General features: G+C 37.0%; 2 protein-coding genes and 4 long non-coding RNA genes across 16 annotated transcripts; 3 read left to right on the top strand and 3 right to left on the bottom strand.

Annotated features, from left to right (window-relative positions):
• Nucleotides 1–3,170: 3,170 nt before the first annotated feature.
• On the top strand, nucleotides 3,171–5,087 carry LOC110884189 (glucan endo-1,3-beta-glucosidase, acidic). Its single transcript, XM_022131872.2, has 2 exons — nucleotides 3,171–3,300; nucleotides 3,959–5,087. Exons 1-2 carry the CDS (start codon nucleotides 3,243–3,245, stop codon nucleotides 4,918–4,920), a joined length of 1,020 nt encoding a protein of 339 aa, XP_021987564.1. The 5' UTR covers nucleotides 3,171–3,242; the 3' UTR covers nucleotides 4,921–5,087.
• Nucleotides 5,088–56,014: 50,927 nt separating this feature from the next.
• On the bottom strand, nucleotides 56,015–56,669 carry LOC110887207. The gene is made up of 4 exons (XR_002563144.2): nucleotides 56,595–56,669; nucleotides 56,451–56,510; nucleotides 56,245–56,362; nucleotides 56,015–56,169 (listed from the first exon to the last, which is right to left on the bottom strand). It is a non-coding gene; the product is annotated as an uncharacterized LOC110887207 (long non-coding RNA).
• Nucleotides 56,670–80,839: 24,170 nt separating this feature from the next.
• Nucleotides 80,840–81,547, bottom strand: LOC118483701. The gene is made up of 2 exons (XR_004871113.1): nucleotides 81,160–81,547; nucleotides 80,840–81,065 (listed from the first exon to the last, which is right to left on the bottom strand). It is a non-coding gene; the product is annotated as an uncharacterized LOC118483701 (long non-coding RNA).
• An 8,487-nt stretch (nucleotides 81,548–90,034) lies between these two features.
• Nucleotides 90,035–93,068, bottom strand: LOC110890777. Of its 11 annotated transcripts, none has more exons than XR_002564760.2 (6): nucleotides 92,784–93,068; nucleotides 92,640–92,692; nucleotides 92,505–92,546; nucleotides 92,212–92,380; nucleotides 90,489–92,108; nucleotides 90,035–90,408 (listed from the first exon to the last, which is right to left on the bottom strand). It is a non-coding gene; the product is annotated as an uncharacterized LOC110890777 (long non-coding RNA). The 11 variants fall into 11 exon arrangements; XR_002564763.2 differs by having other exon boundaries at nucleotides 90,489–90,990; nucleotides 91,118–92,108; nucleotides 92,505–92,692; nucleotides 92,784–93,067; XR_002564758.2 differs by having other exon boundaries at nucleotides 90,489–90,582; nucleotides 90,888–92,108; nucleotides 92,505–92,692; nucleotides 92,784–93,066.
• Nucleotides 93,069–115,117: 22,049 nt separating this feature from the next.
• On the top strand, nucleotides 115,118–115,841 carry LOC110887205. Its single transcript, XR_002563142.2, has 2 exons — nucleotides 115,118–115,210; nucleotides 115,692–115,841. It is a non-coding gene; the product is annotated as an uncharacterized LOC110887205 (long non-coding RNA).
• A 1,030-nt stretch (nucleotides 115,842–116,871) lies between these two features.
• On the top strand, nucleotides 116,872–120,032 carry LOC110888598 (glucan endo-1,3-beta-glucosidase). Its single transcript, XM_022136119.2, has 3 exons — nucleotides 116,872–116,959; nucleotides 118,892–118,951; nucleotides 119,071–120,032. The coding sequence occupies exons 1-3, from the start codon at nucleotides 116,944–116,946 to the stop codon at nucleotides 120,030–120,032; spliced, it is 1,038 nt and encodes a 345-aa protein (XP_021991811.2). The 5' UTR covers nucleotides 116,872–116,943.
• The last annotated feature ends 24,147 nt before the right edge of the window (nucleotides 120,033–144,179 follow it).

Raw genomic sequence — 144,179 nt, 5'->3', positions numbered from 1 at the left:
TGATCCCACGTTAAAAAAACTTAACAGAGTTATGTTTTTTTTCCAAATTACAAACAGTTTTTTCTATGGCTTTTGATCAGAACAACGATACGAGTCTATTGATCTAAAACTTACCTCGAAACGGTGCTTCAAATGACTTGATTTTTGTTAATTGGAAATTTAAACACCCGAATTGAAGCGCCATTTTCATCGTTTGGAGCATCGTTTCGAGGCAAGTTTTACATAAATGGACTCGTATCGTCGTTCTGATCAAAACCCGTAAGAAAACTGTTTGTAATTTTGGAAAAAAAAAAACATAACTCTATTAAGTTTTTTAACAGGAGATCAATTTAGGAAAAATAGGTGAAAGGTGTGACTGATGGGGGAATATTCAAATGTGGGACTGTCAATGGTCAATGATCTCTAGTTGAGATTATTACACGTCAATTTCCTAATTTTAAATGTTTGTCATTTTCTTTTGGTTTATATATATACTTAAAACACATGTAGTTACAAATACTGGAAATTTCAACGAATCACAGTTCTTAATACGGGAGATGAACGAAAAAATAGCACTAAAAAAATTTGGATTATCCGGTTTTGGATTCTCTTGTTAGCCGCCTCAAGTTTGTATGCATATAATTATATTATATTAGATACAAACAAATAAATCTTTATGTTTAGTGTTATAAAAAAACTCTTTCTAAACATACACAAAAGATAAAATACAAATAGATTTTAGAGTAAATTTTCAAAATCGTCCTTGAGATTTGGGATTTGAGAGTGTTTGTCAGTTTCATTCAAAACAACTTTTTGTACCATATTCTCTTTCACTTTTGAGATTTTTTGTCATTTTGATCCAGAGGTCTACCTTTTTGACAAAATCGTCTCTGGGATTGCGATTTTTTACCATTTTCATCCAAATGCCTGGCAGGAAAAATAAAGCAAATTATACGGTTAGATGAAAATGACAAAAATCTCAAAAATAAAGGCTAATATGATACAAAAAGGTTGTTTTATATGAAACTGACAAATATGTTCAAATCTCATGGACGATTTTGGCAATTTACTCTAGATTTTAACTTAAAAAACAATGGAAATCGGGTCAAATAAACTCCGAAGTCCGAAGTTATTCAAGCGTCGTTAGATTCGGCTCGTGGAACCCTAATAAAATTTATTTAGGCTTTAGCTTTTAAGATTTAGAGTTTAACTTTTAGGGTTTAGCTTTAGAGTTTATGGTTTAGCTTTAGGGTTTTTGATTTAACTTTAGGGTTTAGGGTTTAGGGTTGAGAGGTTAGGGTTTCAAGTTAGGATTTGGCGAACCGGTTCTCATGTCGCCTAAATGAATTAAATTGGTGTTCGTTGGACCCGGTTTTCTTTATGTTTCTTAGGTTACGACATTGTGTACCGGAACCAACCATATGTGTGTGTGTGTAGGAGAGAGGTTATCTTGAGAACACTAAGTATTTTGAGAACCATAAGAACGGATAAAAAACCACGAGAACTTGATAAAAAAACAATTCAAATTCATTTTTTTTACATTTATCATTATTATTCGAATACAATATTAGAAATTAAATTTACACATTTAAATTTACATGTATTCGTAAATAAAGAAAATTTACACATGTGTAAGTTTGCCATTTATGCATACATAAATTTGTTATATTTACGTATGTGTAAATTTTTTATTAAAAGTGATTTTGAAAGAGGAGATAATTGTTTAAAAATAAGGGATATTTATACGAGTTGATTTGTTTATTTGAATATCTTGGTAACTTAAAAGATTTAAGAACTTCAAAAGCTGCTAATTAACAACTATTCATTTTGTAATTACACACACATATATATATATATATATAGGGGACCGCTAAAATGAGAACCACCTCGAGTTGTAAGAACCGTAAGAACTACATCGTACGGGGCGAGGTGGACCAAATTTTTTTTTCATAAACGTAGTTGCGTGTATTATAAACACATTTGTAAAAAAAATTCAAAAAAAAAATGTCGTGTGTGTAGTTTTGAGCACCACAAGTTTGTGTTTACGGGTACCGTAAATCTAACCGGAAAATTTACGGGTACCGTAAACACAAACTTGTGGTGCTCAAAACTACACACACGACATTTTTTTTTTGAATTTTTTTACAAATGTGTTTATAATAAACGCATCTACGTTTATGAAAAAAAAAATTGGTCCACCTCGCCCCGGATCAAAAAGTTCTCACGGTTCTTACAACTCGAGGTGGTTATTATTTTAGCGCAATTCTCTCTCTCTCTCTCTCTCTCTCTCTCTATATATATATATATATATATATATATATATATATGAGGTTATCTTGGGAATGCTAAATATTGCGAGAACCGTAATAATGAACGCAAAATCAATTATTAATGCAAACCTCATTATAATTAAAGTACGACATAAAAAATCAAATTACATATATGTGTAAATATATATGTAATCATGAATTACATATATTATTGAGTAATTTACACATATTGTCCTTTAATTATACATCAAATTTCACTCACTGACCTTTGTCTTTAATTTGTGCACTACATGTCCTTTAAATAACAAATTGGCACACACCTTGTCCGTTGCTCTAAACCCTATCCACCTACCCAATTAAATGCATCCATGTGCCCATCGCGTAAGGGAAAAAATTATCACAGATTAAAAACAAAGGCCAGTGAGTGAAATTTGGTGTATAATTAAAGGACAATCTGTATAATATACTCTATATTAAATGTTAATTGCATTAAAATAATATTTAATTCTACAAAGTAAATAAATGAAATGATTGGTTGTTAAAAGTTCTTCTCAAAATATTTTTTCCTATAATTACATAATCACATTTACCATGCAGTTAATAATCTTCTACAAAATATATGTATAAGTTCTTACATCAAACATATCTAAATTCAAATTCATGACATTTAAATCAATAATGTTAACTAAGATTTTTATTGCCATCAAACCTTTTTTTTTTTTTTTTTTGGAACCCTCTATTCCTCTAATCGTACTTTTCTATTCCATAGTCCACTAGTATTTTTAGAAGTGAACATGAAAACAAAACTTTACTCTCGTTTATAATGAATTATGTCCGTTTGTGTGGAATATGCAAAATAATGATAGAAAATGAATAATTTTAAATTATAACTTTACACTTGTATTATTTAATTCTCCTAACCAGCCAAGCTCGGCACTATATATATGGTTGGATCCCGATACACAAACTCCATAAACTATTAAACTGAACGTCATGGCATTAAATCTCCTACTTCTCGGTTTACTCATAAACATCTTCGTTTTCACTGCAGGTCTCCCTCTATCCATATCTATCTTCCCATCCTTCTCTCTACATATATGTCATGTACATGTATACGTGTGTGTAATGAATACTATTTACACTCAAACCACGTAAAGTTGTATGCGAATATATTTTGTGTACCTAATCCGTTTAGAAAACAGTTTTTTTTTAGGTTGTACAATTATATCATTTTTATTATACAAATGGTGTAATACATTAGTCAATAACCTAGTACAAATATATTTTGCTACGTCCTATCTCTTATGTATATGAAATTTGGTTTTTGGTTTTTGGTTTTTGGTTTTTGGTTTTTGTAACACGTTAGACAAATCTCATATCGTTTTGTTATGTGTTATCTACACGAGAGATGTTGGATCATAAGGAATGTCTCAACTCAAATACCATTAACGTGTTTTAAGCATATTGGTTACTGGGCAAAGTGAACAATATTGTTGGTATGCGAGGCAAAATGTTACATGTTTTAATAATACATGCAAGTTCGGCATTGTATATTCTAAAGTCAGACAGATTAAATTGTACCTTAATATACATTAAAAGTGATCATCTTATTATTTTTTTGTATGTTTGTACATAGTATATAAGTAAGATGTCAACTATTTTGAAAATGTTTTATCATGTTTAATGATTTTAATCTTTGTGCAAAACAGATGCACAATCAGTAGGTGTATGCTATGGAACAATAGCTAACAATTTGCCTTCGCCACGACAAGTTGTAAGCCTTTACATAAGGAACCGCATAACCAGGATGCGAATCTATGCTCCGAGATCAGACATTCTTGAAGCCCTCAGGGGAACCAATATCGAACTCATTCTTGATGTTCCTAACGTTAGTCTTGAGAACCTAACAAACCCAAATCTTGCAACTGATTGGGTTAGAAACAACATCGTAAATTACCCTGATGTTAGTTTCCGATACATCTCTGTCGGAAACGAAGTTGATCCAAATAATGATGTAACTCGTCAGTTTGTCCGTTTCGTGCTTCCAGCAATGATAAATGTCCAAAATGCCCTTGAAGCCGCAGGCAGAGCTAACCAAATCAAGGTCTCAACCGCAACCTACACGGGCCTATTAAAAGATTCATATCCACCGAGTATTGGTGTATTTCATGTCAATGTGGCGGATTTTATCCGACCAATAATCACATTTCTAGTCAAAAATGGTTCACCAATGCTTGCTAATATCTACCCTTACTTTGCTCATATTGGTCCCCCTGCGTCGCCAGATCTCCCATTTGCATTATTTACCAGAACCACACCCGCTTATAAGGATGGTGATCGACCGTACTTTAACCTTTTTGATGCCATGTATGATGCTCATTATGCAGCCCAATCGCGTCTTGGTGGAGCCGATGTTAAGATTGTTGTGTCGGAGAGTGGATGGCCATCTGCCGGACACAATTCTGCGACACCTGGAAACGCTGGAACATACTATAGAAACTTGATTTCACATGTGAAAAGTTCAAGGGGGACTCCTGTAAGGCCTGGAAAACCCATAGAGACATATTTGTTTGCAATGTTTGATGAAAACGATAAAACAGGAGAACCGACAGAAAAGAATTTCGGGGTTTTCACTCCTGGTCAAGTATCCAAGTATCAACTAAGCTTCTAGTTACAAAAACATGTAATGTTTGCTTTCAATGATAAATAAGACAATGGAATAAGACTTTTACTTTATTAGAGAGAAAAAAAAAAGGGAGAAACTTGTGTTTACCAATTATGTCAACTCGTACCTCATATCATAATACTAGAATGAAACGAATGTGTGGTTTAATTTCAGTTATGGATATGATATGTCTTATTAATATTGTGTGGTAACAGTGTTACCGGGTACAATGTGACGGGTTTGGGACAGATATTGATACTCTGGTTGTAAAATTGTCTTATATCAAGCCTAATACTCATTGGGTAACTACCCGGCACGAATCGGGGGCCCACCAGCGGGCAACATACTAACATGTATATCGCGTGTCGAGTGTGTTATATTTTTATTAATATTTTAACCCCATTTTACACATTAGTAAAGTTTTAAATTTATAAAACACGGTATTTTTACTAACACTAAACACACATGTGCAAGTGCACCCATCGTGAGCATAGTATAGCGTTCATAAGATACCAAGGTCATCCAAGGACACAAGAACTTTTAGTACCGGTTTATTCTCAACGTCTAATCAAACTAAAATTTTTGAGAAAAGGTTTTAAACATGAAAAATAGAAACTAAAATGCTGAAAATAAAAATAAAATAAAACAGATAGACAAGATGAATCACTTGGATCCGACTCGCCTTTAATGTATCCTTTGATGACATCCGCACTTTTGCACTTTTTAAGAGATTATCTTAGTTATAGTAGTAGACCCCTCTTTTGAAAGTGACGTTACCCTCAATCCAGTGGTTTGAGTCAGCAAAGATACAATCCCAAAGGGTTGGAATATTAAAAGATAATTAATTAAGTTATTAATGCGAAAAGTGGTAGACCCCTCTTTTGAGTGATGACCACCGCCACTAAAAAAAGCTTGTGAGTGATAGAATAGTAGTAGATGACATGACGGAACTTGATTGGATGTTATGAGTGATGAGTGAGTGATGAGTAATGACCACCCCCACTCCCCTAATGGTAACTAAGATTTTATTGCCATCAAACCTTTTCTTTTTTTTGAACCCTCTGTTCCTCTAATCGTACTTTTCTATTCCATAGTCCACTGGTATTTTTAGAAGTGAACATGAAAACAAAACTTTACTCTCGTTTATAGTGAATTATGTGTCTGTTTGTGTGGAATATGCAAAATAATTATAGAAAATGAATAATTTTAAACTATAATGTTACACTTGTATTATTTAATTCTCCTAGCCAGCCAAGCACGGCACTATATAGTTTGTAAATGTAATAGAATGTAAAGTACTCATAACGTATTTTGTAATGAGTGGAAACGTAATTTTTTTGTTTTAAAAGAGTTTACGAAATTTGAAGATTGTCGGTTTTCATGAAATTTTTTTGCTCACATGTTTAGGAAATTTGAATGACGTACTGAGTAGTGTAGGAAAAGGTTTCGAAAATAATAAGTTTGTTCCATTTGCCTCAAAACAAGAAATTTGAATTTTTGAGATTCTTGCGAAAATGTTGGTTCTTAGGAAGAAATTTAGCAAAAGAACTTAGTGATTATTAAAAAGTGTTTTAATAAATGATTCGTTGATGTTAAAAAAAAGTCTTTGGTAAAACGATCTTATAATATCTATAAGGTCGTGTGATGATATAATGTGAGTGTGTTTTAGTGAGTAAGTCGAATATGAAGTTCATGGGCAAAAGATTTATTTGACCGATTAAATTGATAGTTAACATTTTGTAAAGTTTTGAAATTCGGGTAATAAAACGTTTTAAGGTACGAAAAGAATTTCGTATACGTGATTTATAAGAACATAGGTTATAAGGTAAGAAGTACGTTTGGATAACAATGCATTTTGAATTCGATACAAATAGGTGTAAAACATGATCGCGTTTTCATTATAGAGTATTTTGAGAGAAAGTTTTGGTAATGATCACCTAGATAAAGGAATCACCCCTAACCCATTGGTAAGGTCGTTTTAAGAAAAGAAAGGAGCGGAGTTAATCATCAAGGTATGAAAATCACTCCAATCTTGATGATATGTCTCCATTGTTACAAAGTGTCACACCCCAACCGATGAGGGAAACATCGGGGCGCGGTACTGAGCGAAACAGATTGTCCAGGAGAAATCTATAACAACTAAATTACCGGATAGTTAATATTATGTCCCATACCATAACCCATCAAGTAAACTAATTATTACAGACATAGATATCTCAAAGACAAATAACATGTTCCGACAACTCAGATTCAAAATAGATAAATTGTTTTTGTTTGTTTCTAGACTCCATCCTAGCTTGATTCCATCAAATAGCAAGCAAGCATCCTAAGCACCTGTCAGATACGTTAAAATAGCAGTCAATACATATAGTGCAAAGGTGAGCATACAAGTTTAATAATATAATAGAGTTCGAAATCGTTTACGCATAACCAGCATGTAACATGTAGCAAAGTGAAAGCTAGTAGGTTATCGACAATGAAATATGCACAGACATGACTGCGAGTTGTAGAATGCACAACACATATCACCACTGTGACACATGAAGTAATAACCTTAACAACCCCTGTCCACGACAGGTGCTGAGTCCAAACTATAGTACTATCGTTGCTAAGGCGTCAGGCAACAATCACTGTGTAAACATAAAATACAAGCATTCGTCGAGTAACACGTATAACATGCAATAACAGTTAGCGTATAAAAGTGTTTGCGTTGTGTGTTCGATGTGATTTGAATATAGATAACGTATGTAACACCCAAAAGTGCGTAAAGCAAAAAGGGATCGAGTATACTCACAGATGACGGTAGCTAAACACGATCTGTGTTGGATTGAAGGGAGCGCTTAAAGTAAGCCTGAACAGTTAATGATAGCATAAGCGAAAGGATGGTGCGTAAAATGGTGCAAAGTGACCAAGTGTTGAATGGTTATCCGATCGGATGGTCATTCGATCGGATGTCAATCCATACTGATGGTCATCCGATCGGATGGCCATTCGGTCGGATTGACATTTTCTTGGGTAAGGATGTGTTTGTGTATGATGGTTTTAAAGTTTTCGTTGTAGTATTTTGAAATCAGAGAAGTATCTCTACCTTTCAGGTCGTTCGATCGAATGGCAGTTCGATCGGATGGCGATCCGTTCGGCGAGGTATTTCTTAGAGAACAAGTTCACAGCAGGATTGTCACTCGATCGGATGGTCTACCGATCGGATGGCAATCCGTTAGAAACTGATGATCTTTGAAAATTGTAAAAAGTTTAAGCGTTGAAGGTCAAGTGCAATCTGATCGGACGGCAATCCGTCCCTACGCATCTAATCGTTTTGAACTTGATTGTTTTGGAAGTTTTGCGGTTTGCTCGAGACGGTATGACAACGTGTTAAACAACGGAACCTCCATTAGACCTAGATTATTCGATCGAACAAGAATCACCCCAATCCGATCAGTTAACTGTTCGTGATGGTGTTCATGTTTAACCCAAAATCGACAGTCTCGTTGATAGGATTCAGATCTCAAACCAACACATCACTAGAGGAGAGTAGAATGCCTGAATGAGCTCTGATTCTATCGGTTTTGAGTGCATTGAGTGTAAAAGAGTTGAAAGAAAGTTAGAAAAGTATCTTTCAATCCTTTTAACTTTGAAAACGTTTAGATCTATGTGAAAGCAGTGTTTAATCTTGTGGAAATCTTTCAGATCTAAGTTGTTCTTTGTGAAGTGAAGCCAAATCTTGAAGTTCATAAGAACTCCATTGTAACACCCCGAAAACGGGGTTGTTAATCAAACCATATTAATACTAAAAGACGGGTAGATTACCGTAATGGTAAAAGTAAGCCGGTGAATATTAGGATTTTGAAATAAATAAGCCTAATATTAAATAAAAGCTAAAAGAAAGCTTTTAAGAAAATAAAGTTTATAGAAGCCCGAGTTAACAGGATTTAAAATAAACTGAGTTATAAATTCCCCGAACCCACCAAATTACCTAGGAATGTTTAACCTAGTTAATAAGCAAAAATATTGTTAGAAATTAAGTGGGTTGTGGCCTACTTAATAAACCAACCAAACAAAAGGGGCTAAAGTTGGATAAACTTGAAAGTTAAGTTATAAAAATAAGATAAACACAAAAGACACACATGGTGTGTGTGTTCTGTATCGATCAGGAGAGCTCCCCAGGAGCCAAAGCCCTAGTTTCAACCTTTTCATCAAATTGAAGGCTCAACCGAAGCTCAAATTCACAATTGAACGTGAATTAATGATCACCTAAGCTAGGGGATCATAAGGTATGTCAAATTTTGATGATTTGTGAAGTTGTGAAATTTGGATAATCATCATAATCGCGAATTATGAATGGATTATTGATGCTATGATTGAATTAGTGATGTATATTTGCGTAGGAATCAAACCCTAAGTGAAAATTTTATATATGATGATATAATTTAAATGAACTGATGATTTACACACTAGGATAAGTGGGTATTGATCATATGATGAATTGATGATATAATGATGATTAGAATCATCATATCTGATAGTAATCAAGATATACTTGAACAAATTTTGTGTTTGAGTATGTAATCCTACTTACTAGCATATGAGTTTAGTAAGATATGATAAAAATTGATGATAAATTCATGTTAAATGATGTTTAATATCATCAAGTACTAATTCGGTAATTTATACTTACAAGAACTTGGTAAAATAATTAAATAAAACGGTAACATATGTATGATGCTTACCGGATAATTGGCTAAGTTCTTGAGCGAGTAGTTAAGCTACTTAGTGAAATCAATTATGTCAATAGGCAGTTGACTTTATAAAGTCAAACTGACCCATGATATGATCGAATGATAATTTCGACATAAAGATCGTAGGATGGAATAGTCTTGAATGATTATGACTAATCTAACCACCTTACAAATTACAATGATAGTTTTGCGCTTAACAAGCTAGGAGGAAGCTTGGGAATAAAGCGGGTCAAACGAATCAGGAATGAAGGAAAAACATAATCTGGATGCTAGCTAAGTAAAGCTTACACTCTATTTATTTAATGCCTATTGGTTTTATAGGTTATGAATAATAAATTCTTGTTTAAATTGTGATGTTCCGACACGACATGTGCGGTTCGGAACAAAAGCCAATGATCATAAACCATGTTTAATGGTTAAAAAGGAGCTTATACAGTTATTTAGTCATGAAATGACTAAAAGATAATGAGTTTTTAACAATTACCTTATAAGGTAAACCAATGCAAATAATAAGGGTAAAACAGTATTTTGGTCACTTGTCGATAATAACCGTTAGTTAGTGAAAGACACTTTATAGCGTAAGTTATAATGGGTCAAAAGAATCAATAAATGATTTATAAGTAAAACAAGTATACGGTGTAAACCGGAGCGAGTCATATAGATAAGATGGTAATAAATATCGTCTCATAAAGATTCCCGGTCATTTAGACCAAACAGGTCAAAAGGTGAAATTATCACCCTTTGACAATATCGACTAATGGGTTGTCGAGTTGAATGATTATAGGAATAAATATCGAATGGATATTTACATCGCTATTGCTTAGCGGCTACTAAGGCAAGGTACCGAAGCGGGTCAATATATTGATCCGAGTCAGGTATGTATAATAGGTTAACTACTCAATTGGAACTAGAGGTTCATTGAGAGTTAAATGAAGTTAAATTGACATTCGGTTACTTTAAATAAGTAAACCGAATGATTTAAATGATGGTCATGGTGTTCTGAAAACCTAATGACCATCAATATAAGATCATAGCTAAAAAGAGGGATTTTGGGTCAAACATGCTTTCCAAAAGCCCTTCATCGTAAATGAAAGGTTAAAATGGACCAAAACGCCCTTGTAAGCTAAGTTGAGCGAACGACCCTTACAGGTTGTTTAGAAATGAGTAGTATGCTTAAATAAATACTTAGAATAGGTATAAAAAACGACAAAGGTAAGTCTTTGGTCATTTGACTCTATAAGAGTCTTTGCCGTAAAATAACGATTCGAGGGGTAAAACTCGGAATATAATGACTGCCACATTAAATTCACCCCAATTATAGTTGTGGAAGATCATTTGATAAATAAGGTGGAACCAAGATGCAAGAAATAAACGAGCATGAATTATGCGGAAAAGTGCTTAAACACCCTTAACAGGTCAAAATAAGCATTTAATTAAAAACGGGTTTAAGAATGTACATAAACTCGTGAATTGAACCTAATATGATAGACAACATTGAAATTATAAGGTTCATGTGAAATTGGGATCAAACAAACATGTTTGGTTGATAAAGGCATGAACGAGTCAAAACTTTGTAAAAAGGTAATGAGCCGAAGGCTTAAAAGTTTAGAATTTTGTTAATCCGGATGTTGGATGTTAACTCCATGTGATGGAAAATAATTTTATGATCACGTAGGAAGAAACGTGAGTCAAATCGGATAAAAAATGGGTAAGTTATGCTAGTTTTCGTAAAAGATGGTTTGGCTGGAAAATGCAGCTGAAATTTCAAAAAATTCTGCTCAATTGAGGGTGTTGCGCTGCGCGACAGTGGAGACCCTTTGCCGTCGCGGCGCGCGACAAGTGTCGCGTCATGCGACAGTTATCTTCAATCCCGTCGCGGCACGCGACGGGTATTAAAACCTGCAAATTGGCTGCTGAGATGTTATTTTGTCTTGCGAACTTGTTTAAACACGTTTTAAACGCTATATGACTAACTCATTTCATGTTTTATGAAATATAGGTACTAATCGAGTTACCGAAAGACGATCAAGCTCAGCGAGGAACCGAAAACATAAAGAACAAAGCTTCCGCGAATAGTTTCGTCGTCACGTTTTAAACGACGAATTAAATTACAAAATGTTGGATTGTTTTATTTAGTAAAATGTTTTAACAAACTCGTATTTTTAAATGTATGTTTAATCTTAAATACGCTATTATAATCGAAATTTATTTGATAATTGTATAAAATGGACTAAGGGTCTTACAAGTTGGTATCAGAGCCCTTGTTTAAAAGATTCAAGTATGGTGGGGAAAAACTATGCTTGGATTTAAACCTTATGCTCTTAATAAAGATTGGTGTTCGGTTCGAGACTTGATCGCAAAATCCGGTAAGTTATTCAATACATTAACGATCTAGCATGTAAAGTGTTGAAAATAACACATAGGGCTATCGTGTAAAACACGTTACCCCAAATAAAGTGATAAAAGACCAATATAGTTAAATGAATTACGTGTGTTAACATATATTGTTGAAAGCCTTGTATTATAATGCGGGCGCTTATTAATGATAAATGTTACTAATCTTTGTATACGTTTTAGCTAAAGGACCCTCGTATCCGAAGATAACGAGAGTCTAAAGAATTATCGATACGATAAAGAAGTAGTCAGAAGTATGACACGTAAGTCATATACGCTAAAGACTGGAATGGAGAAACGATCTCGAATGAGAGATCGAACAACAAGGAAAGTTTATTAGGGCAAGTAGCTACAAGGTACATGTCTTAAACTTATAGTGCAAACAGAAATATGCAACAAATACATAGTGAATGACGAGTTGCATATAGAATATAAAACTTGGAAAACCTGGATAGGATTTATATCCAGGATGACGTTTCCAAGAGAAATTCAGTAGAGATATATATTATTCACAGTCGTAAATAATAAAATCTTATTAAGAAAAGTAATGATCACATTAACGAATGTGATTGTATAAATGGTTATAAAAGGAACATTGTAAATGTTCAAGGATAAAACGGGTAAAACTAGTAATTGTTAAATGGCAATTAAATAAAGTTTTACCAATTGAAATAAATCGAGAGATTACTTACATGGGACGTGATGTGGTAATTATAATAAGGTCATGAGTACCATGTGTTGATCACTTACTCTGGCCAAGTAAGTAGTGAACGCATGATACCATGAGCTTCTTATAAGGAACACAGTTATGTCCGATGTGATAAGGTCGGAAAGAATGAAAAAACTGAAAGAATCTTGGGGCCAAGAAATTTTATGAGCATACTCATATAAATGGTTTTTGAGTGAACCATAAAAACAATGTATGGTGTGCATAGAATTAGATGACCCAAGTGAATAGTGAAATAAGTCATTTTGGACGAAAGAGCCATGGTTCACAAAAAGGGTGTGTAAAACCAAATTATAAATGACCCGCGAGGTCATAGAAACGAAGGTATTGCCCATACAAAAAGACGATCGAAGTCATTAGCTTTGGTCGTAGTAAAGAAAGGATGTTGATGATAATCATCATTCGGAATTTATAAGACCATCAAGCATGGTCACATAAAGAATACAGGTTTGATTAAATAAAGCGATGGATTTCGCTAAGACAAACAAACAAGTCAAACGAAGTCTTAATTGCAGACCTAAAGGGTTGCATTAATAATGACTTCAGTAAATCACCCGGTTGATGGGTAGGAAATTACACCCATGCGTAAACCGAGAGATGGGAACACGGATTGAAAGTCAAAGGACTCGAATTGTGAGTTATGACTAAAATATGATAAAATTTCTCAAAAAGAAATTTTGAATAAATATGTTCAACTATTTTGACGTTGAATAGGTTGAATAACGAATAAAGTTTGATTGTTCATAAGTGATAGATTTCACACGAACAAGTCAAACAGGTTAAATAAAACATAATGCTTAATAGTAGCCCTGTAATGGGATACAAGAAAATATACGTGAAAATCGGATAACGGTGAGCATAGGATAAACCGACGCCTAAATGACGTGAGAAGTCATAGAGTCGGGTTAATGATCCGAAATAAAACGATTGTAGTCACGAACTACAGTCAAGGTTAACAGATCTGAACTTGAAATTAAATGATTTTGCAAATATAAACAAGGTGCCTTGACACCAAACATATATTTTAAGAAATAACGTTTTTATAAATATAAATTCTGATAAGAATTTAGATAGTAAATATTAATGATACTGGTCTTGCCGCTCAAAAGTGCAAGACGATACATTCGAAAAGAAAGGTTTTAGATAAAGAAAGGGTAATGTAAACCTTAACATGACGTGACACGATCACGGTCAAAAAAAGTAATGTGAAATATAATCACATTGTAGCCTGAGTGATGGGTGTAAAGCAACTGGACTGATAAGTCTAGTTAGTGAGACCGGTTAAGGTCAAAATTCAAATTAAGAACTTGTTTAATACGCTATTCATTATCAGATTAGCGTGGAATAAACATAATTTATAAACTTATGTGACTAAGTGGTTAAATTTTAGCGACTCAGTCAAGTAAACAACCAAGGTAATAATATATGATGAAAGTAACGGCCCATGAGGCCTTACTAACGGAAATTACTGATCACCTATTTTGAGGGATCATAAGGCAACACAAGCAAAGTGTAGGGAGGTCAATTCGAGCAAAAGCTCGACTAAAGGATAAAGCAATAAGATATGTTCTTATATACTTTATAGAATTATGTTAATACCATTTATTGAACTACCTTAAATAATTAAGATGAAAATTATGAAATGTGAAACCTTTGCACGCCTCCGTTACCTTTTGGGAGGCCAATTCGGTTTACTCGTAAGCGGTGGATTCCGTATAACTAAACCGAATGGATAAATTCAAAAACAAAAGAGTTTGTTTGTCAAATGTGAAAGATTTCACTAAAAGCCTTCAAATGGGTTAATATAATGAATTCACAAAGAATTCAAAAAGTATAAAAGCGATGGATTTTGTTAAATTAACTAAATTGGTCGAAATAACGAGATTACCTTATTTCAAGTTGCATTATGTCGTATGAGATACGTGTATGCTTAGTAACCAAAAAGGTATTACCATACTTTTCTGGTAATACTGATAATTGGTTAAAGTATGAGTAATGCTTAAAAGATTACTCAGGTCAATTGCATTGAGTTTAAAACTCCATGAACTATGTAAGAAGGGTTTCGAGGACGAAACCTCTTTAAGGGGGTAGACTTGTAACACCTCGAAAACGGGTTTGTTAATCAAACCATATTAATACTAAAAGACGGGTAGATTACCGTAGTGGTAAAAGTAACCCGGTGAATATTAGAATTTTTAAATAAATAAGCCTAATATTAAATAAAAGCTGAAAGAAAGCTTTTAAGAAAATAAAGTTTATAGAAGCCCGAGTTAACGGGATTTAAATTAAACTGAGTTATAAATTCCTCGAACCCACTAAATTAACTAGGAATGTTTAACCTAGTTAATAAGCGGAAATATTGTTAGAAATTAAGTGGGTTGTGGCCTACTTAATAAACCAACCAAACAAAAGGGGCTAAACTTGGATAAACTTGAAAGTTAAGTTATAAAAATAAGATAAACACAAAACACACACATGGTGTGTGTGTGTTCTATATCGATCAGGAGAGCTCCCCAGGAGCCAAAACCCTAGTTTCAACCTTTTCATCAAATTGAAGGCTCAATCAAAGCTCAAATTCACAATTGAACATGAATTAATGATCACCTAAGCTAGAGGATCATAAGGTATGTCAAATTTTGATGATTTGTGAAGTTGTGAAATTTGGATAATCATCATAATCACGAATTATGAATGGATTATTGATGCTATGATTGAATTAGTGATGTATATTTACGTAGGAATCAAACCCTAAGTGAAAATTTTATATATGATGATATAATTTGAATGAATTGATGATTTACCACACTAGGATAAGTGGGTATTGATCATATGATGAATTGATGGTATAATGATGATTAGAATCATCATATCTGATAGTAATCAGGAAATACTTGAACACATTTTGTGTTTGAGTATGTTATCCTACTTACTAGCATATGAGTTTAGTAAGATATGATAAAAATTGATGATAAGTTCATGCTAAATGATGTTTAATATCATCAAGTATTAATTCGGTAATTTATAGTTACAAGAACTTGGTAAAATAATTAAATAAAACGGTAACATGTGTATGATGCTTACCGGATAATTGGCTAAGTTCTTAAACGAGTAGTTAAGCTACTTAGTGAAATCAATTATGTCAATAGGCAGTTGACTTTATAAAGTCAAACTGACCCATGATATGATCGAATGATAATTTCGACATAAAGATCGTGGGATGGAATAGTCTTGAATGATTATGACTAATCTAACCATCTTACAAATTACAATGATAGTTTGGCGCTTAACAAGCTATATGGAAGCTTGGGAATGAAGCGGGTCAAACGAATTAGGAATGAAGGAAAAGCATAATCTGGATGCTAGGTAAGTAAAGCTTACACTCTATTTATTTAATGCCTATTGGTTTTATAGGTTATGAATAATAAAGTCTTGTTTAAATTGTGATGTTCCGACACGACATGTGCAGTTCGGAAGAAAAGACAATGATCATAAACCATGTTTAATGGTTAAAATGGAGCTAATATGGTTATTTAGTCATGAAATGACTAAAAGATAACGAGTTTTTAACAATTACCTTATAAGGTAAACCAATGCAAATAATAAGGGTAAAGCGGTACTTTAGTCACTTGTCGATAATAACCGTTAGTTTATGAAAGACACTTTATTGCGTAAGTTATAATGGGTCAAAAGAATCAATAAATGATTTATCAGTAAAACGACTATACGGTGAAAACCGGAGCGAATCATATAGATAAGATGGTAATAAATATCATCTCATAAAGATTCCCGGTCATTTAGACCAAACGGGTCAAAAGGTGAAATTATCACCCTTTGACAATATCGACTAATGGTTTGTCGAGTTGAATGATTATAGGAATAAATATCGAATGGATATTTACATCGCTATTGCTTAGCGGCTACTAAGGCAAGGTATCGAAACGGGTCAATATATTGATCCGAGTCAGGTATGTATAATAGGTTAACTACTCAATTGGAACTAGAGGTTCATTGAGAGTTAAATGAAGTAAAATTGACATTCGGCTAGTTTAAATAAGTAAACCGAATGATTTAAATGATGGTCATGGTGTTTTAAAAACCAAATGACCATCAATATAAGATCATAGCTAAAAAGAGGGATTTTGGGTCAAACATGCTTTCCAAAAGCCCTTCATCGTAAATGAAAGGTTAAAATGGACCAAAACGCCCTTATAAGCTAAATCGAGCGAACGGCCCTTACAAGTTGCTTGGAAACGAGTAGTATGCTTAAATAAATACTTAGAATAAGTATAAAATGCGAAAAAGGTAAGTCTTTGGTCATTTGACTCTATAAGAGTCTTTGCCGTAAAATAACGATCCGGGAGGTAAAACTCGGAATATAATGACTGCCACGTTAAATTCACCCCAATTATAGTTGTGGTGGAAGGTCATTTGATAAATAAGGTGGAAATAAAATGCTAGAAATAAACGAGCATGAATTATGCGGAAAAGTGCTTAAATACCCTTAACGGGTCAACGTAAGCATTTAATTAAAAACGGGTTTAAGAATGTACATAAACTCGTGAATTGAACCTAATATGATAGACAACATTGAAATTATAAGGTTCATGTGAAATTGGGATCAAACAAACATGTTTGGTTGATAAAGGCATGAACGGGTCAAAACTTTGTAAAAAGGTAATAAGCCGAAGGCTTAAAAGTTTAGAATTTTGTTAATCCGGATGTTGGATGTTAACTCCATATGATGGAAAATAATTTTACTATCACGTAGGAAGAAACGTGAGTCAAATCGGATCAAAAATGGGTAAGTTCTGCTCGTTTTCGTAAAAGATGGTTTGGATGGAAATTGCAGCTGAGATTTCGAAACTTTCTGATCAATTGAGGGTGTCGCGCTGCGCGACAGTGGAGACCCTTTGCCGTCGCGGCCCGCGACAAGTGTCGCGTCACGCGACAGTTATCTTCAATCCCGTCGCGGCACGCGATGGGTATTAAAACCTGCAAATTGGCTGCTGAGATGTTATTTTGTCTTGCGAACTTGTTTAAACACGTTTTAAACGCTATATGACTAACTCATTTCATGTTTTAGGAAATATAGGTACTAATCGAGTTACCGAAAGACGATCAATCTCAGCGAGGAACCGAACACATAAAGAACAAAGCTTCCGCGAATAATTTCGCCGTCACGTTTTAATCGGCGAATTAAATTACAAAATGTTGAAATGTTTTATTTAGTAAAATGTTTTAACAAACTCGCATTTTTAAGTGTATGTTTAATCTTAAATACGCTATTATAATCGAAATTTATTTGATAATTGTATAAAATGGACTAAGGGCCTTACATCCATGATGACATCACCCTAGAACACCTCAAATCCACTGATTTCACGGTTAAAAGTTAAGATTCAAAGGTGAGAATGATGAAGAAGTGTGTGTAGATCATAGAAGTACAAGATTTGAGTTGAAAACTTACAAGAATCATGAGAAATCGAGAGAAAGAAGGTCTGGAACGCTGCTGGTCGAGTGAGGGAGCTGTCACATCACTTGTGATGTGATAGGGGGTATTTATAGGTTGCCAAAAAGGGAAAGAGTGCAAGTGTTGGATAGGCCACCGGTCGGATGGCGCCTCTATCGGATGGCAATCCGATCGGATGGCCATTCGATCGATTGGTCATTCAATCGAAGTGGTCCGACGGTTTGAGTTTCGGCATTTCCTTTCGCGTGTTGAGCGTTTCGATACGTCTAAACGTGGGTCGATTATGCGATGCGATAGATTGATAATAACCACACAAATACTATATCTAACATACAATCATCATAAATAATTTGCGTTTAGTGTTTGCGATTAAGTTGCGATTGCGATGGAGTTGCGATTTCGTTTTCGATTAATCACCACAAAACATAAATAAACATGCACAAGTAACACATAAAAGGCACACATACACACGTAAAACAATATCCAGAACGCATAATTCGAGTGGCGAATGCGATTGCAATGCGATAGCGATAAAGCGATAAAACAATAAAACATGCAATAAAACCTCGTTTATTCACTGATACTCCACATAATACAACTAAAGCGATGAAAATAGAGGATTCGATTACAAGTCAAAGTGTACAACCCATAGTTAAGCAAAGAGTGACAGATCGCAATTAGCAATCCTTTCTTCCTTTGACTTTGACTTTGACTTGTACTTTGACTTCCAAAAACACGGGGTGTTACAGCCTCCCCTACTTAAGGGAATTTCGTCCCGAAATTAGGCCTTACCTGTAACAAACAACTGCGGGTACTTCGCCTTCATGTCGCTTTCGAGTTCCCAGGTGAACTCTGCGCCGTGTTTGTCTTCCCAGCGAACCTTCACAATGGGAATGCGTGAGCACCTGAGCTTCTTGGTTTCTCGGTCCATGATCTCAACAAGCTTCTCCACGAAGTGTAATGTTTCATCCACTAGTAGGTCCTCAAGTGGAACTTGTAAATCCTGCTCGGCCAGACACTTTCTGAGGTTCGAAACGTGGAAAGTCGGGTGGACGTTGCTAAGTTCCTCTGGTAGTTCGAGTCTGTAGGCCACTTTGCCGATTCTTTCCAGAATCTTAAAGGGTCTAACATATCGAGGCGCGAGCTTTCCCTTCTTGCCGAATCTGATCACACCCTTCCAAGGTGAAACCTTTAGGAGTACGGATCGCCAACGTCAAATTCAAGGGGCTTGCGGCGTCTATCGGCGTAACTTTTCTGACGACTTCGAGCTTTCAGCAGATTGTCTCGAATTTGGATGATTTTGTCAGACGTTTCTTGCAACAGCTCAGGACCGGTTATTTGCGAGTCTCCGATCTCGTGCCATACAATAGGTGATCGACATCTTCTTCCGCATAATGCCTCAAATGGTGCCATTTGGATGCTAGAATGATAACTGTTATTGTACGAAAATTCGACTAAAGGTAAGTACGCGTCCCAATTACCACCGAAATCTATGACACACGAGCGAAGCATGTCTTCAAGGGTACGAATCGTTCTTTCAGTCTGACCGTCGGTTTGGGGATGGAAAGCGATACTTAGATTAAGCGTAGTACCGAGAGCAGCTTGAAATGTTTCCAAAAGACGCGAGGTAAACCGACCATCACGGTCAGAGATGATGTCGAGAGGCGTCCCATGTCGACATATGATCTCTTCGGTGTAGATTCGGGCTAATTTTTCTACCTTATAGTCTTCTTGTATCGGCAGAAAATGAGCAGATTTAGTCAAACGATCAACGATAACCCAGATGCTGTCGTGACTTGATGGCGTGCGCGGAAGCTTTGTTATGAAGTCCATAGCTATACTCTCCCATTTCCACATAGGGATCTTGGGTTGGACGAGTAAGCCAGAGGGTCTCTGATGCTCCGCTTTGACTTTCGAGCAAGTCAGGCACTTCGAAATATAGAGAGCGATATCTTTCTTCATGCCCGGCCACCAGTACTTGTAGCGAAGGTCCTAGTACATTTTATCGGCACCGGGATGAATAGAATATCGAGACTTGTGGGCTTTGTCCATCAGAATCTGTCGTAAGTCTATGCGCTTGGGGATCCAAATTCGGTCTAGATAATGGAATATCCCATTCGATTTATTTACTAACTGGGCGCCATCGTTTAGAATCCTTTCCTTCTTCAAAGTGCGTTCGGTAAAACAAGCATGTTGGGCTTTGCGGATAAGAGCTTCAAGATTATGTTGGGCTTGGATATTACAAACGCTATGCGAATAGCTTCGTCGGCTTAAAGCGTCGGCAACGACATTTTCTTTGCCAGGATAATAACGAATCTCACAGTTGTAATCATTAAGAAGTTCAACCCATCGATGTTGGCGCATATTCAGTTCCTTTTGACTCAAGATGTGTTGCAGGCTCTTATGGTCTGTGAAGACCGTACACTTGGTACCATAAAGGTGGTGTCGCCAAATCTTTAATGAAAAAACAACTGCACCAAGCTTAAGATCGTGGGTTGTGTAGTTCTTCTCGTGGATCTTGAGCTGATGAGATGCGTAGGCGATAACCTTGTCCCGTTGCAAGAGAACATAACCAAGACCAAGGTTCAAGGCATCGCAGTAGACAACGAAATCGTCGTTTCCGTCGGGTAAAGCGAGAACGGGAACATTGCAGACATATGCTTGAGAGTTCGAAAGGAAGTCTCTTTGTTAGTGCATATGTCTATTGACTTCGTCTTGTATCGAGTCATATAACTAGATAGATAGACCAGGACACGTTGTACGAGAAAAACAGGAAAGAGACCGGAACCAGCCACTTCGCACGAAGTGACCAGTTCGTGCGGACTGGACCAGGTCATGCGACTTGGACCAGGTCGTGTGAAACAGGTTCGTGCGGTCTGGCATCTCCTATAAATAGTGAGTCTTGGTTCTTCATTTGTAACTTCTGATTCCGGTAGCGAAGCTCTGCCGAAGTGTCACCAGCTCGTGTAAACAGTTTCAAATCAATACAAACGACAGTTAAAGTGATTCTAAGTGTAAATCTAGCTGCTACAACATCAATACGTCTAATTCCACCTTTCGTATTGATCAAGAGCTCTTCTGAATGACTCGTTTGATCGATTCCCCGATCCTACAAGTGGTATAGAGCTCAGGAGGAAGAGTTCTTACCATTTCAGCTTGTTTTCATGAAAAAATTGGCTGATGCATTGCCACAAGATGTTTTGGGCACGTATCATATGATTTTGAAGAATAATGGTGAATTTGCGAATCTATCATTGAGCAAGTTTAGTGAAAAACTCAAAGTTCAAGAGATGGAACAACGGAAGATGGCAAAAATGAAGAATTCTAATGGTGAACAGGACATTGGTCTGTACTACAAAGGAAGTACGATTGATAAGACCAACATTGCACCAAAGATCGAAACTGCATTTAACGCAAACAGTTCTTCTGGAGGGTCATCTCAAGGTTCAAACAACAATAATGGATTCTCTTCATATCCATCATTTGATCCAAATTTTTCAGCAACCAATTCTAAACCGCAAAGCTCATACAACAATAATGGCCAAGTACTACAATGCAACATTGCATTACATCTTCAGAATGGTCAGAATTTCTTGGAAGAGGTTGCCAAAGGTCATATGTCTTTATTGGTGACCGTATTAGATTCTTATGAAAGTTTGGTAGCTGGAAGGATTGGTAATCCAATGTTGACCAAAGAGGATTATGATCAGATTGATGCTGAAGAGATGGAACTAATGGATATAAAGTGGTGTATGGCTAGTGTGTTGAGAAGAGCTGAGAAGTTTAAACATATCACTGGAATAGATGATTTCCGTGATGCTGGAACTTCACCTTTAGGTTTTGATAAACCTAAAGTTACTTGTTTTCGTTGCAGGGAGAAGGGGCACTTTAAGCGAGAATGCACAAATCGCGAAGCAAGTGGAGCTCAAAATCCATTCGGCAACAATGATTATCATCGAAAAACGATTTATCATCAAATTGCTAGGAAGGATCTGATCGAAGAGCCATCAAAGAAAGCTTATCTAGTTCATCAAGAAGATGAAAGAATTCAAGAAGGTTTTAATTGGGATCATTATGATCCTAACAGAACTTCAGATTCTAAAGCATTTGTTGCTTAAATTTTTGAAGATTCAACTGCTGAAGATGAAATAGCGTATGCTTATTACGAATCTCAGCAATTCAGTCCTAAAAAGAAAGAAGAAGAACCAGTTTCAATAGAAGAGGCTTCAGAAAAAGCACCAATCTTTGATCACTCATCAGATGAAGAGATTGATAATGTCAGTGAAGAAATTCGAAAACTTGAATATTATAAAAGAGAATTTTCACCTGATAGGTATAATTTGTATTTTGCAGGTAAAATGGAAGAGATCAAAGAAAGACAAGCTGCAAAAAAGAAGAATCATAAGGCAGCAACTATTGAAGAAAAGATCAAACTTGAGGAAAATGTTCGAGTAGTAAAGAAGCAGGTTAAAGAAATTCGAGCTATCAAGGTTGAGAAGGAAGCAGATACTGAAAAGATACCTCAGAAGTGTGAAAATTGTGATACTGTGAAAAGGCACAACAACAAATGGATTCATAACATGAACAGATTGAAAGAATCTTATGATGTTTAAACAAAGCTATGAATCAATATAGCAAGTCAAGCAATGAACAGGAGATAGCTATGAAGACACTCAATGGAGCGTTCATGATGAAGCAGAAAATCATCAATCAGTACATTGAGAAATGTGCTGAACTTGAACAAAAATTGGAAACTCAGAGGATAGAAACTGAGAGGGTAAACAGGTTATTGAAAAGTTATTCATGTGCTTCTTACGTGATTGACAGGATTTACCCTACAGTAGAAGGCATGGAAGCGTTTGAAGAGAAGAAATCTGAAGTAAAGAATACTGGTAAGAAACATAGTACCAATTATACAAAGTGTCCACCGCCGCTTGAAGAAGGATATTCTCCACGAAATCCTAATTCAGAAAGAGTCAAAAAGGCAACCAATTTAAAGTGGGAATCTGAATCTTCAGATGGATTTCCAAATAATTTTGATGTTACCTTCACTGCATCTGACACTGATCAACAATCTGAGTTGATTAAGAGAGTGGTGGATCATGTGTTAGATAAAGATGAAGAGTCAAAGTCAGAATCTAAATCTGAAAATTCGAGTTCATCAGACAGAAGCTCGAGTTCACCGGTCAAAAGGGTTTACAATAATGATTTTCTGATATCAAAAAATAATTTGAATGACGAAACATTCAAAGTAGCATATACTTTGAATGACTCCGACAAATTATATTCTGATGAAGAATTTCCAATAAGAGGTGTTAAAACTGAAATGATTAACAAGGTTTTCAAATTAACAGAAATTAATATTTCTGAAATAAAAGATAAAAATCTTTCTGAAAAACCTAAACAATACACTTCAAGAGTTCAACAAAGGTTAAACAAGAAAAAAGGTTACAGTTCTAGTTTTGGTTATCAAAAGAAACCAAACCATAACAGGAATTTCAAAAAGAAAGGATTAGGTTTTGTTCCACTTGAAAATCATAAAAATGAGAAAATTTATAAACCAAAAACTAAATTTGTTTCAGGAACATCTTCTGAAGAAGAAAAAGAGAATTTGTTTAGAAAGCAGACGAACAAAGAATTCCTTGCTAAAAAGCAAGAGGGAATGAAGAATGATATTGCTCAGAAGAAGGAAATGAGAACCTGTTATCAATGTAAAAAAGTTGGGCACATTGCATGGAACTGTCCAAAGGCAACCCAAACAAAACAGGGAGTCTCTAAAAACTTGAAAGAAAAGTTGGTTGATAATGAACCATTAACCAAACAATTTAAAGTGTTCAAAAATTCAAAATTTGAGGTTGGTGAGAGTTCAACACGTTTCTACAAAAGAAGAGTGAATCTGAACAACCACAAGTGGGTTGTTAAGAAATCAGAGGCACTTTCTGGCGATGAGTTTGTTTCTTCGGAAGCAAAGGAGCCACTTTCTGGCGATGAATCTGATTCATCAAAGTCAGAGGAGCCACCAGTTGAACTCAAGAGGGAAAATTCAGTTCCGCCAATGGATGACGCAAACCTTCCACCATTGCAGACTGAAATTTAAAACAAAAAGTTGGAAAAGTAGAAATTTCGAATCAATTCTATTCTGAAAAGAAAGAATTTGATGTCGAAAAGGCTTTCAATGGGAAAGTAAAACATATTTTTGGAAAAACGGTCGATGGTAGGGCAAAAGGGGTAAAAGACTTCTATGAATCAAAAAGGAATGTTCAAAGACCAAGTGAAATTAAAGAGGATACACCCAAGGCTGGTCAGGCTTGGGTGTCAGCATTCTTTGCTTGAAAATCCTGACTTGCCAGAACTACCAAGTTGGTAATTGGGGAGTAGGAATCGGCATCTTTATTGAGAAATTCACAACTGTGATATTTCGACTTACAAGTGGTATTCTTAGAATTGAAAAATATTTTGTAATAGTTTGTACATGTGGTTAAAAGAAAAAAGAGATTCATTCATAAGCTGTTGAAAGAACAAAATGATGAATTAAACCCCATGATGTGTGAAATCAACAAAACTAATTTTCCGGAAAAACCATTTTGATTAAAAAAAACTTTAGTGTTTTGAAATCATAATGGGAAAATAGTTTGTTGTCAGGGGGAGTTCTGATTGTTTAAGCTAATAGAATGGAGAATTGAAGCAATTCACATCAGTTTGTCATTTTATTCGTACAATTTAATTGCTTTTATTTTCAAATTTTCCTTAAAAATCAAAAAGTTGAAACATATTTTTGATTTTAGGGGAAGTAAAAAAATTGAAAATTTGAAAAATCCAAAAACATGATAAAACCAGATAAAAACCAAACACATTGAAAAATCAAAATGAGTTTTGTTGTGAAAAAGAGGAAATGATAGTACATCAGTGGACTATCACAACATGCTAAAGAATTGGAAAGTCAAAATGTTTTTAAACAACTCTCTCTGATGATGTGCCAGTAGACTTCGCACGACTAGTAGATTGAATTTGAGATATAAACCTAAATATCAATACTTGCTTATCTCGTGGGGAACATCTCTCGAATATATGGGTAACCCCCGAAATCTTGTTTGAGAGATTGCCTGATTCTGAGATACTAGATCTTTATGCTGTTTGATATCTGGGGGTATTATACATAGTCTTTTGATATTGCGGAAGCAATGGCCTAGACTTCGTATTATACTTTACGCGCTTTAAAAAAGCTTACCCTCTACTTAAAAATTGAAAAATATCGAAAGATATGAATCAATTGCAGTTGAAGAAAAGATTCCATAAAGGGAACACACCTAAAGTCGAGCCTTCATCTCTTTGACTGAACGGAAGTTCATACCTGAGCTCTCAAGGTCTCGCACTAACCCAAATATAGATATCAAATTGGTATACTTACATGTAAGACTGAATCCAAGGAATTTTGATACGGGAGTATATTCTGAGGTGGGACACGCGAATAAGTTTAAGTCCTTAAAACACTAATTCGTATCTCGAATCGATTGAAACTTGTGTAGAAGTTTAAGTGGACAACAATACTGACAATCAGAAGTGAATTTGTTTAAGACTTAAAGTTAATTCAAGATCAACGGTGTTAGTGATTTGTCTCATAAACTGATATGATCCTCTTACACAAACTCACAAAAATATTGTCTATAAATATTTCTTTATTGCATTTTTACACACTGAAAATCTTTAAAAAAAATCCAAAAAGAATGTGTTTTAGCAAAAAGATTTGAAAAATCAAAAAGATTTTATTTCATCTTATTTTCGACAACTGATGTTGAAAAGCTGATTTTCAAAATTTCGAGTGCTAAACATGATGAACAACAGTGGGTTGGGAAAGTGTGTTTGAAATGAAAAGTGAAGTTAAAGTTTGAGATAATTTGAGAAATGTTGTAATATAATTTTACAAGTGATATTTTGAAGCTGATTTTACTGTTGGTTAATCAAGGTCATTAATTTGAACTTGATATAACTATTGTTGATGTTGAATGATATCTACAAGTGGTTTATAAATTTGTTAAATTTTAACAATTGTGAATTTTACTTTTGGGTAGAGTTTGTGCAGGTAAAAAGCGTTGAAAGAGCTAGGTTTCGACTCCTGAGAACTTTTCGCATAAGCATATGCAGATTAGAGCCAGGTTTCTGATCCTATTGCTACGGAGAGCCAGGAGACGTTTCTGAACCTGTGAAAGATGCAGATTGTGAATTCCATACTGCGATCCCGGCTAATCGAAAGGGGGAGTCTGAAGACATAAGAGCCAGATTCAGTTATTGGAATAGCGTTACAGAGAAAGAGAATCAAGAGACCTGATAAAGAGAATTAGAGAGAGGATTGAGCCAGATTAAGATTCTGATAGAAGAAGATAGAGATTGATGAGGATGCTTACAGAGAAAGATATTTTGGAAAGAGCGTGACGACTGATCAAGACTGAAGATTCAATACACTGAAGACTGGTCAACATCCAAGGGGGAGTTTGTTAGTGCATATGTCTGTTGACTTCGTCTTGTATCGAGTTATGTAACTAGATAGATAGACCAGGACACGTTGTACGAGAAAAACAGGAAACAAACCGGAACCAGCCACTTCGCACGAAGTGACCAGTTCGTGCAGATTGGACCAGGTCGTGCGACTTGGACCAGGTCGTGTGAAACAGGTTCGTGCGGTCTGGCATCTCCTATAAATAGTGAGTCTTGGTTCTTCATTTGTAACTTCTGATTCCAGTAGCGAAGCTCTGCCGAAGTGTCGCCAGCTCGTGTAAACAGTTTCAAATCAATACAAACGACAGTTAAAGTGATTCTAAGTGTAAATCTAGCTGCTACAACAGCAATACGTCTGATTCCGCCTTTCATATTGATCGAGAGCTCTTCTAAACGACTCGTTTGATCGATTCCCCGATCCTACACTCTTGTTCAGTTCCCTAAACAAAAGGCTTGTCTTTATGCGTGACAAAAGTAAGCGGTACGGCGATTTTAGAGAATCCTTCGATAAATCGTCGGTAATAGCCCGCTAGTCCGAGAAAGAACGGACTTCAGACGGGTTCTTAGGTGTAACCCAACTCTTAACAACTTTGATTTTCACGGGGTCGATGTGAATACCTTGACTATTGACAATGGGACCGAGCAATTGAACCTCCTCCAGCCGAAATTCCCACTTGGAGAACTTGGCATAGAGTCGATTCCCCTGGAGTAGCTCGAGAACCAAACGTAGATGTTGCGTGTGTTCGGTTTTCGACTTGGAATAGATCAGGATATCATCGATGAACACGATCACGAAGCGGTCGAGGAAAGGTTTACACACGCGATTCATCAAATCCATGAAAACCAAAGGTGTGTTGGTTAAACCAAAGGGCATAACAACGAACTCATAGTGGCTGTATCGAGTGCGAAAGGCGGTTTTGGGTATATCCTCTTCTTGAATGCGTAACTGGTGATAGCCTGAGCGTAGATCGATCTTTGGGAAACACGGAGCACCTTGTAGCTGATCAAACAAATCATCGATTCGAGGCAGGGGATAACGATTCTTGATCGTCAGCTTATTCAACTCCCTGTAGTCGATGCACATCCGGAACGACCCGTCCTTCTTTTTGACGAAAAGAACTGGTGCGCCCCAAGGAGAGGTGCTAGGGCGAATGAAGCCTTTATCAAGCAATTCCTGGAGCTGACTCGAGAGTTCGCGCATTTCGAACGGAGCGAGTAGATAAGGAGCTCTAGCAACAGGATTGGCTCCAGGAATGAGATCAATACGAAAGTCGATATCACGACTCGAAGGTAAACCAGGTAAATCATCAGGAAATACAAGAGGAAAATCATGAACTACAGGCACCTTGTCCATTGCCTTCTCTTTCTTTTACTTCTCCGCTACTACGATGTTAGCCAAGAAAGCTCAGTATTCCTTGCGGAGATACTTGCTCGCTTGGACACACGACATGAGTTTAAGAGCTTTCGAAGGAGTGTCGCCATAAACACAAAGTTGATCACCATTAGCGAGCGAGAAACGAATCATCTTATCGAAGCAAATAACTTCAGCACGATTTTCGCGAAGAAAATCCTTGCCTACTATGATGTCAAAACTACTGAGTTACATTGGAATAAGATCAATAGGGAAAACGTGATTGTTGAGTTCAAGCGTACAATCACAAAGAACAGAATTAACAGCGACGGTTCTTCCGATGGCAACTTCAACATAGAACGTCAAGGGGAGATGGGCCCGCTTACGATTAAGGAGCTTTTCGAATTTAAGCGATACAAAACAGTCATCGGCTCCAGTATCAAACAAACACAAAGCATATATACCATTCACAACTAACGTACCATTAACCCCGTTGTTTTTTGCTTGAGCCTGACGGGCGTTGATGTTGAAAGCACACCTACGGGCTGCTGGCTGCTGCTGCTGCTGTTGCTGTTGTTGCTGAGGCTGCTGCTGTTGTGGCTCTTGCTTCACCACTCGGTTTGGGCACATGTTTGCGAAGTGGTTGGGATCACCACACGCAAAGCAAGCTCTAGCGTGGATCGCGGGTGCAGGAGCCGCTTGTTGGCCTTGAGGAGCAGGAAGTAGAGCTTGTTGAGCAGGAGCTTGACCTTGACCTTGAGCTTGAGCTGGAGCTTGATGTGGGCCGGTATGACAGTTGGCAGTGAAGGGGTCGTACGCGTTGCAATGAACACAAAATATGCAAGCAATCCCCACGGGATGATGATAGGTGCAAGTAGGGCAGAGCGAGTGAGGACCAGTATATGCACGCTTGGCCGGCGGTGCAGTGGACACTGGGGCTGCTACTTGGCGGCGTTGGGGTTGCGGTTGAGCAGGGACAGCTTGAAGTGGAGCGTCAGCAGTGACAGCGCAATTCTTGCTATTGTTGTTGTTGTTGTTGTTCTTTCTCTTGCGGCGGGAGGACATTGAAGATTGCGGTGCGGTGGCGGTGTCAGCGGTGGGAGCAGCGGTGACTTGGTTTGTAGACTCTTGGCAGCTTTGTCAAAGTAACCAGCCCTGACTCGCTTGTCGTTTATCTCAGCGGCGAGCAGGTAGGTTTCCTCAATAGTTGTCGTCTTTGTAGCTTGAACGAAATCAATCACGCAATCCGGTAGAGCATGGATATACTTCTTGATGGTGATTTCGGGGGTAGTAACCTGACCAGGGCAGATGATACTCAACTGCTTGAAACGAGCAGTTAAACCAGCGTTATCTTCACCATCCTGCTTGATATGCCAGAATTCGTTCTCTAGCTTTTGGAGTTCGTGGGGAGGGCTGAACTCTTGCATCATGATGTCCTTCAACTCATCCCACGTCAGCCCAAATGCTGCATCGTTCCCTCGTTTGTTTCTCTCGGCCGTCCACCAATCAAGAGCGCAGGATTGGAAGACGCCGGTGGCGTTAACAGTGCAAAGGTTTTCCGGACAGCCACTCTGGCGCAGGGTGACTTCGATTGAATCAAACCATTGAAACATGGCCATAGGCCCATCTTCGCCGGTAAATTCTTTCGGGCCGCAGGCTTTGAACTGCTTGAAGCTAAAAGTAGTTTTAGGAGTATCAGTCCTGGACTCTTCAAAAGAATTGCTAGCGTTTTCGTTCAGCTCACTAACAACCTGCGGAATGACTTTCGCCATCTGCTTAGCGACGAAAGCAGCGATACGCTTATCTTCATGATTGCGGCGAGCAGATCGGGAGTGAAATGATCCAAATGACGACATTGTCTGCAACAGACATCGCCGCAGGGCTCAGACCCAAATTTCGATTAACCCTAGTATAGACTCTCACTCTGCTCTAAACTTCATATAAAGCTCAGGAACACATCTATTCATACAATCACATAGGCATGTAGGCACAGAAGCACGTAAACACATAGAACCATACTATATTTTGCACGTATTCACCTATATTTATCGTACAGATTTGCCTATCAGCCAAAGTCTACGAGTTCGAGAATAGCGATTGCGATTAGCGAGTACACAGCGAGTAATATAGCGAGCAACATAGCATAAGCGAGTAATCAAGCGATTGGTTACCGTTTTGAGATAAATGTGTAGTGCGAATTAGGTGTGTTGATCGAAGTGAAAAGCGAAAAACGTATAAACCACCAAAAATCGAAACACATAAACAGATAAAAACACATAAACCACATAAAATCCACATAAAAGCGACAAATATCAGAGGTAGCGGCAGCGAGATCCAGAATCGAAACACATAAAATCGAAGATGGATTGTCTCGGCTTGATAGACATTGACTACCCAAAGTGATTCGACTATTCACAAGGACTTTGTGTACACACTTTGGCCTTCTGGACTGTGCTCTCGCCTCAATTTGGGCGATCGACACGCATCCTTTCAGTTACAGTGTGACTTCAAGTCATTGGAGTCCGTCGAGACTTTGGTGAGAGTTTCGTTAAACAAAAATAAAGATCGGAACAAACTGTCAAGGTTCGGGTTTCACCCCTGACTTAACAACTTCGTCCCTATCTGATGAGATAGAGTGGGAAAATTTGCGTTAAAGTATGGATTTCACTCATGGTTCAACGCGAATTCTCTTGTTTATAGATATAAATGTGGGTCGAACGAGCGATTTAGTCGAGAGTTTGCGGTTTTCACACCTAATCTCGACCTAATTACTCGTTCATTTTCGAAAAATAGCGTAGTGATAGTGTTCAGCGAGTGCGAGCGAGAATAGCAAGTAGGTTCGTACAAACCCCCAAAGGGTATGCACTAGTCGGTCTGTTGGTACTTAGACTATAGACTAGGTCGTTTCTAAGACATCGACCCGGACTAGGTCGAGTCTTGCCTAATTCTCTATAGTTATGGCTTTGATACCAATCTGTCACACCCCAACCGATGCGGAAACATCGGGGCATGGCACTGAGCGAAACAGATTGTCCAGGAGAAATCCATAACAACTAAATTACCGGATAGTTAATATTATGTACCATACCATAACCCATCAAGTAAACTAATTATTACAGACATAGATATCTCAAAGACAAATAACATGTTCCGATAACTCAGATTCAAAATAGATAAATTGTTTTTGTTTGTTTCTAGACTCCATCCTAACTTGATTCCATCAAATAGCAAGCAAGCATCCTAAGCACCTGTCACATACGTTAAAATAGAAGTCAATACACATAGCGTAAAGGTGAGCATACAAGTTTGATAATATAATAGAGTTCGAAATCGTTTACGCATAACCAGCATGTAACATGTAGCAAAGTGAAAGCTAATAGGTTATCGACAATGAAATATGCACAGACATGACTGTGAGTTGTAGAATGCACAACACATATCACCACTGTGACACGTGAAGTAATAACCTTAACAAACCTTGTCCACGACAGGTGCTGAGTCCAAACTATAGTACTATCGTTGCTAAGGCGCTGGGCAACAATCACTGTGTAAACATAACATACAAGCATTCGTCGAGTAACACATATAACATGCAGTAATGATTAGCGTATAAAAGTGTTTACGTTGTGTGTTCGATGTGATTTGAATATAGATAACGTATATAACACCCAAAAGTGCGTAAAGCAAAAAGGGATCGAGTATACTCACAGATGATGGTAGCTAAACACAATCTGTGTTGGATTGAAGAGAGCGCTTAAAGTAAGCCTGAACAATTAATGATAGCATAAGCGAAAGGACGACGCGTAAAACGGTGCAAAGTGACCAAGTGTCGAACGTAATCCTATAGGATGGCAATCCGATCGGATAGTCATTCGATCGGATGTCAATCCGTTCGGATGGTCATTTGATCGGATTGCGATTCGATCGGATGGCAATCCGATTGGACGGTAATCCGTCCCCACGCATCTGATCGTTTTGAACTTGATTGTTTTGGAAGTTTTGCGGTTTGCTCGAGATGGTATGACAACGTGTTAAACAACGGAACCTCCATTAGACCTGGGTTATTCGATCGAACGGGAATCACCCCAATCCGATCAGTTAACTGTTCATGATGGTGTTCATGTTTAACCCGAAATCGATTGTCTCGTTGATAGGATTCAGATCTCAAACCAACACATCATTAGAGGAGAGTAGAATGCCTGAATGAGCTCCGATTCTATCGGTTTTGAGTGCATTGAGTGCAAAAGAGTTGAAAGAAAGTTAGAAAAGTATCTTTCAATCCTTTTAACTTTGAAAACGTTTAGATCTATGCGAAAGCAGTGTTTAATCTTGCGGAAATCTTTCAGATCTAAGTTGTTCTTGGTGGAATAAAGCCAAATCTTGAAGTTCATAAGAACTCCGTGATGACATCACCCTAGTGATGTGTGTAAAATGCAACATATAAATCACATCAATTAAGGCATAAAACTAACCCTTTTTAAGTACTAATGTTGGAAAAAGAGTGTTTTTGTCTTCCTTTTGTATTTTCAGGATGAAATGAGCTTAAAATCACAAAAGAAGCAAAAAGACAGCTAATTCTACCATAAATACAAGAAAAGGAACAAAAGTGGACTACCCGGACCCTCAACGGCATCTCCCAAGGCAAAGGAGAAGAAACAGAGTCTGAACACGCCCCGTGTCCAGCGAACACGGGGGCGTGCCCAGGAAGCAGCAGAAAAGACAAACCAGTAGAAGCTTCCATTGCCCACCACGGGGCCGTGTCCAGCGGGCACGGGGGCGTGGTGAAAGTACAGCAGGCGCATTAATTGTAATTCGCAATTACAATTAATGAGGAGAGAGAGTGTCAGGCGGGCACGGGGCCGTGTTCAGCCTATAAATAGAGGAGCTTGGCTTCATTCTCTCTCATCCCTTGGCACACCACCTCTCTCACACTTCAGCCACCACCCACCACCACCATAACACCATCATCCACCACCATCATCCATTGTCCATCGTAGAGTGTGTGAGTCGTCTCGGGATCCAAGATTGATCGTAAGAGTTCTTGACAATCAAGGCCATGTTTGCCTAAGTCTCTTACATCACTTGGTGAAGACAAGTGTTTAGTATAATACTTTTTATTTATAATCTTTTGCACTTTTTATTTGGTTTTGTATTAATGACTTTAATAACTAGTTACTTATGTTGAAGGTGATCTTTCCTTATCGTTTGTCCGTGGTGTCTTGGCATTATTTTACTGTCTATATAAAATAAAAGATTTTCACCATTCACATCTCCACGGTCTATATGGAGGTATGTTGGCTACCTGGTCGGGGGTTAAGGGAACGGTTTGGTAAGGGTCTTGCACTTGTTCAGCGTTTAGAGGTCCTGCTTGGGACCTGGGTCAAATTTAGTAGGATCTCCTTCAATGCCCATAGGTATTGGATGGCGGGGATCCAAACTCTTTGACCCCCTCATAAGTTAACTACTATTAATACTATAACCCGGCTATTTAGGACTGTATCCCTGCTGACTCAGACTACTTAGCCGAGGGTAACGTCACCGCCAAAAGCGGGGCCTACCATAATTTGCATTAATAACTTAATTCATTATCTTTCAATAATCCGACCCTTTAGGATTGTATCCTTGCTGACTCAAACTACTGGGTTGAGGGTAACGTCGCCTTCAAAAGAGGGGCCTACTACAATAACTAAGATAATCTCTTAAACAAGTGCAAAAGTGCGAAAATAATCAAAGGTTATACTAATACACGTGTCGGATCCAAGTGATTCATCTTGTCTATCTGTTTTTATTTTTATTTTTATTTTCAGCATTTAGTTAGTTTTTATTTTCTTAGTTTAAAATCATTTTTCTACTTTTTGATTTGATTAGACGTTGAGGATAAACCGGTATTAAAAGCTCTTGTGTCCTTGGACGACCTCGGTATCTTACCAACACTATACTACGTCCACGATGGGTGCACTTGCCCATATGTGTGTTTAGTGTTAGTGAATATCGTGTTTTATAAATTTAAAACTTGGCTAAAAGTGTAAAAAGGGCTTAAATATATATCTAAAAACATATATACACTGACACGCATCAAGTTTTTGGCGCCGGTGCCGGGGACACAAGGATTTTAAGAAAGTTAGGAATCAACGGCCTAATCATATTTTTATTTTTCTTTAATTTTTTTTAGGATTTTTCTTAAATTTTTAGCTTCTGCAGAGCTCAACACGGGGCCGTGCCTGCTGAACACGCCCCGTGCTCAATCATTGGAACTGGCAATCCTGTTTTAAGTCAGACAGTAGGCTGAACACGGGGCCGTGTCCACTGAACACGCCCCCGTGCCCAAGATTCAGTTGCTGAAAACAGAACCGTTAGATCCCAGCGGTTGGTAATTTCTGACACAAACATGAGTAATAGTAATTCTTTTTACTTTCGGCACTCTTATGGTTTATGGTGTCCAATATGTGGAGGCGAACATGAGGAATTAAAATGTTTTTTCCTCACTTATAGGCCCCACTATATAGACCCACCGATTCCTTGTAACCTTAAGAGGGGCGAAAGTAAAAATAAGCACTATTTCTCCCTCGAATGCGCCCAGCCAGATATTCTAGGAGAAATGCTCCTTGACGAGCTATTTCAACTAGAAGAACTACTTTTTAATTGGTCAAAAGAACTTAGGAAGGATTTTTTAGATCCATCCCAAGATGATGACCATGAGGAAATGTTGGAACCGCATTCCGACAACCTCGTTGCTCCCAAAAATACCTTCTTACCTAGAAAAGACGCGGACGATAGTCGTCCCTGTGTCGATTGTGCCGTGAAGGACTCCCCATCGACTTCGTTCGATGCATACATAGACCTGAGCGATTCGGCATACACCTTCTTTAACGAGAGCCCGGAAAAGGGTTGGACTTGTCCACCTATAATGAAAATAGGAATTACCCTCACCGACAACCTCTTGCGTTCTCGCCTTAGTATAGGACAATTAAGGTATCTTAGGCACTTTGGGGTTGTTCCAACAAGTCAAGAACCACCCGATATAGATTAGATCCTTAGTAAGAAACAAAACTCCATAAAACAGCCTGCCGACACGGGGCCGTGCCCGGTCAACACGCCCCCGTGTTCACTCAGAAGATTCTCTGCTGATTCTGTCAGAATACGGACAAAATGTGTCAGGATTTTCTCTGCACACGGGGCCGTGTCCAGCGGACACGGGGCCGTGTCCAGTGTGCTGTTGTTTTCTTTAAATGCAGCCTGAATCCTGCTCACTTTTGACCACTTCACCAAGCAGAGATTCCTGGGATCTTCACATATACCATCCTAGGTAAGTGCTAAAAGAAGGTTCCTAAGGACCATCTTGTCTTTTCCACTTTTGTTCATTTCTCCTTCTTCCAAAAATTTTTCAAACCTTACCTCCATGGAAGCTTGGAAACCCATGATTCCAAACTTCTATGAAAGGTTTGTAGGAATTTTTGCTAAGGATTCTTGTCTAAAGTTAGTTCTATAACTTTGTTTTAAATTATCTAAGCTTAAAACACAATAAAAGTGTATTAAAATAATTTAAAAACCTGGAATCGTTAGACAAAAATCCTGCAGATAGCTGAACACGGGGCCGTGCTCACTGAGCACGGGGCCGTGTTCGAGGTACTGTTTTGCAAAAGTTTAGTTATCTTCGGATTATTTCGCAGAAAATGGCCAGCAGAAACAGCGGAACATCTTCGAGAAATAACCGAAATGGAAGGAGGTCGTCTACGGCAGAGGATTCCCTAGTAAACTACGTTTACGCTTTGAGGGAAGCCATAGACGAGATGACGGGAGTAGAGGAAGCTTTGGTGGATCGTATTAATCATCTGACGGTAGGTTTGGAGGGCTGCCTACGAGAAGTAAATCTCCTGCACCAGAGATTAAACCTTCTCGCTTCCCTGCCTTTGGTCCCGGTGATAACCCAAAGGGCGTGGAATGTAGTACCCGAGGTTATCATTCCAGCAGAATGGCACGCCATGCACCAAGTACCTCAACCGAGGGTGGTGCAAGGAATCCCGGTGAGCATCCCTCCTCGAGACACCGAAGAGAATGAAGCTACCTTTTACCTCCCAAGGGAGATAGAAGAATGGCTTTGAATGACAACCGAGGAGCCATCGGCTAGAGAGAGTTACTACATCGGGAAGCTATTCCCGAAATTTTCTTAAATAAGTAGAACCCTTAGGATAACCTTATGTATCCCCTAGTTATTTAGCTAACTTAATGTAATGTCTCTCTATGATTTGCAATGTCATGATGGTTTTTAAGATTGATGGTTGTTTTGAAAATAAAACACACTCATGGTGGTAATGGATGAAAAAGGGAACGAGAAAAATGGAACCATGCACGAAGAACAGAGCAACCCGACAAAAATCTCCATCACAGAAGGCTCAACACGGGCTGTGCCCAACCAACACGGCCCCGTGCTGAGCCCCTGCAGAAAAATCACCGTGTTCAGGTAACTGGACACGGGCCGTGTTCAGCGGACACGCCCCCGTGTCCAGGCTTCTGTTTCAATTCTGTAATTTTTGTTACTGGCACTTGACCACGGGGCCGTGCCCGGTGAACACGGGGCCGTGTTCAGGATGCCAGTAACATAAATATTTGCTTTTTAACCCACTTTTATACATTCTAATCAACCAAAAACATTATTTTGGACACATTGAGGACAATGTGTAATTTAAGTGTGGGGGGGGGGGTGCTAAAACACTTGAAATTTTGCAAAATCCTAAACACAAGCCTTACACAAAACTCTATTGGAACCGCTAAACACCCCAAATTTTTTTTCAAAAACTTTTTCATTTTTTTATTCACTTGTCTTAGTTTAAGTTGGGAATAACAAGTTCTAAAAAGGTTATATTTTTACAAGTTTACAACCGATAGCGTCGTGATAAAAAAAGGAACCAACATAAGAAAATTATGAAACGGCATAACAAGTCTAGTTAAAAAATTCGATTATATATGCTTGGTCACATTAAAAACCCATTTCCACAAAAGTGAGTTTTGAGCCTTTATTGAGCATAAAAATACACATATTTAGATTAAATGCTCATTTTTCGTTTCTTGTGTGAATAGCCGCTCGGTCCTTACAAATCTAGAACTTGCCACGACGATACATTCCCGGTCCTTACCAACTTAAACCCAAGTAAGTAAATGATGGAGGCATTAGGACTAACCATTTTTCTTTCAAAACCATTATTTTTCATTTTTTTTTACCTACCCAAAATCCCCCTAGATAGCCCCTTTGAGCCTAAACCTTTCATTTCATTACCCCAAAACCCTTTTTAACCACCAAAAACCTTTTTATTTATTTTATTTTAGTAACAAGTTCGCTCTTTCGTAAACTCACCTTTTTATGTGACGATTGAAAAAAAAAAAGAGAAAAAAAAATGATGATGATGAAGTCAAAAACAAACAAAAGCTATAAAAGCTTGTTTGGAGAAATACTTCAAAATAAAAAGTCACTAAAAACAAGGTACTTCACGAAAACCGACGCTTGTTACGATTTCGCCCTTTTTACTAACCACTAACCAACCACCCACCTTTAAACCCAAGCCTTCACCCAAAAAGTCCTCTTGATATTTACAAAGGTAAAAAGTTAAAAAGGAGGAGGATTGATTGCTTGGCAAGCCTATGGAAGACGTAAGTTCCGTGCCGCTCTCGAGTGATTCACTAAAAATATACACTTTCGGCCGAGTGTTGAGTGATCTCCCGTGAGGTATGTGAACTTGTATATAAATGGAATTTTAATAAGGCATGCTATGCCCAAATAAGTAATTCATCTTATGAAACGTTCAAAATAAATCATAACGAATAGGATTGTAAATAAATAAAAATAAAACCCATAAAAACCTTGGATTCCCGACACTCTAGGACAAGCTAAAAAACTTATCTTCTACCTATTCCATTTGGGAGTGTAAGCCACATTTAAAGAGTTTTGCTTGAGGACAAGCAAAAGTTCAAGTGTGGGGGTATTTGATGTGTGTAAAATGCAACATATAAATCACATCAATTAAGGCATAAAACTAACCCTTTTTAAGTACTAATGTTGGAAAAAGAGTGTTTTTGTCTTCCTTTTGTATTTTCAGGATGAAATGAGCTCAAAATCACAAAAGAAGCAAAAAGACAGCTAATTCTACCATAAATACAAGAAAAGGAACAAAAGTGGACTGCCCGGACCCTCAACGGCATCTCCCAAGGCAAAGGAGAAGAAACAGAGTCTGAACACGCCCCTTGTCCAGCGAACACGGGGGCGTGCCCAGGAAGCAGCAGAAAAGACAAACCAGTAGAAGCTTCCATTGCCCACCACGGGGCCGTGTCCAGCGGGCACGGGGGCGTGGTGAAAGTACAGCAGGCGCATTAATTGTAATTCGCAATTACAATTAATGAGGAGAGAGAGTGTCAGACGGGCACGGGGCCGTGTTCAGCCTATAAATAGAGGAGCTTGGCTTCATTCTCTCTCATCCCTTGGCACACCACCTCTCTCACACTTCAGCCACCACCCACCACCACCATAACACCATCATCCACCACCATCATCCATTGTCCATCGTAGAGTGTGTGAGTCGTCTCGGGATCCAAGATTGATCGTAAGAGTTCTTGACAATCAAGGCCATGTTTGCCTAAGTCTCTTACATCACTTGGTGAAGACAAGTGTTTAGTATAATACTTTTTATTTTTAATCTTTTGCACTTTTTATTTGGTTTTGTATTAATGACTTTAATAACTAGTTACTTATGTTGAAGGTGATCTTTCCTTATCGTTTGTCCGTGGTGTCTTGGCATTATTTTACTGTCTATATAAAATAAAAGATTTTCACCATTCATATCTCCACGGTCTATATGGAGGTATGTTGGCTACCTGGTCGGGGGTTAAGGGAACGGTTTGGTAAGGGTCTTGCACTTGTTCAGCGTTTAGAGGTCCTGCTTGGGACCTGGGTCAAATTTAGTAGGATCTCCTTCAATGCCCATAGGTATTGGATGGCGGGGATCCAAACTCTTTGACCCCCTCATAAGTTAACTACTATTAATACTATAACCCGGCTATTTAGGACTGTATCCCTGCTGACTCAGACTACTTAGCCGAGGGTAACGTCACCGCCAAAAGCGGGGCCTACCATAATTTGCATTAATAACTTAATTCATTATCTTTCAATAATCCGACCCTTTAGGATTGTGTCCTTGCTGACTCAAACTACTGGGTTGAGGGTAACGTCGCCTTCAAAAGAGGGGCCTACTACAATAACTAAGATAATCTCTTAAACAAGTGCAAAAGTGCGAAAATAATCAAAGGTTATACTAATACACGTGTCGGATCCAAGTGATTCATCTTGTCTATCTGTTTTTATTTTTATTTTTATTTTCAGCATTTAGTTAGTTTTTATTTTCTTAGTTTAAAATCATTTTTCTACTTTTTGATTTGATTAGACGTTGAGGATAAACCGGTATTAAAAGCTCTTGTGTCCTTGGACGACCTCGGTATCTTACCAACACTATACTACGTCCACGATGGGTGCACTTGCCCATATGTGTGTTTAGTGTTAGTGAATATCGTGTTTTATAAATTTAAAACTTGGCTAAAAGTGTAAAAAGGGCTTAAATATATATCTAAAAACATATATACACTGACACGCATCAAGTTTTTGGCGCCGGTGCCGGGGACACAAGGATTTTAAGAAAGTTAGGAATCAACGGCCTAATCATATTTTTATTTTTCTTTAATTTTTTTTAGGATTTTTCTTAAATTTTTAGCTTCTGCAGAGCTCAACACGGGGCCGTGCCTGCTGAACACGCCCCGTGCTCAATCATTGGAACTGGCAATCCTGTTTTAAGTCAGACAGTAGGCTGAACACAGGGCCGTGTCCACTGAACACGCCCCCGTGCCCAAGATTCAGTTGCTGAAAACAGAACCGTTAGATCCCAGCGGTTGGTAATTTCTGACACAAACATGAGTAATAGTAATTCTTTTTACTTTCGGCACTCTTATGGTTTGTGGTGTCCAATATGTGGAGGCGAACATGAGGAATTAAAATGTTTTTTCCTCACTTATAGGCCCCACTATATAGACCCACCGATTCCTTGTAACCTTAAGAGGGGCGAAAGTAAAAATAAGCACTATTTCTCCCTCGAATGCGCCCAGCCAGATATTCTAGGAGAAATGCTCCTTGACGAGCTATTTCAACTAGAAGAACTACTTTTTAATTGGTCAAAAGAACTTAGGAAGGATTTTTTAGATCCATCCCAAGATGATGACCATGAGGAAATGTTGGAACCGCATTCCGACAACCTCGTTGCTCCCAAAAATACCTTCTTACCTAGAAAAGACGCGGACGATAGTCGTCCCTGTGTCGATTGTGCCGTGAAGGACTCCCCATCGACTTCGTTCGATGCATACATAGACCTGAGCGATTCGGCATACACCTTCTTTAACGAGAGCCCGGAAAAGGGTTGGACTTGTCCACCTAGAATGAAAATAGGAATTACCCTCACCGACAACCTCTTGCGTTCTCGCCTTAGTATAGGACAATTAAGGTATCTTAGGCACTTTGGGGTTGTTCCAACAAGTCAAGAACCACCCGATATAGATTAGCTCCTTAGTAAGAAACAAAACTCCATAAAACAGCCTGCCGACACGGGGCCGTGCCCGGTCAACACGCCCCCGTGTTCACTCAGAAGATTCTCTGCTGATTCTGTCAGAATACGGACAAAATGTGTCAGGATTTTCTCTGCACACGGGGCCGTGTCCAGCGGACACGGGGCCGTGTCCAGTGTGCTGTCGTTTTCTTTAAATGCAGCCTGAATCCTGCTCACTTTTGACCACTTCACCAAGCAGAGATTCCTGGGATCTTCACATATACCATCCTAGGTAAGTGCTAAAAGAAGGTTCCTAAGGACCATCTTGTCTTTTCCACTTTTGTTCATTTCTCCTTCTTCCAAAAATTTTTCAAACCTTACCTCCATGGAAGCTTGGAAACCCATGATTCCAAACTTCTATGAAAGGTTTGTAGGAATTTTTGCTAAGGATTCTTGTCTAAAGTTAGTTCTATAACTTTGTTTTAAATTATCTAAGCTTAAAACACAATAAAAGTGTATTAAAATAATTTAAAAACCTGGAATCGTTAGACAAAAATCCTGCAGATAGCTGAACACGGGGCCGTGCTCACTGAGCACGGGGCCGTGTTCGAGGTACTGTTTTGCAAAAGTTTAGTTATCTTCGGATTATTTCGCAGAAAATGGCCAGCAGAAACAGCGGAACATCTTCGAGAAATAACCGAAATGGAAGGAGGTCGTCTACGGCAGAGGATTCCCTAGTAAACTACGTTTACGCTTTGAGGGAAGCCATAGACGAGATGACGGGAGTAGAGGAAGCTTTGGTGGATCGTATTAATCATCTGACGGTAGGTTTGGAGGGCTGCCTACGAGAAGTAAATCTCCTGCACCAGAGATTAAACCTTCTCGCTTCCCCGCCTTTGGTCCCGGTGATAACCCAAAGGGCGTGGAATGTAGTACCCGAGGTTATCATTCCAGCAGAATGGCACGCCATGCACCAAGTACCTCAACCGAGGGTGGTGCAAGGAATCCCGGTGAGCGTTCCTCCTCGAGACACCGAAGAGAATGAAGCTACCTTTTACCTCCGAAGAGAGATAGAAGAATGGCTTTGAATGACAACCGAGGAGCCATCGGCTAGAGAGAGTTACTACATCGGGAAGCTATTCCCGAAATTTTCTTAAATAGGTAGAACCCTTAGGATAACCTTATGTATCCCCTAGTTATTTAGCTAACTTAATGTAATGTCTCTCTATGATTTGCAATGTCATGATGGTTTTTAAGATTGATGGTTGTTTTGAAAATAAAACACACTCATGGTGGTAATGGATGAAAAAGGGAACGAGAAAAATGGAACCATGCACGAAGAACAGAGCAACCCGACAAAAATCTCCATCACAGAAGGCTCAACACGGGCCGTGCCCAACCAACACGGCCCCGTGCTGAGCCCCTGCAGAAAAATCACCCAGTTCAGGTAACTGGACACGGGCCGTGTTCAGCGGACACGCCCCCGTGTCCAGGCTTCTGTTTCAATTCTGTAATTTTTGTTACTGGCACTTGACCACGGGGCCGTGCCCGGTGAACACGGGGCCGTGTTCAGGATGCCAGTAACATAAATATTTGCTTTTTAACCCACTTTTATACATTCTAATCAACCAAAAACATTATTTTGGACACATTGAGGACAATGTGTAATTTAAGTGTGGGGGGGGGGTGCTAAAACACTTGAAATTTTGCAAAATCCTAAACACAAGCCTTACACAAAACTCTATTGGAACCGCTAAACACCCCAAATTTTTTTTCAAAAACTTTTTCATTTTTTTATTCACTTGTCTTAGTTTAAGTTGGGAATAACAAGTTCTAAAAAGGTTATATTTTTACAAGTTTACAACCGATAGCGTCGTGATAAAAAAAGGAACCAACATAAGAAAATTATGAAACGGCATAACAAGTCTAGTTAAAAAATTCGATTATATATGCTTGGTCACATTAAAAACCCATTTCCACAAAAGTGAGTTTTGAGCCTTTATTGAGCATAAAAATACACATATTTAGATTAAATGCTCATTTTTCGTTTCTTGTGTGAATAGCCGCTCGGTCCTTACAAATCTAGAACTTGCCACGACGATACATTCCCGGTCCTTACCAACTTAAACCCAAGTAAGTAAATGATGGAGGCATTAAGACTAACCATTTTTCTTTCAAAACCATTATTTTTCATATTTTTTTACCTACCCAAAATCCCCCTAGATAGCCCCTTTGAGCCTAAACCTTTCATTTCATTACCCCAAAACCCTTTTTAACCACCAAAAACCTTTTTATTTATTTTACTTTAGTAACAAGTTCGCTCTTTCGTAAACTCACCTTTTTATGTGACGATTGAAAAAAAAAAAAAAGAGAAAAAAAAAATGATGATGATGAAGTCAAAAACAAACAAAAGCTATAAAAGCTTGTTTGGAGAAATACTTCAAAATAAAAAGTCACTAAAAACAAGGTACTTCACGAAAACCGACGCTTGTTACGATTTTCGCCCTTTTTACTAACCACTAACCAACCACCCACCTTTAAACCCAAGCCTTCACCCAAAAAGTCCTCTTGATATTTACAAAGGTAAAAAGTTAAAAAGGAGGAGGATTGATTGCTTGGCAAGCCTATGGAAGACGTAAGTTCCGTGCCGCTCTCGAGTGATTCACTAAAAATATACACTTTCGGCCGAGTGTTGAGTGATCTCCCGTGAGGTATGTGAACTTGTATATAAATGGAATTTTAATAAGGCATGCTATGCCCAAATAAGTAATTCATCTTATGAAACGTTCAAAATAAATCATAACGAATAGGATTGTAAATAAATAAACATAAAACCCATAAAAACCTTGGATTCCCGACACTCTAGGACAAGCTAAAAAACTTCTCTTCTACCTATTCCATTTGGGAGTGTAAGCCACATTTAAAGAGTTTTGCTTGAGGACAAGCAAAAGTTCAAGTGTGGGGGTATTTGATGTGTGTAAAATGCAACATATAAATCACATCAATTAAGGCATAAAACTAACCCTTTTTAAGTACTAATGTTGGAAAAAGAGTGTTTTTGTCTTCCTTTTGTATTTTCAGGATGAAATGAGCTCAAAATCACAAAAGAAGCAAAAAGACAGCTAATTCTACCATAAATACAAGAAAAGGAACAAAAGTGGACTGCCCGGACCCTCAACGGCATCTCCCAAGGCAAAGGAGAAGAAACAGAGTCTGAACACGCCCCGTGTCCAGCGAACACGGGGGCGTGCCCAGGAAGCAGCAGAAAAGACAAACCAGTAGAAGCTTCCATTGCCCACCACGGGGCCGTGTCCAGCGGGCACGGGGGCGTGGTGAAAGTACAGCAGGCGCATTAATTGTAATTCGCAATTACAATTAATGAGGAGAGAGAGTGTCAGGCGGGCACGGGGCCGTGTCCAGCGGACACGGGGCCGTGTCCAGCCTTCTGTTCAGCCTATAAATAGAGGAGTTTGGCTTCATTCTCTCTCATCCCTTGGCACACCACCTCTCTCACACTTCATCCACCACCCACCACCACCATAACACCATCATCCACCACCATCATCCATTGTCCATCGTAGAGTGTGTGAGTCGTCTCGGGATCCAAGATTGATCGTAAGAGTTCTTGACAATCAAGGCCATGTTTGCCTAAGTCTCTTACATCACTTGGTGAAGACAAGTGTTTAGTATAATACTTTTTATTTTTAATCTTTTGCACTTTTTATTTGGTTTTGTATTAATGACTTTAATAACTAGTTACTTATGTTGAAGGTGATCTTTCCTTATCGTTTGTCCGTGGTGTCTTGGCATTATTTTACTGTCTATATAAAATAAAAGATTTTCACCATTCATATCTCCACGGTCTATATGGAGGTATGTTGGCTACCTGGTCGGGGGTTAAGGGAACGGTTTGGTAAGGGTCTTGCCCTTGTTCAGCGTTTAGAGGTCCTGCTTGGGACCTGGGTCAAATTTAGTAGGATCTCCTTCAATGCCCATAGGTATTGGATGGCGGGGATCCAAACTCTTTGACCCCCTCATAAGTTAACTACTATTAATACTATAACCCGGCTATTTAGGACTGTATCCCTGCTGACTCAGACTACTTAGCCGAGGGTGACGTCACCGCCAAAAGCGGGGCCTACCATAATTTGCATTAATAACTTAATTCATTATCTTTTAATAATCCGACCCTTTAGGATTGTATCCTTGCTGACTCAAACTACTGGGTTGAGGGTAACGTCGCCTTCAAAAGAGGGGCCTACTACAATAACTAAGATAATCTCTTAAACAAGTGCAAAAGTGCGAAAATAATCAAAGGTTATACTAATACACGTGTCGGATCCAAGTGATTCATCTTGTCTATCTGTTTTTATTTTTATTTTTATTTTCAGCATTTAGTTAGTTTTTATTTTCATAGTTTAAAATCATTTTTCTACTTTTTGATTTGATTAGACGTTGAGGATAAACCGGTATTAAAAGCTCTTGTGTCCTTGGACGACCTCGGTATCTTACCAACACTATACTACGTCCACGATGGGTGCACTTGCCCATATGTGTGTTTAGTGTTAGTGAATATCGTGTTTTATAAATTTAAAACTTGGCTAAAAGTGTAAAAAGGGCTTAAATATATATCTAAAAACATATATACACTGACACGCATCACCTAGAACACCTCAAATCAATTGATTTCATGATTAAAAGTTAAGATTCAAAGGTGAGAATGATGAAGAAGTGTGTGTAGATCATAGAAGTACAATATTTGAGTTGAAAACTTACAAGAATCGCGAGAAATCGAGAGAAAGAAGGTCTGGAACGCTGTTGGTCGAGTGAGGGAGCTGTTACATCACTTGTGATGTGACAAGGGGTATTTATAGGTTGCCAAAAAGGGAAAGAGTGCAAGTGTCGGATAGGCCACCGATCGGATGGCGCCTCGATCGGATGGCAATCCGATCGGATGGCCATTCGATCGATTTGCCATTCGATCGAAGTGGTCCGACGGTTTGAGTTTCGGCGTTTCCTTTCGCGTGTTGAGCGTTGCGATGCGTCTAAGCGTGGGTCGATTATGCGACGCGGTAGATTGATAATAACCACACAAATACTATATATAACATACAATCATCATAAATAACTTGCGTTTAGTGTTTGCGATTAAGTTACGATTGCGATGGAGTTGCGATTGCGTTTTCGATTAATCACCACAAAACATAAATAAACATGCACAAGTAACACATAAAAGGCACACACACGTAAAACAATATCCAGAAGGCATAATTCGAGTGGCGAATGCGATTGTGATGCGATAGCGATAAAACTATAAAACATGTGATAAAACCTCGATTATTCACAGATACTCCACATAATACAACTAAAGCGATCAAAATAGAGGATTCGATTACAAGTCAAAGTGTACAACCCATAGTTAAGCAAAGAGTGACAGATCACAATTAGCAATCCTTTCTTCCTTTGACTTTGACTTTGACTTGTTCTTTGACTTCCGAAAACACGGGGTGTTACACAAAGGACGTAAATAAAATTGTTTTGAAATCTTGCATATGAATAACGTGTGTGTGTATGAAAAGATTTAGTATGAGGTGTGTGAAGAAAACAAAGAAAGTCACGAAAATATATTTGAATTTGAAAAGTTTGCATCGTATGAGATTTTACTAAATGGCCCTAACCAGGCTTGAACTTGTGACCTTCCGTTTACGTGCACCCGAGTGTCTAACCCGGTTGGATTTTAGATTTTAAATATAATTATACACACTTTGAAATGTTTCATATCCTGTCTTTATTAAAAAAAACAATTGATCTACAGCGAAATACAAGGGAGGCGGCCGGGTCTCGAACCCGTGACCTCTATGTATGTTTAAAAAACATCAGCCACTACACTACAGCAGATCTATTATGTTTGGATTTTCATTTCATTTAAACACTTATTCTGGTGAATCATCTTCTCCATTTAGTAACAACAGACTGTTACATAAACTACCATCATTAATTAAGTTTAATTGGATTTTGCCTGATTATTAATAATGAATTTGTTCCATCAGAGATAATGTAATAAACAAGCGAAGTCTTGGAAACCATTAGTATGAGATTAAATGTTTTATTGCAGAGAAATGTATCTGTCATGAGATATATGTATTAAACTATCATGAGATTTTTTATGTGCAAATGTATCTGTGTTAGTAAAATTAATGTACAAGTAATAGTTTAGAGTATGTATAGTTATTCTATAATAGATTGTTTACTTATTTACACATATATTGTTGAAAGTAATTAAAGTTCTCGGTCTAATTTCAAGCATGCACGTGATTATTTGTGAATCCAATAAAGCCGTTTGAGGCTGTTGTGATTGTCCGAGTTTTCTGGATCTCTCTATTTTCTAGGAGAGAGCCGTTTGTTATTTTGTTATTTATTCTCATCTTGTACGCTGTTTTCTTTATATTCTCTCAATTATCAGTAATCAATAAAATCGTGCATTGCTTTCATTGAGTGTTCATATGTTTGTGAGTGTGTGAATTAGATAGCTCATACCAACACGTGGTATCAGAACCGGTGTGAAAAATTATGTTCATGGCTGAAACAATCATTACGTTAAATTCATCACAAACTCCTCTCCCTGTGTTCAAAGGAGAAGGGTGTGAGCATTGGAGTATTAGAATGAAGACAATTCTCAGATCTAAAGGGCTGTGGGAACTGGTGAACCAGGGTATGGCAGATCATGGAGAAAACGTTGAGGAAACAAGGAAAGAACACAAAATAGATGCTCAAGCCTTGGCCGTTATTCAGCAAGTTGTTCATGACACCTTGTTCTCTCGTATTGCTGCTGCTGAAACATCTCTAGATGCGTGGGAGATTCTTCGAATGGAGTTTCAAGGAGACTCACAAGTGCAAGCTATAGAACTACAGGGTTTAAGAAGAGAATTTGAAAACCTGTCCATGAAAGAAGGAGAAGTTGTTGGTGATTATTTTTCACGTGTAATGGGAATAGTTAGCCAACAGAGAGCTTTTGGTGAGGAGATCTCTGATTAGAAAATCGTTGAAAAGATTTTAAGGAGCCTTACAGCTAGATTTGATTATGTAGTGCCATCTATTGAGGTTGCATATGATCTCAGTACCTTGACTCCTGTCAAGCTGATGGGATCATTACAATCTCAGGAGGAGAGATTAAATGGCAGAATGGGTGAAAGTAAAAGTGTTGACAAAGAAAGATCTAATGAGCAGGCATTACAAGCCTATCAATCGAATAGGAGGTTGTCCTATGATCAAAATAATAGAGGACGTGGAAGAGGTTATTATAGAGGAAGAGGAAGGGGGCGTACAAATGAAGACAGGAACAAAGGGCCCCAGTGTTACAACTGCAATAGATATGGTCATGTTAAAAGAAAGTGCTGGTTCAGTGATGAAGGTCAAGCCAAGGTTGTAGCCAATACAGAAGAGGAAGAAGGCAAGAATGAAGAGACACCTTACTTGTTTATGGCTTTGAGTGTTGCTACACCAGAAAACCTGAGTCTCTGGTTTATCGATTCAGGCTGCTCCAATCATATGACAAGTGCCAAGGCTAGCTTTGTGAATTTGGATGAATCCTTCAAGTTGGATGTCAAGTTGGGAGATAAAAAGAACCTGGCTGTTGTTGGTAAAGGTACAACTAAAATTATGATGTCAAATGGTGTTTATAAATATCTTGATGATGTTTACTATGCTCCGAATCTTGAATATAACCTGATGAGTGTTGGTCAGTTGATGAGAAAAGGGTATGCCCTTTTGTTTGATAATGATGATTATTCAATTATTCATAAAGAGACTCAATCTGAATTAATGAGGGTGCAGTTAGCAGCAAATAACATGTTTCCTTTGGATGCAACAAAAGTTAAATCAAGTGGTCAATCCAAAGTTTATGAAGATACAAGATTGTGGCATTGTAGATTTGGACATCTCCATTCTCAAGCTCTTCAACAATTGCATAGTAAACAAATGGTTCTTGGGCTGCCTGCAATGAAAGAGTATGGACAGTGTGAAGGGTGTGCCTTGGGCAAGATGCATAGACTTCCTTTTCAGACAAGTTCAAAGAGAGCTACTCAACCACTTGAAATTGTGCATACGGATGTATGTGGTCCTATGCCAGTGAGAAGCCTTGGTGGCAGCAGGTACTTTCTTCTTTTTATAGATGATTATTCAAGAATGACTTGGGTATATTTTATAGAAAAGAAGTCAGAAGTTTTTGCTAAACTGTTCAAAGCTCTTGTCGAAAAACAAAGTGAGAAGTTTATTAAAGTTTTGAGAAGTGATAGAGGAGGAGAGTATTGTTCACAGGAGTTTCTTTCTTTCTGTGAATTACATGGCATTAAGAGGCAACTCACAACACCATACACACCTGAGCAAAATGGCATGAGTGAGGGGAAGAACAGATCTATTGTGGAAAGGGCTCAATGCATGTTGCAAGCTAAAGGCATGCCAAGTTATTTCTGGGCTGAAGCAGTCTCAACTGTTGTTCATTTATTAAACTTATCTCCTACAAAAGCCTTGGATGTCAAGACTCCACTGCATATGTGGACTGGTGAAAAGCCTGAAGTTTAAGACTTAAGAGTCTATGGAAGTATTGCTTATGGTTTAAAGCTAAGTCAGCTGAAGCATAAGTTCGAAGCCACTTTTGCCAAGTGCATTTTGATTGGGTATTCTTACCCATCAAAGGGTTATAGATTGTATAATCCGATCAACAAACAGATTATCACCAGGAGAGTTATCAAGTGTTTTGAAGATATGTAGTAGGATTGGTCTCAAGTGAAGAATAATCAAAACAAACACTTATGGGATCTAGGTGTTTTTGATGATTTGCTGGAGATTCCAAATGACAATAATGTCCCTGATAGTGAAGTGTAGCCTGGTTCAGCAAGTGTTTCTGGTCCGAATGAATCTCATGATGTTGCAAGTAATAATGTGAACAATGGAGCTCCTAGTTCGTCCTCTTCCAATGATGCTGACCCTACGGTTGATTCTCAATCTCTGCGTCTGAAGACAAGACAACTCAGTGAAGTTTACGAGGAGACAACACCTATGGAGGACTATATGGTATGTGAATTTGCATTAAACATTATAGATCCTTTGTGTTTTGAGGATGCAGTTTCACAGAAAGAATGGAGAGAAGCAATGACGGAAGAAATCAAGTAAATTAAGAAGAATGACACTTGGAAACTTGTTGAGGCTCCTGTTAACAAGAATGTGGTTGGTCTAAAATGGCTTTTCAAGACCAAGCTGGGACCAAATGGTGAAATTATAAAGTACAAGGCCAGATTGGTGGCTAAGGGGTATTCTCAGAGAAAAGGTGTTGATTTTCAGGATACATTTGCTCCGGTTGCAAGGTTTGAAACAATCAGAACTGTTCTTGCTGCTTCTTCTGCTCAGGGATGGATGGTTTATCAACTCGATGTTAAATCAGCCTTCCTGAATGGCAAACTTGATGAAGAAATATATGTCGTGCAGCCTAAGGGATTTGAAGTAGAAGGACATGAAAGCAAAGTGTATAGATTGTATAAAGCCCTATATGGACTTAAACAAGCCCTAAGGATTTGGTATGCCAGAATTGATGCTTATTTTGTCTCTCATGGATTCATTAGGAGTTATAATGAACCCACACTTTATGTCAAGAAAGTGATGAGTAAAGGAATTATTTACGTATGTTTGTATGTTGATGATATCATCTATACTAGTCCCAGCAGCAGTCTTTTGCAAGAGTTCAAAGAAGGGATGATGAATGAGTTTGAGATGACTGATTTGGGTCTCCTTAAGCTCTTTCTTGGCCTGGAAGTGTATCAAAACAATCACAGGCTTTTTGTTGGGCAATGCAAGTATGCTGAAGGATTACTTGAAAACTTTGGAATGACTGGTTGTAAAGAAGAAGACACTCCTATGAATACAAATGAAAAGCACAAGAAGGATGATGATTGTGAGTCTGCTGATGCATTGACATACAAGAGCTTGATTGGAGGTCTCATGTATTTGCAGCATACAAGACCAGATATTAGTTTTGCTGTGAATTTTCTTTCCAGGTTCATGCAAACTCCTAATAAGATTCATTTTGGGGCTGCAAGAAGAATTCTGAGGTATATTGCTGGTACTCTTCGATATGGTCTGCGCTATGAGAAGAATGTGGCTGTGAAGTTACAAGGTTACACTGACAGTGATTGGGCTGGATGCTAAGATGATAGGAAGAGTGTGTCTGAGTATACGTTTTCTCTTGGAAGTGGAGTTGTGTCCTGGTCTACAAAGAAACAACAGTCTGTAGCTCTGTCCAGTACTACTGAGGCTGAATACATCTCAGCTACTGGAGCTGCATGTCAAGCAATCTGGTTGAGAAGGATTTTAAGTTATTTAGAGGCTGTTCAAAATGAGCCTACAGTCATATGGTGTGATAATCGTTCATCAATTCATTTGTCCAAGAATCCAGTTCTAGATGGGAGGTCCAGGCACATTGAATTAAGGTATCATTTCATTCGGGATATGGTTAATCAGAAGCAGGTGGCTCTTGAGTATTGTGGAACAAATGAATAAATGGCAGATTTGCTTACGAAGGCCCTATGCAAAGAGAAGTTTGTGAAGTTTAGAGAAATGCTGGGTGTTAGAGAACTTGAATTAAGGGAGGGTGTTGAAAGTAATTAAAGTTCTCGGTCTAATTTCAAGCATGCACGTGATTATTTGTGAATTCAATAAAGCCGTTTGAGGCTGTTGTGATTGTCCGAGTTTTCTGGATCTCTCTATTTTCTAGGAGATAGCCGTTTGTTATTTTGTTATTTACTAGCCGAAGATCCCGCGATTTTCGCTGGTGGCTTAACACAAATATATAATATCTACTGGCATTGAATCCTCAGGTAGATCATCATTTTTGTTCTAGGCCTTTCCAAACTTGGGCTTCACGTCTAAGTCTAAGAACCCGCGAGCTTCGCGGGTTGGTAAAAGAAAATTTCTTCATTAATACCGCTGACATTAAATATTTTGATTTTATACACGGTAAAAGACAACCGAACATATTAGATTACGACGACAAATTGAAATATATGAATATGCAACAATAACAATTCATTGAAAATCTCATTATAAACCACATTAGTTGTTTTATTTGTAGGTTTCTCGTCGTTGTCAAGTATTAGTAGTTTGACCCTATCTCGTGTTTTCACCCTTGATAAAGCAACATACAATTGACCATCAGAGAAGACAGGTTGTTTCAAGTACAAACCAACTCTTAAAAGTTATTGGCCTTAACTTTTGTTGAATGTCATTGCAAAACATACGGCCAGTGGAACTTGCCTCCTTTAAAACTTAAAATAATTTGTAAAAGCACATAAAGCATGTGTAATAATTTCATGATATAATATAATTTCACACTTACATTAGCAAAGTATAGTTAAATATAACATTGCAAAAAAAACCAAAAATATCTATCTCCAATTTCGTTGTGTAAAGTAAAATGTTTAAAATTTGAATATCCTTCGTATCGAAATAAAAGGAGTATTAAATAGAGGACATACAATGCTTCCATGTATGGACATCCCTTTTGCTTTTAAGCTCAAAAATGCACTCCGAATGCTGGCAATCGATGTAAGAATTTCAAAACAAAGGTTGTTGCAGAAAATTCACCATTGTACATTTGAGGCATCCTGCAAAAGTTGGCGTAAATTAAATATCCTCCTCTTGCACGTGTATAACATGTGTCTAATCATCACATAGTTGAACACAAACCATGCGAAAGTACCGGTACCGAAAGTATCAGTACATCATTTTAATAGAAAACATTCAATAATGAAACTATATTACTACTGTAACAAAATATAGATTATAAAACTTCAAAAAATTAGGACAAAAAATGTTTCGGCTCAACCCGATTTGCTCCGACCTGCATATGATAATGACTCGTCTTGACTCATTACGCAACCCACCCTACCCATGTCTAAATTATAGTAATTGTATGGATGGATTAAACACATACCTCATTGTTATATGCAAATAAAAAACATACGGGGTAATAACTTTTTGCAATTGGTTGATTCATCTCAAGATCCAAGTAAGCTATATGTAGTCTCGAATCTGTAACAAAAATGGAACTTCAGTATATTTCTTCTTGATATGTCTAATTCATTCAAATGTAACTTCAGCAAAAACCATTTTCATCCAACTCACCAACTTCATCCAAAATTTTGAGTTAGATAAGGGGTATTTATGTCATTTTATATGTATTAATACAAAATAAAACACTAAAACTAAATATAATATAAAATAACATGTATAAATTAAACCCACCCATTTATAGCCTCACCTACTCTTTGGGATTTTACTCCTGATCATCAGCCTCCACTTGGTTCGTTTATGCTTAGTTGTAATCATTTTAACATGCTCCTTCACCTCCTTTTCCATCATTTCCTTATCTAACCAAGAATAAACAAAACAAAACCAAATTAAGATTCAAGCAATTACATAGATAACTAAACTTCGATAAACAATCCTGAAAATCATACCTCTATTAAAGTTCTGAGTCCTTAGGGTAACCAAATAAGCTGGCCCGTTACATTGAGAGGCACAATCCGCCAGACCAACAACAAAGTGGACCAACCTATAACATTTTATAATCTTTAAAGTTCTTTTTATGCCAAAAGTACAAAACTTGAGTTGAATTTTCATTTTGATCACCTAATTTCCTCCAGAGATATTAAGGGCACCATACTTGACCACCACTTGTAGTTGCATTTTTCCTTTCTTCAACATTATCTTCAAGCCTATGATCAATTGTGAGTAGCGTTACCACACCAGCCTATTTGTCTAATATGCATCGTGAGCCCCCGACAGATTCAACAGTTATAGTCCACTCGTCAATCATAACGGATGTAACAGTCATACCAGACGTCTCGCCTGAATACCTTAGAAATAAATAAACGCTAGAAGTGATAGTCATTTGGCATTGGCAACCCCCAAATAAGAAACAAATTAGAGCAATTTTTAATGTATCGGTAAACAACACAAATAGTACAATGATTTCTTCAATTGTCATAGATCAAAAAGTATCTGTCCTCTCTCTATTTTATAGTGGGCTTATTAACTGGAACAAAGTCGAGATAGAAAAAATGAAGATAATCGGATAATAAATCAGAAAAAATGTAATAAAATGTCGTGGGCTCTGGTGATAGGAGTGTATTTGTGGTTTGAAATTCAAATGTTTGACAAATTCTAATAAATGAAGTATTTAATCTAGACAACCGTTTTGTTAGATCATAATACCATTTTTTACACCCTTTGATAATCCTTTTTGAAACTAATTATTTGACCACATAGTCTGATCCACAATGTATTTACCACTAAAAACTTACTATAGCAATTACAAGTCACAATAATGACAATCGATTTCTAAACACATATTTTTACACCCCACCGCCAAAAACCTTTCAGATTACTATAATATTAAGACACTTAAAACAATTTATTACATGAAGATTGGGTTTTGATACTCACAATTGTTGGTATTGGTAGAATATTAGTGCTGAAATTGTTCGGATCTTCGAAGAAGGATTCTGGCGTGATGTAGAGGCAATAGCGTGACGTAAACCACAAATGTTCTTTAATCGACCCGTTTAGCTAAAAATTGTCCCATTTATCTAAAATGGTGAATATTTGAGTTAAAAGCATGTATGTGTGTGATTTTAAATTTGTAGGCAATTACCTGGAAGATCTTCTGAAGATAAAATATTGGGGTCGGCTCAACCCATTCTGAAAATAGCATAAATAACTTAAATCGACCTGTTATCCATCCTGCCCGACCGAACTATTTTGCAACCCGTATTGATTAGGGTAGATAGAATAACACAATACATATTGTCTGTCAACTTATCTCATTAAGCATAATTGAAAAGGCATTCTTAACATAATTTATAAATCTGTATTGGTTATTGAATAATTGGAATCAGATCAGTAGCGATAAAACGTGAAAACGTGACGAAAGAAATAATATCTCGATGCGCTTAGGCTGCTTGAAATTGTAATGTATCACTCTCAATGGTGTTAAGTGTTTGGTAAAATGTGATTATATAATGAAGTAGCAAGCAAAGTAAGGGCACATAAGTAATTTTAATCTACCTTTTGGTATAATTTACCTTAAGGGAAGCTCCACTAACTGTAATGTTGAAGGTTTTAATATTCAGTTTAATAGCCGTATGAAAATTTAGGGCTAAATTTGTACAAAACTGTGTCTCAAGCCAATCTAACCCTGACTCGCATAAGAAACAATACATGTTTTAATCTTATCCATTCAAACCCGTTCCCCACCCGATCACACCACCCCCAATATAAATTAATAAAATGAATAAATAAGCACAAAATTACTACCCGTTTCAAGTGGTATTATGTCTTCTTGGAAAAGCTCTCGTTAATGTGTTAACTTTATAAACTCCATGAAGAACAAATAATATACAGTTGAAAAATAGATCAAGGGTCTGAAAGTCACAAAAAAGTGTTTTTTAATGCATAAAATATCATGGCTGAATTTATTCAAAATATTCCGCTAAACTGGAATAACACATTTTGTAATAGTATTTGACATACTATTTATCTACAAGAAACTTAGGCAAACATATGTGTGTTTAACCCAACTCGACCAGACCAGTTTTGACCCGCACCAAAAAAATTACCCGTTTGACCCGTACCAGACCTGTCATTTTTTCACCTCTGAAAAGTATGTTCACAAGCTACATGAGAATGTACTACCGTCTCCTCTAATCCAATAACACCAGAAGCCAACAACTTAGTACGTTCATCAGCTGCATTACATGCTAATCTAATAACCCCAGATACTCATTTTTTATCAATTTAAGTTTGTTAATTTTCTTATTCGTACGATCGGTGTTATCGATCTATGTCATGAGACTTATAGTTCTTCAACATGAATTAATAGATCATCAATTTTGACGGTTTAATCTGAACCCACGCGGAGAGATGTTAACTTACTCAGGCTACAACTGCGTGAGTGATCTGGAGTACATTAGTAATAGCAAGAACAATTCCAGTTGAACAAAAAATAAGCCAGTGCATAGATTAAGACCGGTAAAGATTTATAAAAACCACATAAAAGTTAATTAAGAAAAAAAGCTTAATTATGATGTAACTTTTACCTTTATCAATAAAAGGAGAACAAAAAATAGAAGGCCGCGTCTCCGCTTCTTCCGCCACAAACCCTCGATGGTAATTCGCACGGAAGAACCGGATTCCGGCCACAAGAATAAACAAACCGACCCAAACGCTGTGGCCATAATCCAGATGATTGCACAGTGTCCTTTTTTGTCTCTTTGTCGGTGGCATAGGCCACCAACCATTCATTATAAGATATATTATAATTAACATACCTCCAATTCTTCTAGTCGCTCTTTTTCGTCTTGTGCAAGTTCTTCAGGCGTTTTTGTCCTGTTTGACGGGCGAGTACGCATATCCAACACCATTTCATTGAGTAGTTTATCATAAGCATCAGCTTTTTCCTGCATTATATTGATTAAATTCAAGATAATAATCTAACGCATCAAAACCACGACTAATTTAATACAAGTCTTTACCTGATCAGGATCGACTTTTTTTAGGATAAACATTCTTAACGCTCTGCAAAGATGTAAATTGCTCGTCCAATTTTTTTATCAGCTGGTCATTTTCTTCCTTGTCCTTAGCTTTCTCAGCCTATGCATATAAAATAATAATCACGATCAAAGAAATTTTTTAATAATAATGATAATAATAAAGAATTTATATGATCAATGATCTAAACCTTGAAAAACTTGCTTTTGTAAATTATCTCATCATAGACCTCCTTTTTACTCTTCTGCCTCTGTAACAATAAAGACACCACATTAATCGAAAAATAAAATATGCCAGATCAGCAATTAAATAATCCAACTCGTCTCGCATTTACCTCTCCACTGGGTTCCGTTGCATGAGCACCAAGGGTGCCATCAGCGCTAAGCTGTTTTAAGATAACCGATCTCTCTGTAGAAAAATGAAAATTATGTTACGGCATATTAACATAATTTCAAACTACTAACTAATTAACATTTAAGAAAAGTTAATATGAACATACTCTGAGCCCCTGCTACTTCTTCATCTTCCTCATCTAACGGATCTTCATCATCAAAATTGTTGGTCTGTTAGTGCATTTAGTGTCTGTTAACTTCGTCTTAATCGAGTCTTATGTATGGAACTAGATAGATCAGGGCACGGAAATCTAGAAAGTGTGAATTTGATGTAATTCCGCTTGAAATGACCTTCAAGCGAAATCAGATTTGTTATAATTCCGCTTGAAGCTAACATAGTGATTTCGCTTGAACTGTTTGGAGCGAAATCAGGTTTCGCTTGGCGATGTTTCAAGCGGAATCACCATCAGTATAAATAGGTGATGTATTGTGTCATTTGGAGCGGAATCAGGTCATGTATTCTGAGCCGAGGTGCTGTTCGTTTGTCATTTGAACGTGTAAAAGCTCAGGAAATCAGTAATAGAAAAGAATTGAAAAGGAACAAGCTGTTTGACATTGTTTGCATTGATTCCACCTTTGTAAATGATGATGAAGTACTCATACTAACTGTTTAGGGTCACCGGACGATCCAACAAGTGGTATCAGAGCTCAGGACGAGGAGTTCATACCAAACCAATTCAGTTTTGATTTTACTGGATTCTCTCACTTCTACCCTTTCTTTTCTGATTTGAACAAGATTTAACGGTTGAAATGGCCGAAATTTCACATATATCACGTAAAACATAGTTTTAAGAAACCCTAGAAAGAATCAGGCCAAAATTCGGGTTAAATCTGATAAAAATGAACTAAAACCTTATTCCGCTTGAGCGAATCATCTTATTCCGCTTGAATCTGCTTTGTTATTTCAAATGGAATCACTTATTCCACTTGAAAGTGCTGTTGCTTTTCAAACGAAATTAGATTCTGCTTGAGTGATTCAAGCGAAATTAGCTATTTCGCTCCAAAGTTGATTCCGCTTGAAACCAATCTCTGATTTCGCTTGAATTCTTATTCCGCTTGAAAAGCTATCTCGCTTGAAAAGCTATTTCGCTTGAAACTCTTTTCGCTTGAAGTTGTTGTTTTCAAAAGTTCAAAAATTTTCTAAGTGTTTGTTGATCGTTTCAGGTACTTGGAAATGGATGATCTGTTCATGAATCCATTTTGTGAAGTGTTTTCTTATACCGGTGGTTTGGGAGATGATACATCGAAGAATACTAATGACACTACATCGACATCGAGTACAAAGAAGATTCTCTCTGATGCAATGAGCGTAGAAAGTGCATACGGAACATATAACAAACCTCCAAAGTTGATGGCGATCGAAGATTATAATCGGTGGGCTATGAGATCTGAGGAGTGGCTTAAAGCATTCGCATATCTAAGCTGGAAAAGTCTAAAGAATGGTTACACCTCAGGAGATCGAAGTGGTCAAAGTTTAGTAGAACCTGATGATATTGAAAGATACGTTGCCGAACAAAAATGCATAGCGTTGATTCATCAGTCAGTCAGAGATGATATAATTTCGTTGATCGAATATGAGAATTCAAAAGATCTTTGGGAGAAACTGAGGGTTAAGTGTGTAGGTAGTGCTGAGATTGTAAAAAACAAAAAGAAACTGTTACGTAAAGAGTTTGATTTATTTGGTTGCATGAAGAATGAATCTGTTTGTAAAATGATCGAGAGATTTGGGCATCTGAAGATGGAGCTGGCTAGACATGGAATCACTTATACTCAAGAGGAGTTGCTCGGCAAATTGTTTGATTCGTTGCCGAATGATCAAGATTGGCAATACTTTGCCTTGATGTTGAAAAATACTATCAAGTCGCCAGAAGAGTTGACTGTGGATTTGCTTATTGAAAGACTAGAAAACCACGAGTTGGAGATAAAGAAATCTAAAGTCAACAACCCAGCTAATCAGCAGAATGTGGAGCTGTACTACAGAGGAAATCTACCAAAGACTGGGTCTCCAAGAACAGCGTTTTCTGCAGAAAGCTCAAATATTGTGAATCATGAAACTCCTCACAGTGGTTTCCACAGTGGATCTTCTTAAACAACTTCAAGTCAATCTGCATCAAAGAACTTATTTCAATGCAATATTGCTGTGGATTTAAAGAACGCTCAAAACTTCAGCGAGGAATCTGCAAAGCAACAGATGGTGTTCTTAGCTTCTGTGCTTGAATCGTATGAGAGCCTTGTGGTAGGCAAGATAGGCAACACCAACCTAACAAAGGAAGACTGCAATCAAATAGATCCTGAGGAGATGGAATTGATCGACATAAGGTGGTGTATGGCCAGTGCAGTGAGAAGGGCACAGCGTTTCATGGAGATTACGGAAGACAGCTTATTGGTGGACCTTCTACCAAGTTAGGCTTTGACAAATCAAAAGTGACGTGCTTCAAATGTAATCAGAAAGATCACTTTAAGCGAGAGTGCAGAAATGCTTTCACTGATGATACTGCAAATCCTTTTCGAGAGGATTATTACAAGAAGGCAATTTATAATCAGAACAAGGTTGAACCCCCCAGGATGATGAAGCAGATTGAAGACAAAGAAAAATCCAGAGCTCTTGCCATTATTCATGACGATGAAGGTTATGACTGGAGTGAGCTGCTACCTGAGGAAGACGCAGTAGGTTATGCTTTTGCAGCAACAACAGAAATTAAACCTTTCAGAGACACCAGAACAACATCAGAAAAAGCAAATGATAGACAACAGAGAGCTCAATACAAAATGATCAGAATTTCTCGTGTATACAGTGAAGCTAAAAAGGCAAAAAGATGGGATGCGGATAGAGAGTGTTACCTTGATCCTGAAGGAAACATTGCTATTGATCCAAAGACTCTTAGTCTTGAAGCTTTTGCTAAAGAATTTGCTGAACTTGAAGAGTCTCAACAGAGAAAATGGTGGGGAGGTGGTGAAGAGAAAGAGAAAGAGAAAGAAAAAGAGCCGGAACAGAAGTCAAAGAAGATCGATGAAGGGATCATTGATACGTCACAGGAATTGACAGCTGAAAATTTCGGAAAGATGGCTGACAAGGTGCTGGCTGCTAAGGAACTTGAGGTAGACTCTAAGTCTGTATCTGAGTCTAAAAGCCAGGTCAGTTCAAATGCGTCGTCAAGTAAGTCAGGTAAGAAAGTCAAAGGTGACAGTGACTGCAAACATTGCATGAAAAACTACAAAGTTTGTAGTATACAAGCTTACCTCAATGATACGAAGGTTAATGATCTGACAAAAAGAGTCAGAAAGGTTGAAGATCAGATTCTTGATCGTGAAAAAATGCTCAAATTTTCAAATGATCAAGTTAAAAAGTTAACTGAGAAAATTGACAATGATAAAATTGAAGAAGAAAGAATTAGGAAACAAAATGAGAAACTAATTCATGAAAATCGTCAACTCTTAGAAAATTTTAACAAGCTAAAACAAACAATTCAAGATTCCGATGAACGAAACAGTAAAACAAGAAAAGAAAATGATCATTTAACTGGAGTTCTTAGACACAAAGAAGAAAAAATCAACAAGCAACTGGATGAGATTGCTAAGTTGAAGCTTCAATTTGAAGAAGCTAAGATTGAAAATGAGCGCATCAATCTGAAATTAACCAGTTACAACTCTGCAAGCTTTGTTTTACAACACATTATTCCCAAACCCATTGGGAAAAACAAAGCAGGCGAAGATGTATACTCGGATGGAACAGGGGTGGGTATCATCAAGTTCCACCGCCGGTGCTCAACAATTTCTCAAAGAAAAAGTCCGGGTGGGTTAATGACGATGAGGATGTTAATGAGATAAAACTTCCAGAGTCAATTGATGTTACATTTTCTTCATCTGATGATAGTGTTCAATCTGAGATTGTGAAAGGCATAACTGAAAGTGTTTTGAAGCCTGAAAATGATTCAATTGAAGATGAAGAGTGTTTTCTGAACAATTATATTCCGAAACCAAAATCCCAACACAACTTAAATGAAGAACCTACTCTTGTCATGTACAAGATGTCGGGATCGGATAAGTTGTATTCGGATTCTGAGTTTCCTCTGGAGAATCTTAATGTGAACAAATTGACAAATGTTTTCAAACTGGTTGAAATTGAGTTGTCTGAAGTGGAAGGTTTGAATCAGACAAAGAGGCAAATAAATTTCGAAAAAGATAAAGCTTACTGTAAAAAACCTGTTGTTCCACCGCGTTTTTGTGACACCTGTGTCACCACCACCATCAAACAAATACCAAGCCAATGAAATATTGTATTTCATACTTGGGATCTGTATAAATATGTGTATCTTTTGCACGTATCAATTCTTGTTCGATTTCGGGCTTTAAATCGCTTTCTGGAACAGTGAAATAGGCTTAACATACCTTAAATAACCATTACATAACTTAGAAATAAGTTTTGGATGGTTTGGTATGCCGAAATCAAGTTTATTCGCTTACAGGGACTAAATTCGACAAAATGCGAAAGTATGTCAATTTGTACTGTAACAGACCTTCCGGAACTTGATCATAAGTTAAGTATGCCCTAAATATTCTTTACATAGCTTAGAAATAGGCTTTGAGGTGTTTGGTGCGCAAAAATAAACTTTATGCTCATTCAGGGACTAAAAGCGTCAAAAAGTGCATAAGTTTGCATTTTTCGCGCATATTTTACGTTCTGAATACTTCCAGACTTCCAAAAATTTATGTAAGCATTAAAATATTTTATTTTAGTGTTTGGTATGATAAATTCCATTCGTCGCTTAATTTGGATCGTTTTTGCGTTCGTTACGACTCCCGTCGTAATTAAGCGAATAACGCAACCGTACGACCAAACGAACCGACATCCATGATGTATTTGAGCATATTTTAAGTTCCCTATCTTTAATATCATTTTAGAGCCTTGAAATGAGGTTAAAGGGGTTTAAAAGTGCCAAAAAATCAAGTTTTACAAGTGTAGGGACCATTTTTGAAATTTCTGGCAGATTCAATGAACCTAGTCCATTTTGAAGTGTTAATGGTTTTCACCCATGGTTTTGCAAAACCATGGGATGGTATTCAATGAACATAGTCCACATTAGGGGCTCCTATGGTTTTTGAAAACCATGTGCCCACATGTAAGGTCTAGATCAAATCACGTTTTTCGACGAACGATCTTAACGGTTCAAGGAAATCTATAAATACCCCTCACCCATTTCATTCTTCCTCACATTTGAATCTGATTCTACACTCTCTAAGTGGAAGTATATGCTTCCTACCTGAGAGTGAATCGGGTTCGAATCTTGCGGGGACCTTCTGTAAGTATTCTTTCGCGTTTTTCGTTCGTTTTAGCGTTAAAGTCAAACTGCGTTTGACTTTCTGTATTAACCAGTTTATGGTCAATGCGAAGTTAGTTTGAACTTCATAACGTGAGCGTAATCACGATGGTCATAGTCCCCAGTGACTATACCTACTGATAACCACGTTATCTAGTCTCTGTGACGAGTCGCAGTTTCGGCCAAAATGCGTTTTCTCGCGTATTTTGTAACCAAACTACTCTAGGTTATTAAAACCATTTGTTTTAATACCAAACTTGTTTTCTAACTCTACTAAACATGTTCTAGCATGTTTAGCTCGTCGCTTTTAGATTTGTGCTTGTTTAGGGTCGTAAAGGTAAGCGATCTAATCAATCGCTTATGCTTACGAACCCGACCCATTGGTCGATCTTTAGGATCCGACCAAACACATTAGGTGACCATAGTTGTATAGGGAATAACCTTCCGAGGTTATACCTTATGGTCACGACGTTTAGTTAGTTATATGATAGGTAGTTTATATGCCTTAGGTAAATTACCAAAATGCCCTTTTTACGCATAAATTCATTTTAAGTCTATGTAACAAAATTTTTGACATCTAAATTGATTTAACAACAATATTAAACATGTTAAGGCATATCTTGCTTGTCATAGGACTAGTTAGGCATTCCAAACGCGTTTTACGCAAACGACGCGTTAAAGTGGCGTAAGCTACCTAAACGGGTCGTAATGGGTCAAAAGCACTTAGGATAGGTTTCGTTTTAGTACGTAGGCTTTGTTAAACCATATTACATAAGTTCCCATACTTATTTGGTTTACAAACCCTTGTACTACCCGATCCTCCGATAGGTCCGTTTATTAATGTAGATACCTATATAGGTGTCGTTTGATTCCGTGATCTTCTAGCTTTGCTTGGTGGTTATCCTACGACTTCTAAGCACCCTCAAGTGAGTACATAGACCCCTCTTTTACTGTTTTTCAAACATTTTGGGGTGAAACACATGTGCCTACTTGTTACTTTCATGATTTCATGCTTTTATATGATATACTTGCTATGTTCATTAGTACACTATTAGTACATGATTTCATTATGTTTTTGCTATGTATGCCCATTGTGTGCATACTTAGTACATCGTTTTACATAACATTTCATGCTATGTATGTTCATCATACTTAGTACATTTTACATCACATGCTATGTATGCCCATTGTGTGCATACTTAGTACATCGTTTTACATAACATTTCATGCTATGTATGTTCATCATACTTAGTACATCGTTTTACAAGACATCTTATACTTGGTATCATGCTATGTATGTCCATCCGTCGCATACTTAGTACATTGTTTGTGCATTCTTACCTATGTTTTGGTTGTTACATATTTCACTTGCCATACATGACATTTTGTTTACACAATACTTGATTGACATTTGACAACGGTTTAGACATGGGCAATTTACATTGGTGGTTTATGTGGGTAAGTGATTTGAGTAACGAGACGTGTGTAATGTGATACAAGCATGGTGGATACGCCGCTGGTACTTCCTATATATAAGTGCTTGTATTATATTACATGGCGTAGCGTTATTTAAATCATTCATTTGGATTTATACATTTTTACACAAATAACATATTTTTCACAAGACATTGTTTTACAAAACAGTTTGTTTTATACAAACTCATTTTTACTTGGTTATTCATTTAACCTTACATCATTCTTTTAACTATACATATCTATCATCGATTTTCAAATGTTTTATAAAAGCAAACACTTAAACTGGATTCATGACAAGTTTTTGGTTAAACATTTTCTTAAACCTAAGTCATGGATCCTATTTTTCATAAAACCTATGTAGTCGCCGGCATTTTTATGCTGACGTATTTTCACATGTGTTTCAGGTACAATAGTTGATGATATTTGATGATGATATTGATGCATGCTCACATAGGATTGGACGAGACCTTAGTGACATTAAAAGATGCAAGACTAGTTAATTTTTGTTATGTTTCTTTATTGTTAAGACATTGTAACTCATTTAATTCAATAAAACGAAATTTGTTTAATCCATGGTTGTGAAACAATGATTCTGTTACAACACTCCCTGACGTTTCCGCCACGTTTTGTTGTTTTACGTGGTCGGGGTGTGACAGTTTTTATAACAACAATCGAAACAGATGGTCGGGTGGTTATCAGGGTGGTAAGAATTATCAAAGGAAGAATGTTCAAAACAGAAGGTTTGCTGAGAAGAAAGTGTTTGTGTCAAGTTCGAGTTCACTCTCTCATGAAGAATCAAAGATTTTTTCGAAATCAAATGAAGAGTTCTTTGAGAAGAAAGCTTCACAACCTCAGTCCGAGGGCACAAGTCGGGTAGTAGACACCCGAACATGCTTCAAATGTAATCAAGTTGGACATATTGCACGAAAGTGTACCAATTTGAAGCCTAAGACTGAAGTTGTGATGAATCAAAGAAAGAAAGATGATGTGAAGGGCAAAAGACCATTGTTTGTTGAGAAAAAAGTTTTGAAAAAAGAAAACATCAAAGTTAAAATTGAACCTACTAAAAAAGTGGTAACTAAAAATGACAAGTTTTACAAGCGGGTTGCGTCACCTCAACAAACATGGAAGTCGAAAGTAGTTGAGAAGGAATCAATTGTTCCAAAACCAAAGGTTTCTGAGATGGAAAAACAATCATCTTCTACCACACCGGTAAAGATGAATGTTCCTTTGGATTACTATGTGAAACTTGAGAAAGAAAAGAAAATTTCTGAAAAGAAAGATGTTCAAAAGAAAGACCAACCATCTGGTCAACCTCAAAAAGATGAGTTTTTCCTATTTAAAAAGGTTGAGGTTGGGTCTCAAGAAAGCCTAAAAATGAATGAAAAAAATTTTCCGCAACTTTACACTACAAAATCTCACATCAAAATTGAACTACCTGAGTCAAAAGAGGCTTGGGTAGCATCCAAATCTAACTAAATGTTTGTGGTATGTGCAGGAGCTTCCGAGATCCGTTTCAAGATGGATTATGGATAGTGGAGCTTCTCGGCACATGACAGGGAAGACAGCATTGTTGTACGATGTTAGGAATTTTGTTGGTGCATCCAGTGTCTGTTAACTTCGTCTTAATTGAGTCTTATGTCTAGATAGGATAAATCAGTGCGCAGAATTCTAGAAAACTATGAAATTACATGTTAATGTATGTGATTCTGCTTGAAAGTGTCATTGGACATTTCAAGCGAAATCAGTAATACTTGTAATTCCGCTCGAACCCTAATGAAGAGGTTCCGCTTGAAATGGTTAAAGCGGAATCAGGGTCTGCTTGAGTGTGTTTCAAGCGGGATCACCCACTCTATAAATAGGTGAGAGGTAGATTCATTTGGAGCGGAATCAGGTGAATGTTTCTGAGCCGAGGTGCTACCGAATTGTAATCAGAACGTGTAAAAGCTCAGGATTAATCAGTAAAGTAAAGGATTGAAAGGAAACAAGCTGTTTGACATTGTTTGCATTGATTCCGCCTTTGTAAATGATGATGAACTACTCAACTTGACTGTTTAGGGTCACGTAACCGGTCCAACAAGTGGTATCAGAGCTCAGGACGAGGAGTTCATACCAATTCAGCTTGATTTCACCGGATTCTCTTACTTCTACACCTTCTTTTCTGATTTGAACAAGTTTTAACGGTTGAAATAGCCTAATTTTCACATATATCACGAAAAACATAGTTTTAACAAATCCTACAAAGAATCAGATCAAAATTCGAATTAAAACTGGTAAAAATGGCCCAAAAACCATATTCCGCTTGAACGAACATATTACATATTCCGCTTGAAATTGCTGGTATTTCGCTTGAAATTACATATTCCGCTTGAAAAATCTAATTTCGCTTGAAAGTACAGTCTGATTTCGCTTGAAATCAGATCTCGCTTGAAACTGTTGTCTAATTTCGCTTGAACTGAAATTTCGCTTGAAATTTCAAGAGAAATAAGAGATTTCGCTTCAAAAGTCTTATTCCGCTTTAAAAGCTGATTCCGCTTGAGAAGCTATTTCGCTTGAAATAGTGATTTCGCTTGAAGTGGTTGTTTTTCAAAACCAAAAATTTTCTAAGTGTTTGTTGATTGTTTCAGGTACTTGGAAATGGATGATCTGTTCATGAATCCTTTCTTTGATGTATTTGCTTATACTAGCGGTTCGGGAGATGGCACAATGAACAACACGAATGAAACTACACCAACCCCGAATGCAAAGAAGATTCTTTCTGATGCGATGAGCATGGAAAGTGCCTATGGTACATACAACAAGCCTCCTAAACTGATGGCGATCGAAGATTATAATCGATGGGCTACCAGATTTGAGGAGTGGCTTAAAGCATTCGCATATCAGAGCTGGAAAAGTTTAAAGAATGGTTTCAGTTTGAAAGATTGTGTTGGTGAAAATATGACTGATACAGATGATGTTGAAAGATACGTTGCTGAATAGAAATGCATAGCGTTGATTCATCAGTCAGTCAGAGATGATATAATTTCATTGATCGAATATGAGAATTCAAAAGATCTTCGGGAAAAGTTGAAAGTTAAGTGCATAGGTAGTGCTGAGATTGTAAAAAACAAAAATAAACTGTTGCGTAAAGAGTTTAATTTATTTGGTTGTATGAAGAATGAATCTGTTTGTAAAATGAACGAGAGATTTGGGCATGGAAGATGGAGTTGGCTAGACATAGTATCACTTATACTCAAGAGGAGTTAGTCGACAAATTGTTCGATTCGTTGCCGAATGATCAAGATTGGCAATACTTTGCCATAATGTTGAAGAACACCATCAAGCCGCCAGAAGTGTTGACTGTGGATTTGCTGATCGAAAGACTAGAAAGCCACGAGTTGGAGATAAAGAAATCGAAAGTCAACAACACAGCTCATCAGCTAAATGTAGAGTTGTACTACAGAGGAAATCTACCAAAGACTGGGTCTCCAAGAACAGCGTTTTCTACAGAAAGTTCAAATACTGTGAATCATGAAACACCTCACAGTGGTTTCCACAGTGGATCTTCTACAACACCTTCAAGCCAATCTGAATTTTTAGAACTTATTTCAATGCAACATCACTGTAGATTTGAAGAATGGTCAAAATTTGAGCGAAGAATCTGCAAAGCAGCAGATGGTTTTCTTAGCATCTGTGCTTGAATCGTATGAAAGCCTTGTGGCAGGCAAGATAGGCAACACCAACCTAACAAAGGAAGACTACGATCAGATAGATCCTGAAGAGATGGAACTGATCGATATCAGGTGGTGTATGGCCAGTGCAGTTCGAAGGGCACAACGTTTCATGGAGATTACAGGAAGAAAGTCTATTGGTGGACCTTCTACCAAGTTAGGCTTTGACAAATCAAAAGTGACCTGTTTCAAGTGTAAGCAGAAAGGTCATTTTAAAAGAGAGTGCCAAAATGCTTATGCTGATGATTCTGAAAATCTGTTCAGAGAAGATTACTACAAGAAGGCAATTTATCATCAAAACAAGGCTGAACCCCCCAGGATGAAGCGGGTTGAAGACAAAGAAAAATCCAGAGCTCTTGCCGTCATTCATGACGATGAAGGTTTTGACTAGAGCGAGCTGCTACCTGAGGAAGACGTAGTAGGTTATGCGTTTGCAGCAAAAACAGAAATGAAACCTTACAAAGACACAAGAACAGCAGCAGAAAAAGCACATGAAAGACGACAAAAAGCTGAATGGAAAATGTTGAGATTATCTCGTATATTCAGTGAAGCTAGAAAGGCGAAAAGATGGGATGCGGATAGAGAGTGTTACCTTGATCCAGAAGGAAACATTGCTATAGATGCAAAGACTCTTAGTTTTGAAGCTTTAGTTGATGAATTTGCTGAACAAGAAGAGGCTCAACAGAGAGAATGGTGGGGAGGTGGTGAAGAAAAAGAGAAAGAGAAAGAAAAAGAGTCGGAACAGAAACCAAAGAAGATTGACGAAGGGATCATTGATACGACACAGAAGATGACAGCTGAAAACTTTGGAAAGATGGCTGACAAGGTGCTAGCTGCTAAGGCACTTGAGGTAGACTCTAAGTCTGTATCTGAGTCTAAAAGCCAGGTCAGTTCAAACGCGTCGTCAAGTGAGTCAGGTAAGAAAGTCAAAGGTGACAGTGACTGCAAACATTGCATGAAAAACTGCAAAGTTTGTAGTACACAAGATTACTTCAAAGATACGAAGGTTATTGATCTGACAAAAAGAGTCAGAAAGGTTGAAGATCAGATTCTTGATCGTGACAAAATGCTCAAATTTTCAAATGACCAAGTTAAAAAGTTGACTGAGAAAATTGACAATGATAAAATTGAAGTAGAAAGAATTAGGAAAGAAAATGAGAAACTAATTCATGAAAACCGTCAACTCTCAGAAAACTTTAACAAGTTAAAACAAACAATTCAAGATTCTGATGAACGAAATGGTAAAACAAAAAAAGAGAATGAGCATTTAACTGTTGTTCTCAGACACAAAGAAGAACAAATCAACAAGCAATTGGATGAGATTGCTAAGTTGAAGCTTCAATTTGAAGAAGCTAAGATTGAGAATGAGCGCATCAATCTGAAATTAACCAGTTACAACTCCGCAAGCTTTGTTTTGCAACACATTGTTCCCAAACCTATTGGGAAAAACAAAGCAGGCGAAGATGTATTCTCTGATGGTACAGGGGTGGGGTATCATCAAGTTCCACCACCAGTTTTGAACAATTATTCAAAGAAAAAATCAGGGTTGGTTAATGATGATGATGAAAATGAGGTGAAAATTCCAGACACGATAGATGTCACGTTCACTTCATCTTCCGATGAGGATAGTGTCCAAACTGATGTTGTAAAAAGTGTTGTTGAGAATGTTCTAAAATCTGAAAGTGACACTACTGAGGAAGATGAATGCTTCTTGGACAAGTACATTCCGAAACCAAAGTCCAAGAACAACTTAAATGAAGGATCAAATCTTGTCATGTACAAGATGTTGGGTTCCGATAAGTTGTTTTTGGATTCTGAGTTCCCACTGGAGAATGTAAATGTTGCTAAACTGACAAATGTGTTCAAATTGATTGAAGTTGATCTGTCAGAAGTGAACAGTTTAAATCAAACAAAAAGACAAAAAATTTTGAAAAAGATAAAGCTTACTACAAGAAGCCAGTTGTTCCACCACGTTTTTATAACAACAATCGAAACAAATGGTCGGGTGGATATCAGGGTGGTAAGACTTATCAGAAAAGGAATGTTCAAAACGGAAGGTTTGTTGAGAAGAAAGTGTTTGTGAACAGTTCAAGTTCATTGTCTGATGAAGAGTCAAAAATCTTTTCAAAATCAAACAAAGAGTTCTTTGAGAAGAAGGCCTCACAGCCTCAGTCCGAAGGCACAAGTCGAGTTGTTGACACTCGAACATGCTTCAAATGTAATCAAGTTGGACATATTGCACGAAAGTGTACCAACTTGAAGCCTAAGACTGACGATGTGAAGATTCAGATAAAGAAAGTTGATGGGAAAGGAAAAGTTCCATTGGTCGTTGAGAAAAAGGTTTTAAAAAATGAAAACATCAAAGTCAAAACTGAACCTGCTAAAAAGGTGGTAACTAAAAATGATAAATTTTATAAGCGGGTTGCATCAGCTCAACAAACATGGAAACCGAAAGTTGTTGATAAGAAATCAAATGTTCCAAAACCAAAGGTTTCTGAGACTGAAAAACAATCATCTTCTACCACACCGGTAAAGATGAATGTTCCTTTGGATTATTATGTGAAACTTGAGAAAGAAATGCAAAAATCTGAGAAGAAAGATGTTCAAAAGAAAGACCAACTATCTGGTCAACCTCAAAAAGATGAGTTTTTCTTATATAAAAAGGTTGAGGTTGGGTCTGAAGAAAGCTTAAAAATGAATGACAAAAATTTTCCGCCACTTTTCACTACAAATCTCACATCAAAGTTGAGTTACCTTAGTCAAAACAGGCTTGGGTAGCATCCAAATCTAACTAAGTGTTTGTGGTTTGTGCAGGAGCTTCCGAGATCCGTTTCACGATGGATTATGGATAGTGGAGCTTCTCGGCACATGACAGGGAAGACAGCTTTGCTGTACGATGTTAGAAATTTCAGTGGAGGTTATGTAGGTTTCGCAGGAAATCAAGGTGGTAGGATTATTGGTGAAGGAACGTTATCCAATTGGATTGTGACGTTTGAAAGAGTTAATTACATTGCTGAGCTGGAGAATAATCTGCTGAGTATCTCGCAGATTTGTGACAGGATGTATACCACTCATTTCACTAACAAAGAAAGTTTGATCTTGAAACCAGGATTTGTTATCCCTAAAGAATGGATTATCATGAGGGCACCAAGAGTCAATGATCTGTACGTGTTGGACATGAGTGTAGCTACTACAACCACGGGTCAGGCTCATTGTTTTGTGTCCAGAGCAACAGAGAAAGAATCGCGATTGTGGCATCGGAGAATGGGCCACATTCACCTACGAAAAATGAATCACCTGGTGCATAACGACTTAGTTTTGGGTGTTCATGTGAAAGGATTTCATCTGGAAGGGGAGTGCATTAGCTGTATCAAAGGCACGCAGAAGAAATAGTCACACCCTAAAAAGCAAGTCAATTCAGTATCAAGACCTCTGGAGAGACTTCACATGGATTTGTTTGGTCCTGTGAATGTCAAAAGTATTACAGGAGATTACTACTGTCTTGTGGTTACTGATGATTATTCCAGATTTTTGTGGGTATCGTTTTTGAAGTCGAAAGATGAAACATATGATAGTTTGATGGCGTTGTTCAAGAAAATTGAAAATTTGTACCAAAGGCGCATAAAAAGAATCAGAAGTGATAATGGTACTGAATTCAAGAACAACAAGATGGAAGAATTTTGTGATGAAAGAGGTATATTGCATGAGTTTAGTGCTCCGTACACTCCACAGCAGAATGGAGTCGCAGAACGCAAAAACAGGACACTAATCGAAACGGCTAGAACAATGCTTGCTGATTCAAAGCTTCCGATAAATTTTTGGGCAGAAGCTGTTTTCGCCGCATGCTATATGCTCAACAGAGTTCTCACAGTCAAGAAATTCAACAAAACGTGCTTTGAGTTGATCAATAACCGCAAACCTAATCTGAAGTATCTTGAACCGTTTGGGTCACCCTGTACTGTTCTAGAGCCTTTTGGAAAGTTTGGTCCAAAGAGTGTTGAGGGAATATTCATTGGTTATGCAAGTCCTTTACGACGTGTCTTCGTTCCAAGTGAAAAGCGGATTATTGAAGCTCCAAATGTTGAATGTCAAGGTAACACAATGCCGCCGCAGAATCCTGGAGATTCATGGCGTTATCATACGACACTTTGTGGGATTCGTTTGACGTGATGGAAGAACCAGAAGAAGAAGAAGATTTATTTGACGAGTTGGATATTCTGAGGGAGTATGAGTCATCGCAGGAAAGGTTCCTAGCTGAGTATTCTACACGACCATGCCAAACTTCGAATGACGATGAAGCCGGTCCAAGCAATGCTGGTGAACATGATGATGTCCAACAAAATGAAGTTGCTCATGATAATCAGACGGTTGAGAATGATAATCAAGAATCTGAGAATATGCCAGTATTTAATCGTGGAGATTCAGATTCTTAGGGGGAGCAAATTCAGATTTCAAGTCAAACAGATCCTGTTAGTGAACAAGGTGCAAATCAGAATGTTACTAATCTGGAAGGCGATGTAGATGTTCCGAGCGAAGTGATGCCAAGAACTCTTTCATACCATCCAGAGGAGCTAATCATTGGAGAATTGCAATTAGGCGTTCGGACTAGACGTCAAACTGACCAAGGGCTTACTTTTTTTATTCTACAGTAGCACCTTTACAAACTGAATTTTCATTAAGTTGTTTTATTTCACAGATCGAACCGCGAACTTACAAAGAGGCGCTAACTGAAGATTCTTGGGTCAATGCGATGCAAGAAGAGTTGAGTCAGTTTGAAAAGTTGGGAGTGTGGAAGTTAGTAGACTTGCCTGATGGTCACAGGAAGATCAACACAAAATGGGTTTTTAAGTGTAAGAGAAATGATCGAGGAGTTGTTGTGCGAAACAAAGCTCGGCTCGTTGTCCAGGGCTTTAGTCAACAGGAGGGGATTGATTTTACTGAAGTGTACGCTCCTGTAGCGCGACTAGAAGCAATCAGAATTTTCCTGGCATTTGCAACTTGGAAAAACTTCAAAGTATATCAGCTAGATGTGAAATCGGCGTTTCTTTATGGGAAGGTTAAAGAGGAGGTATATGTCGGACAGCCACCGGGCTTTACCGAGCCAATCCACAAAAACAAGGTTTATTTGCTGGACAAAGCATGGAAAAGTGGATGCCACTCTCTTCACCAAAGAGGTCGATGGACATCTTCTGATAGTGCAAATATACATGGTTGACATAATATTTGGGTCAACGAATGAGAATATGTGCAAAGATTTTGAACAAGTGATGAAGCAAAAATTCGAAATGTCATCAATGGGGGAGATTTTGGGACTTCAAGTTGAACAACTACCTGAGGGAATTTTCATTCACCAGATGAAGTACGTTCATGATATTCTAGAGAAATTTGGAATGTCAGGTTCTACTCCAGCTGCTACCCCATTAGCAACAAATCATGGGATACACCCAGATCTCACCGGAGATAGGGCAGATGAGACGTTTTATCGTTCCATGATCGGTTCATTGATGAACTTAACTGCTTCAAGGCCCGATATCATGTACCTAACGTGCCTCACAGCAAGATTTCAATCTAACCCGAGAGCTTCGCATATGATTATTGTGAAGAAGATATTACGCTACTTGAAGGGAACTCCATCATTGGGGTTGTGGTATCCTAAAAAAGGCGATTTTACGCTCGAAGGGTATTCCGACTCAGATTTCGGATGCTGCAAAGTCCATGCAAAATCAACAACAGCAGGATGTCAGTTCTTTGGACCTCGCTTGGTCACCTGGCAGTGTAAGAAGCAAACTTCTGTGGCTTTATCCACACGTGAAGCGGAGTACGTATCTGCTAGCAGTTGCTGCTCTCAGATCTTGTGGATCCAGCAACAGATGCGCAACTACGGTTTGCAGTTTCTTAACACACCTCTCTTTGTTGATAATGAGGCCGCTATAAATATAACAAAAAATCTAGTACATCACGCTAAAACTAAACATATAGAAATTCGACATCACTTCATCCGAGATTGCTTCGAGAAGAAGTTGATACGAATTGAGAAAATCCACAGTGACGAACAGAAAGCTGATTTACATACCAAAGCTTTTGATAAAACTCGGTTTAAATATCTTTCAAAACTAAACGGTATGATGCTTTTCTCGGTGTCGGATGGAATTATTGGCGTTGATGAAGGTATTGTTGTAGATGAATATGAGAAACAATCTGCAATGGTTTGTCGATTTTTTTACTTGTTTTGGTATTTAGGGGGAGTAAATATTTTTTTAGAAAATACAAAAACAGTAAAAAATTCAAAAATCCAAAAACATGATAAAATTTCAAAATCCAAAAACAATAGAAAATTAAAAAAGAGCTTGTGTAAAAAGGGAAAATGATAGTACATTGGCTTGACAGTTACGGTACGCTAAAGATTTGTAAAGTTTAAAAGAGTTATACAGTCTCGCTGATGATGTGTCGATAGGTTTTTACACAGTTAGTAGGTTTGTTCGGGATATAAACATAAAAAATTCAAACTTGCTTATTTTGTGGGGAACAGGAACACTACTTGGATATATAGGTAACCCCTGAAATCTTGTTTGAAAGGTCCCTCTTTCTGAAATACTAGGTCTTTATACTCAGTGATATCTGGGGTATTATTCCGGGACTTCTGCTGAATGGAAGTTCTGACCTAGTCCCCGAATAATACTTTTCGCATTGCTTGAAATATAGCACCACCCTCAGGATAAAAAACGATGAACCATTTCAAAATGATAATCGTGTGCTTTTGAAACAAAAGATCCTCTAAAGGGGACACACCTAAAGTCGAACCGTCATCTCTCTGTTGAACGGAAGTTCTGACCTGAGCTCTCACGGTTTCGCATCTAACCCCTTACAGATATCATCTGTGGTATACTCACATGTAAGACTGAATATTGGGATCTGGATACAGGAGTATATTCAAGAGGTGGGACACATGAATCAGTTTAAGTTCTTAATACACCTAATTCGTATCCTGAACAGATTGAAAATTGTGTGAGAATTTAAATGGATCAGTATATCGACAATCTAAGTGAATTGTTTAATTCTGAGTATGAAATTAAAGCTTAACGGTACTAGTGACTTGTCTGATAGCTGATATGATTCCCTAACACGCTTCCCAAAAATATGTTTGTAAATATTTCATTACATTCTGCATTTAAGTTTCTGTATTTCATTGCTAGTTTAGAAACTTTTTTGAAAATCCAAAAAGATTTTTCATTTCTGCTTTATTTTCCGACAAACCAAAGTGGAAAGTTGATCGTTAGATTCTCAAAGATTGAAGCAGATGCAGGAAGTTTCTGGACTGGAGGATAAGGAGAGCTTATCTTGATAAAATTTGATTGTTGAAAAGGCAAAAACAAGTTCATTAACTTGATACTTGTTATTTTTAGAAAAAGTTTGAAAATTCTTGAACAAAAATCAGTTTGTTTTGTCACCAGATCAACCAAGGTCATTAAGTTGGACTTGGTAGATTAATTGAGTAATCAGGGTCATTAACTTGGACCTGAATACTTAAGTGGATTTCTAAAACTGATGAAAAATTGGAAATTTTGAAGTTTGGATAGATTGTAATGTTATATGTTTGAGAAACAGGTTTAAACATCCCCATGGCATCAAAATGTTAAAGTTTGAACCAGATTACGACCTTAGAACCCAGCTTATCGAGAGAGGGAGTCTATGAAAGGGGGAGTCAGAATTCTGGATCAACACTCAAAGGGGAGCTTAAAGTTTAAAGTTTGAAGATTTGAAGAGAGGTTTTACAAGAAAGACAAATTGGAAAGAGACAAAGACTGAAGACTCGACGCCGAAGACTTCATCAACATCCAAGGGGGAGTCTGTTGATGCATCAAGTGTCTGTTAACTTCGTCTTAATCGAGTCTTATGTCTAGATAGGATAGATCAGTGCACAGAACTCAAGAAAAGTGTGAAATTACATGTTAATGTATGTGATTCTGCTTGAAAGTGTCATTGGACATTTCAAGCGAAATCAGTAATACTTGTAACTCCGCTCGAAACCTAATGAAGAGGTTCCGCTTGAAATGGTTAAAGCGGAATCAGGGTCCGCTTGAGTGTGTTTCAAGCGGAATCACCCACTCTATAAATAGGTGAGAGGTAGATTCATTTGGAGCGGAATCTGGTGACTGTTTCTGAGCTGAGGTGCTGCCGAATTGTAATCAGAACGTGTAAAAGCTCAGGATTAATCAGTAAAGTAAAGGATTGAAAGGAAACAAGCTGTTTGACATTGTTTGCATTGATTCTGCCTTTGTAAATGATGATGAACTACTCAACTTGACTGTTTAGGGTCCCGTAACCGGTCCAACAAATTTCAATGGAGGTTATGTAGGATTCGAAGGAAATCAAGGTGGTAGGTTTATTGGTGAAGGAACATTATCCAATGGGATTGTGACGTTTGAAAGAGATAATTACATTGCTGAGCTGGAAAATAATTTGCTGAGTATCTCGCAGATTTGTGACAGGATGTATACCACTCACTTTACTGACAAAGAATGTTTGATCTTGAAGCCAGGATTTGTTATCCCTGAAGAATGGATTATTATGAGGGCACCAAGAGTCAATGATCTGTACGTGTTGGACATGAGCGTAGCTACTACAACCACGGGCCAGGCTCATTGTTTTGTGTCTAGAGCAACGAAGAAAGAATCACAATTGTGGCATCGAAAGATGGGTCACATTCACCTACGAAAAATGAATCACCTGGTGCATAACGACTTAGTTACTGGTGTTCATGTGAAAGGTTTTCATCTAGAAGGGGAGTGCATTAGCTGCATCAAAGGCAAGCAGAAGAAAAAGTCACACCCTAAAAAGCAAGTCAATTCAGTCTCAAGCCCTCTGGAGAGACTTCACATGGATTTGTTTGGTCCTGTGAATGTCAAAAGGATTACAGGAGATCGTTACTGTCTTGTGGTTACTGATGACTATTCCAGATTTTCGTGGGCATCATTCTTGAAGTCGAAAGATGAAACTTTTGACAGTTTGATGGCGTTATTCAAGAAAGTTGAAAATTTGTACCAGAGACGTATAAAAAGAATCAGAAGTGATAATGGTACTGAATTCAAGAACAACAAGATGGAAGAATTTTGTGAAGAAAGAGGTATATTGCATGAGTTTAGTGCTCCGTACACTCCACAGCAGAATGGAGTCGCAGAACGCAAAAACAGGACACTAATCGAAACGGCTAGAACTATGCTTGCTGATTCAAAGCTTCCGATAAATTTTTGGGCAGAAGCTGTTTCCGCCGCATGCTATACGCTCAACAGAGTTCTCACTGTTAAGAAATTCAACAAAACATGCTTTGAGTTGCTCAATAACCGCAAACCTAATCTGAAGTATCTCGAACCATTTGGGTCACCCTGTACTGTTCTAGAGCCTTTTGGAAAGTTTGGTCCAAAGAGTGTTGAGGGAATATTCATTGGTTATGCAAGTCCTTTACGACGTGTCTTCTTTCCAAGTGAGAAGCGGATTATTGAAGCTCCAAATGTTGAATGTCAAACTAATACAATGCCGCCGCAGAATCCTGGAGATTCATGGCGTTATCATTACGACACTTCGTGGGATTCGCTTGACATGATGGAAGAACCAGAAGAAGAAGAAGATTTCTTTGACGAGTTGGATATTCTGAGAGAATATGAGTCATCGCAGGAAAAGTACCCAGCCGAGTATTCAAGGCGACCACGACAAACTTCAAATGACAATGAAGCAGGTCCAAGCAACGTTGGTGAACATGATGATGTCCAACTAAATGAAGTTGCTCATGATAATCAGACGGCACAGGATGATAATCAAGAATCTGAGAACATGCCAGTATTTGATCGTGGTGATTCAGATTCTGAGGGGGAGCAAATTCAGATTTCAGGTCAAACAAACCAAGTCAGTGAACAAGTTGCAAATCAGAATGTTACCAATCTAGAAGGTGATGTAGATGTTCCAAGCGAAGTGATGCCAAGAACTCTTTCATACCATCCAGAGGATTTGATCATAGGAGAATTGCAATCAGGCGTTCGCACAAGACGTCAAATTGACCAAAGGCTTACTTGTTTTTATTCTACAGTAGCACCTTTACAAACTGAATTTTCATTGAGTTGTTTTGTTTCGCAGATCGAACCGAGAACATACAAAGAGGCGCTAACTGAAGATTCTTGGGTCAATGCTATGAAAGAAGAGTTGAGTCAATTCGAGAAGTTAGGAGTATGGAAGTTAGTAGACTTGCATGATGGTTACAGGAAGATCAACACCAAATGGGTGTTCAAGTGTAAGAGAGATGATCGAGGAGTTGTTGTGCGAAACAAAGCTCGTCTCGTAGTCTAGGGCTTTAGTCAACAGGAGGGGATTGATTTTACAGAAGTTTTTGCTCATGTGGCTCGACTAGAAGCAATCAGAATCTTCCTGGCAGTTGCATCGTGGAAAAACTTCAAAGTATATCAGCTAGATGTGAAATCGGCGTTTCTCTATGGGAAGGTAAAAGAGGAGGTATATGTCGGACAGCCACCAGGCTTCTCCGATCCAATCCACAAAAACAAGGTTTATTTGCTGGATAAAGCGGTGTATGGTTTACACCAGGCCCCGAGAGCTTGGTACGAGACATTGTCTCAACACCTGCTAGCCAACAGCTTCGTTCGTGGAAAAGTGGATGCCACTCTCTTCACCAAAGAGGTCGACGGACATCTTCTGATTGTGCAGATATACGTAGACGACATAATATTTGGGTCAACAAATGAGAATTTGTGCAAAGATTTTGAACAAGTTATGAAGCAGAAATTCGAAATGTCATCGACGGGGGAGATGAAATTCTTCTTGGGACTTCAAGTTGATCAACTACCTGAGGGAATTTTCATTCATCAAACGAAGTACGTTCATGATATTCTAGAGAAATTTGGAATGTCAGGTTCTACTCCAGCATCAACCCCATTAGCGACGAATCATGGGATAAATCCAGATCTCACCGGAGACAGGGTAGATGAGACGCTTTATCGTTCCATGATCGGTTCATTGATGTACTTAACTGCTTCAAGACCCGATATCATGTACCCAACGTGCCTCGCAACAAGATTTCAATCTAACCCGAGAGCTTCGCACATGATTATTGTGAAGAGGATATTACGCTACCTGAAGGGAACTCCATCATTGGGGTTGTGGTATCCTAAAACAGGCGACTTTATGCTCGAAGGGTATTCTGACTCAGATTTCGGATGCTGCAAACTCAATGCAAAATCAACAACAGCAGGATGCCAGTTCTTTGGACCTCGTCTGGTCACCTGGCAGTGTAAGAAGCAAACTTCTGTGGCTCTATCCACATGTGAAGCGGAGTATGTATCTGCTAGCAGTTGCTGCTCTCAGATCTTGTGGATCCAGTAACAGATGCGCGGCTACGGTTTGCAATTTCTTAACACACCTATCTTTGTTGATAATGAGGCCGCAATAAATATTACAAAAAATCCAGTACATCACGCTAAAACTAAACACATGGAAATTCGACATCACTTCATCCGAGATTCCTTTGAGAAGAAGTTGATACGAATTGAGAAAATCCACACTGACGAACAGAAAGCTGATTTACATACCAAAGCTTTTGATACAACACGTTTTAAATATCTTTTAAAACTGAACGGTATGGTGCTTTTCTCGTTGTCGGATGGAATTATTGACGTTGATGAAGGTACTGTTGTAGATGACGATGAGAAACAATCTGCAATGGCTTCTCAATGTTTTACTTGTTTTGGTATGTAGGGGGAGTAAATATTTTTTCAGAAAATACAAAAACAGTAAAAAATTCAAAAAATCTAAAAACATGAGAAAATTTCAAAATCCAAAAACAATAGAATACTGAAAAAGAGCTTGTGTAAAAAGGGAAAATGAAAGTACATCGGCTTGACAGTTACAGTACGCTAAAGATTTGTAAAGTTTAAAAGAGTTAAACAGTCTCGCTGATGATGTGCCGATAGGTTTTTACACATTTAGTAGGTTTGTTCGGGATATAAACATAAAAAATTCAAACTTGCTTATTTCGTGGGAAACACTATTTGGATATATAGGTAACCCCTGAAATTTCGTTTGAAAGGTCCCTCTTTCTGAAATACTAGGTCTTTATACTCAGTGATATCTGGGGTATTATTCCGGGACTTCTACTGAATGGAAGTTCTTACCTAGTCCCCGAATAATACTTTCCGCAATGCTCGCCCTCAGCATAAAAAACGATGGAACATTGCAAAATGATAATCGTGTGCTGTTGTAAAAAAGATCCTCTAAAGGGGACACACCTAAAGTCGAACCGTCATCTCTCTGCTGAACGGAAGTTCTGACCTGAGCTCTCACGGTTTCGCATCTAACCCCTTACAGATATCATCTGTGGTATACTCACCTGTAAGATTGAATATTGGGATCTGGATACGGGAGTATATTCAAGAGGTGGGACACATGAATAAGTTTAAGTTCTTAATTCACCTAATTCGTATCCTGAATAGATTGAAAATTGTGTGAAAATTTAAGTGGATCAGCATATCGACAATCTAAGTGAATTGTTTAATTCTAAGTATGAAATTAAAGCTTAACGGTACTAGTGACTTGTCTGATAGCTGATATGATTCCCTAACACGCTCACCAAAAATATGTTTGTAAATAGTTTGCTTTCATTACATTCTGCATTTAAGTTTCTGTATTTCATTTCTAGTTTAGAAACTTTATTGAAAATCCAAAAAGATTTTATTTCTGATTTATTTTCTGACAAACCAAAGTGGAGAGTTGATCGTCAGATTCTCAAAGTTGAAGCAGATGCAGGAAGTTTCTGGACTGGAGGATGAGAAGAGCTTATCTTGTTAAAATCTGATTGATGAAAAGTCAAAAAAAAGTTCATTAACTTGATACTTGTAATTTTCAGAAAATGTTTGAAAATACTTGAACAAAAATCAGTTTGTTTTGTCACAAATCAACCAAGGTCATTAAATTAGACTTGGTAGATTAATTGAGTAATCAGGGTCATTAACTTGGAACTGAATACTTAAGTGGATTCCTAAAAACTGATAGATTATGAGATTTTTGTTGAAAGTCAATAGATTGTAATGTTATATGTTTGAGTAACAGGAATCCCCATGGTAATGGAAATATCAAAGTTTGAGCCAGAATTCAAGTCCCAGCTGATTGAGAAGGGGAGTCTTCGAAAGGGGGAGTCAGAATTCTGGATCAACACCCAAAGGGGAGTTTGTAGATTAAAGATTGAAGATTAAAGGATGCTTCTACAAGGTCAAGACAATTTGGAAAAAGATAAAGACTGAAGACTCGACGCCGAAGACTTCGTCAACATCCAAGGGGGAGTCTGTTGGTGCATTTAGTGTCTGTTAACTTCGTCTTAATCGAGTCTTGTGTCTAGAACTAGATAGATCAGGGCACGGAAATCTAGAAAGTGTGAATTTGATGAAATTCCGCTTGTAATGACACTAGGTCATTTCAAGAAAATCAGATTTGTTATAATTCCGCTTGAAGCTAACATAGTGATTTCGCTTGAACTGTTTGGAGCGAAATCAGGTTTCGCTTGGGGATGTTTCAAGCGGAATCACCATCAGTATAAATAGGTGATGTATTGAGTCATTTGGAGCGGAATCAGGTCATGTATTCTGAGCCGAGGTGCTGTCCGTTTGTCATTTGAACGTGTAAAAGCTCAGGAAATCAGTAATAGAAAAGAATTGAAAAGGAACAAGCTGTTTGACATTGTCTGCATTGATTCCGCCTTTGTAAATGATGATGAACTACTCATACTGTCTGTTTAGGGTCACCGGACGATCCAACAAAAATCGTCTCGTTCAGCGTACAAACCGCCCTCTTGATCCTCATACTCGTCTTCTTCGCCGTCGGATAGATTATACCTGCTTTTCTTACTATGTTTAACCTAGAAGATATATTATAAAGACACTAATCAGTATATATATGATCTATAAAATTCTAAAACAAATATGAAGTTTCACTCTCAAGAAAACAGTTACCCGCAATTCTCATTGAGATCGGAGAATGGCCTTATCAAACTCACCGAGATCCTCATTCTGCTCACCAATTCGTTTATCGACAAACACTAATGACTTGCCACTCCTCTCGTAATCTTTCAGCAACGTTTTCTTCCTCTGCAACATCACAAACAAAAAAAAGATTACATATTAAACAAAATACACACATATATATATAATCTTTCCATCATAACTTTGAATGCACCGACAATAGTCTGAATAAAGCCTGAAAAAAGGTGGGGTGGGTTGTGATGGGTAACGAATCAAAACGGATGCAAGTCAAACTGGATTTGGGTCAAAACAGGTTCTAACTAAAACTGGATAGGGTTAAAACAGGCAGCTTTAAATAAGTATCAAATTGGTTCAGGCCAAAACAGTTCTGACCAAAATGGGCTCAGGTTGATAATGAGTCGTTTTAGAAAAAGAAATGATCCCCCAATATGTTTTGGCAGTTAATGGCGATAGGTGGAGATGGCAGCAGTGGTGAAGGTGGTAGCAGCAGCGTCAGTAGGATGGCCACAACGGTGGCAGTGGTTGTGAATAGTGGTGTACAAAAAAAAGCCGGTTTGTAAGTTTGCACCAGTAGACTTCTTCGATTGAATCCGTTTCACCTCGGGTTCCGCATCAGCCCCACACGGTTTGTTAATAACCCTGCCGTAGAGTCCTTCATTTCCAGTGAACGACAATAGATGCAGGCTCGAAAACGCGATCCCCGATGAAGGCACAGGTCCCATGAGCTAATTATATGAAACATTGAACGCTTCGAGCGTACGACAGTTACCAAAAGCTGAAGGAATGGTACCAGTGAGCAGATTATGCGATAGATCAACTTCTGTTATCGACGGAAGCGATGAAATCTCCATCGGAATAACGCTTGAAATCGAATTATCTCGTATATAAGCGGACTTCGGTGAGGCAGAATGCAAGACCTAGAATACGCCGAAAACTACCGCCGCGGTGGGACATAGCCGCCGATCCAGCGAGATTATTCATCTATTTGCCGTCGATTCAATGGTAGTAGACAATTTTAGAAGGCGGAGAGACAATCGGTTGAACTATTGATTATAAACTCTCCTATTCCCTTTGTTGAGCCTAAAAAAATACTTTGAAAAACATGCAACCTAATCGAACCAGCCGGTCTTTCTTCTTTTCGAACCAGCCGATCTTTCTTCTTCGAATCAGTTTGATTATGATCCGTTTAGTAATTCTTTAAATCCAGGCGTACAGCATTAACATTCTACTTCGTTTGTTACAAAGCAAAAGCAACTCAGATCATCATGCTCAAAGAACAACAACAAAAACAAAAACAAATCTGAACCTTCTCCTTCTTTCTACGATTAACACTACCAAAAACTTGTGATTTAGATCTCATTCACCACAACACCAAATCGGAAAATATTATAGAACTTTAACAGATCTGCAATTTCGTTTTAGATCTGAAATACGCGAGTAGTCAAGATAAGTTTAAACTAATCATCTCAATCACATATTCACAGTTTTAGAAAGACTGGTGCACAGAATTTGGTGATGTCATATCAAATTAGCAATTTCTCATGCATATTAATTGCATTTGATCCGTACGTATGTATATATATCATTTAACATTGATTCGAAGACTGACCTGTAGATTCTTCAGGAAATCTGAAATGACCTTGCTGCGTTTATCCTGCCATGGAAAGAAACACGAATGAAGGCATATCTATTGATAAGACATCATTCGAGAATTGAAAAATGAAATTGTTACCTACCTTATGTGCCTCACTTGTTTCTGACTTTGAATCAAACATATAAATAAAGATATCAGTTGGTTGTTTAGGAACCGGGTCAACTTGTTCAGAAACCACAATAGCTTGACTTTCATCTTTCTTTGAACTCAACTCCTGGACCTCCCTGTTTACACACATTACCAAACTACCTAAATGAATACATTATCATTTTATTTGTATAATTAATAAACAAATTAATTACCTTTTCAGTTTTCCTAATTCCTCCTCATAATCCCTGTGAAGAGACAAAAAAAATTAAACCATCTATTAGACCTTCAAACTATTTTGAAAATGAACATTATATAATAATCTTTTGAATATAGTTAAGTTTTATCACCTTTTGATATTTGAAATTACTTCTTGTAGATTTCTGATTTCTTTTGCCACAATGGGATCCAGGACCGGAGAATCACCGGCCTTCCAACCAGGTGGTGGAATCCAGATAGGGTCCTTCACTCCAGCATCTTTCCTGATTTTAAGAAGATCTGCACTTTCAAGCTAGTATCCATTGCACCATCGGCATTGTGTGATCTCGCTTCAACTCGAAGCGCAGGCCTCGTAATTGGACTCTACATCATTGCTTTCTTCTCCTTCATTGATTCTAGAAGATTCAATTCAAGCGAAAAACATTTATCTCGGAATCACAATCTGAAATAGAAAGAACGATTCAACAAACGACATATAACAAAATGTTTTTTAAAAGATTAGGGTTACAGATTTAGAAAAACCCCCAAATCTAACTTTAGGGTTTATGAATGAATTTAAACGTGAAAGTTCTACTTAACATTTTTAAGAAAAATATACGCAATGAATGTGTGTTTATACCTGCAGAAAAGTAATGACAGAGATTATGGTAACTAAAAAAAGAAAATAACACCTCAGGAGTCGAATTCTCATAACGAACGTTTTTACTGATGAAATCTTTCCCATTAAATGGCAATTCTTCATCAAACCTTTCATCTCCTACAAATTCACAAATTAAAAACCTGTCCATAAATAGCTAAAAATCGTAATAATACAGTAAGAATACAAAAAACCTATCCATTAGCCTCTAATGATCCGACGTTGCTTCATCAGCAGTGGGCATTTCTCCATTTACCTTAGGGACATGCTGCATTACACCACATATGAACAATAATCCACCACCAAAATCATCAATGCATATATGTTGAACAGATTGGCCTTATTTTGTAAAAAAAATCAAGCCAAACTGATTCTGAGTATGTGTGTGAGTGTATTTGTCACCAAGCATGTGCATTTAAATACATATGCTTAAAAATAGTCTAAAGGTGTATTTTTTTTTTTTTTTTGTGAAGACATAATCACTAAGAAAGTGCAATTATCGGGAAAAACAACGAAAAATCTTACTAACAACTAAATGACGCCTAATCAATCACTTCATCTTCCAGACTAAATTAGCGCTTTAAAGGTTACCTGTATTCAGGTCAGGTCGGCGATGCTCGTTTATTGCAGTTCCTCCTACATCTTCTTCCGATTTCGCCTCAATCGACACCGGTAAATTAGGGTTTCCACTCTCAATCTCATTCTCTTCCTCTTCTTTCACAGCAGCTTCAATCTAACTCTTAAAAAACCCTACTAAGAAGCCCTAATAATATCATCGATGAATCATCGACTATCTTAACATTATTCTTAACACACAAACATACAATTAAATTAGAGGCATATGAACCTAAAAATTCAAGAAAATCAAAATAATGAATCAGAGATCGATGAATTACCAGATCGGAGCAGTCGTTCTTGATATTGAGCCGGTGAAACTGAATGTGACCACTCCGTGGAAGAGAGTCCGATTCAATGAAGAAGCAATAGATGAAACAAACGACCTAGAGGATTGATTGAGAGATGAATAGGCAAGGTGAAATACAGATTTAGATCTAGGGTTTTTATTTGAAATAGGATTTAGAAGGGAAGTAATTCATGTTTATGGAAACAAAAGATGCAATATAACGCAGTGTGAAAGGAGAATGAGCGTTCTCTTATTTTGCCGCTCAAATGAAAAGAATATGGATTCTAAGAATCACACGTGGCAATAAGATGTTTAAGATCATGCCATGTGGCATAAGTTGGTTTTGCTTTATTAGAAGTAGTAGATTCTCATCTTGTACGTTGTTTTCTTTATGTTCTCTCAATTATCAGTAATCAATAAAATCGTGCATTGCTTTCATTGAGTGTTCAGCTGTTTGTGAGTGTGTGAATTAGATAGCTCATACCAACATATATTAGTTATGATTAGTAATACTACTAATGTACAGAGATATGATGTATTGTGTCTAGATTGATTGTTGTGGGTATTCTATGTGTGTAGTCGAAAAGAGTATGATTTCATCCAAGAACTAAATGAGGAAAACAAATGGTAAGAAAATAGTATACCGAAACCAAGATCCGCATTTCCGGCTTGTGCTCCGAACGTCTCCGCTGGCAGTGCCTCCGATCTCCGGCGAGGAGGCAAGCGGTGCTTATTTGATTCTTTCCTTTATTTCCGAGTGATCAAGGTCGAGAGAGTGGGTTGGGTGCGTGTGATTTACCTTTGACAGAAGAACACATATATTTTGTTATTAAACTTTCGTTTTTTTTTTGGAAACCTTAGAATTTGAATGATCTCGTATGCGACTTTGGTTGAAATGGTGACTAGATTCATTGGACAAGTTTGTCGGATTCAAGAAATCAGGAAGTCAATCAAGAATGGAAATATAGCTATGTGATCGCTGTCAACAGTTGGCGGTAATTTTCAAAAGGGTTTTTCGCCATAATGTGTGTTTGAGGTTGTGGAGTGGTTTGATGTTTGCTGGTAAAGTCATGGACGCTGGCTGGACTCGGTTCGAGTCCCACGGTCCTCGGTTTCCTTTTTATTACAGATTTTATTATTACTTTCAATTCTTACACGAATGGTCCTTGTAGTTAAATTTCTAGAAATGGCAGCTTAACCCTTCAAATCTTAACTTTCATAAATTACATTACAAATCCTCATCTTATGTTTTTTAGTTATAAAGAACCTTTTTATAAGAAAAAAAAGAATATATATACACATATTTGATATATATATATATATATATATATATATATATATGATAAGCGTTTTTTCATTGAATTTTGTTTATATATTTATTTAGATATTTAGATATCTGTACATATATATACATGTATGTAAGTGTATTATACGATGACTTCGCCCGCAATGGTTATTATAGAAGAAAATAAAACTTGAAATTTTCAAAACGGGTCGGATTTTGAGAGCCCATTTTGACGGATGTTATATGTAATTCGTCAAAATCAAATTAGATTTTAAAATGAATTTAAAGGTCTTGAATTTGTTGAAAGCAAATTGTAGTGGCAGTAACTATGTAAGGATGCGAAGGCTAGTGGGAGCTAGACTGTGTTTGGAATTGATATATAGGAATATATGAAAGGACTTCGGTAAGAGCATGTAGTGACACATTGCTTAGTTCTACAGACGATACAATCAAGAGACATGTGCAATAAATATCACTTGAATTCACCGAGTTGGTCAAATCTTTATAAGATGAACGTATCTATTAAGATTCCTAATCTGACAAAACTGTCAGCATATCTGAAGTATCATAAAGAATATTCTTGAAAGATTAGTGAAAGACAACAGGCCCATATCAACATCTAAAAAGATGACAATATTGCAGGAAGCTTTGGCTTAAGGTAAATTGAATGATACAGTGTTATCTAGAAGTGTTAAATATCAAAGTAACATTTGATTGACAAAGGTGAAGTATGATAAGGAATTCTCATTTACTTCCGCTAAGATGACGTAGTCGAACATTGAAAGATGATCGCAACCAGAATTTACAAAGCGTTGCAAGTTATCATATTATAAACATGGTTTCATAAATACATGGATAAGTATAAATGAAAGGATACATTATCTAATGGGTGTGATAACGAATGATCATCAATTTGACCATCAAGAAAGTTTCTTGAATTTTAGGAATCATCGTAATGACTGTTACAATCTGGTTTCTTGTTATGTCAAGGAGAGGGAAGATCTGTATATGGAACACAACTTTTATTGAATTTTTTCATTAAATGGAATGCTTATATAACGACCATTACTCATGGAGTCTTGCAAGACTAATTTTAAGTGTATGGAAACGTATTCAAAGGTATCATATTCTATTGAGGGGCAGTAGTGTAGACATCATAGAGAATGAGTATCTGAGAGACAAATCACATCTTAACAATTATTTGATGTTCTCAACTAATGGTTCTATAAAGTTTCAATGAATACAAAAAATCTTGAAATTGGAAGACTTAATAATAATTAAGGCAGATCAAAACTTATTTTGGTTCGCCCATAAGCTAAATCATTGTCCCTTTTGAGCACATGCAATGATTTAGAATAACCAAACTGTATACAAGATTTAGCTAGTATTTGGGTGTTTATGAATGGTACGCTAAACATATAAACAACTTAAACCAAAGGGTTAATGTTTTGTTTTAATGATTACTACGTTTAAATCCATGAATAAGTAATTATTCTAAACATCCGTAGTCGTCGATCGGATTTATGGGACTAAATATGAATTGAGACTATTGTGAAGTGTTGGTTAGTTCATTGAATGAGGTAATCATTAATAAAGGATCAAAGTGTTGAAGACCAAATTCACATATAATCATTGGGACTAGTTATTGGATTGACCCCCCGATTCAAGAATACTTCATGGATCATAATCAAAAGTAGTTCTTGAAATGGTGTTGTCTTTGTATCCCTCAACCTGAGATACATATTTAACTCACGTTTACCGTGGGTTGTTTTTGACATTCGTTTAACGCTTATCCTTAACATGGGGCAATAAGGGCAATGATTGGAGATTGCCCTAAAGTTCAGTAGGAGTTATGTATGTAGTCGATATGAAATTGTGTTCTCTTGCTTTTGTGAGAGCTTGACATATCGAGCCCTTCATGGATACATAGAGACATAAATGCATGGTCGTGATCAAATTGAATTGTTTTTTAATGAGAATAGTTGAACACTCAGACGAATCCATGTCTCATGTTCAACAAGATGTCTATTATAGAAAGGAAAATTAACAAAATAACCATGACTATAACCAAATGGTGAAGTATGAGTACTTAGACCTATCAAGAATAGTAGACTGCTCTAGAGTGTCATACCTTCTTAGGGGGCAGTGAGATGTAGCTAGACATCCAACATTGTCCATTGAAACCTTATCTTTGAACTGTGCAGAATAGCTTTGAAGTTCCTCTTTTCAGCCTGAAACAATTAAAAAAATTGGTAGCAATCCACACTTATCAAGTTTTCTTTGCAAACTGAGAAAAAAAAAATCGATATGTTTGCCTCGAAATCACCTTTCTCACACTAGCCAGTTCCTCTTTTCAGCCTGAAACAATTAAAAAAAATGGTAGCAATCCACACTTATCAAGTTTTCTTTGCAAACTGAGAAAAAATCGATATTTTTGCCTCGAAACCACCTTTCTCACACTAGCCCCCCCCCCCTCCCTTCCTCCCTCTCTCTCTCTCTCTAGGTTTCCTTCAAAAGGAATGCTTGTAAATGAGGGGGTGGCAGCTAGGACTAGGACCACAGTTACCCTTCTAGGGTTGGTGACAAAATCACAAATATGCTCTTAGGTCTCTCTTTAACATGGACCCGAAAAAATGGGTCTTCTATAAGTGTTGGGTTTCATAATCTATTAAAATTTGAGATGTTGCATAGAGACCAGTTATAGTGGAGTATATTATGCGGGCGAATTAACGCTGCATTACAAGTAGCCAAAAACCCTTACGTATGTCAACCACGTGGATACATCGACTAAGACCAAGAAATAGTGAAATGGGTTACATAGTAGGTGTATGAGAGTCTACATATGTCCCCTTTGATCCTTCCCAATATGAGAGGTTTTCTTTTATCACCTTTGTTTATGAGTATTGAGTAATGAGTTTTACATAAAGAACATGTTGGACATGATAATTTTATGATTAGCCAAAATTTTAAAATCCTTGTAAGGTGTGCCTATTTTCAACTTTTTCGATGCTTCCTACGGGAGCTTTCAAAGGCAGTATTTATAATAATTAGAATTTTTATGCATAAAAAGTATTAGTAATATTAAATATAAAGCCAATTAAATAAAACTTATAAAAATTTGATATTAAATATTAAGTTGAATAAAAAAGGTATTTACGTAAAAGTAAAATTAAACAAGCGACAGTAATAAATACATATATTTTTTTGGGAAAACCATCACGATTCGTGATGATCGTTATTTAGACCCACCTTCCTTCCCTTTTTTCTTAGTTAACCTCGTGTATCCCCTAATCTTGCTACATCCAGATTTAACACTGACTACATATAGTTTATTCGAGGCAATCTTGGTGATTTTAGTATCATTAATTCAACTTTAGTTTAGCTAGATTTACTTAAGATTAAATAGAAATGTGAATAACCTTTGTCATAATTTAAAGGGTGTGGAATACATACTGGTACAAACCTACTCTCATTTCTGAACCTTCGAGTCTGGTGGTTCACAAAACTACTCTCGTTTCTGACACCTTCGAATCTGGTGGTTCAACAGTGTGGGCAGCGCCATAATGGGGTTCAAGGAGCAGAACCCTAGCAAGGGTTAGCATGGAAAAAATTATATTGCTTTGTGTTTGCAAGGTCGATGAAAATTCGCATAAACTGATTATCAATAAAAATTTATTATTAGTAGTATGTTTTTAGTGATCATCAATGGAAATGGGATTAATAGCAACTTGGTCCGTCAATGACAAACTAATCAGCAATAACTACCAACAATAGTAATTGTGATGGGCAAGGCAAACATAACCATTGGTGTAATCAAATGATTACCAAGAGTTTTAATCGACAACTAGCATACTCTTTCATGAAGAGTTTTGTGGTTTCAACTTAAACTAGGGGTTTTCCCCGCGCGCGTTGCGCCGCGCTTCATGGTTTTTGTTAACGATTTAAGCGTTGTGTTTCCCTTCGGCCTTTGTCAGTGGAACTTCTCCAACCACGGTATCTCATAGCCACAGCTAGTCGAAGAACATAAACAAACACATCAAATGCTAAGAAAGTACTCAATTGATCTCCCAAAATTTTAGTCTTCTATTTTCATGGCAAAAAGGTACCAACATATCGTCAGGCGTCCAACAAAAGTTATTCAGGAGCACCACACATATAAAACAACAAAGTATTCAATAACTGTTATATAATATACAATAATCAAACGTTAACCAATTTTGGTTTTCACATACAATTTATCATTTAAACGAAAAAAACGGTCTCAAGGTTTTCTCCTGCTGCAGCTGGGCTGATGAAGAACCTGTTGCGCCTATTCTGTTTATGATTTGCGCACCATTAACTGTATGGCATCTTCTTACTCCGCCATGTTAGTTCAGCTATTCAATCTCGCCTCTCCATACGGCAATTCTTCTAATCATAATCAACAAAAACCCCTAAAACAATCGGCCACATGAAACAAACCCAAAACTGGAATTGATAAAACTAAAAAAACATTTGTTTAAAAAAAGCATACCAGTCAGTCACTAGTCACTGCTCAATTTAATCAACTCACAAACTGTGCAAATCCTTAGCTCTCTTCAAATGGAGAATCAAGAAAGCTCAAAATACTGCAAAAATTAACAAAACCTTCTAAATTTAACACCAAATAATCGACTCCTAACATCTAACAAATATTTTAGATAAAAGTTGGTTATTTGCTGAAATTTGTATATTCAAATCATAGTGGATCCCAAATCAAAAAACTTCTTTATGGCGCGCATTGCGAGAATTAGTATCCTGATTACATGGGGTTCTTGTCGACCCACCAGTTCGTCGAATTGGAAATTTTAAAAATTTCTAACGCCCTTATTCAAGATATTAAAATAGTTTTATGTGTATTTCTAAGAGAATAATAAAACCCTATAAACCTAACCTTGTTACTCGAAATAAGCGAAGAAAGGAGAAAAATATGGGAAAAGTGTTTCCTCTTGGTAACAAATTTCCTCTTTACCTTTTCTAAACTCTAACCCACTCTCCTGCCAAAAGTTCGAATACAAACATAAATTGCATCAAGTGAAATTTGTGAAGAATCATTTATCATAAGTTTATAACTTACAAAGTTAAAATAGAAATGGAAAACATACAACTTACAAGCACATATACCTTTTTCTACTGCATGTATGCAACTCGGCCAGAGCAAAAAAAATATTGGTTCAGTTAATATAAAAAATATGCCAGTCTTTGAAGTTTGTCATTTCCTTAATTCTAGTGTATTCCACAAATTACAGTAAATCAGGTTCTGAAGTCTGAAGATCTATGCATCTGAACAACATATGACCAAGATATTAGTTGTACATAAAATCCATTTAGTAGCACAAAAAGGATGGCTTTCTGCTACCCTTAAATGAAAAGAGGTGGCAAAACGTGTGAGCCTGGTGACATGTTAAAAGGGTAGGTTTGGTTTGGTTGGGTTGACCCGTAAATTTTTTTTTTCCAGTTTCTATTCTTTTTTTTTATAATAATATAAACAGCCCCTATATGTGGCAATGGTGTTGTTTGAACACACAACCATAAATAACGACGTGCTTGTGGAACCCCCATAAGTACGCTCGGGTAGAGGGGCCTGGGTAGTCCAACAACCTAAACAATTACAGGTGAGACTAAGCCTCTATGTGTCGAATCATATTGTATAAAAGTGTAACGTATAATTGGATCATGCAAAGATGAGTATGTTAGCGGCTATCTAAAATAGCTTATGAAGTACCCAAGTTCATGGTTCAAGTAATACATCAAGGATTCGGTGTCAGTTGTGGATCGATTGGGGCTCAAAACCGAACCAAACCACCTGTGCAAACCACATAAGAGACTTGTTTTGTTGGAGAACAACTGTAACAGCCAAACTGAGACACTACGATAGTTCCATCTTAGATACATTAAGAAACTTGTAATTAATGTCACCGACTCATACTTCCTTATTGTAAAAGCAGCTATGTAGCACATAGCCTGAAATGTGCAAGTGTATTGTGGGTCTCAAAGAGTAGTTTAACCACAAAAAAAAAGAGGACAAAGAAAGCACAAACCTTCTTCCAGTCTTTTTCACACTGCATATAAGCTTTATAGAAGCGCTCAACTTCATCATCAGTCCATGGAGATCCTAACATGTCAGAAAACTTCCTCTTCAGTACAAAAGACTTTAGTATCAAACATGGTCACTTTAATGAACATTTGTATATTACTTAACTCAGTAAAAAAAATACCTAGAAACCTGATGCTTGTTGCCTTTTCTGCACAGGGGATATTATCTCGAATGCGACCCATCTGATCCCACTCCCCTGTACTTCCCTTTAAACCCTTTCCAACCTGAATCGATTTCCACCGAAGAACTCCTCCATAACTTCCATTTCGACCCACTCTTACCAACTAAACCTGAACCATTCAAACAAACCCTAATTAGTACAATCCAATTACCAAAAAAACAACAAATCGAACACTTAATTCACAATTCAAATATTTAAGCCATCTTCAAACAATCAAAAATAGTTAAAATTACCTGATCAATCTTCATTGGTCCACCATCAATTCTTAACTCCACCTAGGGTTCGAGAACGACTTATTAGGGCAAACAAACCCTAACAACCACACCGTCACACTGAAGCAATACGCATAATTAGGGTTGTGTGCTTACCCGTTCACTGAAATCTTCTCCTTGCCGTTCACCGGAACCTCACCAGACGTTACCTACTCATCAGATCTACATTAGTCACCGGATTAAGGCTCAGGGACAACCGATCTAAAAAAAATAGTGAACATGCAATAGAAAAGGGCTTACCGGAAGTTGATGGAAACCCTAACCGCTTGACCGTCGTCATTGTCAGAGGTATGGCAGCATCTGATCGAACATACCTCGTCGCTCTCCGATACAAACCATGTTCGCGGCCACCACAATGATCAAAACGTCGTTGTCAAGTGTTATTGACGCCGGCGAGAAGGTTGTAACACCGGCGGAACCATCGTAATCGGCCTCTCTATCTGTCTCTCAGCGCTATCTCTCTCTTCTCTCTACCCGGGTTCTAAATCTCACCACCGTGTTTTCTGTCCGCCTAACCTTTTAAACTGATTTGGAAAGGAAATTACAATAATAGCCTCTTACTGTTCATTCAGTTTTTTTTTAACATATAGTAATGTTGTGATTGCTCACCAACTATAAAAATAAAGTCTTTGTGCTATTTTTGGTATGTTTTTCAAAATAGATAATCACAAGCTGGTTCTTGTTTCTTTTTTAATTAAGGAATGAATTTTCGAGATATTATCAAAATATATAAATCTGACGCCTTACGAATAGGGCTGTCCTAAAAGCTCGCGGCTCAGAGCTCGCTCGGATTTAGCTTGGAAAAAGCTCGCTTGATATGGCTTGTTTTGAAATTGAGCCAAGCCGACTCGGCTCGGTTAGAAAGTGAGCCTAGCTCGGCTCGGCTCGTGACGAGCCAAATTGGCTCGGTTTGGCTCACTTGGTAGCTCGGCTTAGCTCGAATTATTTACTTATAATATATTTTATTTTTATATACATATAATATATTACAAAAAAGTGATTATTATTTACATGTATTTAGGCTTATAGTTTGATTTCTATGACATATTTAAAGGTTAATTTTTGTGCTAATGAACAAATATTGTATTTACTTGAAATATAAAACTTATTTGTGTTGTTGAACATGATTTTGGCTTATAATGTATTACGCTGAACTTATTTTGAAAATGTTCTTTTGAGGTATTGAATAATATTTTAGAATACTGAATTTTAAGAGCTATGTATTAATTTTTATTTTTAAAATCGAGCCAAATCAAGCCGATCCCGAGCTTAGATTTTCAGCTCGGTTTCAAATCCGAGCCGAGCCAGCTCGGTTTATAATCAAGACGAGCCCGAGCTTACCCTAGCTCAACTCAGCTCGACTCGGCTCATGAACAACCCTACTTACGAATACAATACCTCTCATTGGTCTAGTGGGCTCGTTATATTAATCAAATTAAGAAAACTGCAAGTTGCATATACAAAACATTTACAAAGGCAAGAATAGTTGTTACGTGTAAAATTTGCTTTAGTTTTTGAGTTTTATATAGAACCATTTTGTAATACATTTAAATAAAATAATTATTGTTCAGATTATTGTAAGATGACTCTTACATATATGACTAATCGTACTCATTCGACAGAGGGAATTCTTTTAATCTTATATATTAATAATTTGACAAGGTAATTAAGAAGATGCGTCACTTAGAATGTAAAAGTTTTGCCCGTTGTTTTAAAACATATAAATTTGCACAATGATAATTAGTTGAGCGACTTGTCGAATTTTATATGCACAACAAAAAAAAAGTATGTTCAATACAAGCGTGTGAACAACGAGTTAGACTAAATAAATGGGTTAAAAAAATATTGCCGATTGGTTGATTTGATAACTTCTTACTTGATGACCTATTTGAAAATATTATAACTTGAATGTTTAGTTCTGCCATTTGTTAATTTGCATTAAAAAAACTAACGACCCTAAGCACTTGCATGTTTACTATTTTTAATCAGAATTTGATTACGTTATGCTAATATCAATAAGTTAAAACGTCTTGTTTAGACAAGTGTTGAAAATAAAAACACACATCTATACTGTTTATATATTTGTAAAACAATTAAGGCAAGTAAAGCATTTTTACTAAATCTTACACACAAAACCTATATTATTTATATATTTTTTAAACAAAATTATATAGCTTTGATTGAAGAAAGTTAATAAGAATTATATAACTAGTTTAAAGGTTAATTGAATTAGGATTTTTTTTACTGTTAATCGGAACATATATAAGGTACTTTATTAGGTAAAATACATTGCAAAGATTATATTTTTTAAGTTTTACAAAACGAATTGAAAAAAAAAATAATAATCCTAACCTAGTAGTAAAATCTTCTATCAACGAAAATGTAAACAGTACCTCCATTCAAAAAACTAAATTTATACCGTAATTAAAGAAATCTAGCTAGCTAGTTTAATTGGTTGTGATAATTATAGGTGAAATGAAAAGGTTTAAAATTTTGTTGAAACGAAAATGAAGTAATTTTTAATTAAACCCATGGCTTTATAGTCTAGTGGTATCTTGGGTGTGAAATAAGACTTTTGACTAATAGGTACTGAGTTCGGTTCTCACAAGAGGGTTTTTTCTATATTTATTGGGTTTCTTCCTGAATTAGTGTATAGTGGATATAGATATGATCGGGTGGTTCCGTTGGTGGCACGATGATACTCCAGTGGTTCGTTAGTGATCCAAATTTACCGTTCAAAAAAAAGTAATTATTAATTAAGCCTAATAAAATGAAACATAGAACATGGCATAGACTAACAATACAAAATCCTATACGAGCAACAAAATATAAGGAGGGCCGGATAAGGAGGGCCGGCTTTTGGGCCGGCCAACCCGTGCCGTCGCTCGAGCCCCAAATTTTCAAAGGGCCCGAAAGATTTTTATAAGCTTTTATATATATAGTAAATTATATATTTAATATATGCATTCATTTATTATACATAAAAGTGTTGGTGATGGAGTGGAAAAAACCATCTTAAGATAATGTTGTCGTCTCAAGTTCAAGACTTAACTCCATCACTAAAGACTTTTTTATTAATTCATTTCTTCTGACCATAATTTTATATTTTTATTTCGCTCAAGGGCTAAGTTATTTTGATAGTTCTCAGAGATATAAATATAAGCAAGCAACAAGGAAAATGATACCAGATATATAGTAAACCAGGTGTTCCGAATGTACCACACATGATTTTTCATCAATATTAACACATACATATATATACACATAGATTCAATGACCATAGCACCACAGATAGTGTCACACCACATTCACACAATGACGTGTATGTGAAGCCCTCCAAATTCACGTTCATGATCAAGTGTTTCCATTTCCATTTCCATTTCCAACATATACATTTACAAGCTTGGGGAATAGTGCCAGGCAGCTAAGTTTGGAGAATAGTGCCTGGCACTCCCCTATTGGACCAGCCTATTTTTAATTTAATTTTATTCTTAGTTTAAAATTACGCTTTCGTCCTTCATTTAAAATTACGATTTTGCCCCAGCTCAAAATAAAATTATAGTTTTGCCCCTAGCTTAAAATTACGCTTTTGCCCTCGGTTCAAAAACTCACTTTTAATTTTGTTCCCGGTTTAAAATTACGGTATCGCCCTTCATTTAAAATTACGGTTTTGCCCTCAGTTCAAAATTTGTCTGGCACTTCCCTATTGGACCAGCCCAGTTTTAATTTAATTTTATTCTTAGTTTAAAATTATGCTTTCGTCCTTTGTTTAAAATTACGCTTTTGCCCCCAGCAAAAAATAAAATTATAATTTTGCCGCTAGCTTAAAATTACGATTTTGCTCTCGATTCAAAAACTCACTTTTAATTTTGTTCCTAGTTTAAAATTACGGTTTCGCCCTCCGTTTAAAATTACGTTTTTGCCCCCAACTAAAAATAAAATGTTGTTTTTCCCTCTAGCTCAAAATTACGATTCTGCCCTCAGCTCAAAATTACGCTTTTGCCCACCGTTCAAAATTGAAACATGTTTTTCCCCCTAGCTCAAAATTATGATTTTGCTCCCAGTTTAAAATTATGATTTCGCCTTCGGTTAAAAATATAATTACGATTTTGCCCTCTGTACAGACATACATATGAGAGAGAAGCCCAAAATTACGGTCTTATCATTGTTTTTTTTTTCCATAACAAAATTATAGTAGTCTTTTTTTAATTGCTTGAGAATTATTCGGTCATCGTCCCGCAACCCGGTTGAGTACATAATGTTATAACAAATACATAATACAATACAGGGCCGTTTTCGAAAATCAAAAAAAAAAATTGGCCCTGTTCGAGATAAAAAAATTTGGTCCTTATTCGCAAATCTTCATATAATATAAACTCATCAATTAAATATATAAATACAACAATAATTGTTATGAAATTGATAAAACAAATTAACAAAAATAAAATTATACGAATTTTAAAATTAAAAAAAAAAAGAATTATAAGATTTTTATACCTCAATCTCAAGATTATCCACCCCACAAAACCCTTGATTCACCCTTTGAAACACCTCCTGCGTCGATGATGATGATGAAATCCTTGATTTCTCACTCGATTTCGACCTATAAATCCTCCTCTGCTGCGATGATGATGAATCGTCGTCTGATGATGATGAACGACTGAACGTGAATCCCCCAGGCCCCAAGTCGACGTTCTGTTTTCCCACATGACAATTGGGTTATAATTTTGAAAAACTTTTGTTTATTAGCCACTTGTGTCTTGGGGATGGACTTGTTAATTAGGTTTATAAAACTTTGGGCCTTATTTATAAAACTTTAAATTGGGTTTTAAACTTGTTATACAAAGGCTCTTATTTATAAAAAACATCCATATTTTTTTAAATATATATTTTAAAAAAATTAAAAAAAATTCGGGCCCAATACACATTTGAGCCCTGATCACAGGCCCACCCTACACCACCTTTTAGCCGGCACTGATACAACGTCCTCAGCTAGGGTTTAAACATATAAATCACCATGCATATAATATAATAACAAGCATGTTGTAATAAGTACAAGATGATCATTTCCTAAAGGCAAGCATAACAGAATTAAAATCCAAAATCAGAGTTTTCAGGTATGGTAATATAACGAAAGTACGAAACAATATAGATATGTGTCTGTAGGCCATAGTTATGTGTTTAGCCGAGTAGGATTTGCAATTCAAAAGGGGGTGGCGGCGCAGCTTGTTGCCCGTCTACCAACCCATGATTTGTAATTTGCTCTAACCTTCTAATGAGTTCTTTCTGATAAAAAAAAAAAAAATTATTGAACTATATATTAATCTTTCTTAAATATAGATATACTTAACATAAAAAGGTAGATAGAGATAATATTCGTACCTTAAGATCCTATCTCTAAACGATCTTAAACTTTACAAACTTCCATGGATTTACATATAATTGTTATACTCCAAATTTGGAGAGTGATTAATTAATGGTGGAAGTCGGAGGAGTATTTTGCTTTCCATGTTTCGGATCTTTTAGATGTTCCCGAAATCTTGGGTGGCTCGAAAACTAGGAAAAGAGTGATTCAAGCCATTGTTTATACGGTTCTGTGGAGCATTTGAAGAGCTAGGAATAATGCCTTTTTCAATGCTAAATCTGCGTCAATCATTGTCGAAGAGTCCAAAACGCTCTCTTATCTTTGGATAAAGGTAGATCGAGAAGCACAAGCATGTCTTGGGAGAAATGGAAACGATTCAATATAAATAGTATGGGTTAATGTTTCCTTGTTTGTTTTTTTCGGTCGTTTTCAGATGTATGTGCTAGTTTCTTGCTAGTTGGCGTTTTTTTTTTCCGGAATGATAGTTTTGGTTTTGTTGGCCAAATTAAATATAGATTTATGTTTCACGGGCATTAAAAAGCAAAGGTTTTAAATGATCTTGTTATTTATCACGACATATATGTAGATGACTCATAACATAACTTTTGGTGGTTTCTTTAATGTATGAATTTCTGTATTTCAAGCGGTATTTTATTTGTTAGTATTTAACAACCATGATTGTCAAGATATACAAATTTCGTATCTTTTAAGTGGCTTTACTGTAACAAAAGGTCTAACTAGTTCTTTTTATATTCATTTTTATTGATCAATTGTATGCAAGTACTTTGCTTAAGAATTCATAACTTAAGCAAATTTATATAAACTTTCTCTAAAGTTATACCCACATTTAAAATTCTACAAAGTACTAACTATTTGATTATTAGCTTTTTATAAACTTGAAATATTAATTTGAAGTTCGAAATATTAAACAAACAACAAAAAAAATGTTTTCAAGTTTGCTAGTTGATCATTATAATGTATGGTTTTGGTACAAACCATATTTATCCTACAAACTGTAATAACAGATCCTAGCACATAAAAAAGTTAAATTAGTACATAACAATACATACATAAAAGTAGCACTTTTGAATTAAATTAGCACATGAAAATTAATCAAAGATAATTGATTTTAGCATAAATTTTAATGATATCAGTATTTTTCTTAATCAGCACATTGAAAAAAAAGGAAAATCCAAATAAAGAATTAATTGTTTGTTAGCATATTTATAGGGAATTCAATATAATTGATATTAGAGTAAATTACGTTTTTGGCCACTATGGTTACATCACTTTTACTATATTAGCCCAAAATAAAATTTTTAACATATCTGCCCCCATAGTCTCTATAACTAACCATTTTGACCCCTAAGTCTAACATTTTGGCCCCCCATGGTCTCTATAACTAACCATTTTGGCCCCCATGATCTCTAGACTTAGGGGCCAAAATGGTTAGTTATAGAGACCATGGGGGCAGATATGTTAAAAATTCTTATTTTGGGCTAATATAGTAAAAGTGATATAACCACAGGGATCAAAAACGTAATTTACTCTTGATATTATTTAGGATATAATTTTATCATTTAGCTATAATTGGTTGGATGTCACGTGACACTTTTTAAATGGTTTTTCTTACAGTCAGGGGCGGATCTAGGTGTGGATTGAGGGGTTGCACGGGATACCCTCAACTTTCCTCGAGAAGTATAAAATAATTTTTAGTCTCCTTTTTATTTATCGTGAATATCCTTAAGCAAATGTTAGGATACCTCTCTCTAAGTGTAGGTAAAAATAAGATGAAATGAAATTTGTAGTTGGCAAAAGGAAATTTTCCGGTGAACGGAAACTTTTAACGGCTTTGAAGAAGATGAAGTTATAGTTTATCTTAATATTAAATATGAGCATCTCGGGAATATGAATGAAAAAGGAGAAAGGTACTCAGAACTTACATATAGTCAAACTTGAATTAGCCTTTTAATAGCCACTCAGATGTTACCTCTTAATGGTTTAAAACCTCTGAATAAATAAGAGGTAACCTCAAGTATGAATGGTTAAGAGGTAATCACTGAATGATAAATCATCACATGTCACATTCTTCTACCTTCTCATTGGTAAATTCTTAATGGTTTCATTAAGAGGTAGTTTCTTAATGACCATTCAGAGGCTATCAAACAGCCCCTAAGAGAAAATTACCAAAATAGCCAAGAATTTCTTTGACTTACCAAAATGGCCATTTGATGCCTCCTTGGAGCAGGGCATCACGGATTCAAATGTGCGGGATACCTCTTTCAAGACCCCTCGTGCGTCTTTAAATATGGAAGTGACACGTGTCTCAATGATTAGGTAGACTCCTCTCCAATGCCTCAGGCAGACTATTCCAATGCCTCAGCAGACTCATCCAATGCCTCAAGCAGTCTCATCCAATGCCTCAGGCATGAGTTAAAATTTTATGTGGGACCTACCACCCACTTCTGTAACGCCTCGCGTTTTTGAACTTTCTATTTATAGCTTGTTGACTTGTACTTTCCTATTTTAGACAATTGTACTCTCGTTTATTCCCAAATTTCATTCCGAGACTTGAATCCTAATGAAAAGTGCATGATTTGGTTCATATTTGTGTTTATATGCTATGTTATGTTATTACACGTTGAAACACGTTGAAACTATGTTAAGCACGTAAAAACAGTGAAATTCCATCTAAATCCCAGCTCTTAAATTCATCGTTGCCAAGAAATTACCCTAAACCGTACGAAAATTGGGAATTCGTACGTTAATTCGGTTGAAATATCAAACATTGGGTTAAAATAATTTTTATATTATGTTATTAATATTTTAAATAAGTAAATTAATAATTAAAATTAAATAAATAAGCATTTAAAACTAAGTTTTTTTGATTTTTGATGATTTTGGTTAGTTAGACTAACCTGGTTAGCTAAATCCTGGTTAAATCAGCTAACCAGGTTAAGTATATTAAAGGGCAGCACTAACTGAGTCAGAAAACTCAGTTAGTGACTAACCCAGTTAGTTAGTCTAACAGTTAGCAAAAAAATGGGTTTTATGCGCGAGACGGGATTCGAACCGGAGACCTTATGCTTAACAAACAACATCACAATCACTCGGCCGGGAATGCCACATCCAAACGAATCAGGAAACAAATTCGTTTTAAGCACGCATTCGGTTAAACCGAATTCAAATCAAACCGCGTAACAGGCTTCTTCTTCCATTATGTTCCGGTCAACCTTTCCATTTTCTTCTTCGTTGATTGGCTCAATTCCAGCCAGACATCCAACTTACCAAATTCCGGTTACCAAACATACCTCGGTTACCTTGTTAACCGACCCTTTCCTAAAACCGACTAACCCAACACCCCTATATAAATACCCGGCTCCCTCACCACCGGAAACCACCACCACCTAGTCCTTCATCACCTTCGTTCACAGCCACCCCCCTTCCGACTCCTATAAATACCGAACCGATTCCCGAAACCATCTTCGTCGGCCGGAGTCTCGCATCTCCGCCGGGGTTCGACCACCACTCCTAGCCGGAACCACCGCCGCACCACCACCATTCGCCGTCGTCTGCCGTCTCCGATGAGTCGATGACCCCGTCCGGTACAAGTCTTTGATCCAGTTTCCTTTTTTTTTGTTTATTTTTATTTTCCAGTTTTATTGTTAATATTATTATTATTATTATTATTATTATTATTATTATTATTATTATTATTATTATTATTATTATAATTCAGATATAATTATTATTATTAATATTATTTAAACAGGTTTAATAAACAGATTTAAATAACCAGACTTATTATTATATTTTTAATCTGAATTATTGTTCAGAATTTTTTTATAGAAATCAGAATTTTTACTTTATATAAAATCAGATTTATTAATATCATTATTAATATTAAAACAGATTTATTTAATTATTAATATTATATCTAATCAGATTTATAACTATTATTTTATTATTATAGTTAAAACAGATTTATTATTTTTATTTTCAGATTTAATATATTGTTTAAATCAAAATTAGCATTTTATAAATATTAATCAGAATTATTGTTTTATATAAAATCAGATTTGTTATTTTTAAATCAGAAATTATATTTCAGAAGTAATATTTAAATCAGAATTTATTTTCAGATTTATTATTTTATTTTATCTAATCAGAATTTTTGTAAATAGACTTATTATTTATTTAGATTAGAATTGTTATTTTATATAATTAGATTTATTATTCAAGATTATTAATTTATAATATCTATATATATATATCAGAATTTTCATTTTAAATACATACTAATTAGGAATCATTATTTATATAATCTAACATTTTAGTAGTAATATTTACAATATTTTGGTAAAATCAGTAACATTATCATAACAATATATATATATAAAATCAATATTTATTTTACTCATATATTTGTCATATATTTTTAAATATAAAAATATGAAACATATGATTATTATTTAAGAATGTTGGTATTATTTCATGCCTTGTTATTTAAATAAACCCTAAATTCCCAATATTTAACAAATACTCAAAATTAATAGGGTAAATCTCTTGTGCAACGACACTTGGAACAATCCTCATATTCTCTTTCCAAGAAATACGCAACGCACTCCAAGGTGAGTAACATGACCCATTTTCGTTTTACACTTTTGGGTGCAATATGTATTACATATCAAACATCACAACACATTAAACATTTTATGCACACTCATTCCATATTCTATGTGACACACTCTATTCATGTTAGACATGTTATGCTACTGTAAACACCTAATGACTATGTGTTCATTAACTTCGTACAAGCCTCCCCTAACAATGGTAGCGCTATAGGTTGAGAAACGCCCCTCCTGTTCTATGAGCAGGTATTGTTAGGTTAAACTATGTCAACCTACTCAAACTCGTTTGGGTACACTTTAATTGCGTTAAACTTTGGTTTGGACACATAGAGTAACATCGTTTCGAGTATATACTGTTAACATGATATTGTATTTCACATTTGGAATTGAGTAAACATTTTAAACATGTATATGCTATGTATGAAAACTTGTATACTCGCCAACATGCTTTTGTTGACATTATTTTAATACATATTGCAGGTTGAAAGTACAAGATTCAAGAATCAAGCTAGGATGAACTCTAGAAACCCACATAACATTTGAATTATTGTTGAACATTATGTTGTCTTGTTTGGAACTATGTATTTCACTTTAGAGTTTATGAAATGAATTAAATAAATTATTGTCACATTTAGTGTTATGTTGCTCTGATACCGATTGGTATCAGAGCCATAACTATAGGGAATTAGGTAGGATTGCCTTACTTGTCCCTAGTCTATAGTAGGAGTACTCTGATACCAGATTGGTATCAGAGCCATAACTATAGGGAATTAGGAATGCCTTGCCTAGTATATAGTTTAGGAGCTTATTCACTATGTGTTGCTTAAAACAACTTCCTTTCCATCTTCTTTGCTTCCCTCTACTTTCTTTTGGACTCTTAATATACATGCCTTTCCTAAGGCTAACACAATACACACTTGGAGGCTTTGAAGACACTCTTACAATACAATCGAAATGATTCATCAAGACAGGGTGATTCCCACACTTGGTGATGATTTTCACTCAGCTATACTTTGATTTTTGCACGAAATCTACCCTTAAGTTAGGAGTGATATCTAAACCTTGATGGGAGTTTTCCATTTCATATTCTAGTGGACCCTTATCTTAGGATAAGTACCAACCACATTAGGGTACGATGTTATCAAGTTAGAGGTGATACTCGCATCTTGTTTAACTAGTCCCACTCCTCGATTTTCACTCTCGCCAAAGTTTCGATTTCCCAATCGATTAAGGATGTGTAGTAACTGGAAGGGTTAGGTACCGGTAGTCGGGACGTCCTGTCTAGGTTTGGCATTCGTATAAATCCATTAAGGACCCGTTGCCTACCTGGGGACCATCGATGAGAGTACTAATACCTATTAGGCCAAAGCACGTTTCCTTAATTCGAGAAGGTCTTCGATTCACTTTGGAAGTGTCGTATGTTACGTTCCGTGACAATCCATATTTTACGTTAAATCTCTTTTTATGTTATCTCAATTATTATGTGTTTTACGTTTGAGCGTTTCATTCATTTCTAGCTAGAAAGTCACAATTTACACTATTGTCGTAACCTAAAACAATTAATGATACTCTCTCGTGAACAAATTAAATTTATTATGCTTTCATTATACATGTTATCCTATGTGAAAAATTTCATGTCATTTTATTCATGTTATACTATGTGAAATTCTATGTGAAACAAGGTGCTACCTGGTGCATTCATGAAAACAAGTTTTTCCTAAACAAACATTATGATCAAAGTCTCATTTTATAAACCTTTAGATATAATCTTTTCAAAAGTTTCATCTTGATTTCGAGGACGAAATCTCCTAAAGTAGGGGAGACTGTAACGCCTCGCGTTTTTGAACTTTCTATTTATAGCTTGTTGACTTGTACTTTCCTATTTTAGACAATTGTACTCTCGTTTATTCCCAAATTTCATTCCGAGACTTGAATCCTAATGAAAAGTGCATGATTTGGTTCATATTTGTGTTTATATGCTATGTTATGTTATTACACGTTGAAACACGTTGAAACTATGTTAAGCACGTAAAAACAGTGAAATTCCATCTAAATCCCAGCTCTTAAATTCATCGTTGCCAAGAAATTACCCTAAACCGTACGAAAATTGGGAATTCGTACGTTAATTCGGTTGAAATATCAAAATTTGGGTTAAAATAATTTTTATATTATGTTATTAATATTTTAAATAAGTAAATTAATAATTAAAATTAAATAAATAAGCATTTAAAACTAAGTTTTTTTGATTTTTGATGATTTTGGTTAGTTAGACTAACCTGGTTAGCTAAATCCTGGTTAAATCAGCTAACCAGGTTAAGTATATTAAAGGGCAGCACTAACTGAGTCAGAAAACTCAGTTAGTGACTAACCCAGTTAGTTAGTCTAACAGTTAGCAAAAAAATGGGTTTTATGCGCGAGACGGGATTCGAACCGGAGACCTTATGCTTAACAAACAACATCACAATCACTCGGCCGGGAATGCCACATCCAAACGAATCAGGAAACAAATTCGTTTTAAGCACTCATTCGGTTAAACCGAATTCAAATCAAACCGCGTAACAGGCTTCTTCTTCCATTATGTTCCGGTCAACCTTTCCATTTTCTTCTTCGTTGATTGGCTCAATTCCGGCCAGACATCCAACTTACCAAATTCCGGTTACCAAACATACCTCGGTTACCTTGTTAACCGACCCTTTCCTAAAACCGACTGACCCAACACCCCTATATAAATACCCGGCTCCCTCACCACCGGAAACCACCACCACCTAGTCCTTCATCACCTTCGTTCACAGCCACCCCCCTTCCGGCTCCTATAAATACCGAACCGATTCCCGAAACCATCTTCGTCGGCCGGAGTCTCGCATCTATTGGGTTGGGTTTGTGTTTTAATAATAATAAGGGCTTTGTTAGTCCATGAGTCTGTTCTGGGCCTGATAGCTTATAAATCGGTAGCCCAAAGTTGTTTGAGTCTCTGTTTTACTTGGTCCTTTTGAACGTTAGGGTTGTTAGCGAGTTGTATTCTAGGTCGCCGGAGGATTAGGTCTCCCTAAAGTTCAGGTGACCGTTGTTCTTGTTTGGCTATTTAAGGCCGGTTAGTCATTGAATAAAGCAACGATTGCAATTTGTATACTCACTTGTCACTACAAGTGGTATCAGAGCTTCGTGAGATCCTTAAAGAGTGTTGAGAGCAAGAGGAAGAAGTCGCTGCAATGGCTGATGAAACAGGACAGTTTCATAACACGAGCATACCAAAGTTTGACGGAGAGTTCTGGAGTGTGGTGGATCAAGGGTATGCTGTAATCAAAGAAGGAGAGCAGGCGACGCCGACTCAAAGAAAGAACTATGAAGAGAACAAATTGAAGGACTTAAAGGTTAGAAATTATTTGTTCCAGTCAATTGATAAGGCAATTCTGAAGACAATTTCGCAGAAGGAAACGGCGAAACAAATTTGGGACGCCATGAAGATTAAGTATCAAGGCAGTGCTCGTGTCAAGCGGGCCCAATTACAACGCCTAAGAAGAGAATTTGAAATGCTAGAGATGAAGACCGGGGAAACTGTTACTAGCTACCTTGGAAGGGTCATGGTGACGGCAAACGACATGAGAAATTGTGGAGAGGATATGCCAGATATTAAGATTGTTGAAAAGGTACTACGCACCATGACTACTAATTTCAATTTTGTTGTTTGCACTATTGAAGAATCCAAAGATCTGGATTCCCTCTCTGTGGATGAACTGCAAAGTTGTTTGCTCGTTCATGAGCAAAAACTTGTTCGAAGTTCCACAGAGGAGCAAGTCCTAAAAGTCGAACAAGAACAATCTTATGGTCGTGGCCGTGGTAGAGGAAGGTCCACTAACCATAGAGGAAGGGGACGTGGTCGTGGGCGTGGCTCATTTGACAAATCCACTGTTGAATGTTACAAATGCCACAAATTGGGGCATTTCCAATATGAATGCCCCAATGATGAAAGGGCTGTAAACTATGCTGAATTTGACGAGAGTGAGGAATTGCTCTTGATGGCAACTGTGGAATTGGAAAGGTACAAGAATGAAGAAAATGTGTTAATGGCAACCACTGAAGGCGTGAAAGTAGGAAGAGAAAGCTTGTGGTTTCTTGACTCTGCATGTTCTAATCACATGACAGGAAGCACGCGCTGGTTCACACGTCTCAACAGAGATTTCACTCACACTGTCAAGTTGGGTAATGACAAGAGATTAGAGATTAAAGGAATGGGAGACATCAGAATGACAGTGGATGGTCTCACTCAGGTAATAACTAATGTATACTATGTTCCTGAATTGACATCCAACTTGATAAGTGTAGGTCAATTGCAAGATAAGAGTATTACATTCATTATTAAAGAAGGTGTTTGCAAAGCGTATCATCCTGAAGGTGGACTAATATTCACCTCTACTATGACCAAGAACCGAATGTTCCCCATTTATGGCACACCAAACCTAATTCCAGCCGCATACCCTCGTGTGAAAGATGAATGCTTGCAAGTGAAAGATGACCAAGACACTCAAATATGGCATAGAAGGTTTGCTCATGTGAACTACCGAGCCCTTAGGTCAATGCAATATAAGAAGATGGTAGAAGGGCTACCTAAGGTGGTGGAAAGAACTAGAGTGTGTGAAGTTTGTGCCATAGGTAAACAACAAAGAGATGCCATACCTAAGAGCAGCAGGTGGCATGCAACAGACAAGTTGCAGCTTGTACACACTGACATCTGTGGTCCCATCAGACCTGCTTCAAAGAGTAACAAACGGTACGTCTTGGTTTTTATAGATGACTTTACAAGAAAAACCTGGATCTATATGTTATCAAACAAGGGGGAGGCATTTGAATGTTTTAAACGGTTCAAAGTTCTGGTAGAAAATGAAGCAGGTAAAAAGATCAGATGCCTAAGAAGTGATAGAGGAGGTGAGTTTACCTCACAAGAATTCAAAGACTACTGTGAACAGGTTGGAATCAAGCGTCAATTAACAGCATCCTACACTCCTCAGCAAAACGGAGTGGCTGAGAGAAGGAACAGAACACTAATGAACATGGTAAGATGCCTACTTGCAGACAAGGGCATGCCAAAATATTTCTGGCCTGAAGCAGCAAACTGGGCGTGTCATGTGTTGAATAGGTGCATTAGTAGAAGTCTAGACAGCAAAGTCCCTGAAGAGTATTGGTCTGGTGTTAAGCCGAAGGTGGATCACTTCCGTGTCTTTGGTTCCATTGGTTATGCCCACATACCAGTGCAGCTAAGGACCAAACTTGATGATAGAAGTCACAAGTGTATTTTCCTTGGGGTTAGTATGGAGTCTAAGGCGTATCGACTATACGATCCTGTTGCTGGAAAGATAGTTATCAGCAGGGATGTGACGTTTGATGAAGAAGGGAAATGGGACTGGAATACAGTGGAGGTTGAGGAACTGATAATTGAAGATGATGAGTTTACGAGCCCAAGAATCAGCAATGAGGTCTTAGAAGCAGGGAACACTCCAGTAACAAGTGAAGGGGCTGAAACAGGGGCTGAAACAAGTGCAGGGGCAGATCAGTCCACACCAGCAGCATCAAACCCTAGTGTACCTATCACACCACCCAGTGCAGCTCAATCTGGTGCTCAGGTAACACAGGAACAACAACCTGTGGAACCCAGAGCTCAGACAAGACTACGAAGACCCCCTGGGTGGATGGTAGACTATTGTACCGGGGACACTGAAGTAGAAGATGAGGCAGGGTTTGCCATGTTCAGTTCACTGGATGATCCATCAACATACGAAGAGGCAAGGAAGGAAGATAAGTGGGTCAAAGCAATGGAGTCTGAAATGACTGCCATTGAGCATAACAATACATGGGAGTTGATGGAGGCACCCGCAGGAGTTAAGCCTATTGGAGTTAAATGGTTGTTCAAGACTAAGTTAAATGAAAAGGGAGAAGTGGAGAAGTACAAGGCTAGACTGGTGGTAAAAGGTTATGCTCAGAAAAAGGGTGTGGACTACAACGAGGTATTTGCTCCAGTAGCTCGTTGGGATACGATTCGAACACTTCTTGCAGTGGCAGCCAAGAGAAACTGGACGGTGTTTCAACTCGATGTAAAAAGTGCATTCTTAAATGGAGAACTCAAAGAAACTGTGTTTGTGGAACAGCCCCAGGGATTCATTAAATCAGGAGAAGAGACCAAAGTGTACCGGCTAAAGAAGGCACTCTATGGGTTAAAACAAGCCCCTAGGGCCTGGTTCAACCGCATAGAGATGTATTTCAAGAGGGAAGGGTTCAAAAGAAGTGAATACGATCACACCTTGTTCATCAAAAGAATATGGAACAAAATACTAATTGTGAGTCTATATGTAGATGACCTTATTTATGCCGGAAGTGACAAGATGTTGTGTGAAGGCTTCAAGAATTCAATGAAAAAGGAGTTCGATATGACTGACTTAGGCCAGATGAAGTACTTCTTGGGTGTAGAAATTTGTCAGAACAGTGAATCCATAACAATGTGCCAAAGTCAGTATGCAAAAAGTGTCTTGGAGCGATTTCACATGTGGGAGTCCAATCCTGTCAAAGTGCCAATTGTACCTGGAACTGTTCTAACCAAAGCAGGAGTAGGGGAGGAGGTGGACAGTTTGTTATACAAGAGTCTTGTTGGCAGTCTAATGTACTTGACTGTCACAAGACCGGACCTGATGTATGCTGTTAGCTTAATCTCCAGATTCATGAAAAATCCAAAGGAGGATCACTTGCTTGCTGCAAAAAGAGTACTCAGGTATGTTAAAGGAACATACAATTATGGCTTGAAGTTTGTAAAGGGAACAGAAGGCGAGCTCAAGGTATACACAGACAGTGACTATGCACGGGATAGAGAAGATCGCAGGTGTACCTCTGGTTATGTGTGCTTGTTGAGCAGTGCAGCTATTTGCTGGAGTTCAAGGAAACAAGACATTGTGACACTTTCATCCACGGAGGCAGAATATGTCGCAGCTGCAGCGTGTGCGTGTCATTGCGTATGGGTCAAAGGCTTACTGGAAGACATGGAAGAAAAGCTGACAGCAGCTGTAACAATATTCTGTGACAACACATCAACAATCAAGTTGTCGAAGAACCCAGTCATGCACCGCAGATCCAAACACATCGATGTAAGGTACCATTACCTAAGAGAATTGGTCAACAAAGAAACTATCAACATGGTATTTTGCGGTACAAATGAGCAACTGGCAGATGGCATGACGAAACCTCTGAAAGAAGAAAGCTTTGTGAACATCCGTGAAGCTATTGGAGTTGCTGAAGTTAAACAAGACACTTCAGGTGTTCTTGTTTAAGGGGAGGAATTATTGGGTTGGGTTTGTGTTTTAATAATAATAAGGGCTTTGTTAGTCCATGAGTCTGTTCTGGGCCTGATAGCTTATAAATCGGTAGCCCAAAGTTGTTTGAGTCTCTGTTTTACTTGGTCTTTTTGAACGTTAGGGTTGTTAGCGAGTTGTATTCTAGGTCGCCGGAGGATTAGGTCTCCCTAAAGTTCAGGTGACCGTTGTTCTTGTTTGGCTATTTAAGGCCGGTTAGTCATTGAATAAAGCAACGATTGCAATTTGTATACTCACTTGTCACTACAGCATCTCCGCCGGGGTTCGACCACCACTCCTAGCCGGAACCACCGCCGCACCACCACCATTCGCCGTCGTCTGCCGTCTCCGATGAGTCGATGACCCCGTCCGGTACAAGTCTTCGATCCAGTTTCCTTTTTTTTATTTATTTTTATTTTCCAGTTTTATTGTTAATATTATTATTATTATTATTATTATTATTATTATTATAATTCAGATATAATTATTATTATTAATATTATTTAAACAGGTTTAATAAACAGATTTAAATAACCAGACTTATTATTATATTTTTAATCTGAATTATTGTTCAGAATTTTTTTATAGAAATCAGAATTTTTACTTTATATAAAATCAGATTTATTAATATCATTATTAATATTAAAACAGATTTATTTAATTATTAATATTATATCTAATCAGATTTATAACTATTATTTTATTATTATAGTTAAAACAGATTTATTATTTTTATTTTCAGATTTAATATATTGTTTAAATCAAAATTAGCATTTTATAAATATTAATCAGAATTATTGTTTTATATAAAATCAGATTTGTTATTTTTAAATCAGAAATTATATTTCAGAAGTAATATTTAAATCAGAATTTATTTTCAGATTTATTATTTTATTTTATCTAATCAGAATTTTTGTAAATAGACTTATTATTTATTTAGATTAGAATTGTTATTTTATATAATTAGATTTATTATTCAAGATTATTAATTTATAATATCTATATATATATCAGAATTTTCATTTTAAATACATACTAATTAGGAATCATTATTTATATAATCTAACATTTTAGTAGTAATATTTACAATATTTTGGTAAAATCAGTAACATTATCATAACAATATATATATAAAATCAATATTTATTTTACTCATATATTTGTCATATATTTTTAAATATAAAAATATGAAACATATGATTATTATTTAAGAATGTTGGTATTATTTCATGCCTTGTTATTTAAATAAACCCTAAATTCCCAATATTTAACAAATACTCAAAATTAATAGGGTAAATCTCTTGTGCAACGACACTTGGAACAATCCTCATATTCTCTTTCCAAGAAATACGCAACGCACTCCAAGGTGAGTATACATGACCCATTTTCGTTTTACACTTTTGGGTGCAATATGTATTACATATCAAACATCACAACACATTAAACATTTTATGCACACTCATTCCATATTCTATGTGACACACTCTATTCATGTTAGACATGTTATGCTACTGTAAACACCTAATGACTATGTGTTCATTAACTTCGTACAAGCCTCCCCTAACAATGGTAGCGCTATAGGTTGAGAAACGCCCCTCCTGTTCTATGAGCAGGTATTGTTAGGTTAAACTATGTCAACCTACTCAAACTCGTTTGGGTACACTTTAATTGCGTTAAACTTTGGTTTGGACACATAGAGTAACATCGTTTCGAGTATATACTGTTAACATGATATTGTATTTCACATTTGGAATTGAGTAAACATTTTAAACATGTATATGCTATGTATGAAAACTTGTATACTCGCCAACATGCTTTTGTTGACATTATTTTAATACATATTGCAGGTTGAAAGTACAAGATTCAAGAATCAAGCTAGGATGAACTCTAGAAACCCACATAACATTTGAATTATTGTTGAACATTATGTTGTCTTGTTTGGAACTATGTATTTCACTTTAGAGTTTATGAAATGAATTAAATAAATTATTGTCACATTTAGTGTTATGTTGCTCTGATACCGATTGGTATCAGAGCCATAACTATAGGGAATTAGGTAGGATTGCCTTACTTGTCCCTAGTCTATAGTAGGAGTACTCTGATACCAGATTGGTATCAGAGCCATAACTATAGGGAATTAGGAATGCCTTGCCTAGTCTATAGTTTAGGAGCTTATTCACTATGTGTTGCTTAAAACAACTTCCTTTCCATCTTCTTTGCTTCCCTCTACTTTCTTTTGGACTCTTAATATACATGCCTTTCCTAAGGCTAACACAATACACACTTGGAGACTTTGAAGACACTCTTACAATACAATCGAAATGATTCATCAAGACAGGGTGATTCCCACACTTGGTGATGATTTTCACTCAGCTATACTTTGATTTTTGCACGAAATCTACCCTCAAGTTAGGAGTGATATCTAAACCTTGATGGGAGTTTTCCATTTCATATTCTAGTGGACCCTTATCTTAGGATAAGTACCAACCACATTAGGGTACGATGTTATCAAGTTAGAGGTGATACTCGCATCTTGTTTAACTAGTCCCACTCCTCGATTTTCACTCTCGCCAAAGTTTCGATTTCCCAATCGATTAAGGATGTGTAGTAACTGGAAGGGTTAGGTACCGGTAGTCGGGACGTCCTGTCTAGGTTTGGCATTCGTATAAATCCATTAAGGACCCGTTGCCTACCTGGGGACCATCGATGAGAGTACTAATACCTATTAGGCCAAAGCACGTTTCCTTAATTCGAGAAGGTCTTCGATTCACTTTGGAAGTGTCGTATGTTACGTTCCGTGACAATCCATATTTTACGTTAAATCTCTTTTTATGTTATCTCAATTATTATGTGTTTTACGTTTGAGCGTTTCATTCATTTCTAGCTAGAAAGTCACAATTTACACTATTGTCGTAACCTAAAACAATTAATGATACTCTCTCGTGAACAAATTAAATTTATTATGCTTTCATTATACATGTTATCCTATGTGAAAAATTTCATGTCATTTTATTCATGTTATACTATGTGAAATTCTATGTGAAACAAGGAGCTACCTGGTGCATTCATGAAAACAAGTTTTTCCTAAACAAACATTATGATCAAAGTCTCATTTTATAAACCTTTAGATATAATCTTTTCAAAAGTTTCATCTTGATTTCGAGGACGAAATCTCCTAAAGTAGGGGAGACTGTAACGCCTCGCGTTTTTGAACTTTCTATTTATAGCTTGTTGACTTGTACTTTCCTATTTTAGACAATTGTACTCTCGTTTATTCCCAAATTTCATTCCGAGACTTGAATCCTAATGAAAAGTGCATGATTTGGTTCATATTTGTGTTTATATGCTATGTTATGTTATTACACGTTGAAACACGTTGAAACTATGTTAAGCACGTAAAAACAGTGAAATTCCATCTAAATCCCAGCTCTTAAATTCATCGTTGCCAAGAAATTACCCTAAACCGTACGAAAATTGGGAATTCGTACGTTAATTCGGTTGAAATATCAAAATTTGGGTTAAAATAATTTTTATATTATGTTATTAATATTTTAAATAAGTAAATTAATAATTAAAATTAAATAAATAAGCATTTAAAACTAAGTTTTTTTGATTTTTGATGATTTTGGTTAGTTAGACTAACCTGGTTAGCTAAATCCTGGTTAAATCAGCTAACCAGGTTAAGTATATTAAAGGGCAGCACTAACTGAGTCAGAAAACTCAGTTAGTGACTAACCCAGTTAGTTAGTCTAACAGTTAGCAAAAAAATGGGTCTTATGCGCGAGACGGGATTCGAACCGGAGACCTTATGCTTAACAAACAACATCACAATCACTCGGCCGGGAATGCCACATCCAAACGAATCAGGAAACAAATTCGTTTTAAGCACTCATTCGGTTAAACCGAATTCAAATCAAACCGCGTAACAGGCTTCTTCTTCCATTATGTTCCGGTCAACCTTTCCATTTTCTTCTTCGTTGATTGGCTCAATTCCGGCCAGACATCCAACTTACCAAATTCCGGTTACCAAACATACCTCGGTTACCTTGTTAACCGACCCTTTCCTAAAACCGACTGACCCAACACCCCTATATAAATACCCGGCTCCCTCACCACCGGAAACCACCACCACCTAGTCCTTCATCACCTTCGTTCACAGCCACCCCCCTTCCGGCTCCTATAAATATCGAACCGATTCCCGAAACCATCTTCGTCGGCCGGAGTCTCGCATCTCCGCCGGGGTTCGACCACCACTCCTAGCCGGAACCACCGCCGCACCACCACCATTCGCCGTCGTCTGCCGTCTCCGATGAGTCGATGACCCCGTCCGGTACAAGTCTTCGATCCAGTTTCCTTTTTTTATTTATTTTTATTTTCCAGTTTTATTGTTAATATTATTATTATTATTATTATTATTATTATTATTATTATTATTATTATTATAATTCAGATATAATTATTATTATTAATATTATTTAAACAGGTTTAATAAACAGATTTAAATAACCAGACTTATTATTATATTTTTAATCTGAATTATTGTTCAGAATTTTTTTATAGAAATCAGAATTTTTACTTTATATAAAATCAGATTTATTAATATCATTATTAATATTAAAACAGATTTATTTAATTATTAATATTATATCTAATCAGATTTATAACTATTATTTTATTATTATAGTTAAAACAGATTTATTATTTTTATTTTCAGATTTAATATATTGTTTAAATCAAAATTAGCATTTTATAAATATTAATCAGAATTATTGTTTTATATAAAATCAGATTTGTTATTTTTAAATCAGAAATTATATTTCAGAAGTAATATTTAAATCAGAATTTATTTTCAGATTTATTATTTTATTTTATCTAATCAGAATTTTTGTAAATAGACTTATTATTTATTTAGATTAGAATTGTTATTTTATATAATTAGATTTATTATTCAAGATTATTAATTTATAATATCTATATATATATATCAGAATTTTCATTTTAAATACATACTAATTAGGAATCATTATTTATATAATCTAACATTTTAGTAGTAATATTTACAATATTTTGGTAAAATCAGTAACATTATCATAACAATATATATATAAAATCAATATTTATTTTACTCATATATTTGTCATATATTTTTAAATATAAAAATATGAAACATATGATTATTATTTAAGAATGTTGGTATTATTTCATGCCTTGTTATTTAAATAAACCCTAAATTCCCAATATTTAACAAATACTCAAAATTAATAGGGTAAATCTCTTGTGCAACGACACTTGGAACAATCCTCATATTCTCTTTCCAAGAAATACGCAACGCACTCCAAGGTGAGTATACATGACCCATTTTCGTTTTACACTTTTGGGTGCAATATGTATTACATATCAAACATCACAACACATTAAACATTTTATGCACACTCATTCCATATTCTATGTGACACACTCTATTCATGTTAGACATGTTATGCTACTGTAAACACCTAATGACTATGTGTTCATTAACTTCGTACAAGCCTCCCCTAACAATGGTAGCGCTATAGGTTGAGAAACGCCCCTCCTGTTCTATGAGCAGGTATTGTTAGGTTAAACTATGTCAACCTACTCAAACTCGTTTGGGTACACTTTAATTGCGTTAAACTTTGGTTTGGACACATAGAGTAACATCGTTTCGAGTATATACTGTTAACATGATATTGTATTTCACATTTGGAATTGAGTAAACATTTTAAACATGTATATGCTATGTATGAAAACTTGTATACTCGCCAACATGCTTTTGTTGACATTATTTTAATACATATTGCAGGTTGAAAGTACAAGATTCAAGAATCAAGCTAGGATGAACTCTAGAAACCCACATAACATTTGAATTATTGTTGAACAATATGTTGTCTTGTTTGGAACTATGTATTTCACTTTAGAGTTTATGAAATGAATTAAATAAATTATTGTCACATTTAGTGTTATGTTGTTTTGAGCAATTTGTACGTCTCATCCCGATGTTTCCGCCATCGGTTGGGGTGTGACAACTTCATCTTCACCACCGTCACCACCACCACCGCCACCACCACCACCACCACATATTCTTAGTTCATCAGGTCACACATATCATCCATTCAGAATAACAAATTATTACTTATTCATATTCTGCATTTTCTTAGCTATTTGATGCTCACCGCATATTCTTAATTAACAAATTCACCAGCTAAAAAAATGCAGAATTTGTTAATTCATCAGGTCACCCATATCAGGTCACCATCGAACCTGCATTAAAGCCACTGCATATTCTTAATTCATCAGGTCACCCATTTCTTTTACCTACTTTATTAACTAGTACAAAGCTCGTCATCAAATGCAAGGCCGTATGCTTATAGTTCACGGTATGTCTCCCTGTTCATTCGTTGACCGATTAAAAACGCCGACAACAGTGACTCGTTGTCCGTTCGTTTTTCTAACGGAAAGAGAAAGAAACAGAGTCGTCGGTTCATTTTTCTGGCAACAGAGAGAGAAAGAATCAGAGCTTGCTTCTAGTGTTGCAGGTTCGATGGCGGTTTGATGGGGAAGAGAGCGACATCGAGAGAAAGAAACAGAGCCGTATCATCATTTTCCCGCCATCGATGGCGGTTCATTTTGCAGGTTCGATGGCGGTTTAATGCTCACCATCACTGTGCTTATGTTGACGATGTAGTTTTGTTGCTTAGAGTTCGGTGGACGGCCAGAGCAGCAGCGGTAGGGGGTTGGGTGCTCGGAGTTAGGTGGTTACCGGAGGGGGTGCGTTGGGGTCGGTTTTGTCGGGAATACAGATTGTTGGTGGGGATAGGGGTGGGGGGGTGGTGGTGGTGGTGGTGGTGGCGGTGGTGAAGATGAAGTAGGTGGTAGGTCCCACATAAAATTTTAACTCATCCTAGAGGCATTGGATGAGTCTACTTGAGGCATTGGATGAGTCTACCTAATCATTGAGACACGTGTCACCTCCATATTTAAAGACGCATGAGGGGTCTTGAAAGAGGCATCCCGCACATTTGAATCCGTGATGTCCTGCTCCAAGGAGGCATCAAATGGCCATTTTGGTAAGTCAAAGAAATTCTTGGCTATTTTGATAATTAACTCCTAAACTAAAACATTTTTTAGATTTTTTAAGAAAAGCATATAAAACATCTATTAATAAACGTAGGCTTTCTAAAAAAGTTCCTTACAAAATGATTTTTCTTTTATAAAAAAATAAGTAGTTCAAATACTTATTTTTAACTTTTAAAAATATGTTGTTTTTTATTCTTCTAATGCATATTATTCTTTGGTATTTTCTAAAACATATCTCTAAAATAAGCGAATTATTTATTTGTTTTAATTTTTTTTACTTCCTTCATTTATCATTCATTTGAACAGCCAATGAATCCTTTAAATGGGCTACTGCCGAATTCACCAAATTAAGATACACTCTCATCCGAACCAGTAAAAACCCTCACTTAGGCCTGAAGCTCGTAGCACTCGCCTGAAGGCACGATACATGTATCTATACCCAATTCATACGCAATTTCACATATATCTTATCTAAAAAAAATCATATTATAATTTCTAAATCTTAATAATAAGAGTTTAATATATTTTTATTCAGCCCATTTTTCTAGTAACATAGGGCCATCGAATTTTCATAGCCGTAGGCAAAAAAAATATTGGGATACCCCTAAATTTTTCTTCTAGGTCCGTCACTACTTACAGTTTATACACAAAACGTGTTTTGTATTTGATCATAATTCTCGGTTGGGTTTATATATTTGGATAGTCTCAAGTTAGTTAACCGCGAGCAATTTGAATTCACTCAATTAGTTGACGGTCCAAATGGCCATACCACATGCATGCATGCTTGTTGTCAATAGCACCTCCATCGACTTCGGCATCGCCACTCGACCAATCGACCAATACCGTGGACACGCCATTGCTGCCATCGCCTTCCACCACCCACGTCACCATGACAACCGCTACCACCACCCGGTCACCGCCACCATTGTCGTCGTCCACGCTGCCCTATCGTCCACGCTGCCCTAGACACCATTGTCATAGACACGTTTGAATATAGCGGATGGACCTATTTTGATATTTTTTTTGTTAACCGACTCGTTTCATTCTAATTCCATTTGGCTTATTTCATTTGTCCATAACCAAATTGATATCTTTTTTGAGATGGTGTGTTTTGACCTGAACTCACTTTGTTCATAACGCGTATTAACTGAAACCCATTTTAACCCGTCGCCCGAACCTACCCGGTTTGTCAGGCTTAAAAGTAACTTACACTGACATGATGGTTACGTGATAAACCTATATTGTTGCTTTGGTCCTTTTATCTCTAAAAATTACGATATTTACTCAAGTGTTTGCTAGTTGTAATATGATTGCTACTTGAAATGGATGAACATCTATTTTTTACGTTAAATATTTCAACATTACCAATTTATCCATTTAGGTAAAAAAAAAAAAGTAATGAACTATAAATTTCCCAAAACATATAAACAACCCATGTTGAACCATCATGCATGGGGAGAATCTTAGTTAGGGTTAGGGCTTAGGGGTATCTCTGGCCCTCTCTGTTTTTTCGTTTCAAAGTGTAAATTTTACTGTGAATTTTATACGTATTGAATCCGACCCTCCATATTTAAAAGTGGGATCGATGAACAACGCGGAAAAATAAGGGGAAGAGTTGGGGTGGTTAGGTTTTTTTTTATTTTTTATTTTTCTTTGGTATATTAGTTATTTTAGTATTGAAACTTAAAACGTTTTCTAATATGACTTGGTATTAAGTGCCAAACGTGTTATCAAATTGAAATATCAACAGTGAAGATAATGGATGCTATAAAGAAGAGATCCGTGTAGTTGAATGCATAATAATTACAGAAAATAAACAATTTTAAATTATGATCTTACACTTGTATTATTTAAATCCCATAACCACCCAAGCTCGTCACTATATATATGGTTAAATCTTAATGCAAAAAAAAATTCATAAACTAGACCTTATGGCATCAACTATCCTACTACTCGGTATACTCATAAGCTTTTTCGTTTCCACAGGTCTCCCCCTCTATCCATATACATCTTCCCTACTATAAACTTATGTGTATGTGTATGATTATCTGATTTTTATGTTTTGATGTCCAAATATTAATGATTTTATTCTTGTTGCAAAACAGATGCACAATCCGTTGGTGTGTGCTATGGAGAATTCGGCAATAGCTTGCCCTCCCAACAATATGTGGTGAACCTTTACACAACCAACGGCATAACCAGGATGCGAATCTATGCTCCGAATCCAGCTACCCTTGGGGCCCTAGGGGAAACCGATATAGAACTCATTCTCGACGTCCCAAATGGTTCTCTCGAGTCCCTCACCGATCCCAATGCCGCGACCACTTGGGTTAGAGACAACGTCTTAAGTTACCCTGATGTCAACTTTCGATACATCGCTGTGGGGAATGAAGTCGATCCAAATAACGATAACACTCGCGGGTTCGCCAGTTTTGTGCTTCCGGCAATGAACAATGTTCACAACGCCCTTCGAGCCGTGGGCCTCGACGAAGATATCAAGGTCTCGACCGCAACCTACACTGGCCTATTAAAAAAATCATATCCACCTAGTGAAGGTGTATTTGATGACAATGTGTTGAGTTTTATCAAACCAATAATCACATTTCTAGCCCAAAATGGTTCACCAATGCTTGCTAATATCTACCCTTACTTTGCTCATGTTGGTCCCCCTATGTTGCCTGATCTCTCATTTGCATTATTTACCAAATCAACACCCGCTTATAGCGATCAAGGTCGACCGTACTTTAACCTTTTTGACGCCATGTATGATGCTCATTATGCGGCTCAATCGCGTCTTGGTGGAGGCAATGTTGAGATCGTTGTGTCGGAGAGTGGATGGCCATCAGCCGAAGGAGATGTAGCGACAACTGAAAACGCGGGAACTTACTATAGAAACTTGATTTCACATGTGAAAAGTTCGTCAGGGACGCCTGCGAGACCTGGAAGATCTATAGAGACGTATTTGTTTGCAATGTTTGATGAAAACTTGAAACCAGGAAAAGAGACTGAGAAGCATTTTGGAGTTTTCTTGCCTGATCAAAGACCAAAATATCAACTAAGCTTTTGATTATAAAATTTGTAATCTTTTGCCTTCATTAATGATTGAATAAATTAAGAAATAAAACTCTTGATTGTATTGTATATATTTCCTAATATGACATGTGATATCGAAACTTGTCAATTACTTTTCAGCTGGGATGAGTTTTTACAAACTCTATGATTAATTTCTCATTCTCGCACGGCAAGTTATTAAAAGTCCTTTGAGAAAATCAAAAGATGTGTCTAACTATTTAATAAGGCCGCACGGTATGGGGTTCATCCCCCTCACGTCCTGCTCCGGCGCTGCCGTCCCCCCCCCCCCCCCCCCCCCCCACCCCACCCCACCCTAGCCGGCGTCCTGAACGTCGAGTTCCGGACGATGGAGCCGGTCCTCCCCTCTCTCACACACCTATACATACAACTTATATATATACATATTAGGTTCATCCCCCATTTCCTCACCTCCATCCTCTATGCCCCATCCTCACCCCGATCTACGTGACGGATCATCCTCCAAAGGAGGATCATCACCATACCGCATAGCCTAATGAAAATGTAATAGATAGACATCAAAATATTAACTTAGTGATCTTACACGTTTGTATAAGTTCATCCTATGTTCGTCAAATAGGTAGATTTCACTAAGAAAAAGTTTTGAACATTCACACTAGCCACAAGTGATCAAGAATATTTCTTAGTGTAAGTCACACCGGGCACCGTGTTCCCGAGTCTCATTTAATGAGAGAGAGGAAGGAAAATGTAAGAGAGAAAAGGAAAATATATGATTTTTTTTCGTGTTTCCGAGTTTAATGAAAAGTAAAGAAAAAGAGAAGAAATCAAGCATTTTATGTGTTTCCGAGTTAGGAGGAAAAGAAAAGAAAGGAACAATTTTACCATTATACCCTTTAATGGTGTTTATAACAAGGATTAGATATGAGGGTAATTTAGTAATTGATAAAATTTTCTCTCCTAATCTCTCCGATTTTGGAGGATAAATACACGTACAAATTTTCTTCCCTTTTCCCTCCTTTCCCCTCCCCTTCTATCCTTAAAAAATCTCGGGAACATGGTTTTTTCATATTTTCATCTCTTTTATTTCCCCTCCCCCTGTTAAATGAGACTCGAGAACAGAAGTGGCCCAATATCGTTTCTATGCTTGTTACACTCGATGAGCACGAGCTTCTCAAAGTGTAAGTCATATTAACCCTTTTGATTGTCATGATGAATCTTCCTAGTGTATCTTACACTCAACACGTTTGATTATACCAAGTGATACCTTTTAAGTTGATTGCTACATACTTCAAGCAAGGAGTTCAGTATTAATAGAATCTAAGCCTTGAAGTGGGTCAAGAATCCGGTTACTTGTTAACGAAGAAGGTCATGCATTTGGAAGATCTAACATATATTTCGCAAACCTTACAAGATTATATGAAGCCAAAACACAAAGTGATCTTGTGGATCTCGAATATCGGTCAGAAAAAAATCTCTAAAGGTTTAAAAGGTTTCTACACACACTGTCTAGATTTTTATCGCCAATAGTTTAGAAGACTTATCAAAACTTAGTATAAATCAGGAAACATACAATAAGATAACCAAAAAATTTTGTGTATAATTTATGATTTCACTCTTTTTGGCTTGTGCTCTTTAGGTTTCATGTTGTAATCCTGATGAAAAAACTATTGATGTTAGACATTTTGTAATTTGTTCAAAAAACAAAAGACATGTAAATTTTTGGTTTAGTATGGACAATTTTTTTAATTTTGCTAATTTGTAGCAATTTTGGTTATATTAATACTCATGCATGTCTATGTGTGTGCGTGTGCATAGTTTTAAATACATTTATGCCTAAGAAAAAATGATAAAAACCAAAAGCAGTTTCAAAAAAAATTATATACATGGTAGTTTTAACTAAATATGCGATGGAATTCAGTCGCATTTTTCTTTTTAAAAAATGGAATTTTAGTCACAAAAAACATTCCAATATTCAAAGTGTAATTAAGAACTCATATTGTATGAATCTCTCCCTTCACACTGTATTCTTTTTATACATTGAAATAATATGGGAAATATTGTTTTATTTACAAGATTGTATCTTACTTAGTTACATATTTTCAGCTTAACTATATTTTTGATCCATAGTCAATGGGAAACCCTAGTGACGGAACCAAAAATTCTTTATGAGGGGTTATATATAATAAGGATATATTCTCTACTGGCTACAACTAAATCGTCTAAATCATATATTTTTGTAAAAGAAAATCTCAGATTTATATGTATAAATCTAACAAATTCTTGTGAACATGGGGCTGGGTCAACAAGTACATCTTGACCCTTTTTTTGGTTTCGCACCTGGAAACTCGTCTTGCACACATTACACGTAACAAAGGCCTTGTGACTTCTTCCGAGGTGATTAGCATTCATTATTTGTTTACTTGCATGTTAGCGGCCTCTTATTATTTATCAAAAAGAAACAGCAAAACCAAATCGTTAAACATAAATGCAAGAATAGTTCTAATTGCATGTACAAGTTGCTATATTCAATTTCTGTTTCATAAATTCATTTGAAATACATTTAAAAAAAATATTATATTTGGATTATTGTAAGATGACTTCTAATTTATACCTAATTATTTCGGACCAGGTAATCCTGTAAAATTAGAATCGTTTGGTGTTGGCTTGAAAACTTCTTATTTGGTGGCCAGTTTGAACACTTTTTAAAACTCAAATGTTTAGTTATGTTAATTGTTTGGTCAATTTGAACACTACTAAAACTCAAATGTTAGCTCCGTCATTTGTTTGTATTTAAAGACTGATATTGGACTAAAGGGTGTACGTTTAGGGTTAAAAGTATAAGAACTGAAGTACGTGTTATTAATAGTTTGAGTAAACTTTCGTTTTGCTTCTTATGGTTTGATCACTTTAACGGTTTTATCCAAATCGTTTAAAAATCGTCATTTTCCTCCAATAGTTTACTATGTTTTTCCCAATCAGCTCCCTAACACTAACTCCATCTAAAATGTTTGTTAACTGAAATAGTATTTTAATAACTTCATGTATAAAACTAAGGGTATTTTAGTAAAATCACAAATAAAGTTATATTATAAAAAGATAATATATACAACAAAACCCATACACTATTTGGACTCTCTCTTCACTCTCTACACACTCCTCTCTTCTCCATCACCAACAACAACCACCACCACCAACCGTCACCACCTCACCACCACCATGAACGGTCCCCACCCGACCACCACCTTGCACTAGCTCCATCGGACCACCACCACCCCAACCCGACCACCACCACCTTGCACCAACCCCACCCAACTACCACCAGCTTACACCACCTTGCACTATCTCTAGTGGCCTCATCTCAAATCTTTTTGAAAACAGATATGAAACTAGATCTGGTGGAGGACGCACAATTTAAACCCAAACCACCCTAGATTGACGGAACAATTTAAACCCAAACCACCAGATCTACAACCCACAATCTAAAATCAGAAGCCCCTCAGTCTTTGTGGCGGTGATGGTGTGAAAACGATGGTGGTGAGATCTGAAACACTCACTCACAGGCGAGATCCGAAAGGGGTGGTGATAATCGATGTTGGTAAGGGCCGGTGATGGAGATGACGATGGGGTTGAGGGGTGGTGATAGAGGTGATGGTGAGTGTTTAGGGGGGATGATGAAGGTGTTAGAGCATTCACATTCTATCCATCAAAATATATGAGGGGAAGTTTTTATATTATAAAGGGTATAAAAAGTGGTTATGAGTGGAGGAGAGAGAAAATGTTACTGTTCATCTGTATATTTGAGGGGACACTGTTCACCCACTATAATTTTTTTAATATATATTGAAAGTGGTTGTGAGTGAAGGAGAGAGAAAAATGTAATGATAATATTATTTAATTGAAAAGGAGAGAGAAAAAGTATTTGTTTTTAGTGAAAATATATTGATATAGGAGTTGTTTTTTAGTGGAATGTATGTATAATTTGATGGATTGGATGTGAAACGAACCGAACGAACACGAACAAGGCATTGTTCGTGTTCGTTCGTTAAGGAAATAAATGTGTTCACGAACGGTTCATGAACACTTACCGAACGAGATTTTATGTTCGTGTTCGTTCATTAAGGAAATGAGCGTGTTCGTGAACGGTTCACGAACACAAACGAACACAAATAAATTTGGCCAACTCGACGAAGGATAAAGATAGATGGCCCAGAGAGTAGCACTCGAACTTGAATCCTTTATTGTGGAACGGAGGTAGATTGTATTCGTGGATGTAAATAATGAGAAATGAAAGGGAAATGATGCATAAACAAGGTCAAAGTGGGTTTCCTAGTTTAATTGTTAGGGAAATAAAATAAATAAAAGTTTAATAATATAAAAAGTACAAATAAAATATAAGAAAGTACAAAGATCTTCAACTAAAACACAAACATACGAACATAAACGAATGCAAATCAACGAATGTTCACGAACACGTTCAGGAACACCTTACCGAACGTTCACGAACACAATCAAACGAACGAGACCTCTGTTCATGTTCGTTCATTTAACTAATCGAACGAAATTTCTTGTTCATGTTCGTTCGTTTATTAAACGAACGAACATAAACGAACTTCCCACCGAACGGTTCACGAACTGTTCGCTGAACGTTCGGTTCGTTTACAGCCCTAGATGTGAATGTTCTTATGAGGTGGCTGTGGCGACGGGGGTAAAGGGGTAAGTTGTGGCAAATGTTGCAAGTGTTGTAGGTGATTGTTCTAGTTAGGGTGAGTTGGGGTTTTCTGGTTCATTTTTGTGGTAGTGATTGGTTTGATTCGTTTCATTTTTTTTATTTGATTTTGTGGTGGTGATGGTATGTTTATAGAGAGAAAGACGGTGAGGATGAGAAAGAGAGAAAAGTGGTATGAGAGAGAGATAGAGTGAATTCTTAGTTATAATATACATATATATATATATATATATAGGCCGGTTAACGTACAATACCTCTTATCCTACATTATGTACGCGATGCCCTCAGCCGTACGATCTTCAATCGATCAAAAGCGAGCGAAACTAATTAAAATGATTAAATTAATCATTTTAATATATCTAAATCATACCAGGAAGGTTAAACGTCATTGCGAGGTCATAAATCTCTGTAATTGACCGATGATAGTTCAAAATCAAACCCTAAATCAAATTCAAAAACCTGAAAATCTTCTTCCCCAACCTCCCTTCGTTCCTTTTAGTGCGATATCGATAATAAGAACTACTAATTTGGGAGTTGTAAGGGTTAAATGGAAGAAGACTGACAATGATCGACCAACAATCGAAGAAGATGAACAGTAACACACACACATATTTTTCACATGCGATATTCAATTTTCTACATGCGATTTTACACACCCCATGCCATTTTTCACATTACCCCATGCTAGCCATTTTTTCACATGCGATTTTCAATTTTCCACATGCGATTCTACACACCCCATGCCATTTTTCACATTACACCATGCCATTTTTTCACATGCGATATTCAATTTTCCACATGCGATTCTACACACCCCATGCCATTTTTCACATTACCCATGCCATTTTTTCACATGCTTTCCACATGCGATTCTACACACCCCATACTATTTTCACATTACCCCATGCTAGCCATTTTTTCACATCTTCCACATGTGATTCTACACACCCCATGCCATTTTTCACATTACCCCATGCCATTTTTTCACATGCGATATTCAAATCTTCCACATGCGATTTTGTCTATCTACACACCCCATGCCATTTTTCACACTACCCCATGCTAACCATTTTTTCACATGCGATATGTATTGAATTCGCACCAGATCTGCACCTGATCGAACGGCTGGGATGATCGCGTACGTATCGTACGATAAGCGCATTTGTATTTTACTCTTTACCTATATATGTATATATATATATATATATATATATAAATATAATAATCAGTGTTTAATTTTTTATATATAAAATTACCGAAATACCCCTACCTTATTTAATGAGTTAACTGAGTTAAGAGTCGGGGAGCAAATAGGAAATAAAATTGAAACACTAGAGAGGAAAATGGCTATTTTTAAACGATTGGGGCAAAACCGTTAAAGTGACCAAATCACAGGGAGCAAAACGGAAGTTCACTCTAATAGTTTTTGGATGGTTGATTTACAAGGATACGACTATATAGCAATGACATCAGAGTTAGTCGTTATAGAGGTTTTTTGAGTTGCTATAAATTTATCTTCATAGGTTCGTGGCTATGGGTTCTCCTTATCGTCTATAAGTGTTGTCTTCAAACATGACCGTGCAAGTTTGAGGTGAAAAATCACTACAATATAAACAAAACATTTGACTTATTATATTAACTAGTAGTAAAATCCGTGTACAAACACGGGTGGTTTTTATAAAACCATGCATAATAAATTTTAATAAAAAGTATAGATAGGTTATATAGATATTGTACCAAAACTTGTTATCTATTATAGATAATAGACAACTATAAACATATATCATCGATTAATATATCAGCCTGAGATCATGGAGTTTGTTCGTACATGTTAGGATCTGAGTTTAATTGTTTGTGTTTGGTTTAAAAATGAAAGATGATATTAAGATGAACAATATGTTGCGGAAATGAAGAAAACTTTATAACACAAACAATGGAAGAAATGTTTTCATCATGAATACTTTAAGTCGAAAGATTGTCTAAACACTATTACATTAATAAAACACTGATTACAAGACTCTATTGATGCTATCCTCTGATGAGCTCAAACCTTGGTGATGAGTTGGATGTGGAGGATACGGAGGTTCTTGATGGTGGCAAGAAGTGTGAGTTGCCTTTGGTGGCAGGCAAGGATGCCAAGGCAGCAGGCAAAAAGGTTGGGGGGTTAAAGCCTTCAACCAAGGCTATTAAGAGTTCCTCCAACGTTGACCCATGAGAGATTTATGTCCCGGACAGGAAGGTTACCGTTTCCGACACCTTTAAGTCTCCTACCATTTGTGAGGATGCTCTCAATCATTTTGCCCCTCCAGCTGTTTGGGCTTCCTCATCTTCTATGGTTGATAATGAAATGATCTCCAAGCTAATTATGGCTTCTTGCAACTTTTGTTCCCTGATTCCGGAGGGTATAGCCCGTTTTCGAAAACGGATGCAAGAGTATGAAGCTCTTTCAAAGAAGAGGGAGGCCATGAAGGCTAGCATTGCTGCGTTGAAAAAGGACAAAGAGGGGTTTGCTGAGAAAGAGTTGGCTTGGCAGAAAAAGGTTCATGAACTGACTCAAAGGCATGAGGCTAAGATTGGGGAGTTAAAGCAGCAAGCTGAGGCATCCATAAAGGAGAAGGATGAGTTGGAAGCTTCTTTGGCTCAGTTGGCCAAGGATAACAAAGGGCTCATTGAGCAGGGTTTCCAACAGGTTGTTACTTATCTCTTCATTCCTCCGAGTTTAACAGTGCCCTGGGTGATGTCTACTCGAAGCTTCTTATTCATGGAAGACATCAAGGTTATACTGCTGGGTATGATGCTGGTGTTGCTGGGTCTCCAAAGGATAAATCTCCTCTCTTTCAGCCCGGAGCCTTTGATGTGTTTAAGAACACTGTTATGAAGATGGAGTGTTTGACTTACCCTTTCGTGGGTGAGGTGTCTGAGTGTTACGGCAAACCTCTTTCTGTTTTGCAGGCCTGAAACCCCGAGGCTTGAATGAAGATCTTTGCAATGAAATCCTTCAATCTGTTTCGAACAAACGTTCTCATTCTAGAGATAGTCAAGATACCTTTTCTGAAGGTGGGGATGCTTCGAAGGATTCAAGCCTTGGAGCCTCTGAGGTGGCTGCTGCTGGGAGAAAGAAGAAGAAAGCCAAGAAGGCTCGTGATGATGGGGGAAAGAAGGATGATGCTTCTAAGAAAGACGATGCAACGAAACCAATCGCTTCCGATGCTACAAAGTAATGAATGTGCCTTTATTCGTAGCTTTCTTAGCATCTTTTGAACAATGTTTGTGGTTTATGTATGTTAAACACTTTTTATCTAAGGGAACCGTTTAGGTCCCTTGTAGCTTAAAGCCTTCGAGGCTTCCAGACAAAATCTTATGTTTATGGCCTGGTGTGGCCTTTGGTACTTTTAACTTAGGTTATGTTTATGCAATGCTTAACTTTTGTTGTGTGTTGTGTTGTTGTTTTGCTTATTCACTTGGGCTTTTATTTACTTAGTTGTCTTTGTTGATGGTGTGTTTACCTTATGTTACTTATACCTTGAAGGGTTCAATGCTGCAGTCACTTAGCCTTTAAATTTTTATCAAGAAGGCATAACAACTTATCCTATTTATGACTTTTACTCAGTCTGATTTTGGTTCGTAAGCCTGTCTATGAGACTTTATTATTTTTTATTTTATTTTTTTTGAAAAATTTTCTAAGGCTTAAGGAACATTTACTGAAGGCTGTTCGGACCTGTCTATGAGACTTATTTAAAAATTTTCTAAGTCTCATGGAGTTGTATTGATTTAGGAACTCACCCCTTATATAGGTCCATTCAACCCTTAAACCTATTGAGCGATGTAGCTTAGGAGCTCATCCTCTTACATGACCCTTGTCATGGAGTTTCTTGCTAGGTTCTTGATGTGTGTAAAATGCAACATATAAATTATATCAAATGAGGCATAAAACTAACCTTTTTAAGTACTAATGTTGGAAAAAGAGTGTTTTTTTCTTCCTTTTGTATTTTCAGGATTAAATGAGCTCAAATTAACAAAAGAAGCAAAAAGGCAGCTAAATCTAACATAAATACAAGAAAAGGAACATAAGTGGATTGCCCGACCCCTCGACAACATCCTCCCAAGCAAAACAGATAAGGCAGAGGACTGAACACGCCCCGTGCTCAGCCAGCACGGGGCCGTGCCCAAGAAGCAGCAGATAAGACAAATCTATAGAAGCTTCTATTGCCCACCACGGGGCCGTGCCCAGTGAACACGGGGGTGTGGTGAAAGTACTGCAGACGCATTAATTGTAATTGCGAATTACAATTAATGAGTAGAGAGAATGTCAGACGGGCACGGGGCCATGTGCAGCGGACACGGGGCCATGCCCAGGCTTCTGTTCAGCCTATAAATAGGAGTGCTTGGCTTCATTGCAACTCATCCCTTGGCACACCACCTCTCTCACACTTCATCCACCACCCACCACCATCACAACACCATCATCCACCACCATCATCCATTGTCCATCATAGAGTGTGTGAGTCGTCTCGGGATCCAAGATTGATCGTAAGAGTTCTTGACAATCAAGGCCATGTTTGCCTAAGTCTCTTACATCACTTGGTGAAGACAAGTGTTTAGTATAATACTTTTTATTTTTAATCTTTTGCACTTTTTATTTGGTTTTGTATTAATGACTTTAATAACTAGTTGCTTATGTTGAAGGTGATTCTTCCTTGTCGGCTTTTGAGTGAGACTACGATATGAAGGGCTATCCGCTATCATTATCGGGGTGCTCCACCACCCCTCGTTTCCATCATGAGCCTCGACTGCAGTTTGTCCGTGGTGTCTTGGCATTATTATACTGTCTATATAAAATAAAAGATTTTCACCATTCATATCTCCATGGTCTATATGGAGGTATGTTGGCTACCTGGTCGGGGGTTAAGGGAACGGTTTGGTAAGGGTCTTGCCCTTATTCAGCGTTTAGAGATCCTGCAAGGGACCTGGGTTAAATTTAGTAGGATCTCCTTCAATACCCATAGGTATTGGATGGCGGGGATCCAAACTCTTTGACCCCCTCATAAGTTAACTACTATTAATACTATAACCCGGCTATTTGGACTGTATCCCTGCTGACTCAGACTACTTAGTCGAGGGTAACGTCACCTCCAAAAGAGGGGCCTACCATAATTTGCATTAATAACTTAATTCATTATCTTTCAATAATCCGACCCTTTAGGATTGTATCCTTGCTGACTCAAACTACTGGGTTGAGGGTAACGTCGCCTTCAAAAGAGGGGCTTACTACGATAACTAAGATAATCTCTTAAACAAGTGCAAAAGTGCGAAAATAATCAAAGGTTATACTAATACACGAGTCGGATCCAAGTGATTCATCTTGTCTATCTGTTTTTATTTTTATTTTTATTTTTCAGCATTTAGTTAGTTTTATTTTCTTAGTTTAAAAACCTTCTCTAACATTTTGCTTTGGTTAGACGTTGAGGATAAACCGGTACTAAAAGCTCTTGTGTCCTTGGACGACCTCGGTATCTTACCAACACTATACTACGTCCACGATGGGTGCACTTGCCCATATGTGTGTTTAGTGTTAGTAAATATCGTGTTTTATAAATTTAAAACTTGGCTAAAAGTGTAAAAAGGGCTTAAAATATACATCTAAAATATAACACACTTCACGCACATCAAGTTTTTGGCGCCGTTGCCGGGGACACAAGGATTTTAAGAAAGTTAGGAATCAACAGCCTAATCACATTTTTATTTTTCTTTTTAATTTTTAGGATTTTCTTATTTTTTCAGCTTCTGCAGAGCTCAGCATGGGCCGTGCCTGCTGAACACGCCCCCGTGCCCAATCATTGGAACTGGCAATCTTGTTTTAAGTCAGACAGTAAGCTGAACACGGGGCCGTGCTCACTCAACACGCCCCCGTGCCCAAGATTCACTTACTGAAAACAGAACCGTTAGATCCCAGCGGTTGGTAATTTCTGACACAAACATGAGTGATGGTAATTCTTTTTACTTTCGGCACTCTTATGGTACGTGGTGTCAATTATGTGGAGGTGAACATAAAGAATTAGAATGTTACTTTCTAAATTATAAGCCCCACTACATAGACCCACTGACTCCCTATAACCTAAAGAGGGGCGAAAGTAAAAATAATCACTATCTCTCCCTCGAATGCGCCCAGCCAGATATTCTAGGAGAAATGCTCCTAGACGAGTTATTTCAACTAGAAGATCTAATTCTAAATTGGTCAAAAGAGCATAGGAAGGATTTCCTTGATTCACCCCAAGACGAAGACCATGAAGAAATGTTGGGATCGCATTCCAACAACCTCGTTGCTTCCAAAATTACCTTCATACCTAGCGAAGACTTGGACGATAGTCGTCCCTGTGCCGATTGTGCCGTGAAGGACTCTCCATCGACTTCGTTCGGTGCATACATAGACCTGAGCGATTCGGCATATACCTTCTTTAACGAGAGCCCGTGAAAGGGTTGGACTTGTCCACCTAGAATAAAAATAGGAATTACCCTCACCGACAACCTCTTGCGTTCTTGCCTTAGTCTAGGACAATTAAGGTATCTTAGGCACTTTGGGGTTGTTCCAACCAGTAAGGAACCACCCGATATCAATAAGTTCCTTAGAATTAAAGAGACTCCATAAGACAGCTTCCAGACGCGGGGCCGTGTCCAGGTCAACACGCCCCCGTGCTCACCTAAAAGATTCTCTGCTGATTTTGTCAGAATACGGACAAAATGTGTCAGGATTTCATCTGCACCCGGGGCCGTGTCCAACCAACACGGGGCCGTGTCCAGTGCGCTGTCGTTTTCTTTAAATGCAGCCTGATTCCTGCTCATTTTTTGACCACTTCAAAAGACAGAGATTCCTGGGATCTTCACTTATACCATCCTAGGTAAGTTCTAAAAGAAGGTTCCCAAGAACCCTCTTGTCCCTTCCACTTTTATTCATTACCTCTTCTTTCAATTTTTTTCAAAACATTTCCTCCATGAAAGCTTGGGAACTCCATGATCCCAACCTTTAATGATAAGTTTGTAAGATTATTGGCTAAGGAATCTTGTTTAAAGTTAGTTGTATAACTCTGTCTTAAATTATCTGTGCTTAAAACCCAACCGAAAACCATAAAAAACAATTTAAAACTCCAGGACTCCTTGGCCTAAAATCCTACAAGCAAGTGGACACGGGGCCGTGCTCATCGAGCACGGGGCCGTGTCCGAGGTTCTGTTTCTTAAAAATTTTAGTTTTCTTCGGTTTATTTCCCAGAAATGGCAAGCAGAACAAGCGAAACATCTTCAAGGAATAACTGACAAGGGAGGAGATCATCAACGGCGGAAGACTCTCTTGTAAACTATGTTTACGCCCTAAGGGAGGCTATTGATGAAATGACGGGAGTGGAAGAAGCATTGGTCGACCGTATCAACCATCTAACGGTGGGACTGGAGGGGTGTCTCCGAGAGGTAAACCTCTTGCACCAGAGGTTAAACCTTCTCGCCTCCCCGCCTTTGGTACCCATAATAACCCAAAGGGCATGGAACATGGTGCCCGAAGTCATCATACCGGCCGAATGGTACGCCATGCACCCTGAGCCTCCGCAAAGGGTAGTGCAAGTAGTCCCGTTGAGTGTTCCCCCTCCTCCACAAGTTGCTGAGGAAAATGAAGCTGCCTTCTTCCTTCCGAGGGAGATAGAAGAATGGCTTTAACAACATCAAGGGGAGAAAACCGTCGGCCGAAAGTCCTACTACATCGGGAAACCATTCTCAAAATTTTCTTGAAAAGTAGAACTCCTTATGATAACCTCGTGTACCTCCTGACCTAATTAGTTAAGTTTTTTTTTTTTTTTAGGAATGTTATGTATCTCTCTATGGTTTTAATGGAATGATGGTTTTAAGGTTTGAATGGTTCATAATAAATAAAACACACTCATGGTGGTAAAGGATGATAAGGGAAACGAGAAACATGGCCTCATGCACAAGAACAAGGCCACCCGACAACAATTTCTCCATTACAGTAGGTTCAGCACGGGCCGTGCCCAGCCCACACGGCCCCGTGCTGAACACCCTGCAGGAAAATGCCCAGTTCAGGTAACTGGACACGGGCCGTGTTCACCAGACACGCCCCCGTGTCCAGGCTTCTGTTTCTTTTCTTTAATTATCGTTACTGGCACCTGAACACGGGGCCGTGCCCGGTCCCCACGGGGCCGTGTCCAGACTGCCAGTAACATAAATTTTTGCTTTTAACACCATGTTACACATTCAATCAACCTAAAAATTTATTTTTGGGACACATTGAGGACAATGTGTAATTTAAGTGTGGGGGGGGGGATGCTAAAACCTTGAAATTTGCAAGTCCTAATAACAAGCCTTACACAAAACTCTATTGGAACCGCTAATCACCCCAATTTTTTTCAAAAATTTTCATTTTTTTTACTTGTCTAAAGTTTAAGTTGAGAATTCTAAGACTAACAAGGTTATATTTTTACAAATTTACAACCGATAGCGTCGTGATAAAAAGAACCAACATAAGAAAATTATGAAACGGCATGACAAGCTTAGTTAAAATTCGATTATATATACTTGATCACATAGAAAAACCCATTCCCACAAAAGTGAGTTTTGAGCCTTTATTGGGCGTACATATACATCTTTACGCTAAATGCTCATTTTTCGTTTCTTGTGTGAATAGCCGCTTGGTTCTTACGACTCTAGAACTTGCCACGACAATTCATTCCCAGTCCTTACCAACTTAAACCCAAGTAAGTAAATGATGGAGGCATTAGGAGTAACCCTTTTTCTTTCAAAACCATTATTTTTATTTTTCTTTCACCTACCCAAAAACTTGTTGGATCGTCGTTGACCCTGAATGAGTCGATCAGAAGAGTCGTTTTCCAATTCAAAGGCGGAAACAGTGAATTAGATGCTCAAACTAAATATAATGCTTCACTTTATTGATTCTAACAACGTTTACAACCTGGAAGCAATTCGGCAGCACTTCGTTACAAATTCCAAGCCGTTACAAATGAAACAACCATGCACCTATTTATAGAGATCTTGAACCGCTTATACGAACATGTCACAAAAGCGGTCCAGACAAGATAGCTTGGATCGCTTTTATGAACATTGTTCATATAAGCGGTCCAAGATGATAATTCATCAGTTCTCGTTTCTCGGACCTCGTGCACTGGTTATTCTAACCTATCTTATCCTATTACATGATACAAGACGAAGTCAATAGACGTAATGCACCAACATACTCCCCCTCGGATATTGACGAAGTCTTCAGTGAGCATTCTCTGTTATGCCACCTCTTCAGTCTTGATCATCTTTGCCAACTTCATCATCAGTAGGCTCCCCCTCTCATCAAGCTTCCGTGCTTTTAGAGATCATCACCTTACTTTTCAGCTACAAGCTCTTCCTCACTTACAGCTTATCTTCAGACTCCCCCTTAGACTCAGCTCTTCGGGATCGTAATCTGATTCTTTCCTGTAATCACTCAGACAAATGATAAGTAACAACATTTTAAAATCATTAAACATGTTCTCTAATATACTTCCCCTGTCAACAAACTTAACAGATATGGCAATATAAAGAATCCAATTCCCTCATAAATTATCATTCAAGTTCAAGTTAATGACCTTGAAGATATCACAAATGTTTTTGAAGTTTTTCAACAAATTTCAAGTTTCAAATTAATGAACTCGTTTTGTTTTCAGAAACACAATCAGCATACTTAGATTTTGAAACTCAGCAACTCAGACATCGGTTTATCGAAAATAAAACAGAAATCAAAATCTTTTTGTGTTTTCTGAAAATATAAAGCAGTAAAGAAATATATACAAACATATTTACAAACAATATTTTTTGTTTTGAGAATGCAACAGAGGATCATATCAGTTTTTGACAAGTCACAAGTACCGTTAAGCTTTAAATCATACTCAGTATTAAACGATTCACTTAGATTGTCGATATACTGATCCATTTAAATTTTCAAACAAATTTCAACTGATTCAGGATACGAATTATATGTTTTAAGGCTTAAACTCATTCATGTGTCCCACCTCTTGAATATACTCCCGTATCTAGAATCCCAATATTCAGTCTTACAGGTAAGAATACTACAATAATGTCTGTACATAAATTAGGGGTTAAATGCGAGAACTGAGGGATCTCAGGTCAGAACTTCCATTCAGCAGAGAGATATCAGCTTCGACTTTGCAGTGTGTCCCCTTTAGAGGATCTTTTTAGCTACAACAACTGATTATCAATTTTATTGTCTAATCAGCTGAGGGCTTTATGCTATGTTTCAAGCATTTCAGGATAAAGTATTAGCCAGGGAATAGGTCAGAACTACCGTTCAGCAGAAGTCCCGGAATAATACCCCAAACATCATAGAGTATAAACACCTAGTATATCAGAATACGAGACCTTTCAAACGAGATTTCAGGGGTTACCTATATATCCAAGTAATGTTCCCCATGAAATAAGCAAGTTTGAATTTAGGTTTATATCCCGAAAAGGCTTACTAAATGTATAAAAACCTATCGACATATCATCAGTGAGACTGTTTAACACTATTTAACCATTACATTTCTTTAGCATACTGTAACTGTCTACCGATGTACTATCATTTCCTCTTTTTATGCAAAACTCAAATTTTTGATTTTATCATGTTTTTGGCTTTTTCAAATTTTCTAATGTTTTTGAATTTTCTAACAATATTTCTCCCCCTAAAATGCAAAACCATTAAAGAAAATTTAACAAACCGATACTGATAGCTTTGTCTCGCCATCCATTTTCTGCATCTCATGCTCTGTTTCGCAGAAAATATAATGTACCCCCATGACTTACAACCCATTGATTTTGACAGTTAGAAAACCGTTCTTCAACTTGTGAGTAATCATGTTTGTTCCGCCGTGAGGGTTTCGGCATAGTCCATCACCACTTATACAAAGGAAACTAACATCAAACATCACAATCATCAACCAAACAAACAAACAACCAACAAACAAACAACAATCATCAAACACAATTCAAATTTATACAAAACAACAAACAAACTCCCTGTCTGACCAAAACCAGGGATCTTCAACCTCTTCCCGTGCAACACTCTCACAATCTTCATCAGCATTTAGCACCTGCACATTCAAACTTTGTCAAATACGCAAACAATTTGTCATCAAAATTTCAATTAAGAAAGATAGACGCCGATTCATGCTTCGCAATCCAGGAAGCTCCGGCAATTCCAACCACTTAATCAAACATGGTGTCTACCCAGGCCTCAGCAGCCTTAGGTGTAACCTTGATTCTAGCAACCTGAATTTTAAAATTTTCAGCCTTGAGTGGTGGCAAATTTGCATCATAGGCAACCAAAACTGAATCCTCAGACGTTTTCACCCCAGACGTTGAACTTATAGTTTCAGTTTTTGGTTTCCAAATTTGTTTTTGTTTCTCAGTTTTCATACAAACATTCTCATCTTTCATTAAATCAATATTTTTCTTAACAGACCATACATGACCTTCCGGAGTACCTCTTTTGTAAAAATTTGTTTCTTTTTGAACTTTTTGAGTTTGAAAAACATTTTTAGGTTTCCAAATCTTTTGAGGTTTTGTCACACCAACCGATGTTTTCCGACTCTGTGTTGTTCTCAATCTGGGTGTGTGAAAATTCCAGGTCTGTCGATTCGGATTTGATTTCCAATTTTGATTTGAAGCCAACTTATTTGTGTTAAACCTCCAAGTTTGTTTCGAATCAAATCTGGTTAACCTTGGTTTCCCACTTTCAGATTTTTGGTCTTTAACATCAACAGACTTTGGATTTGGACACTTTCGCGCAACATGTCCAATTTGATCACATTTAAAACAAACTTTCTTAGACACATCTTTTGGCTGTTGTTGTTTCTTTTTCATGGCCTCAAACTCAGCATTAGATTGTTTTCCAATTTTGAATTTTTCTTCTTCGGTGAAACTTTTTCCTTGAACAAAACTTGTTGTTTTCTGGAAATTTTGCCTGTTACTTCTATTCCGATTTTGTTCCTTCTTATAACCCAAACCAGCTTTCATGTTTTTCTTTTTAGAACCCGAATTGTTATAAGAACCTCTGTAACCTTTACCAGCAAACTTCGACATTTCAGATTTCTGAATTTCAACCATCTTGAAAACTTTGTCAATTCTCTCTGAAATCACATTCTGAATCGGGAAAACAACGTCTAAGAATAATTTGTCTGATCCAATCATGGTATAAACCAATCCCTTTGAATCATCATTCAAATTTTTCTCGGATGTTGTGTTTTTCAGATATTCATCATGAAAATTTCCTTCATTTTCAACTTGTGATTCAGTTTTACCTGCATCAACTGACTCTTCTTTGAAAACACTTTCAACAACTTTATTAACCACCCCTGAATCATTTAGATCATCAGATTTGGTATAAATCACATCGATGTTGTCGGGTAACTGATCAACCATGTTGATTACTTTTTCCACTTTTTCGCCATCATAGAATGTATAATTATTCTCCAACGGTGGTGGAACTTGATGGTATTCAGACCCTATTCCCTTTTTGTTTTCAGACTCTTTCTCATCAGGTGTGATGTTGAAAATACGTTCCAGAATATATGAAGATGAATGATAACTTTGCAGTTTATTGACCAACTTTTCTTTGTCTGCCAATTCTTGTTTAAGCTTAGCAACATCATCAATATATTGGTTTACCACTCTTTGTTTATCTTCATATCTAGCTTCAAGAAATTTAGTGTTTCTTTGACAAGCACACAATCTATCATCTAGACTTTTGACTTTACTCTTTAAAGTTTCATACGCTTCTTTTACAGTTTCATATGACAGTTTCATTACATCATATTCTTTTTGCAACTCTTGAATTTTGATGTCTTTTGGAACACATTCGTTGCAAACAGCTGAACATTTTTCTTTTAAGGCCTTGTTTTCTATTTCAAAATCATCACATTTTTGTTTCAATTTTTCATTTTCTTGTTTCAAAAACTTTTCAATTTCACTCATCTCATGACATTTTTCTTTGAAAATTTTTTCTATTTTAGTGAATTCAATGTCTCTGTTGTTGAGTTTTTCATCTTTCTCAATACAAGAACTGCACGTTTCCATGCATTTCTTGCATTGCTGTTCAGCTTCATTATCAATTTTATCAGAAGTATCAGTTTGAATTATTACCTCAATGACTGGCACTTTGGCTTCCTCAATCTTCTGAATCTGATCTGCCTCAGCCACTTGCGTTTTCTCTTCAACCTTCTTTACTTCATTCACCATCTTCTCACTTTCAGTCACAATCTCTTCGACTGTCTTCTTCTTTTTCTCCTCCAGACTAGCAAAGATTACTTTCCGAATGCCTTCTTCAACCTGTTGTTTGTATCTTGGATTCTCCCTAATGCCTTTGCACCAAACATCCACAGTAGGAATAGCAGCAACTAGTGCATCAAGGTCAACTGTCTTTGGATCAACAGTTGGATTTCCTTGAGGATCAACATAGCATCCTTTATCTTTGCTCCACCTACCTGCCCATGTTGCTTCTCTGTAAGCATTATACACATCATCCAATCTCATACGAGCATGTCTTTCTTCTCGAGTCAGTGTTACTTCAGCAGTCATTGCCTTAACTTCTACTTCAGCAACCTCTTCGTCATGTTGACTCCAATCATAGCCCTCATCATCATAGATGATTAAACCAGGTGATTTTGCCTCTATCAACCCCACTTTCCAATCAAGAGTTTGAACCATAGATTTATAATCATCATCTATACTATCCACATTTTGATCACAATATGACAAAGCAGCTCTCTTTTCTTTGGATGATACTCCATCAATTTGCTTTCTGATTGGCTGATCCGTGTTCTTGTGATATATTGCCTTTTTGTAATAATCTTCACGAAACGGATTTACACTTTCATCAGCTCTGTTGTTTGGACATTCTTTTTTGAAGTGACCTTTTTCCTTACATTTGAAGCAAGTTACTTTGTTCTTGTCAAAACCCATCTTCGTTTCAGGTCCTTCGAAACATTTTCTGCCAGTGATCTCCATGAATCGTTGTGCTCTTCTAATGACACTTGCCATGCACCAACGAATATCCATGAGTTCCATTTCTTCTGGATCCACCTGATCATAATCCTCTTTTGTCATGTTAGGATTTCGATCTTTCCTGCAATTAACCCTTCGTAAGATACCAGAATGGAAGCTAAGAAACTCATATGCTGTTGAGCAAATTCATTGTTTAGCAATGGAGAGTTCTTCCAATCAGAGTTGGAATTTGCAGTTGATGATCCAGATGCAGATGATGCATGATATCCTGGATCATAACTTGAAGAGGTATTCTTTGATGTGTCACTGGTCTTTTCTGCCGTAAAACCCGTTTTGATTCTTGGAGACTCATTGATTTTTGAAGACTCATTATTTTGTAACAACCCTCTTCGATAATACAAACCAACATTTTGTTGATAATTGGAACTTGACATCTTGTTTTGTTTTTGAATCAACAAATCATGCCCCTCAATCTTTTCTATCAATTGATCTAATGTCAGTTTCTCAAAATTAACATCATTTTTCAGCACAATCACATATGTTTTCCAATCATCTTCAGGAGGCAAAGCTTCAACCAGTTTATCTACCATCTCTTCTCTATCTTTATTAATTTCGAATCTCTCCAGCTCAATCTTTAAATGACAAAAACGTTCAATCATTTGACGAACTGTTTCATTCTTCATGCAGCTAAACATGTCAAACTCTTCTTGATATCTTTCCCTCCTTCAGCTTTCACTTTTAATGCTTCCCAAATTGACTTAGAAGTTTCACCATACTGAAGTAGTGAGAAAATATCCTCTCTGATGGATTGTTGAAGTAAAGTCTTCATTCTCAATTCTGCTGAATGTTCCTTTTTATCATCTGCTGTGAAATCTTTTAGTGTGATCAATTCACGTCTATCATTTCTTGGTTTATTATATCCCAAAGTTAAACAAATCCAGCTATCATACGCATAAGCTTGCACCCAGTTTTCAAATCTTTCATACCACCAGTGATAATCTTCGATATTCATGAGCTTTGGTGGTCTTTGATGATTTCCGTACACATTGTCATAACTCAAACTTTCTGATATCACTTTAGTAGCATTCTTTGGAGTAATTGGTACATCTTCTGAAGTAAATGCATTGTAAAAGGTGTTGTAAAACTCTTCACCAAAATCCGACATCTTTAATCACCTAAAAGTAATGACCTGGAAGCAAACAAACAAACTTAATCAGTTCAAACAATATCAAGTAATTTGAAATATACTAATACTCGAATGTCGTGAGATAATCTTGACACTTGGACGAAAAACCAGATTGAACGAATGAGCGAAATCAGAATGGCCAAATAAGCGGACCAAAAACTTTGACAAATGAGCGAATCTGGTTTGGACCAAATAAGCGGACCAGGACTTGTCACTCGAGCGGACCAGAACTAGTTTTGGAGCGGTTCAGATAAACTGATGTACGAATGAGCGATCCAGGCTATGATCGTTCGAGCGGTCCAAGAATGTACACTCGAGCGGTTCAAGACAGTTTTGGAGCGGTCCAGATGCAAAACTGTACAAATAAGCGGTCCTAAATTGTTCGGATGAGCGGTCCTAAACCTATTTTGGAGCGGTTCAAACAAATCCTTTTCGAGCGGTCCTGAAAGTTCGAAAAAGCGAACCTTAGTTTTTAGCCTGTTTCACCCATTTTTAGTCCGAAATTCACTCTAAAACTTTCTAGGGTTTGTAATTGTCCAAAAACACACGTCCTGTGAAAAATTCGTCCGATTTTAACCGTGGAAACTTGTCTAAATCGAAAAAGAAGGTGTAGAAGACAGAAAACGGATCAAATTTGAGCTGAACTCTTCTTCCTTAGCTCTGATACCACTTGTTGGATCGTCGTTGACCCTGAATGAGTCGATCAGAAGAGTCGTTTTCCAATTCAAAGGCGGAATCAGTGAATTAGATGCTCAAACTAAATATAATGCTTCACCTTATTGATTCTGATAATGTTTACAACCTGGAAGCAATTCGGCAGCACTTCGTTACAAGTTCCAAGCCGTTACAAATGAAACAACCATGCACCTATTTATAGAGATCTTGAACCGCTTATACGAACATGTCACAAAAGCGGTCCAGACAAGATAGCTTGGATCGCTTTTATGAACATTGTTCATATAAGCGGTCCAACATGATAATTCATCAGTTCTCGTTTCTCGAACCTCGTGCACTGGTTATTCTAACCTATCTTATCCTATTACATGATACAAGACGAAGTCAATAGACGTAATGCACCAACAAAACTCCCCCTAGTTAACCCCTTTGAGCCTAAACCTTTTCATTTCTTAACCCAAAACCCTTTTTACCCACCAAAAACCCTTTTTATTTTTACCCTTTATTTTAGTAACAAGCTCGGTTTTCGTGTGACTGAAAAAAAAAGAGAAAATTTTACAATGAAGTTAGAAATAAACAAACAAAGCTCCTAAAAAGCTTGTTTGAAAAAATACTTCATTGAGAATAAAAAGTCACTAAAACAAAATGTTTTACGAAAACCGACGCTTTTTACGCATTTCGCCCTTTTCTACTAACCACTAACCCAACTACCCACCTTTAGCCCAAGCCTTTACCCAAAAAGTCCTCTTGATATTTACAAAGGTAAAAAGTTAAAAAGGAGGAGGATTGATTGCTTGGCAAGCCTATGGTAGGGATAAGTTCCATGCCGCTCTCAAGTGATTCACTAAAAAAAGACACCTTCGGCCGAGTGTGAGTGATTTCTCCCGTGAGGTATGTGAACTTGTATATAAATGGAAATTTAAAAGGGCATGTTATGCCCAAATAAGTAATTTCTCTTATGAAACGTTCTAAATAAATCATAACGAATAGGATTGTAAATAAATAAAAATAAAACTCAATGAAGATCTTGGATTCCCGCAACTCTATGACAAGCCAAAACCTTCTCTTCTACCCATTCCATTTGGGAGTGTAAGCCACATATTAAAGAATTTTGCTTGAGGACAAGCAAAAATTCAAGTGTGGGGGTATTTGATGTGTGTAAAATGCAACATATAAATTACATCAAATGAAACATAAAACTAACCTTTTTTAAGTACTAATGTTGGAAAAAGAGTGTTTTTGTCTTCCTTTTGTATTTTCAGGATTAAATGAGCTCAAATTAACAAAAGAAGCAAAAAGGCAGCTAAATCTAACATAAATACAAGAAAATGAACATAAGTGGATTGCCCGACCCCTCGACAGCATCCTCCCAAGCAAAACAGAGAAGGCAGAGGACTGAACACGCCCCGTGCTCAGCCAGCACGGGGTCGTGCCCAAGAAGCAGCAGATAAGACAAATCTATAGAGGCTTCTATTGCCCACCACGGGGCATGACGAAAGTACTGCAGGCGCATTAATTGTAATTGCGAATTACAATTAATGAGGAGAGAGATTATCAGACGGGCACGGGGCCGTGTGCAGCGGACACGGGCCGTGCCCAGGCTTCTATTCAGCCTATAAATAGGAGTGCTTGGCTTCATTGCAACTCATCCCTTGGCACACCACCTCTCTCACACTTCATCCACCACCCACCACCATCACAACACCATCATCCACCACCATCATCCATTGTCCATCATAGAGTGTGTGAGTCATCTCGGGATCCAAGATTGATCGTAAGAGTTCTTGACAATCAAGGCCATGTTTGCCTAAGTCTCTTACATCACTTGGTGAAGACAAGTGTTTAGTATAATACTTTTTATTTTTAATCTTTTGCACTTTTTATTTGGTTTTGTATTAATGACTTTAATAACTAGTTGCTTATGTTGAAGGTGATTCTTCCTTATCGTTTGTCTGTGGTGTCTTGGCATTATTTTGCTGTCTATATAAAATAAAAGATTTTCACCATTCATATCTCCACGGTCTATATGGAGGTATGTTGTGTCACACCCCGACCGCGTATAACATGCAACCGCGGCGGAAACGTCGGGGAGTGTTGAGACAGAATTATTTGTTTCACAACCATGGCATACAAAGTTATATTTTATTTATCATACACGAGTGTTACATTGTTTCAAAACAGGAAATAAAGTGTTCAGAACATATTCAAACTAAGTCTATCTTCGTTTTATGTCTCTAAGGCACAGGTCCGCCCTAGTATCACAATCATCATCCTAAGCAACAGCTCCTGAAAATACATGTGAAAGTAGGTACGTCAGCATAAAAATGCCTGTGAGATACATAGGTTTTGTGAAAATGGGATTCATGACTTGAGTTTAAAGACAACGTTTAATAACAGTCAGTCATGAACCTTGTAAATTGTTTTGTTTTGTAAACCTTGTGAAAAACGATAAGATCAGATGATATGTATAAATAAAATGTAAGGTTAAATGAATAACCTAGTAAAATGAGTTTGTATAAGATAAGTTGTTTGTAAAAATATTGTCTTGTGAAGAATATGTTATTTGTGTAAAACGTAATATGTCTAAACTGAAATGATTTAAATAATGTTACGATAGATAATATTATACAAACATTTATATATAGGAAGTACCAGCGGCGTATCCAGCATGTTTGTATCATATTACATACGCCACGTTACTCAAACCATTTACCCAAACCAACCACCAATGTAAATTGTTCATGTATAAATCAATTGTCAAGTGTTATTGTATAAACCATGTCAAAAGTGTCCATGTCTAATGTAAATCACCAAATGTGTACAACAATGTCAAAATGTTTATGTTTAATGTAAATCATTGTAATGTGTATCCAAAATATCATGTATGGCATGTGAAAATATATCGATTGGACCATAGGTAAAATGCACGAAAACAGGGTATTGAATTAAACATAGTTTAAGTCAAAGTTATGTTTTGTGGAACAATTGCATGCTATACTGATACGAACATTTATGTGGTATTATGGAAATTCATACATTCAAGCCTTTGTGACTGTCGTGATAGACCTTTAAACAAATTAAAGGTCTATATGTGTTATTGTTTATCGAATTCGGTCATTCCTTCCAATCCAAACAAACCCGAGATTTCAGGTATGGGAGTTGTCAAGTCCTATGGTACCATTACCTACTAACGAGTAGCGTAGCTAATGTTAATGAATGTACATTGTATCATTTGAACAAACCAAATGTCAAACCAAAATGTAAGCATGTGATGAATAATTGTACTAAGTATGCACACAATGGGCATACATAGCGTAAAATGTAATGTGAAACAATGTACTAAGTACGCACACAATGGGCATACATAGCATAAAATGTAGTGTAAAGCAATGTACTAAGCATGCACACAATGGGCATACATAGCATGAAAATGTATTGTAAATCAATTGTACTAAATATGCGCACAATGGACATACATAGCATAAACACAATGAAATCATGTACTATATATGTACTAACAAACAAAATAAGCA

This window comes from Helianthus annuus, chromosome 11, assembly GCF_002127325.2.
Source record: "Helianthus annuus cultivar XRQ/B chromosome 11, HanXRQr2.0-SUNRISE, whole genome shotgun sequence".
NCBI classification, from domain to species: domain Eukaryota; kingdom Viridiplantae; phylum Streptophyta; class Magnoliopsida; order Asterales; family Asteraceae; genus Helianthus; species Helianthus annuus.
Note: the sequence above shows the minus strand (reverse complement) of the source record. Positions and strands in the feature narration are given on the sequence as shown.

Coding starts and splice junctions, on each gene's coding strand:
- LOC110884189 (XM_022131872.2), top strand. CDS start 3,243: ATGGCATTAAATCTCCTACTTCTCGGTTTACTCATAAACATCTTCGTT. Junction 3,301..3,958: donor CATCTTCGTTTTCACTGCAG/GTCTCCCTCTAT, acceptor TGTGCAAAACAG/ATGCACAATCAGTAGGTGTA.
- LOC110888598 (XM_022136119.2), top strand. Junction 118,952..119,070: donor AAGCTTTTTCGTTTCCACAG/GTCTCCCCCTCT, acceptor GTTGCAAAACAG/ATGCACAATCCGTTGGTGTG.